The sequence below is a fragment of the Cupressus sempervirens genome, chromosome 7 (assembly GCF_028749045.1).
Source record: "Cupressus sempervirens isolate cs-2001-9-10 chromosome 7, ASM2874904v1, whole genome shotgun sequence".
Lineage (NCBI taxonomy): Eukaryota > Viridiplantae > Streptophyta > Pinopsida > Cupressales > Cupressaceae > Cupressus > Cupressus sempervirens.
The window spans coordinates 399,729,908-399,874,086 of NC_143124.1; the positions used below are offsets into that span (position 1 = coordinate 399,729,908).

General features: G+C 36.2%; 1 long non-coding RNA gene and 1 pseudogene across 2 annotated transcripts; both read right to left on the reverse strand.

Annotated features, from left to right (window-relative positions):
- Positions 1 to 23,502: 23,502 nt before the first annotated feature.
- On the reverse strand, positions 23,503 to 119,946 carry LOC149547199 (uncharacterized). Of its 2 annotated transcripts, none has more exons than XR_016353845.1 (4): positions 119,807 to 119,946; positions 24,532 to 24,803; positions 24,090 to 24,247; positions 23,503 to 23,958 (listed from the first exon to the last, which is right to left on the reverse strand). It is a non-coding gene; the product is annotated as an uncharacterized LOC149547199 (long non-coding RNA). The 2 variants fall into 2 exon arrangements; XR_016353844.1 differs by having other exon boundaries at positions 24,090 to 24,294; positions 119,807 to 119,944.
- On the reverse strand, positions 25,503 to 27,642 carry LOC149547200 (dynamin-related protein 4C pseudogene; annotated as a pseudogene).
- Positions 119,947 to 144,179: the final 24,233 nt, after the last annotated feature.

The following is a 144,179-nucleotide window of genomic DNA, read 5'->3' on the forward strand; positions in this document are numbered from 1 at the left end:
CCTACATGTCATTGTGTGCCTCTGAGGATTAGATGTCAGATTTTGTGTTTGGAACCCTTGAGTTAGTATACTTTTAGGATTCCTGGACTTATAGAGATTTATGTTATTTGTTTTGTTAGCCTGTTTGGGACTTGAGATTATCTCCTCAACACGGTGGGAGTGGACCACTTAGGTACCACACGGTCAGGTGGTAGTGTATTTTCCACTCTTATCATTTGAGATTCATTGAGACATCGTGGCTGATGTGTCCTTCATGATGGTGGATATGTATCCTTTTCATCAATGATTAGCATATGTTAGATGATGTTATCTTATGCTTATATTTTCATGTTAGATTACTTTTTACATATGATGTATATTTTAGGAGTGACATTCCTACTATGTTAGTACCGATGATCTCTTCGATGATTTGGAATGTTACGCACGGAGGGATGGCTAGGATCCACGATGGTCTAATGATGTTATTAATGGTTGGGAGGAACCATGCACTTAGTTATTATGTTTGATCTTTATGATGGATGTATATGTCTTCTATGATGATGTATCATGTGTATCATGTGATTATCTTTACTATGATGTATCATGGATTAGAATAGGATGATGTACTTTATTCTACTTATGTATATTCTTTGAGCATGTCATACCATGTGACATGTATAGTGGATGATTGAGTATTTGAAAAGTAATGAATAGACATTGGACTTATCATTATTATTTCATGTGGATGTTGTACTAAATGGATTCATATATGTTAGATGTTTGTGGATGTAATTCAACATTAAGGGATCTTAAAGAATGTAATCTGTTATGTATGTTATGTTTACTTTCAAATGGACATTGCTATTGCTTTCGTTATTGTGCATAAGTTATATGTGGTATTTACTTTCATGTTGAAAAAAAAAATGCTACCAAACTTAGTGAAATTTAGGTTAATTCTTTGGATCCCTTGGCAGGGCATTACATTTGGTATTAGAGCCCGAGTTTCTACATTGGGAGCTCTGGGTATTTTGGAACAACTGGGACTTTGAACTATTAAGTGTGTCTTTTTGAACTTGAAACTAGGTGAACTGAAACAGAACTTGAACTATTACTTAATATTTTTCATAGTTCAACACTTAGTTTTCAAAACTAGAAATTTTACTTAAACCTAAACACATAATCGAATTTAGTCTATTGCAACATGTGATTGTAATAGTACTTTGTATTGTTGTAGGATGGTATCTGGGACTAGGTCTTCTATTAGAGGTTGTGGTAGAGGCCGTGGTAAAGGCCGTGGCCATGGCAGAGCTATCAGTGTCCATGAATCTGCCCGTGAGGGATCGACTCATGTAGAGAGCAGGGAAGAGCACTCTAGTAGGCAGCAGGAAGAGAGCCGTAGAGAGGACCAATCCGAGTCTGAAGAGGTTGGTTTGAGACAGATGATGCAGACTATTCTAGAACGTCTACCTCCTGTCCAAGAACAGCCCAAAGTGCACCAGATAGAACAAGAGCATAGACCCAGATCTAGAAGTCCTCGAAAGGATCGTCAGAGGTCCATTGTGTCCACTCAGATGAAGGATCTTTTAAGATCCAAGGTCAAGCCTTTCAATGGGCAAGGTTCTAGTTATGTGGTCGAGCAGTGGCTTATTTCCCTCGACAGGATTTTTGCCATGCAGGAGTTCGACAACAATGTTAAGGCAAGATTTGCGATCACTAATTTAGAGAATTTTGGGGCCACTTGGTGGACGATTGAGGAGAAGAAGCTGGGAATCGATATGAGCAGTGTTACATGGGAACTATTCTTGGAAAGTTTCCATGAACGATTCCTACCAGAGGAATGGAAACAGCAAAGGGCTGATGAATTTCATAATCTTAGATAGTATACCTTGTCAGTGATCGAGTATGAGCGTAAGTTTTATGAGCTCATGTCTTTTTTAGGGTTCAGTGAAAATTCAGCTCAGTTGACACAACATTTTATTAGGGGTTTGAATAATCGTATAATTGGGGGTGTCAAGGTATTTGAGCCAAAAACCCTCAAGGATGTGGTACATCGAGCTATCCTTGTAGAGAAAAGTGTCAACCTTTGTCAAGGTGGTTTTGTAGGAGCGCCACAACATCAGGATCTAAAGGCAACTTCAATTCAGGTGGTAACAAGAAGTTTTCTTTCTCTAAGGGGAAACAGTATCAGCAGCAGTCTTAGCAGACACAACAACAGAAGGGATCGAATTCTCAAGCTCAAGGTGGTGGCAAAGGTTCTAACACCAAAAATAACCACAATGCTCAATGCAATAAATAGAATCATTCCAATCAGCCATCTCAAAGGAGCCAGTCTTTTGTTAGCAGGAATAGTCGTCAGCAATCAAATGTACCACCTATGGGAAGAGGTTCTGGCAGAAATACAGAATGTTTTTCATGTGGTCAGATTGGACATATGTAGCTTAGTGTCCTTCGCGAGCACCTCAGTTTTTAGGACCTAGACCTACAGTTTCAGAGCCTACAATTGGTGATGCAGGTAGAGCTCATTGAGTTTTTGCAACAGTTGATCAGCATCAGGCAGATCATCAGGGAACAGTGGTTGAGACCACAGGTGCTACTAGAGGTATATCTCTTTCAGTATTGTTTGATTCAGGAGCTACAGATTCATTTATTTCACCATCTATAGTTTCTAAGTGTAAGCTGGATGTGGATAAGCAAGGTTATGGTTGGCAAGTGGAACTAGCCTTAGGCATTAAGGTCTCCACAGATTCTATAGTTCATAAGTGTGGGCTTAGCGTAGGAAGTTTTGATATTGCAGTGGATCTTCGAGTCATACCCCTTGGTTCCTATGATGTGGTCTTAGGCATGGACTGGCTTGGATCTCATAGAGCCAGTATAGATTACAGGAAGAAGATTATTATGTGCCAAGATGACCAAGGGAATGATGTGCAGATAGTTGGGATACCGAGGCCTATATCTCTGCGGATGATTTTTGCTATGCAAATGAAGCGAAGTTTTCGTAAGGGATGTCAGATATTTTCTATTATGGTAAATGATCTTGATAAGGAAGATCCCATGAGGGAGACTTTAGATCACCCGATTTTGTAGGAGTACGCAGATGTTTTTCTGAGTGAGGTTCCAGGCATGCCTCCGAAGAGAGACATTGACTTTAGTATTGATCTAATTCCTGGAGTAGAGCCTATCTCTAAAGCTCCTTATCGCATGCCTACACAGGAATTGGGTGAGCTACATCTTCAGCTAGAGGAACTTCTGGCCAAAGGGAGCATTCGATCTAGTGTATCACCATGGGGAGCTCCAGTGCTCTTTGTGAAGAAGAAAGACAGTTCTTTGTGCCTTTGCATCGACTACAGACAGCTGAATAAGGTGACTATTAAGAACAGGTATCCTTTACCTAGGATTGATGACTTATTCGATCAGATCAAGGGAGCTATAGTATTCTCCAAGATTGACCTTAAGTCAGGATACCACCAGCTTCATATTAAGGAAGCAGATATTCACAAGACCCCTTTTCGAACTCGCTATGGGCATTATGAGTTCACAGTGGTACCTTTTGGGTTGACTAATGCTCCATCGATTTTCATGAGTTTGATGAATGGTGTGTTCCAATCTTATCTGGACAGGTTTTTACTTGTGTTTCTTGATGACATATTGATATATTCTAAGACTCAGAAAGAGCATGAGGAACACCTGCGGTTGGTATTGTAGTGTTTGAGAGACAATCAGCTTTATGCCAATGCAGCTAAGTGCAAATTCTTCAAATCATAGATTCAGTATTTAGGGCATGTTGTTTCAGGTGATGGTATTTTAGTGGATCCTGCAAAGATTCAAGTGATAATAGATTGGCTGACACCGACTAATGTGTCAAAGATTCGTAGTTTCATGGGTTTAGTTGGTTATTATCGTAGATTTTTCCAGAACTTCTCTAGGATAGCACATCCTATCACTTCTCTTTAGAGGAAAGGAAAGAAGTTCGTGTGGACAGAGAAATGTGAGGAAGCTTTCCAGAAGCTCAAGGAGCTTTTGACCAGTGCACCGATTCTAGTTGTACCTAATCCTGAAGGTGATTTCATGGTGTGTATAGATGCTTCTCTTGAAGGGATTGGGGCAGTGTTGATGCAGAATAGATGGGTGATTGCGTATGAATCATGCAAGCTCAAGGATCATGAGTTAAATTATCCTACGCATGATCTTGAGTTAGCAGCAGTAGTTCATGCTTTGACAAGGTGGAGACATTTCTTGTTGGGGCACAGATTTGAACTACACAGCGATCATCGTAGTCTACAGTACATTTTTACTTAGCCTAATTTGAATGCTCGCCAGAGGCGATGGATGGAGTTTCTATGCAAGTATGATTTTGAGGTTAAGTACATTCAGGGTAAGGAGAATGTGGTGGCAGATGCTTTGAGTCACAGGAGACATGTGGTATTATCGATGACCCTTAGTGTGGATTTGAGGAGTCAGATTCTTCAGGCACTTCCTATGGATTCCTGATATCAGGAAGTGTGCAGAGAGATAGATTCAGGAAGATTTTTGGAAGGTAAGTTTGTAGGTTACGTTCAAGAATCAGATGGTCTTTTGAGACATTTGGGGAGGATTTATGTGCCATTACTGGATGAGCTTCGCACCTTGATACTGGCAGAAGCCCATCATACACCTTACTCAGCACATCCAGGTGTCAAGAAGATGCATGCTGATTTGAGACGTTTGTTCTTTTGGTCTGGGATGAAGTGAGATATTGCTGATTTTGTGGTTAGGTGCCTTGAGTGTCAGAGAGTTAAGGCAGAACATCAGCACCCGGCTGGACTTTTGCAGCCAAATCTCATTCCTTCTTGGAAATGGGATATCATCTCCATGGATTTCATTGTGGGATTACCTACGACAGTTCGACGTCATGATGCTATCATGGTCACCGTTGATCGGTTAACTAAGTTGGTGCATTTTTCATCAATTAGGTCTTCCTACACAACAGCTTCTGTAGCCAATGTCTTCATGCGTGACATTGTGAGATTACATGGTATTCCTAGAAAGATCATTTCTGATAGGGATCCTATATTCACATCTACATTCTGGACATTGCTGCAGCATGAGCTTGGAGCGCAGTTAAACTTCAGTTCAACATATCATCTAGAGACTGATGGTCAAATAGAGAGGTTGAATCAAGTTTTGGAGTACATGTTACGGATGTATGTGATGGATAGGCAAACACACTGGGAGGACTATCTCTACCTAGTGGAGTTTTCTTACAATAATGGGTATCATAGTTCTATTGGCATGGCACCACTTCAGGCATTATATGGACGTCCTTGTCGTACACCACTGAGTTGGGATAGTCTTAAAGATCACATCCTGTTGGGTCTTGAGATGCTTCTTGATATGTAGCAACAGGTAGTGCGTATCTGTGAGCACTTGACTATGGCACAAGATAGGCAGAAGAAGTATGCCGATGCTCATAGGACTGATAAGCAGTTTGCTGTGGGAGATAAGGTTTTCTTGAGAGTGCGTCTGCGAAAGAGTCCGATCCGATATGGAAAGGGTTCTAAGCTAGCACCTCGCTTTGTGGGACCATTTGAGATTCTAGAGAGGATTGGCTCGGTTGCTTACCGCCTTGCTCTACCACCCAGCCTAGCTCGCATTCATGATGTTTTCCATGTTTTAGTGCTTCGACAATATATTCCTAATATTGTACATGTTTTGGATTGGAATGTGTTGCAGGTAGAGGATGGGCAGCTGGCTTTGCAGTCGGTTCGTGTTCTGGGGCAGCGGGAGTTGACCCTCAGGGGTCAAACCATCGAGTAGGTAAGGGTCCAATGGGACCCTACTGATGATTCTTCAGCTACTTGGGAGGATGCAGCTAGATTGAGGGAATTATATCTCTACCTGTTTGTAGGCTTCCAGGAGTAAGCCTAACCCAAGGGGGGGTGGATGTAGTGCCTACCCTCATTCACATCTTTTCTGGACATATTATTGCTATTATTATCAGACTATGATGGACTAGTTTTATGTTGATGGATTAGTGGTATTGTTTTGACACTATCAGACATTATGTTATGGATTCAATGGTTATGTGATGAGATCATTTAGACTTTACATTTCATGCATACATGATGATCATTATATTGCTTTCAGATATTATTGATGAATAGTTGGATGGTTTATTATCTCATGTGTTTTATTATGGATACTTACCCCATACTTGCATGTGTATGGTGTGCGTTTTTTCTTATTGTATGGCGTTTCTGATGTGGTTAAGGAAGGGAGTCGTAGTCACCTACTTAGTCAGGATCTACACGATGTACCACTTCCTGCCATTGTCTGTTTAGCTTAGCATTATATATTGTATGTACATGCATGGTTTTTCTGCAGGTTGCAGGTACCGGGTATCGACTTCCCTAAATTGCCAGGATGAGCGTACCCTATTATACTATCTCAATGATAAGAGAAGGGAGATAAATTCTCAAGTCCAAATCCCAAACCTTTAAGCCAATTGTCCTAGTGAGTTAGGACAAGTATCTGGATATTTTACCCATCGAATGTGTTGGATGACATGATTCGTGATTTTTAACCATTTAGACTGATTTTGTGTGATTTGCTCTATGATGGGTTTTCATATTTTATTTTGGAGGTCTATGGTGAATTTTCTATTAATTAAGTCTTAATAAATAGATTTAATTAATAAATTAATTATTTGAGAAAATTAATTCTGCATATACTATGATATTTTTAATTCTACATATATATATATATATATGTATGTATGTATGTATGTATGTATGTATGTATGTATGTATAAGCAAATTGACAATATATAAATACAAACTTCAATTTTCAGAATTTCTCCATAGACCTTTGATCTCCAAAATTTCCAAAAATTAATCTGATGGGTTTGACTATGAATCTCAACCCTAGCCTCGTGTTCTTTTCAGATCTATGCATATGAAATTCTCAAATAAATTAATCTACCCATATTGAGAATGCATATAATAAAAATATGAAATTCCTCAGAAGACATATGGAAGACACGAAGAAGACAGGAAATGCATGATGCGGAAATAGCATAAGTAAAATCACAAGAATCTACCCGGATTCTTATGCTAAATCGCTCTTCCTCAGAAAACCCACAGAGCAAGCTCCTCCCTTCTTCAAAGTTCTCGAGTCCTCCAATGCTCCAATTGCACTCCAAATGCTATATCTAAGCTTCTAGGAATGCCTGAATATAAAGAGCTCTCAGGAAACATCTAGAATGCTTCTAGAAATAGCTAGAAGGTGTTACCAACTAAGCATGGGTCTTTTCCAACCTTCAAGATGAGTCATAGGGTTGTAGACACCATGTGCTTAATTGATGCACTAACCCCCGTGTTGTTGACACAAGAGAAATAGAAAAGTGTGTTAACTCTCATGCAAGCTTATATCTCCAATTCACTTTTTTTTATATAATTTCTATTTAAATATTTATAACTTTCATTTTAATTCTTATAACTTTTATTATTATTATTTATTTATTACTTTATTATTATTTTATTGTTATTATTAATTTTAATTTTCTAATTTTCTTTTTATTTAATTCTTTTTCCTCAAATAATTCACATTTAATTAATTATAATCAAAATATCAAATAACATGATATTTTATATTAATTTTCTCAAATAATTAATTTATTAATTAAATCTATTTATTAAGACTTAATTAATAGAAAATCCAGCATAGACCTCCAAAATAAAATATGAAAACCCATCATAGAGCAAATCACACAAAATCAGACTAAAGGGTTCAAATTCATGAATCATGTCATCCGACACATTCGGTGGGTAAAATATCCAGATACTTGTCCTACCTCACTAGGACAATTGGCTTAAAGGTTTGGGATTTGGACTTGAGAATTTATCTCCCTTCTCTTATCATTGAGATAGTATAATAGGGTAAACTCATCCTGAAAATTCAAGGAAGTTGATACCCGGTACTTGCAACTTGTAGAAAAACCATGCATGTACATACAATATATAATGCTAAGCTAAACAGACAATGGCAGGAAGTGGTGCATCGTGTAGATCCCGACTAAGCAGGTGACTACAACTCCCTTCTTTAACCACATTAGAAATGTCATACAATAAGAAAACACGCACACCATAGACATGCAAGTATGGGGTAAGTATCCATAATAAAACACATGAGATAATAAACCATCCAAATATTCATCAATAATATCTGAAAGCAATATAATGATCATCATGTATGCATGAAATGTAAAGTCTAAATGATCTCATCACATAACCAGTGAATCCATAACATAATGTCTGATAGTGTCAAAACAATACCACTAATCCATCAACATAATACTAGTCCATCATAGTCTGATAATAATAGCAATAATATGTCCAGAAAAGATGTGAATGAGGGTAGGCACTACATCATTTTGATCACATCTATAATAATATAGAAAGCTCAAGCCATGGGGCCCCCAAGGATATTTTAGCCTCTATTCCAAAACTTATCTCTAAGGGAGAAAAACAAAAAGCTAATGCAAAAGTTCACTAAGCAAGAAATTGAAACAACATTAAATCTAATGAACCCAAATAAATCACCTAGGCCTGATGGCTTTCCAATGACCTTCTTTTAAAAGTGTTTGGATTTTTTAGATGAAGACATAACTAGTGCTCTCGAAGTTAGAAACTCGGGCAAAATTTGAGAGAAGTAAATAACATCTTTATTGCTCGCATCCCTTAGAAAGAGAAACTAGAGTCTTTTGATGACTTTCCACCTATAGCACTCTATAATATCCTTTACAAATTGCTCACCAAGACTTTGAAAAAATGACTTCAGATGCTCTTACCTAACTTTATTAGCAAAGATCAAGCTAGTTTTGTCCTTGGTCAATTGATTTATGACAAAATAATTATAGTACAAGAGGGAATACACTTTGTCCAAATCAACAAAGATCCAATGGTAAAAGAAAAAATTTGTGTCAACTTTTATAAAGAAAAAGGATCCCAGAACTCAAATTGTTCAACTTTAATCACAAAAATTGGTATTTGTGTTTAGAATTTGAAGATGGTGTGAACTGATGAAATGTGTGAAATTGGATGAATTTTATGACTACAATTTTTTTGGTTTTTTGAGTAAGAATTTATTCTTCTTTTTTTCAAATTTTGAAGTCATTTTTTTAATTGTGAAAATTATAGGGTGTAGTTCCCATGAAACAAGTATATGAAAATCATCTTTTTTTGCTCTAATTTGAAAATATTTTATAGATGACATGCATAGATAGGGCACAACAAAAGAAATATTGATTTTTTATGTATATTTTCATTGTTATAAGTACCCAAGGTTGACCTTATCCTAAACCAATAATTTTTCCCTCCCATCAAAGCTTCCCTATCAAATCTATACCTTTTTGGAAAAAACTACATTTTCTTGAAAATGACTCTCTCCTCTAGGGATAAATATAAATTTTAATTTTTTTGATATGATTTACTATTTTTTTCCATTTTTGAGAGAGTGTCTTCTCAAATGTTAAAATGCCTACTCATAATATTTAGAAATTATAACATATTATAACTAATCAAAACACTAAATAAAATTTATATAATGATGATATTGACCTTGAGATCTATAAAAGGGTAGCTTTAGTTTTTGAAAAAAAAAATTGAATTTTAATAGAGAAGTGAGATTTGACCAAAACAAGTTTAGAGGTCCTGAACGGTAACACAAATCTGTGTTTTTCCCTCTAAGTACATTGATCAAATTAGACATCAAAAGGCATATGATAGAGTAGATTGGATATTCATATGTAAATGTTTGGAAGCTTATGGCTTCTCCAAACAATGGATAAACTTGATCTTTGAATACATCTCAATACCAAAATGATCTATCCTAATTAAAAAGATCTTTGGATGGATTCTTTATTATTTCAAGAGATTTAAGGAAGGGGGATCTAATCTCTCCCTTTTTTTTATTGTTATGGTTGATGCTTTAAGTAGATATTTGTCTACTTGTAGATCTTCAGGTAAATTAAAGGCATTTTGATTACTAGTGATGTAGAACCAACTACAAATCAACATTGTGTGGATGATACCATAATTTATGGTCAGAGCAAGGTTAGGGAGGTTACTTCTCTAAAGAGAATCTTAACACAATACTCTCTAGCTTCAGGTCAAGAGATCAACAAAGATAAATCAAACATCTTTATCTTTAATACCTATCCAAGTATGAAGGATCTAATTTGTGATATCTTTGACGATAACAAAGGGTCCCTTCCCTATAAATACTTTGGATTACCTTTTAATTTAGGTACTCAATCAACTAAACTATGGGATCCTATTTTAGAGAAACTTCAAAACAAAGTGTTAGGATGGAAGGGCAAATGGCTCTCATCTGCAGGAAGAGTTACTTTAGTACAACCAGTCTTATCAACCCAACCTATCTATCAACTTTCTTGTCTAGACCTACCAGGTAGTAAACTAGATGAAATGAGTAGGATTCTTATAAATTTCTTCTAGTAGAGCTCGAATGATAATAAAAGGTTCCCCCTTGTATCTTGGGATCAAGTTTGAAAACCAAAAGAGCAAGGTGGGGTTGGTATCAAGAATATCAAATTACAAGGGAAGGCTTTAGGAGCCAGTTTGGCATAGAGGATACTAAAGTTCCCAAACCTTAAATGGATTAGGATTCTTTTCCATTAAAATATTTCCTATCTGGTTCCCTCTAACCTATTTAGAGAAGCCAATCCTCCTAAAGGCTCAAGAATTTGGAATTTCTTTCTTAAATGTAGATCTGAAATTCAAAATAAGTTAACTTGGGATTTAGGGAATGGAGAGGATGCACTTTTTTGGCATGACTCTTGGGGTGGTTAAAAAGCCTTAGATAAATTTCCATCTCTCTTCCATTTAATGGGTAATTTAGAATCCAAGTGGGGCTCTAGAATTAAGGACTATATGGTTTTTTAACAAGGAAGTATGAAATGGCATTGGAAGAGCTTGGATGGGGAGAACATTCCATTAAGTGATAAGACTTCTTGAAGAGTTTGTTATCCTCTACGAAAATTTTGTTCAGATAACCTTCATTTGGGATGGATGTAAGAGTGGTGTTTATAGTTCTATGATGGGTTATAAGCTTATAGAATCCTCTCTAGGGTTCTCTAAGAGTCCTCTTCCTACTAATCTTTATTGGGATAAATTATGCCTTCCCAAAGCATGAGTGTTCACTTGGATTATTCTCCACAATAGGGCCCTTATAGAAGATAGGTTTAGGAGAATGGGCTACCAGGGTCCTAGTAGATGTCCCCTTTGTGAATCAGAAGAGGAATCAACAAATCACCTATTTCTTAATTTTCCTTTCTCGAACTAATAGTGGTGTTAGTTGTGTTCTAAGTTTGGATGGGATTCGACCTTCCCTAACTCCATCATTAGTTTTCTTTCAGCTTGGCCCTTGTAGAAATCAGATAGCATTGACAAGATCCTTTGGATCCCCTCTCAGTCCATAGTTCTTTTGAAACTATGGATGGAGAGAGACAAGAATATGTGTGGTAGGTGGATATAATTGAAAATTGCTCCCCTCCTTGTGAAGGGGAACCTTCAAAGTAACAAAACTAGGCAAGAGTGTGTTTGAAAGGCCACTAAGAGGGGATGGTATAAGCTCAATTTTGATGGAGTCTTAGGGAGAATCCTGGTAAGGCTGGTATAGGTTGTAGCATTGGTAATAATGAAGGTACAAAGATTGCAAGTATAGCCAGAGCTATAGGGGTGGCTACCAACAATTGGGCAGAAATTTCTACTTGAATAGAAGGTTTGAAGCTATGTACGGAATTAGGTCATAAGAAACTAGAAATAGAAGGTGATTCATCCATAATTATCAATACCCTTAGGAAAGGATCCCTTACTAATTGGAGAGTAGATGCCCAATTATTCAAATCCCTAGAGCTTTGTAAATATTTTGACAAACTTTTAATTAATCGTATATATCATGAAGGGAACAAAAGGGTGGATGAATTAGCTAATTATGGTATTGATCTTTCAATAAGTTAAGGTAAATAATCTTTATATAATCAATGAATATATAACATCATTAAAAGGATAAATATGTTGAAGCATATTAAATTGATGCAGGAGAGATCTTGAAGGCAATTAATTTTGGTACGATGATTTCATCCTTTTTCCCAGTAGCAAAGGATGGCATCCCTCTTAAATATATATTTTCCTTTCCCAGACTATAATCTCTTAGTGTGTATAATGATTATCCGAACCATAAAGTTATGAGCTTTGGTAATACTTGTACTTCACATGATTTTTCCTTTGATGTGTTAATTATAGATTTATCATTGCTCGCACCAAATTTGAGGAGGTAGTTATTCTTGTGTCAAGCAGCCTAGCTATTATTTTGAAGGTAATCTCATTAAAAAAGCATAGGTAAAAATGAATATGGATACTATTCTGCATTTGGAGGGTGTAAAGTTGAAGATGGAAGTGACAAAGTTTGTTACCAAGGAATGAATGAGGGACATTTTATGTTTTCCTCATTCTCTGATGGTGGATGCACTTATGAAATTTTTAGGCAAGGAATGCCTAGAGAATATGGATAGAACAAGGGTAGATTCAGAGATCACTTCAATTTTCCTTACCCTTACTATGTTCCTTGATTAGATAGTATAGTGGTTAATTTTTTAGTAGTCGACTGGTTTTTTTTTTTACTGGAGATCAAGAGACGAGTGTTGGCTTTTAGGAATATGGGTTGTTGGGAGAGCTATATTAATTTAGAAATCATAGAAGTCCTTCTAAATACTCACTTTTTAGTGGTACATTATGTGTTTAGAATCTTGGGCAAAGAATTCATTACAAACACGAACTTGTATTAAGTCAGTAATGATATCTCGTCCATGTTTGTGGCTATGGCCTATATGGTGGAACTTGATATAGGCTTCATTAACACGTTATGGATATGACTATTCAAGCTGAAATCACTTGATAATTTGGAGGTGTTAGTGAATATTAGATATGATTTCTTGATATGTACACCCTATCATTATGATATTACACAACACAGTGGGCAGTTAGTCCCATTCTATTTCATTATCTTCTCATTTGATATGGAACATTTTATGAAATGGTTCTTGGTGATTCAAAGAAACATCAACTTCCTCTTATGCCTTATGCATTTCCACAAGGATCTTTTGAGGGATTGAATTGATAGATATGTAACAATAGATAAAATAAGAGCATGGAAAAATAAAACCAAAGTAAGCATGGAATGCTTGGATGCCTTAATATCATAGGATGAAGGGATCTCAGAGTAGGAAGATCCAATATTCCCTTCTTTTATGCCTATCGATTGACTTTTCATCAGGGTTGTGTACTCTGAATTCAGTTTTTAATAAACAAATGCTTCTTATGTTCATCTGTATTTTTTTTATGACTTATTTGACTATTTATTGTTACTTTTAAGACCTCTTATCTCTTTTAAGTTATATGGATTAGAATAAATGACAAATTCCTAGATTATGGGTTTATCATATTATGAACTAACATATTAACAAGTAGACTAGGAGTTGTTTGGTGGTTTGCTTGTGGTATTTCAGGACTAAAATGGATGAGGAGTATTTGAATGGGCAAAAGAATATTGCAAGAAAAATATGATCTACATATTGTATCTCTATTTTTTACTTCTTCAAATTTTAGGGAAAACTAAAGGACTTCTACCCAACTCTATCCTTTCAATGCCTCTCGAGATGGGTTGTAATTTTTTCTTATATTAAATAATGACTTTGGCCTCTTGCATATTAAAATAAAATTATCATAAGATATAATTATTCTACTATCATTATTATTAATCTTAAAATAAATAATCTATATTTGTATAATTTTATATATGAAAACAAAATTATGACATGTGGATATAGATTAGATAATAAGATATGTCTGCTAATTTTTAAAATAGCACCAAAAATTCAGAGCAAGAGAAATAGTTTAAAATAATGGTTATGGTGGACATATTTTGATCCACCTCTGTTAGCATTAATGTTGATGGTATTCCTTTGAGGGAGTATCCTAAGAATTGGGAGATTGTTAGCATGATTGACATGTTGTAGTCTTGACTATGTTTGACATTGATGTCAACATAGTATTATTTCTGTAAAGATTGGTAGAGTAACAGATAGAGAACGAGGTCATATGAATGATGTATTGATGATCAGGTCAAGCCCAGTTAAGGACATGTTCTACACCATTTCCTGATGAAGTGGTTAAGTGTGCATACAGAGTTGAAGACATGCAGAAGATATAATTGATTTACAGAGGACAGTTTACAGACAATACCTAAGAAGCAATTTCTAATGTTTGGATTATATCCCCTAACAGAGATAGAATCATGACATATGTAGTTAGAATGTAATAGTAGATAGCCTGAAGATGATGCCAACAAGTGCACAAGGTCTGAGGTTGCAAGTGTGAGAAGTTGTAAATATTGTGAGCCGACAGTGTTGTGTAATTGTAAAATAATTAATTATCTTAAAGAGGTCCTAGTATAATTAATTGGGAAAGCCTCAAGGCTGACTTGAGGAATTATTTTGAGGATATGGTATGAAGGAAGGTTATTTTCCTTAAATGATGAAGAGGGTAATGCAAGTATGATATGTGAAGTATTTGGTAAATTCAAGTAAGTGATCAGAGGGATTATTGGATACAAAGTTAGTGATCTAGTATTGAGATTAGAAGAGGATAAATCCAGTCAGAGGACAAAGAAGGAACTTTGCATTTCTATTATTCTACAAGGAGTAATATAGAGATCAGTTGAGCAGTGAGTTCAGTGATCTTACCCATGAAGTTGTTTGGACAATGGGTTCATCTACCTTCTACAACTCCTAACAGGGTTGGAGTCTCCTAACAAGGACTAATATGTACTAAATGTATTTTATTAACTCCTAACAGGGTCAATCCTCTAACAAGGAATATTTATATTAGTATATCATTTCGTTGGTACAATCCCCACTGAGGTTTTCCCTCTGATCAAATGTTTCCCTAGTTAACATATCTAGTGTTATTGTGTATGAGTATCTTGTTATGGTTTTTGATTATATTGATCACATTTTTAAGGATTAATAAGGTTGATAAATATTATAATAGTTGGATAACTAATTCACATTCCCCCACCACACCCCACCCCCCTCTCTTAGTTATACTGATGGACTTTACTTTCTAACAATTGGTATCAAAGCATCAAGTCCTTGAAGAGAAAGCTTAACAGCTTTGGGAGATCAATGGCAGGTCACTTCAAAAAAGAAAGTCCAAAATTTGATGGAGCTAATTATGATAGCTAGAAGGAAAAGATGAAGACTCATCTACTATGTATTGGCCCAAGATACTGTCTTTTGATAAAGAATGGGAATTTAAATATTGTGGAAGAAAGAAAGCTTGAGGAATGCAGTGAAATTGAAAGAATTTCGTTCATGTGAAATATGTGAGCCTTAGAAGCATAACTATTAGCTCTTCTTGAAAATGAATGTAGTCATGTAAGATCTTTAGAAACATATCATAAAATTTGGAAAGCTTTAGAAACTAATTTTGAAGGAGATACGCATGCTAAAAGAGAAAGGCTACATAATTGGATATGTTTGTTCCAAGATGCTAAAATGATGGAAGATGAATCTGTGAGAAGCTATGTTGGTAGAATATCTGAGATTGTTATAGGAATTAAGTCTTGTGAAGGATCTAAAGAAGAAGATGAAATTGTATGGAAGATTTTGAAAACCTTATCACCACCATTTAAACAAGTAGCATAGATGATTGAACTTCTAATACCCTACACTAAGAAGTTCACTAGGGAGACTTTCCTTGGAAGATTGGAAGCAATAGAATCAAGATTGAGACAATCTAGAGAATTGACGAGAGTGGAAACAAATTTTAGTGCATTAAGTGTTTGTCCTTGTTTTTCAAGAAGTGTAAGTACCAATGGAGACTATGCTAGTAGTAACAGGTGCAGATTTGAAAAAGATAGGAAAATTGAAAAAGGAAAAGCCCTTGTTGTGAGAAGAGAACCAGGTGGTATGAAAAATTGTAAATGTTGGACTTGAAAAGAATTTGGTCATTATGCTTCTAAGTGTCCTAAAAGAGAGAAAAGGTGTAAGAGGGATTTTAAGCCTAGAAGACCTAGAGATTGTTTGTATGCAAATGAAGATGATGAATTTGAGGAAAGAGTTTAGAGTGAAGTGATGATGAATTAGGATTTGTGGCTATAAAAGAAGAAAATCTTGAAAAACAAATTAGAGAAGAAAAGTTAGTTTCACAAGTTGAAAAGAAATCTGACTAGATTATGGACAGTGGATGTTCACATCATATGACTAAGATGTGAATAAGTTTGTCAAGTTTAGAAATCATGATGGAGTAATTGATACAGTTGGTAACAATGTGGCTTTTCACATCACAGGGATATGATCTATTACTCTTGATGGAAAGACTAATGTTGATGATGTTTATTTTGTTGATGTGTTAAAGCATAATTTGTTGAGTGGTGGAGAGTTGGTAGATAAAGGTTATCGGTTCCAATTCACAAAGAAGACTTGCATTATCAAAGATAAGGATGGTAAGTTGATTGGAACAAGTACAAGATCTAGATGTAATGTGTTTCAATTGAACCCTACTGAGATGACTTGTTTAATTGCAAAAGGAGATACCAGTTGTTTATGGCATAGAAGGTTTTCTCATATAAACTTTGATAATATTGTGAAGGCTAGTAGTACATTTGCAATAAGAGATTTACCTAAAATCATGAAGCCTACTAATGTTGTTTGCAAAGAATGTATTATGGCTAAGAAAAAGAAGGTTTCTTTTCCCAACAAGAAGTTCACTACCACAGAGAAATTGGAGATTGTTCATATAGACTTGAGTTGTCCTACTAGAACAAGAGGGTTCTATGGACAAAGGTACTTTATGACTTTTGATGATAATTTTACTAAAATGATGTGGGTAGCATTTCTTAAAGAAAAGTTTGAAGCATTTGAAAAGTTTAAGACGTTTAAAAATAGAATTGAGAACGAATCTAGTGTAAAGATTAAATGTTTGAGATCAGATAGAGGTGGAGATTTTACTTCCAAAGAGTTTAACATCTTTTGTGTAGAAAATGCAATCAAGAGACAATTATTAACACCCAAGACTCCTGCGAAAAATGGGATAGCAGAAAGAAGGAATAGATATGTATCAGAAGTAGTGAGAGTAATGATGTTTGAGAATAATGGATCTAAGACATTTTGAAGAGCAGTTAATACAACAGTATACACCATGAACAATGTAGATCAAAAAAGGTACAAACAAGACTCCCTATGAATTATGGTTTGGACATGCACCATCAGTGAAGTATTTCAGAATATTTGGAAGTAAGTGTTACACAAAGAGAGATGATGATATTGGTAGTTTGATCAAAGAAGTTATGAATGTATGATCCTTGGTTATTCATTGAAAAGCAAAGCTTATAGGTGTTTTAATAAGAGAAGTAGGACAATTGTTAAGTGTACACATGTGAAAGTGGACAAAAAGTTTGGAGTTAAAGAGATAAAGTTTGATTATATTTCTAATGAAGAAGAAGAAAATCCTAAAGCCATCAGAGAGAATACTGAAGTTTTCTTGAAGACTAACAATCACTTGCAAAATGATGTTCAAATTGTTGAACAAAGAGAAGAAAAGAGATCGGAACCAAGAGAAGAAGTAAGAGTTGAAATAGCAACTCTCACACCAAACAAGAATTTGACAAAGAATCACCCTGTTGATCAAATTATTGGAAGTAAAGACAAAGGAGTGATGAGAAGAAACAAAGTACATGAGAAATTATGTTTGATTTCTCACGTTAAACCAAAGAGTGCAGATGAGGCATGCAAGGATGATCATTGAATTCAAGCTATGAAGGAAGAACTAGATCATATTGTGAAGAATGAGACATGGGAATTGGTTCCTAGACCTAAAGACAAGAATGTTATAGGAACTAAATGGGTATTCAAAAATAAGATGAATGAATAAGGTGAAGTTATGAGGAATAAAGCTAGACTGGTTATGCAGCAAAAAAAAGTTTAAAGTGTAGTAGATGGATGTAAAGTCAACATTTCTAAATGGAGAACTTGAAGAAGAAGTCTACATCGAGCAGTCTGAAGGATTTCCTTTGATAGAAGATAAGGACATGGTGTGGAGATTGAAGAAATCTTTGTATGGTCTAAAGCAATCACCTAGAACCTGGTATGCAAGATTGGATAAGTATTTGGCAAAACTTGGATCTGCTAAACGTATGACTAGTAGTAATTTGTATTTCAAAGAAATTGAGAATGGATTGTTGATCATTGTGATATTTGTTGATGACATAATCTTTGGAGGTAATGAAAAATCAAGTGATAAGTTTGTTGATAAAATGAAGAATGAGTTTGAGATGAGTATGATGGGTGAGATGAATTTTTTCTTGGGATTACAGATTGTGCAAAATAGAGATGGTATTTTCATATCACAAGCTAAGTATTTGAAAAACTTATTAAAAATATTTGGTTTGAAAAGTTGTAAGCTTGTTAGTACACCTATGATAACTGGTCATAAATTATCTAGCAAAGATGAGACAGCTACAGTGGAGAAAAAGAAGTAAAGATCTATGATTGAAGGATTGCAATATCTTACTCACACCAGACTAGATATAGAAAATGCAATTGGGACAATAGCAAGATTTCAAGTTGATCCTAAGGAATCTCATTATGCAACAATAAAGAGGATATTGAGATATCTGAATGGTACGCCTGATTTTGGACTATGGTGTGATAGATCAAGTGATTTCACTTTATGTGCTTATACTGATGCAGATTGGGCAAGCAGTATGGATGATAGAAAAAGCACCAATGGTGGAGCATATTTTCTTGGAGCAAGATTGGTTTCTTGGCTAAGCAAGAAACATGATTTTATTTTGCAGAATACAACTCAAGCAGAGTATATAACAGCAGAAAACAATTGCAATCAAATCATGTGGATAAAACAAATGTTGAAGGATATTGGGATAGAGTTTTCAGAACTTGTTATCATACATTGTGATAACACAAGTATAGTGAGTATGTCTAAGAATCTTGTGTTGCATTCTAAGACTAAGCATATATCTATTACGCATCATGTTTTGAGAGAAAAAGTTGCAGAGAAAGAAATCAGATTGGAGTATGTAAGTACTAAAGAGAAGATTGCAAACATCTTTGCGAAGCCTTTGCCTAAAGATACATTTGAGTACTTGCAAGGTATGCTTGGGGTTATGCCCTTGCCTACTTATGAATAGATGACGTAGAGATTGCATCAATCTAGTGATACAAAGCACTATTGTATGACTAGACTGAATGATGATACTTCCTATATGGGGGAGTATTTGAGATGACCAAAGTCATCAAGGACTCTTGATGGGATAGTTTAGAACATTATCTTTAGACACTTGAGCTAGTTGAAGACTTGGAGCAAATGACTAACATAATGAAGCCTTTGTTATTGATGTCAATGGGGGAAAGATTGCATGAAAAACATCTCCTATGAATGTGAAGAAAGAAGTGCCATGAATGGGGGAGAAGTATACATGAAAGGCATATCCTATGTATGAATGGGGGAGAAATTGCATAGAAAATATCTCCTATGGGGGAAAAGTGTTGTTAATGGAGAGAAACATTGAATGGGAGAAGTTGTGAACCATTAATTTTATCTATAGGAGCTTGAGAAGTTGCTCCTAAGAATCAGAGTGTTTACAACAGATGTTGATCCATGTAAGAAAGAGATGCAAACAAAGTAGTGTTCTAGTGGATTTCAGATTTGATAAATGAAGAGAATTCGAAAAGAAGAGAACAACAACAACATTAGAGTTTGATTTGGTGTTCTTGGAACTTAGATGTTTTTCATCTATGTTGTCATCAATGCAAAAGGGGGAGATTGTTAGCATGAATGCTGATGGTATTTCTTTGAGGGAGTATCCTAAGCATTGAGGAGATTGTTAGCATGATTGACATATTGCATTCATGACTATGTTTGTTATTGATGTCAACATAGTATTGTTTATGCAAAGACTGACAAAGTAGCAAATAGAGAACGAGGTCGTATGGATGATGTATTGATTATCAGGTCAAGCGCAATTAAGGACGTGTTTTACATTGTGTCCTAATGAAGTGGTTAAGTGCACATATAGAGAGTCGAAGACATGCAAAAGATATGTTTGATTTATAGAGGACAATTTACAGACAATACCTGAGAAGCAGTTCCTAATGTTTGAATTGTATCTCCTAATAGAGATAGAATCATGCCACATGTAGTTAAACAATAACAGTAGACAAACTGATGATGATGTTAGCAAGTGTGCAAGGTCTGAGGTCGCACATGTGAGAAGTTGTAAAGACTATGAGCTGATAGTGTTGTGTAGTTGTAAAATAATTAATTATCTTAAAGAGGTCCTATTATAATTAATTGGGAAAGCCTCAAGGCCGACTCAAAGAATTATTTTGAGGATATGATATAAAGGAAGGATATTTTGATGAAGTGTGATATGCGAAGTATTTGGTAAATGCAACTAAGAAATCCAAGGGATTATTGGATGCAAAGTTGGTGATCTGATATTGAGATCAAAAGAGGATAAGTCTGATCAGAGGACATAGGAGCTTTACATTTCTGTTATTTTGCAAGGAATAATACAAAGATAAGTCGGAAAGTGAGTTCAGTGATCTTACCCCTGAAGTTGTTTGGATAGTGGGTTCATCTGCCTTCTACAACCCCTAACAGGGTTGGAATCTCGATTCAAAATCTCCTAACAAGGACTAATATTTACTGAATGTATTTCATCGACTCCTAACAAGGAATATTATATTAGTACATCATTTTGTGGATACCATCCCCACCAAGGTTTTCCCTCTGATCAAGGGTTTCCCTAGTTAACATATCTGGTGTTATTGTGTATGTGTATCTTGTTATGGTTGTTGATTATATTGATTGCATGCTTAAGTATTAATAAGGTTGATAAATGTTATAATAGTTGGATGCTTAACGTGTGGCTTCAACTCTAACATGTGTAGCTATTCTACCATTCTATAGCACTCATATTTTAACATTTTGATTTATATATAGAAATTCATAACAAGTATTCATAAAAACAAGTTCTACTCTAGGACTAGGGATAATTTTAATTAAAGAATCTACCTTAGAAAGGCATGGCGCTAGGGAATAGGTAGTTATTTTAAAACAAAAGAATAGAATGAAGTTGTAACTTCAAGTTATCTATTATAATATACAAGTCAACAAGGTAGAATGATGAGAAACTCTCAAGGGTTTAAGGTATATGTAAAACTTATGTAGTTTTTATTTTAATTTATATGAAAATTTTAAACATTTGTAGCTATAGTAAGTAATTTTTAGAACATTTATAAATAGGAGATGTGTCAGATGACCATTATTTGTCCTTTGCACACATAACTAATCATCCTACATTCTTTCCAACTATTTAGAAATTAAAACTAGAAATAAACGTATAATTCAATATACCATTAAAGAAATTATGATAAATTTCAACTATTCAAAAAACTAAAACAATAAACAAAAAACTTATAATCCAATATACCATTTAAAATTTTAGGATAACAAATTTAATTATAAATGTAAAGTTCATTTTAAGACTAAACATGGAAACTTAAAATTAAGAACAACTAAGTAGAGTTAAAAAAATTTATTTAAATCAAAACAAGATTCCAAATAATAATAAGAGCTGTAACAAGTAGTTGATGGAACTAACGAGTCTAACACTAATAATTCTAGACTTTTATTTAGCTTAAAAAAAATTCCTTTCTTTTTTGAAGTTGCATACGACTTAATCGATTGCAATTAAAAAAAAACATACTTTACATCTAACTTAATTGGTACCAATGAAATAAATTTGAAAGATTAAAAAGATTTAATTATCCTTCAATTTAATTGGCATTTAGGAGGTCTATGCCTCCATTTAACTATACGATGTATAAAGAAAAAAGTGTAGGACATTAAATTTGAAATATTTTTTATTTGAATTTTATGATTGTGGGATATCTTCTTCATTAAATTTAATTAATTAAATTTTCGTTCATCCAAAATTGTTTCTATGATATGTCCAAAAATAGTTTACCAAACTCAACATTTTAGCAATTGTACATTCATGCAACATCTCTCTTGGGGGTTGGTTATGGATCTCCTTGTTACAAGTTGGGTTGTCGTTGCACCAAAAGATCAACCTGTCAATGTCCAATACAACCACTAGATTTATAAAACAAATGAGGCAGTTAAGCTATGTCATGAATCCCAAAGGAGAACACTAGCAATTAGTCCAACAATCCCTCCCTCGACATTACCTGAGGAGGTTTGAACCTATAACCAATCTCTGATACCACTTATTAAAAGCTAGGGTTGTTGCTACACCAAAAGATTGACCTATCAATGCTTAATACCACTAGACTTATCGAACACAAGAGGTAGTTAAGTCATGTCACGAATCCCGACGATGAACATTGGCAGTTAGTCCAACACTACTCTACAAAAAAACTCATAATTTACAACTTCATGTCATCCCATTTCAACTCTGATTGTGCATGTTGTAGTTCTCTGGGACTAGAATTACAAAAAGTAAGTTACAACCAATACCTATTAATAATAAAAAATTGTTTGCATACAACCAATATATATTAATAAAAACTTCATAATTTTGAGATCTAGTCTAGATCCATGATGTCTTGGGTTCAACTCCAACTTCAAATACCCAATAGCAATGATGTACCCAAAGAGGCCAAACTGGTCCTTGGGAACACCCTAGGTTAACACATAAATTTATTAAATAAATATTTAATATTTACGATTCTTAATAAGTACGAGACATTTTTTGTAGAGTCAAATATGTTGTTATCAAGATTCAACAATGTAAGTGAAACATGGGTCAATGAGTTTGACTCAAAAACTACATAGTTGAATTCTGATAGCAACATCACAATTTGACTTATTGTGAAAAATACTCCCTACTTATCAATTGATGAGCTTAATTTGCTTTCTAATGAATAGTTCATAAGACACAACACTTGGTAAAGACTTTGAAAATGGCATTACAAGCATTGTGAGTTGTAGTCATGAAATAAACTTTGTAGTTAAGCACGTTCGAGTCGGAGTAATACTAGGATGGGTGATCTCCCAACAAGTCTCAGTGCTTTATCTCCAACATCACTTAGATCTAATGAGTGCCAAGTGTTCCATTCATTCTAATGAAATGGATTCAGGGGAACCACTACTCATTAAACATGGGCCAAGAAGTTTAACTCAAAAATTACAAAGTTGAATTCTAATAGAAATATCACAATTTACAATTCTTCCCAAAATAACAGTGATGACTTACAAAAATGTAAATTTCACATTATAAATGACAACATTATTAAAAATGGAATTACAAATTACATGCAAACATAAAATAAACGTTAAACAATGTCATATGAATAATAAACCTTCAATAAAACTTAAAATGTATTTCCTCGGTGTGAAAAATAAATAAGATGTCTCCAACTAATCTTAACATTTTTTAATAAATTATTGACGATGTGTAAATAAATGTATTACATGGCAATTTTATATTTTATCTTGTTTCTAAATTTCGGAAAAAAAAAAAATTAAATGCCTGACTAAAACTCAAAACAAATTCCCATACTCAATTTCAAATGAACACCATGCTAGGAGGCAGTAGCATCCTCCAGCACTTCCATATTGCCCACAGCGTCCTCGCTTTCAAATTTTAATAGCCATGACAAAATAAATTTGTAAACTATTTACTGTCCAACATGTTTAATTCCTTGATTCTTGATCGAGACCATCGTTATTGAACTATTTCAGACGACCACATTGGCTTCTATGATAAAAGTGTCATTAACCAGAAATCTCTTTTAAGGATTATAAATTTCTTCAAGTGGAATGAGCGATGTAAAACCCCAGTCGCTGTCTTCGGCATGGAACTTGTGCAATGTTTCTGAAAAGAAGCATTATAATCCACATTGGTGTGAATACGCATTATCAATTCCATTTTTTATATAAAACATCATAAAAATATAAATATAAGATGGGTTTTATTTTAATTTTAAATATCAAAAAATCAAATACCTTTTCTTTTAGAAAATTTCGAGTTAAAATGATTAATGACAGCCAGGCTAAATTTTGTTTGTCTGCTCCAACCATGAGGTAAGGAGGCAGCATCAGCGACATCGAAATACACAGATAACTGTTCTACGTCGTTTCCTTTCGGAAAAATTAGCAGCCGCCTGCCTCACCCCAACAAAATTCAGCTTTCCACAAAACCAACTCCTCCCTACCTCAAACAACCCAAATTGATTCATAAACATCAAAATTAAAATCTACAGTGAAGCACTCTGCTAGGGTTAACAGATTTTGATATTCATAATCTCTAAAGTTTTAAAGTTTAGAGTTTTGACAAAATTTAATTTTTCGATTCATGAAATTTAATAGTGAACCACATATTTCTCCCCACCCTATATAACCAAACAGAAGTTAAACAACAAAAACGCAACGAACAAAAATCACTTACCATTTATGTCCCCGATGGTAAAAATATGTCAGAGTAGTGTTTCTTCAAATTTAAACTTGAAAATTTATTAATCGTCCAGGTATATATAGATGCAGAAGGATCTTCAGAAGGTTGATCTTTCGCGTCACTGGCCGTGTCAGCAAACCTAGATGCAGAAGTATCTCCAGAAATTTGATTTTCAACGTCACTGGCAGTGTCGTTAGATTTGGACGCAGAAGGACCTTCGGAAGGTTGATTTTCCATGGCACTGGCAGCGTCGAGATGCGATGCAACTGTGTCATCATAAAAACATAATGAAGACAGTGGAGAACAAACATAGAATGAAATGTGTCGTCTACGTGAGTTTTTCCTGTGATCAGCTTTTCATCTCTGTCAGTATTGTAACCTATCTTCTGACATTAACGTTCATAACAGAATACAAGACCAGATCTGAGGGGCATTGTGAATGAAAAGTAAAGAATACAAATATGCATCCACTTACAAAATACAAACATGCATCCACTTGTGTCTACATTAAATAGGCTGAGAATACAAATTTCATTCGATTAAATTTACAATTTCAAAATAAATAATGTGCAAATAATACCTAATACCTATCAAATGTACTAGCAAATGAATAATTAATTCTGCATACATCTAGCATTGGACTGACATCTAAAATTGAAATCTAATAAACTTCCAAATTAAATGGTATATATGGCATCTGCCTTAAAATTCAAATATCATGACACCACAAGCCGACTTATGCCCATCAACTCTTTATTATTAATAGAAAAATAGTCCAGGTCCAATTCTTCAGATTCACCTTCGCAGGCTGGCAGGCAGCTGGTACATATGAAGGTTATAGTGATATGTGTTAAGACTTCACTTACACATCTACCAAATACTGATTCCTCCACTTGAAAATAAATAAATAAACCAAACAAAATAGTTCATGCATTGAAAACACTGTTTTACCATAACAGTGAACAAAATCAAACAGACCGAGAAGGCTCAAGTGTAATATTCTACGTTAGAATCTGACATATGCAGCAGTGTAAGAATTTTCAGCTTTGTTCCATATTAAAACCTCAAAAAATATGAGAAACCTGTAGAAGCAATTCTACACTTCTCCAGCTTACCAATGATTTTGGGAAGTGTAGACTTTGATTCTGTCAACATATCAACGCTCTTGAGGAGCTTCATCTGCTTAGTGACAGATTTTGGGCTCTCTTTAAGAATTTCACCCATCTTGATTGACTCACCAGTCCCTACCAATTCCTCAACAATTAAGTTCACAATATCATTTTGAACCATCTTATTAAAAATAAAGCGAAGATGGAGAGGAATCTCATCCGCAAGCCTCATCTTTACCACAGTCCAATATGCCATGACACTCATCTTCATCTCAAAAGCTGCTTCCAGTTGATTATTGCCTTTGGGCACATTTTGTAGATTTATTTCACCAATTCCTTCAAGTACAATGAACTTCTGATTCTGTTTTATCGCTTTCATAAAAGTTTTCTTCAGACCTTGCCAGTTTTGCCTAGATTCCAAATAACTAGAGTTCATGGTAAAAAAAATGGTCTTCAGGGTGTCTAGCACAAACTGAATGCATTCCTCTTTTTTCTTCTCAATAAGAGCTTGAAAAGCTCTGGCTAAATCCCTGCTTCTTTCTGAAACAGACTTGATATGGCTTTGTATAAGACAAACTAAAACAGAATGAGGCACAAAGTCAGGTAAACTAATGCCTTGGAGATTATCCAATAGTTTTACTTCTTCAACCAGAAATTTGTCTGTGATCTCTTCAATTGTACTTGATAGATCAAACGAATAGCTTTCAAACATCCTATGGAGGCAGGCAATACAGTGCATCGCGGGTTCGTCAGGAAACAGCTCGATATCCCCCTGTATAACAAGCTTATGCAACATCCATTTGATAGAATCCATAAGTCTCATTAACTCTACCATTGCTTCTGCAGAGTTGGAGACATTACGAGGCAAAGCATTCAGTTCTGATCGTGTCTTCAAAAGTGTAGCATCAATTTTTTTCCCTATTTCTGGTAAGCATTTACTGATAAACATTACTTGAGTCTGCATAAGCTTTTCAGTCAATACAGGTATCCCAACCATGGTCTTGTCAATTATTGAGAGGTCGGGATCTCTTGTAAATAGTTCACACTCCATTCACCTTGCCTGAGAATTAGTTTCAGTCCCGGTCCTGTTTCTCACACATACATAGCCAAGACCTGTATTTATGGTATTTTCTGTAACTTTCTCTAATAGATCATTAGGGGCTTTGTCTACCTTAGTGACAACAGCGATTGTTCTTTCACCTTTTCTATCTACTCATTTGGACATTTTAGTTGACTCACAGGTGGCGAAGTCCACAGCGGCAGATAACACATTCAGTATTATGCTCTCCTTCGGAGCTATATATTGCATTATAATATGTGAAATTTTCTCATACATATCTCGTGGCTGACCATCCACAGGCTCCCTTGTTATACCAGGTAAATCAACCATGGTGAGATCTGGGGCGTTGGGCTTGTATATATTGAGTGTTATAGTAGTGTCGCCAATACCCTTTACTGTTCCAGCAATCTCCTCTGTAACTGAATTGAGTGTTTGTGTTATTTCCGATTCTGCAATGTTGCTCTGTTTCTTTCCACTGTATTCAATAGTGACTTCACATTCCTTTGGTTTGCAATTTTGCATTCTCAAAACGACAGGGACTCTTGTACACAGTCCCTGGCCTTGTGGTGGGCCAATGCCTGTGAGAGATTCCAGCACACTTGTCTTCCCAGATGACTGGTCTCCAAAAACAACAATGCTCGGAAGATTAATACCTTCTTTCATTACTCCCAGACGGCGTAGAGTGTTAACTGTGTCCGGCAGTGGACAAATGTACTCATTGTAACTCTCACTAAGAGATTTGGTTTCCTGTTTCTCAATACCTGGACTGTCAAGTATCCAAGACATATTGCCTCGCTCTTCCACTGATGTGTAAGCCATGCTGCACAAATAAATATAGACAATTTATAGAAAATGTTTGATTTAAAACTTACTATAGTTAATGCAATAAGGGTGTATGGAAACATTATTTAACACAGACAATTGATATGGGGGTGACGACCCAACTGTTTAACACATACCAATAGTCGAGTGTTAGAATCTGTTGTGAGGTTTTCACACAATCGCCCCAAAATTTTTGGGGACCCCCTTTTTTCTAATCGCCTTGGCAAATTTTTGGATTGTCCAACAATTTTGAGTTTTAAAAAATTTCACGCCTCGGCACCTTCAGGACAGATATGGGGAGGCTTAGCTTATTTTCACCCGGTTTTCTTAACTTGATTTTCCAGAGCTATCAATTTTGTCCCTAGGCCGAATAATTTTTTAATTTAATTTCAACTTGGCAGGATAAAGTTGTGAATTTTGTACTTAGATGTTTTCTTTTGAAAATTTGGTTTTAACTCTGTAAATTTGGATAATTTTCAAAAGAGAAATTTTTTTAGACTTAAGTTTTTGGAAAATCTCAAAAAAAAATTTGGTGAAAATTTTTTAATTTTGTTGAAATGTGGAAAATTGCAAAAAATCGATTTTTGGTTCTAAATGCAATTTTAAATTTTTATTTTTTTATTTTTTGCTTGGCAAAATCGATTTGGTAGAAAATTGCAAAAAATTGACTTTAATTGGATTAATTTGCCTTGAAAACTTTTAAGTTTTTAATGAATTTGGTAATTTATTATTGAAAAATGACTTTTGGTTAGCCAAAATACAATTTTAATGACGTATTAATTACTAAATCCTCATTAAATGGAAATATTTAACACCCTCAAGGCACCATTTAATTTTGTTTTGCAATTGGAGCTAATTGGTAAATTTAAAAGTGCAATTTTCTTTTTGGCAAAATTAATTTTTTTTAAGCTAAGTATTTAATTGTGGGCCTTAACTTGAATTTAATTTTTGTTTTTTGTTTTCTCCTAGACCATGTAGGCCAGCTTTATGGAGAAAGAAAATTGGGTATAAAGGGAATCTCCTCCCCATTTCATTTTCACAAATCATTTCTTCCTCTCCATGTGGGCGAATTTTGTGGAGGAGCAGATTTTTTCCAGACTTGGGCGAATTTTGTGGGAGCCGAAATTTGTGGAAGATAAAATGCTGATTTTTTTTCAAGAGGCTCCGATTTTTGCCCTAGGTTGGGTAATTTTATTTGGAGGTGAATTGCATGGTAAATTCCTGATTTGCAAAGGGATTTGAACTTCTTAAAAGTCATATCCTAGGTTCCGAAAAGTCGCTGTAAGTTTATCGGTTAAGGTGAATTTTCATCATCTAGAGTTGCAAGGAGTGCTTAAGCTGAGATATCCATCTTTCGTTCTAGGCTAAGGATTGCTCCACTTGGTTCTTCTTGCCTTTTGTTCCACCACTCTACCATCCTGTAATAGGGCGACGAGCATGGAGGATGATAGTGCAAGTAAGAATCCCAAGCAGGCAAACACTAAGAAAGACAAAGAGGATATGACGCCCAATACTTCCTCCTCGAAAATGAAGTGAATAACCGACACCAATATTTTTACAGTGGACATGATACAGATGAGGGACAGACTTAAGGAAGGACAATCCCCCTTGGCTATAGGTAGAGGTAATTTCAAATCATTTAGAGTTGCGAGGAGTGCTTAAGCTGAGATATCCATCTTTCGTTCTAGGCTAAGGATTGCTCCACTTGGTTCTTCTTGCCTTTTGGTCCACCACTCTACCATCCCGTAATAGGGCAACGAGCATGGAGGATGATAGTGCAAGTAAGAATCCCAAGTGGGCGAACACTAAGAAAGACAAAGAGGATATGATGCCCAAAACTCCCTTCTTCTCGAAAATGAGGCGAATAACCAATACCAATGGTGGTACAATAAAAGGATATACAAAAGGCAGTTGCACATCACGGCCTAGGCATCGACACTTCCACTGTGACCATGATGAGCAACAACGGCGTAGCCCTTGATTTTGAAGATATCAGAGAAGAGGATGTCAATGAGACAAATTTTGGATCGAGGTTGGATGAGTTAGGAAAGGTTGCTATCAAGAAAAAGCATTCAGGCACCCTTACCTCTCTCAGCACTTTTATTGGATTTGCAAAAGAATATGAGAAGGATCATGAAAAAAATACTACAAGCAGCGAACAGCATGGCAAAGACAACGGAACTCAAGGCGAAGCACACACACCTTGTCCTCCTACGGAAGAAGTTAACGAAAGGCTAGCTAAGTTCATTTCCTTAGTTAAGAAAATGAAAGAAAAGGGAAGATTTATATTAGAAGATCATTTGATGTAAGCCCAAGTGCCAAATTTCCCCTTTCTTCTAGAATAGGACAAGTGTCTATTTCTGATTGGCCACCATTTTCGTGTCTTCTCATTGGTTGCCACTGTTTGCACTTTTTTCATTGGTGCATTGATGAGGTGGCAGCTTCTCATTAGCCGATGGGGTGGCAACCCTAATTAGGGTTTTGAGGATCTAATCTGGATCGTTGATCTTGTTTTAATCTCCACCGTCCATTGTATTTTTGGCCCCTATAAAAGGCCATTTGCTCTCATTTGTAAAGTGGTCGGAGAAATTGTTGTGAAAATAATACCAAAATTGCTCTCTTTTTCATTGTTGCGATTGGCATGTTGATCAAGAACATTGGGTGTTATTGCATGTTTTCTACTTCCACTTAGATTTTCTTTCAAGTTGTTTTAAGTTGGTTGCATTTGATGTTTTTAAGTGAAGTTAAAGTAGATGGATAGTTGTATGGTAGCATTGGTAAATGTTTGATAGGGATCAATACTAGGCCACTAGCATCCTAGCGGCTGGTTGGGAAGCTTTGTGTGGTAAAATAGTCTATTATTCCCATAGTAACACGGGGACGCGTCCCCCCCCTTTTTGCCCGACGTCTCGGAGACTTCAACGCACCGGAGACTTGGGGACTCCGTCTCCCCGTCCCCAGCGGTGCCACTAGATTCCACCACCTCCACCGAGGATGGGGGACATCCTGCTATTCACTATTTGCAAATTCGACTATTTATGTTTAATGTTCGATGTTCCAATTCAATGCAATGTTTCAAGTATTCACTCTTTTACATCTTTACATCCTATATTGCAATACATATTTTCATAACTAACATTTTTAAATACCATATGCATAGATATATACACCGCTCTTGTCCCCTGCTGCCGTCCCCCCACCGTCCCCCCGCCGTCCCCAAATTAAGGCCCCTCTGTCCCCCCGTCCCGGAAACTTGTCCCCTCGTTTCGCCGTCCCCCCGTCCCCCAGGGTGGTGTAACTATGAAATTTATTCCTTTGAATCATTGCACCTGTGGAAGTAAGGCCGCTGGTCAGCTCTCATTAGGTTCGATCCCCGTCCATTTGCTAACCTTCCATTCACAGGAGTAGTAGAATAGTAAGTAGTTGGGTAGTCGAAGCTTAGATAAGCAAGTTAGAGTAGATCAAGTGATAGAACTCATCCATTCACCTTCCACAACCATCGCTTTCCCATCAACATCATCATCAGCAAACACACCCTCCATCATCGTGACCATCAACATTATCTGCCTCCGCACATTTCACAAACCGAGTCACCATCACTTTCATTCCACCAAAGTCCAAGTCATCCTTGAATGAATAGCGTAAGGCCGCCTACGTGATTACCAGCAAATCACATTGATAAAACTGAGCGAGTATCCAACAGTGTAAGGAACATTGGAGTTATACTCATGTCTCATGAGCATTAACTTTTCAAGAGAGGAGTTGTATGTTTGATATCCTGTATCAAATATTCAAATCCTAATATGTTATGTAAGTGATACAAAACTCACATCAACAGAATCTCCACTTTATCTGAGGAAGCTCCAAATAAACAAGAGTTAAAATTCAATCAGAACTGAAAATAAACAATAAACAGTTGAAATTCTTCATGAAATAAACCAAAAACAGTTAGGATTCTTATAGAAATTCTTCATGAAATAAACCAAAAACAGTTAGGACTCTTATAAAAATACTAAATAGCATTTGCTTATTTCTATTTTTAGCATGTTTCTCTTGTCAGGAAATGCATTTTGAATTTCAAACATTTTTTTTGCATTTAGCAAGACCTCTATTTGTGAAATATTCTTTGCTCTGCTCTATTGAAACTTATGCAATATGTACTAATAGGACTCAGAGTTTCAAGCTTCAGTGGGATTGGTTACATATACATATGCAGTAGATAGTTTAGAAGCCGTTTAAGGGACTTTGTAGAATGATCCTGGTGTTTCTCGTCAATCTCAGCGTACAAGTTGCTAGTATATTTAAGTTGCAGAACTCACCTATCATTCCAAGGTCCACCAGAGAAATGCAGTGACAGTGATCAGCCCAATGCTAGTGGTAGGCCTGTTGTAGAAATTTGATTGCTGCAAAATTCTATTCATGAATTAAATCTCCAGAGACCCTATGCAAACTCACAAATCAAAGTAGTTTTCTTTATTTTCCAATAATCATTCTACAAAGTCCCTTAAAAGTGCTTCTAAACTATCTACTGCATCTGTATATGCAACCAATCCCACTGAAGCTTGATAGTCTGAGTCTGAACAGATTCTGAACTAATTCTTCTGGGATTCAAATCAACAGAAACCTTCTACAGGGTTTGTGTCCTCTAAAAAGCAAGGCTGGGTAATATCTTGCAGAGAAAACAATTTCATAAGATACATAATAATCCCCTCTTCCTTTCCATTGAACCCTAAATGCTACATGTTTCCCTTAAAATCTCTCTGCTTTGTGCAAAATTGGGTAATTTAATATTGGCCTCTTATTACAAAGTCTTCTTTCATATTGCCCTACTTTTGTGATGTAGCCATAGCAATATTAATTTCAAGTCATCCCAAAGCAAAAAAAAATTTGGCACAAATATCAGCTTATTTAATCAAACCCCTTTATAACAATCTTAAGTAGCCTATGGTATGAACGTGATAGTTTAAATTACTTATTTACTAGACAAGAGGGAACACGACATTCCTCCCTTCCTAGGATTGATGGTCCTCCAGCAGTCCCAAATTAGGATGTTGTAAAATCTCTTCACTTTCCTATAACACATCCTCAATCCATAAGTCCTTCCATTTTCTCAAGTATTCCAGTGACACCTTTCTCAATTTTTTCTCTCTCCAATCAGCAATATGTTCCAAAACTAATACCAAATTTCCTCCTTCATCAAGTGGGGTCATCTCTAGAGATGCAACTATATGCTGGCTCAATGCCTTCTTAATGCAAGAAACATACTCTTCAGCCCCTGGTGATGGATGCTACTTACATCAGGTCATGATCTCCATCCTCCTTTATGCAGACAATGTGATTCTTATGGCCTCCTCTTTGGAGAATCTTCAAAGGCTTCTTGACGGACTTGCATCCTTCTCTCACTTATGCCAGCTTGTTGTGAACCCAAACAAGACTCAGGTCATGGTCTTCAACTACTTGATGACTTCACTTCTGCATTTTTACTTTTAGGGTCAAGAGGTTGAGATTGCTTCCTTTTATACTTACCTCAGGGTTAAGTTCTCTAGACCTTGCTTCAGCTTGAGACCAACCATTCAGCCTAGGATCGATAAAGGGATGGGTTCCCTTGCCATATTGGAGAGACAGTGCTTCAGACATCATTTCCAAAACACTGGGTCTAAGTTGTCCCTTCTAGACTCTTTAGTTAGGCCAATTGTTCTTCTATGGCTCCATGGTATGGGGTCCTTCCCTCCTTGATTTAGATTGAATCTCGATCGAGCAGGCTCAGACGCTTCTCTTTCGGCGGATTATTAGATGCCATCGGTCCACTCCCCACAACATTATACTTGCTGAGTTTGGGGCGCACCCGTTCAAGCTGGGGGCTATCTTTGATTTCGTTTGGTTTCTTCACCATTTACGTGGCTTTGTGAACTTTACGGCAGGTTGGCACTGCTATTCTTATTTGGCCTATTGCTCTTTTGTTGCCATAGTTGACACTGACTCTACCATCAAGGCTCGATGTTGGTATGCTCAAGCCACTACTTTCCTAAGCTCGATTGGGATTGGGATTGATAGGCTCCCTCACCTCCAATTCTCATTAGATGCTCCTGCTCACCTCCTTCTAGAGTAGGAGTTGAATGGGCATGTCAGACTTGACATCTATAAGCAGTACATTGCCATGACTTGGAGTAATCCCCCAAGCGGGTTATGTCTGCAGATGGCCTTATACGCTGAGCAATTTCTAGATATTCAGGATGGGATTATTACATACCCAAGTTATTTGTCATAGCATTGGAGCCATGCTCTGCGTATCTCCTTGGGTTCCTTTCGAGTAGGTTCTCACAAACTTCAGATCCAGACCGATCACCACATTGATAGGGAGGACCGGATTTGTCAGCTATGTCCCTTAGCGGAAGCAAAGATAGAGACCCACTTCATTTTCCGATGTCCCGCGTACTATGAGATTAGAGGGAGATTTTACTGTTTATTCAAAGATTGTCACTCTCTCCACCTGCTTCAGTTATACGGACTAGAGATGTCTCGCACTTTACCTTCGAGAGACTATGCAACTTTGTGACCATACTCTGCAACTTCTTTTTCCCTAGAGCCAGGCTTTGGATCAGCTTATCACTGCCTTCTTTTCCCCTCTGTCTCCTGTTGGGGGTGTGAAGAGTACAATCGACAACTCTACCATCTACCATTCCAAATCCATGAGACCTTGCAACAGTCTTACACAACAGTGGGACCCCTCCAGGAGTTCTTAGAGACGCACTAGGATTCTTGGTTGTCCCAGGCCTTACCCTTCTGTTCTGGACTTCTTTACACCAAGGAAGGATCCCTAGTCCTTGCCTAGGTGGTGTTTGTGTTCATTTTCTTGTTCTCATTCTTCTTTTTCATGTTATTGATTTCCTTTTCTTTTCTCTTTTTAGACACCTTTTGGTGATCCTGTTGTTGTTAGCCTCCTTGGTTGCATGCTTTTAGTCCCTTGGACCCTTTTTGTGCTCTCTTATTGGACATTAATACATTTATCTAGTCTTATGAATCTTACTACCTTCTAGAAGCTCTAACTCTTATACGACTTCAACTATTCCTCTTAGCATCTTGGAGGGCCCATAGAAACGTGGCTTAAGTTATTTTGCACCACTCTTCTTTAGTGTGAATTGTTTGTATGGTTGTAAAAGCAAGAAGACCAAAACCCCAACATAAAACGTTCTCTCAACTCTATATCTATCTACATTCGTTCTTTGTTGAATCTGGGCATGTTGAATGTTATCTTTTTGTGTCCTAAGAACATGTTGATAACTAATAATTGTCTCCTTTGCACAAGGGTCCTTATTGTCATAAAATGCCAAGTCTAGAAATGGCAAGGCATCATACCTAAGTGAAGCCATCTAACCCAAATGTTGCTTCTCTAAAACATATTTTCTAAAGTAGCCCTCAACCCATTTGTTTACAATTTTTTTGTCTGTCCATCTATTTGAGGATGTTAGTTGGTGCTTGAGGTCAATTCAATACCTACCAATTAGAACAACTACTACAAAAACACGTTGACAAATTTGATATCCTGATCACTAAAAATTGTCTTGTGTAGACCATGCAACCTGAAGACCTCTTTGAAAAATTAATTTGCAACCTAAAGTGCTAAATTATCTGTAGCAATGGAGAAGAAATGAATATTTTGTCATCCTGCCCACAACTACAAAGATGCAATCTTTCCCCTAAACTCATGAATGTCATGTAATGAATCCATGGATATTCCTTCCCATTTTTCAACAAGTATAGGTAATGGTTGAAGAAGGCCTACCAGATAGGTATTATCTGACTTGTTTTGCTGACAAGTCAAACATTCTCTAACATGTTGCAACAACTAAAATTTGTAAACCATAAATACTCTTTTATCTTATCAAATAAAGTAAGCTAGCTACCCATTCACATTAAAAGGAACAACGAATTATAACAGATTATTTGCATTCTCATGATAAGGCCTTAACTACCAACTAAAAGATTAACTATCTTTAGAAGAAACAATCAAAATAGATTAACCATTTATATCACACATGATAAGTAAAACCAATATCTAACTATAATATTCTAACTACCACTTCATATAAACAGAAAAGTAATTGCAATAAGATATATAGCTGAAATTGACATATAATGTAATTAGAAAAGAGAACAATGGTGTACTAGCAATGTTTAGATCACACCATGTCAAGTGAAGTAGAATCCAATTTGTTTTGTGCAAGTCTTGGCATTCGGAGGAGAGGAAAAGCATTGACATAGGCCAAACCTCTCAACCATGGACCTAGTGTAATCCCCACCCATTCTCAACCGAGAATGGCCCTAACCTACATGGGATAAGGCAAGTGTATACCATCTCAACTTGTCACCTTCGCATCTTGGTGTTAGAGTTGTCAACTATATAGCCCACTAGACTACAAAACCCTTCTGACAGACTATCCATCCGACTATAAGCTATCCTGACCTGTAGTGATCATAGTAGCATCATTCGCCACTAAACCTACCCTGGCCACAAATTTCCAAAGGACACTATGTGCCCAATCACCCACCGCTCGACTTGATAGACAAAAACGATACCCAATTCTCACCATGAGTTGACTAGATTGTTAATTTCAGATTGTAAGTTCATCTTAATTCTGATATTCTATTTTTTGCAAATTGTTCATATTGTCGAATTTACATGGACAACACCACTCATCTCTGCCATTCTTGGCCATCCTTGATGATCTCTAGCATAACTTTCCAACTTACATTATGTTTGTTAAATAGTATAAAGAAATATCTTTTGCCTCTTCAAGAGTTTTCTGAATGAGGACAAGAAAGAGTTATGATTCCTAAGTAATTAAACACCCTTAGCAAGGGGTATGCTTCCATAATCTTAGAGACATATGAGATCGATGCCATCGTATTGGAAGCACACGACATATACACAATATTCTTCTCATTACAAAATGTAAGCTTTAGAGAGAAGATGTATATAAAAAGAAAAAGAGACAAATTGTAAGCTCACGACTCCTTGTATAATTGGTATGACAACCCTTCACTAGTTCAAACTTGCTTTCATATAATATTACAAGGTCCGAGTGGACCATTCTGAAAAGATTCACGCACAATAGTCTATTATCAGCTAAGCATGAAATAACATGGAAAATTCAAGGGATGCAACTTGGAGGGGTTCATTGGATAGCACTGTTTAGTGTATAAGCTAGCAGAGCAAAATAAATTGGCGTAAATATTTTTGATCGATCACTGCAGATTAGCAATAGTAAATGGATGAATTGAGAGCAAGCCGTTGAGTGACTATGATTGCCAGCTATGTAGAAAAAGGCTCGGTTATTGTTGGGTGGATTTTTTGCAACTGATAGTTAAGAAAGAAGTTAAGAGATATGTAAAGGGGTGTTATCAATATTCTTTCTTCTAATTTCAAGAAAGAATCCACTTACTTGTGGATCAAGTGATGAGCAAGGTTTTCTCTCTACAACTAAACTTCTATCTAACAATTGGAAGTAGTGATACCTATACCAAACACCAACTCAAAGGTTGATTGAGAGCGTATTGGCTTAGATCTATGTCTAGTTTTCCTAATCTATAAGAATGGCTGTGAAACAAGAGTAAATATCTACCATTGGGGCACAGAATTCCAAAAGTAGATGATTTCTACACTATAACTTAATTTTAATAATATGCATGAATATGAGATAGTAACATAAACTACAGTCAAAGCTTCTAGTTTATATTACCACAATTGCTCCCAGTCAAAGCTTCGGCTCCAACTATTTCTTGTACTCACTAAGCTCTAGTAAACATATAATAATAACATGAATTAAAGATAATAGCAAAAAATCAGTCATAGTTTCCAATTTGTTCTATTACAGTTGTTTCCAATCAAAGCTTTGAATCAAACAACTTCTTTTATTCACTTTTCTTTCAAATTTGCACTACACAATCAAAGTTATGCTTGCGACAGTTTGGCAAAGCTCTCTTGCATGTATAAAAGATGATTTTTACAATGAGGGGCACTCCTTTATGTTGGAAAAAGAGTCAGAAAAAGAAGAAAAAGGTGGAAGAAACTCAACCACCTCGACTAAGTAGAACTAAGAAAGAAGATTTATTGGATTACATGACTGAAGGTTTGTATAATCAAAGTACATGCGATCTGATTACGTGTAATCTATCTTTAGCAACTACAAAGTTGAAAATGCTCTTGAAGAAAAAGTTGAAGCTGTTGAATCAATCCTATAGATTATCAGCAAAGACTCTGTACTTGATGATGCAATCGTAGATGGTCGTTGAATCGAGAGTTCAAGTATTCTACGTCACTGCATTCTCTTTGATGAATTGCCAATTGTCATTTGAAAACTTGATGTAATCAAGCTTTTCCTCATTCCACAATTGTGAATTCTTCTTTGTCAAATTCACACATTCTAGAGTTATTAACACTTTGAAAACCTTCTCAATGATGTCTAGATGTAAACTCAAAACAAGTTTCCTTGTAGCATCTTCAACTGATTCTTTTTTTAATATTTTGGATTAAAATTCTTAACACATTCCCACAAAAACTCAGGTTCTAGGCCAGCCACTGGAAAAGTGGAGACCAAATGAATATTGCTTCTTTTGACTCGAAGCATTTCTTCTTGACAATATGTCTCTATTCTTTAAGGAATTCTGACATATCTTGAAGAGTGTTCTACAACATGAAGATGAAAACATCTTCCAATGAGATTGGATCCATGAAAACTTTGGGATTTGAGTTACAATGACAGATCCATGAGGGATGGGTGTTCAAAGTATGGATTAGATACTTATTGAACAATTTGGAAGGTTAGAAATGTTTAGAACAGCTTATATTTCGGGCAAAAAAGGCCAAAATCTGGTTCTGGAAGGTGGACTACATGTGGTGAAAAAAACACATGATTTTTACCTTGTGTAAACATGTAATTGGGGTTTGGAAGTCTCATTACATATTTGGGAATATGGAATTGGGTGAAATTGGAGATGGACGAAATATGGAAGATGAAAGCATGGAAAGGTACTTGCATTATTGAGGGAAAATCTCTGACTTCTCTTCAAAAATAAACCAAAAACAAGCAACAAAGTATATATAAAACATGAAAAACAAAAAGATGAACATACCTCTTGCTTTGACTCAAACTTCACTTTGCATGCAATTTCGATTTTGAGATGAGAGACCTTTTGCACTTGAAAGAAAATGGAGGCTTCAAACTTATTTAAAAACATAGAAAACAAATTTTGGGCTGCATTCAAACAAATGGAAGTTAAATAGTAAATAGTGCAAGAAACAAGCAATATGATAAAGAAATGCAATCAGAATCCAAGTCTTACACTTACTTGGAGAACAAAGAGCAAAACTTGGAGCAAGAAGAAGTTGAAATGAAATTCTTCTCTCCAAAATCGGGCTTTGGAAGTGTGAATGCATGTAAAGATCAAGTGCTTTGAAAAATTCAAACATTAACTCCAAATCATGGTTTGTTGATGCAAATGATGTTGCAAATGCCCTTCTAAGTGCAGCTTGCATTTCTTCAAATGATCCCAATAACAAATCGGGTTTTAAACCTTCCATTACATGTGCATGAGAGAGCAACAAAATGTTTGCAAATGGCTCTTTCTACCAACGCCTGAAGGAAATAGGGGTTTGGAGGCCCCATTGCATGCATAGTTTTGCCTTGAAATGATGTAAAAGCCCTTTACATGTAGTGTTTTTCCTTGGAAGACCAAAATTGGGTTTTGCAAGATGCAATGCATCAGAAGTTTTTTGCTTTTCAAGACAAAATCGAGCTTCTTGGATGGCTTTGCATGTATTGGAATTTGGAAACACATGCATTTGGATGCCTATGCCCTATTGCCCAAAAACATGACTCAAGATGCCTTCTTTATGGGTGTTTTTTCCTTTAGACACAAATCAGGTTTCTCAAGGTGCATTACATGTAACATTTTTTGCTTGAGAGACCAAAATTGAGCTTTGAAAAGTCAAATGCACATTTTAAATATGTAGCACATGCATGAAAGTCACTTGTAGACTGTTAGTGAACAGATTGTCCTTTTAAATAGTTTATCAAATTTACTCTATACCCAATATTATAAAAGAACAGAATCGCTCACTACAGTTGAGAAAGCATTATTTTTACTTTACACTTCCTCTCTGAATTTTCTGAAGGTACAGCTCCCTTACCAAATTTACAATAAATTGAAAATTACTTTCACACTTTTTCCCGAAAGTGCATAAGGGTCTCTCAACTACTCCTGGGTAGTGAGGTAATTATCAAAAGACTGCTTAAAGATGGACATATTCAACTGATATGAAAAAGAAAACCCACTTCAAAGAATGAATTTTCGCTAAAATCTCAACATGCATCACTAACAAAGAACAGAAACTAAAAGAACTTACAACCAAGTAACAGCAATCTGGAACTTTCAAATCGCCAAATCACATCCACAAAATAATAATGATTCAACACTCTGAACACAAAGTTTCAAAGCATAATTCGAAATTCTTCATATATGTATATTCAAATTTCAATGCACCAAGTCTTTGAAAGCCAAAACATTCATATACTATCACTAATCACTGTTATCCAGAAAAAATCTATATCGAAATGCTACTATCTAACTTCTATCTTCTATCCCCTCTTTGCTAAAAAAAACACAGTTCAATGCCCCAGCATTTATAGTTTTTCAAATCCGAAGGGCCTCCATCAAAACCCAGCCCTATCGAATTAATACAAGAAACTGTTATTAAACTAGAAAGCAGTTATCAAAAAGAAAGAGCGCCAATAGGCGACGGTTCCGTTTCCAGTATCTTCATTGGTTTTCTCCTTCTCTCCGACAATTTGGTGCACTAGCTTCCAACTCCGAAACGTGGACATGAATTCCTGCGTGGCATGGGAGTATGGGTTTTTCAAGCTCATCAACCGGGCTCTGCATGCGTCTTTCTGCCACCTATACTCCTTCACTTTTAGATTCTGACGTGGCATCAGGTTCTCATTAAGGCGCAACATGGATTCGATGCTTGCCAATGAGGTGAAATCGTCGGCCTTCGGCAATTCTTTGTCTCTGATCTGTTCTACTGCTCCGGTGAAACTCCTGGTTAATACTTCAATGTCCATATTCCCTTCATCAAGTTGTAAGATTCCTGTAGGATTGACAATCTTCATGTCCTTTACCAGCTCCTCATGCATTTCTGTGATCTTATTTTCGATGCCTTGTATTTCTTTGATGGTTTCTTTGTAGATGGACTCCTTCCAGTTCATATTATTTTTCAAAATAAAAAGCATGCAGGGGTCCACGGTCTTCATAGGATTTTCATTCAGGAATTTGAGAACCCCGAATTTTTCAACCTCTGATACTTGGAGAACCACAGCTTGGCAACGTGCTAATTCTGTTTCCCATACTGGGATCAAGGTTTGAATCTCCCCTAGCAGCGCTTCACCTTCGGAGTAGACACTAGCAACTTCAAAAATAAACTTATTTCCCTGGTCTACTATGTTATTCACCCAGTTTTTCATGGCATCAGTTAGCAGTTTTCCCTCTGCATCTGTTTCATCAACTGCTGGCTCTCAACAGAATTTGGGTCGAAAGGTTGTGAAATCTAGATTATGGGAGCAGCCCCTAGGTTGATTAGCGAATTGATGTATGCAGCCATTGTCACCACCATTGCTTTCAATTCTTTCTTTTCTCTGGAATCTTTCTCTGATTGTGTGAGCATGTGGTCAGCAGAAAACTTAAAGAAATTGTTGCTAGTATTCCTATTAATAGCACCTAGTTCAACAGAAGTAACTTTGAACCCTTCATCATCAATCTCCCCAGACTCTTTCTTTTGTTTATAAGTGGCCACCTCTGCTATGATTTTTCCTGTTACCGGGTCTTTGGTGAGACAAGCATCCATTTTCACTTTCTTTGTTTTAGAACCTCTGGCTGTGTATCTAGTGACTATGTCCTTTACCGGTGTGGATATTGGCTGTAGACTCCGCTTCTTGTTGATTGAATTCGACAACCACGAAGGAACAGTAGGAGTAGTTGACATCACCTGAGTAACTCTAGTTGGAGTTAAGAACTTGGGTTGATCTACTTTCGGGGCTTCAATGAATTGAACCTCGCCGTTTGCCCCATCAGGGGAGACAAATTTATCATCTGAATCCTGCCCCTGAGATGTCATTTTCTGCTTCTGGATACTAGGTTGCTTCGAGGCTTTAGACTTGGACTAGGATCTCGTCCTAGGAGCCGTAGCTTGCGAATGGGGAGGGGATCTCACTTTCTTATCTGGAATCAGTGCATCACCTACAATATGAGAAAATGGAATGTCATATTGAAGTGGCCCTGGGGAAGAAATCACCTTAGGAGAAGACTCATTGATATTTCCTCTTCTTTTCCTTTGTAACCAATCATCTGTATAGGTTAATATAGATCTAGCCCTCAAATTAATATCATCTTCTTCCTCTTTGCTCCAGTCTACTGCTAGGAACTTTGCCTCATTTGACTCCTCCCAACCGGGTTCAATTAGGTATGAACCGTCTTCAATAATTCCTTGTGTTTTGAACTTCAATCTGAAAGAACTAATTTGCTGTAAGGTTAATCTAGAATGGTCTTTCTTCAAGACGACTTCTTCATTTCCACAATCTCTCCATAGATCTTCTAGATGAGGAGCAGCTGAAGGGTTGATTTCAAGGCCAAGGGTTAGAGCTGTATATCCCTTACTATCAAAGTTTCTCCTGCTGTGATAGAAACCAAGATTGAATCCCAGCAAATTGTTTCTGATGATGGAAGCATTATTCATATTAGTACAGACTAAGGAGCCCAATTTGATAGGGAAAGCCATTTCCCAATTCTCCTGAGGAAGATTATCTTTGATGACAGAGAAAAGCTGTCTGCATAACTCGGCTAAAATGAAACAATCAAGGGCATATCGGGGTAACTTCACAGGTTCATCTTCAAATCCTCCAACTCTCAAATATGTGAACCTAGGAAATTGAATGAAGTGACTCCCATACTGTTGAACTAGCCTCTGCGATTCAGGAGAAAGTCGCGACATCTGAACGCTTTTCAGAGTCAGATAAACACTTCCATAGAATAAATCATGCACCTTACGGAAATCCTCTAAAACTCTATCTTTCTGCAACAAAGGACAATATTGGAAGACAATTATCTCTTCATTCCATACCCCATGTGGAAGGGTAGTGAGATCACATGTACAGGCAATACAATAAGTTAAATACGAGGCCATATAGAAATCCTCGCAAGATTCTTTGGCACGTTTGAGTTGATTCCTCAAGGAATTGGCGATGATCTCCGCCCAATCCATCCATTGCTCGCCCTTTAAGATAATCTCAATGTACCTATACATCCACTCTTCAAACAAATATACATCAGCTGAACCCTTCACTCTGTGCAACAATACAACCAGGTCATGTATATGGGGTTTCATGTGATCCTTAGTTATGACCTTGGGCAGCCTAGACCCACCTCCATAGTTAACTTCGGTCCATTTCCTAGCAAGGGTGTTTCAGAATACGCTAGGGGTTTCTTGGTATTCGGCTAAAGCCTGAGTGGGTGAGAATGCGGCAAAGGTATTTGCTGTTAATTGTAAAATAGATGAAATTGTTTCTCTTGAGATGGAAAGTATGGTGTTACCATTCTCACTTACTATGCTTCTACTCCTTACATCATAATGGTCAAGGCAAAGTTGCAGAAGCTCAAGGTTTACGAAAGCAGAAGGAAAGGCAGCGGCTTCAATTAACCCACTTGTTAACACTTCCATGCATCCCTTAATCTCCTTAGTATTCTCAAGAAAATTCGTTTGCAGCTTCTCTACATTTACCCCTTCTAAGTTTGTATCACAGATCACTGGTCTCTTACATTCAAGGCTAGAAGCATTGCCAAAAAAGTGCAAGACTGACTTCATTCTCAACAAAACAAGAAAAACCTCTGGCAGACAATCCTTTGAAAATAACAGATTTGCAGAACAAAACAAAGATTTCTAAACTCTCACCTGCTTTTCGCTGAAAACCAAATAACTTCTTCTATCTTCCTTAACAGCTCCTTCTCTTCGAAATCAGCTTTTTGTAAAGTAATTTACAAAGCTACTGAATGGGTTTTATTAAAGGAGAGGTTTACATGCGGAAGTGTTGGATAATTAATAGGCATGATGACACATCACCCCACATCAAGCTTGGCCCGTTCGAAGCATCCTTGCATGAGCTTTTCATTTAATGATTTCTCTTCTCACATGAATTAACAATTATTCATTTCGTACAATATCCGATCATTCCTCGAATCGAAGATCTATTCTTCCACTTCTAATGATGACGACTTCCTCCTCGGAAAAAGGGCAAAATCTTTTGATTCTTGATATTCTGACAAGACCATCAATTGATTGTGAAAAGGCGGCGCACCGTACTTCAAAAATAAATTACCACCGATCATTCCAATCAAGAACTACTTTGAACTGCTTTGAATTGAGATTCAAAGTGCTTCAAAGTGCTTCAAAGAAAGCCACCGCATGAAGAATATTTCCTGCCAAAGAAAAAGAGTTAGTATGAAAATCTTAGGTTGAACTACTTTGAACCAAGGTTCAAAGTGGTTCAAAGCGGTTCAAAGGAAAGGATCACAACTGCGGAAGCTTGCGACTTCGACCAGCTACTTCAAGGGATGGTGAACGCATAAATGGTGAGGAAAAGGCTTCGAACAAAGATAGGTAAGGACTTGAAGGAGGTCCTCAGAAAAAGAAAAGGCGACTCCACACACAACTAACATAGACCAAAATCGGTTTCTTGGGAGCCATTGCATGTTTTAATGACTTGCATTTACAATCCTTTGGCAAAGTGTCATTACATTCAATGCATATGCCTGTAAGGACCAAAATCGAGTTTTGGAGGATGCATTACATGTATTTCATTTAAAAAATAACATGTGATGATGGACTTGCATCACTTAAGTTTTCTATTTAGCACATGTCTAATTACTTAAGTGAATCTCACTTTAGAGGGTCCATTACATATTTACACTAACATATTTTACATATTATGTGTAAATATGTTCCAAAAGTGAAATTTCACTTAAATGTTATAAATTAAAACATTAACGTAAATCTCAACATCAAAATAGACTATAAAGTGCTTAAGTCACTTAAGTGATAAATTAAAAAGCAACTCAACATCAAAATATGACATAAAGTGCACTATAATGACTTAAATCACTTAAGTTATAAATTTATGGTCAAAAAGCAACTTGAAGACATAACATAAAGTGATTTTAAATCATATTTTTCAAAAAGTGCAGCTAAACATCAAAATATAAGGTCAATGTTTAAATATGCAATGGAAGTTGCAAACCCCACTTTTTGGGCACTTTATATCTTTTGACTAACAACTCCAATTAAGCCCCAAGATATCTCGAATCGAAGGTATGACTGAAAGCAAGAGATTGAAGGAAACAAAAAGATAAAAGCAATCCAAACAAACACTAAAAAACACAAAAAGCACTTTGACGATCTCAAAAATCAAGTATAGGCTAACAAACTAAAAAAACGAAAAAAGATAGATGAGAACCTTCTATAAAATGTTTCATTATATGAATTGGTGATGATTGTTTGATCAATCTTGGCCAATCAAATAGTGAGTTACCTCAGAGAAATGAGAAACTTAATTGGAAAAGTTTTAGAGTATTGCCTCCATTTTGTGATGAGAAAATAAGTGATAACCATTATCACAAGAACAAATGGGCACAAGGACTTATGTGCATGAAAAATGCAACATAGTTAGGCATGTGTTCACAATCTTGGCAAAAATATGAATAACGTCGAAATATTTAATGGAACATAAGAGGCTGCTAGACTATATGAGATAAATTAATTTGTTTTGGTATTTTGGTCCTCCCACACTAATATAGATAATACTCATATTATCTAAGTGTACTTATATGTGTTGTTTATACACATATACATGTGCATTACATTAAACTCTACGTATACATATATATGTATAAAGATACGTACAAATATACCTAGGTAACATGGGTATTATTTATAATATAATATATCTGATATCAAATGGTGCAGAATGCTCAGGTTTAAATTTAAAGGTAAAAAATTTATTTCTCTTATTCGTCATATGAATATATATGTATGTATGTATCTTTTGATTAGGTGACCTAGTTAGCTCATAGTGGACACTGTATTATTTAGTCTATCCTAGTCTGCTTTTCCCTAGCTAGAGTGGTTTAGACGAATACATGATAACTCAGTGGCAAGTTGGTGCTCGTGTCGTATTCCCTCTCTGTCAATGCTCCTCCCCCCCCCTTCGTTGCCCGCTTGCAAGGAGAAGAAACAGAGTGAAAGAAAACTTCCAAATCATTCAAATGTAATCATATCAATAACTGTATTTACCAACCATTTCCAATTCAAAGGAATTTATAACAAATAACCAATATTTTCAATTCACGTGAACTCTTAATGAATAAGCAATTTGACCAACCATTTTCAATTCACAAGAAATTATAATGAATAATCAAATTAACCAACCATTTCCAATTCACATGAAATGTCAACGGCTATATAGAATATTATAAATCTTAAACAAAATGTGGGATGTAACACATGTTGCAATATATTGTCCTTAACTCCCTCCTAGGAGAATCTCTTACGCACCTTACGATATAGCTTTAAGAAACCCGAGTGACTTACTAGAGGGGCATCATGCAACGCCCTCATAACCTTGTCTTTCAATTCAAATTGTGGTAAAAGATTGACTTTGTTTTATAGTAAATCACATCATTTATCACAGCATATTGTTGTGAGGTTTTATTCACATTGCCCCATTGCAAATGGGAGCCCCCTCTTTTTGCTTTGGCAATTATAGTAGCAGTGGTCTTAGATGGTTTTAGTTGGCAACATTCTCAAGTGGAGCAAGTAAATTCAAGCAATTTTGGCCTGTTGAGAAGTCAAGTATATATGAGATGTACGTGAAAGATGGGCTAAGCTTCATGGAGATGGAGTTGGAACCAATTGATTTTTGAGGAAGTGAGTAGGAACCTTTTGAAAATCCTTGTTCTAGCTTCAATTTGATCTTAGAAAGCCAAGTTAGGTTCTAGAAGGCAACATTGTTGAAGGTGTATTAAATCCTAGAATTTGGTTGAGTCTAGAATTTATTAATTTTTTAAATCTAGAATTTGCATCTTAACTCCTCTGAAGTTAAAACCTATCTTAGACATTGTAATAGTATTTATGCAAATATGACTTTAAGTATAAAAAATGATACTTAAGTGTTATATTTGTATAAAGCCTCCCACCTACTCAATTGAAAATGACTAGATGTTGAATTGCGGAGCTTGCAAGAAAATTTCCCAAATTGGGTTGGGTTTCTGTCTTCTTTGGGAAATGATTCCCATCTTCACCTGATTTTTGCCTCCTTCAATCAAGCCTTCAAGACATAGCATGACAAAGAACTTTGAAATTTGAGTGAAATAGCATGGGATGGGCAGATTTGATGGTTTTAAACACTCTGTAAAATTTTGGTTCTGACTGAAATTACCTAAGTAGGGGTGGAATCTGCCCCACCTTGGGTATTAATACCCAACATCATGAAAATTCTGCTTACCTTCTAAATCAGCCTCAAAGCAGAACTTGGTCGTAAAGTTCCATATTTCGAGTGAAATAATGTTGAAAAGGGGATGGATCTGAGAGTTTGGCACTTTGAAATCTCTAAAAGATAACTGAGAATACCCAAGTAGGGGTGGAATCCACCCCATCTTGGGTAATTTAACCCAAAACCCAGAGATTTCCACTCCCTTCATTTTGATAAATCTTTTGGTGCCATAAATTTTGTTCACGATTTGGCCCAGTTTGAAAGGGGAAATAGCTAAGTCGATAAAGAATTTGGTAAGAATGACAGTGGTCTTATCTGAGAATACCCAAGTAGGGGTGGAATCCACCCCATCTTGGGTAATTTGCCCAAAGCCTTCAGAATTCTGCCCTATAACTTTGGCATGATTTGAGGCATGCATCAAATTGGATACCCTAAATGAATGATTTTAGAACCTTGAGTCTAATCAATAATGTCAAGAAAGGGTAAATCAGAAGGTTTTTTACACTTAGAGATTTTAATGAGATAACTGAGAATACCCAAGTAGGGGTGGAATCCACCCTGTCTTAGGTAATTCTACCCAAAAGCATAAGATTTCCACCCTAGGTCTAGGCTTGGAGTTCACGACTCGGATTGAGTTACAAGAGGGAAATGAGTAAAGTTTTGGTGTCAAAATCTCATTAAATAGTGGATTAGGTAAGTTCATGTTGAAGGCATTACGCAAGTAGAAGTGGAATCCACCCCATCTTGGATATTAATACCCAAACTTGTCCACTTTCCACCCCCCGTTAACTATACTTATTTTTACTCTATAGATTATTCTTTGTGAAGGTGGGGGGCATGATGAGTTGATAGTTGCCAAGTTGAGTGTCTTGGGGGCATGTTTTCACTTGGCAACCAAGGCATTACCCAAGAGAGGGCAGAATTTGTCAACGTTTTATAGCTGTGAGATATATCATTCTTCTTTGTTATTCCTTCATGTTCATGGAAGTCATATCTGGCCTTTTCTTCTCACTAATTTTTGGGTGACTCAACACCGTTATAGTTTTCCCTGATCTCATGCAAGCTTTCGTCTTTGGCAGTTCATAATAATATCATTGGTTATTGTATGTTCAAGCTATGCCTATATTATTCTACTTCCTTTCATATTCACTTATCATCATGCAGGTTGGGCTATACAAGGTGGCATTGTGGATGACCGATTCTTGCATTTACGATTGTCATTATGTGTACAATAGTTGACTGCATGTATTCTGATTGGTATCTCTTCAGTGTTTGGGGAAATTTTCTCATCATCAATACATGGCAATAGAAATCTTTAACAAGCCGACATATATTATTATTCATGAGTGATACAGTATTGTTCAGTGTTGTTATTTTGTTCATAAGACTGAGATAGTTTAGTGTATATCTTTCTTTGTATTATGTGTTGATGGTACAGTGTTAATCTTGGCTGATTGGTTCAGCGAATCCAGCATGTAAAGCTTTGTATAGGAAGTTTTGGGTAATCAAAGTGATTTATTTTTGGGGTGTGGCTGAGTTTTTCCCTCGAGTAGGAGGGTTTTCCCAAAGTAAATAATCGTATCATTTGTTCATATGATTTTTTGGTTTTCTGTATATAGCATTTATATTATTTTGGTTTGAAAACTTATCATGGTATCAGAGTGAAATAAGAAAACGATCTAAACCAGAGTAGAAAATTGAATTCTAGAAGAATCATGATGTATTGGCGTTCAACCTTTTATTCCTCTGCTTGTAAAATAACTGTGTGATGGTGAAAGATCTATTGGTGGATCATAAGGAAATTTAGGCAATAAGGAGATAAGTATTTGGATATTGATCATGAATTCTATGTAGTTAAATTATGCTATCATATTGAGAATTGTGAATCATGTATGCTTTTATTATTGATCTGTTTATTTTCTCTTCATGAATAGTTTGATTCTCTGAACTATTGCTAATATCCCTAAAATGCTTTCAAGATGGGTCAAGAAGCAACGAACGATAAGAAATTACATGCAAAGTCATGCAAGCTATAGAAATAATCATGGGAACATTGTTTGCAGCCATGGGACTGAATTGGTGGCATATAACTTAATCAAAGAGAGAATCTAATCAGGTTCTCATTGCAATTAGTTTCTATGAAAATGAAGAAATGACATTCAAAGGGAAATTATTCAACTGCAAAAATCAGATTCAGAGGGAGCTTGAGTGGCAGTTGCAAAATGACAAGTTCTTAGTAGAGGATCAGCAAGCTTGTGTAATATTGTGACTGCATAAGCTCATTGTTGGACAAACATTGAAGCCAACTTATTGGTATTATGATAATCAAAGCTATGAGAATGTCGCCGGATGATATTTTATGTGCTTTAATGAGTTCTTCTTTGAGAGGGAAAAGTTTGAGTGGCAATCCCTTGTTAATGAGTTCTTCTCTGAGAGGGAGACATTTGAGGTGCAATTTGTTGTTAACGAGTTCTTCTCTATGAGAGAACTTTGAGGAGCAATCCCTTGTTAATGAGTTCTCTGTGAGAGAAGTTCAAGGTGAGATCACTTGTTAATGCATTCTTCTTTGTGAAAGAAGTTTGAGGCGAAATCCCTTGTTCCACCCTTTAGGAGTAGCCATGGTGGATGTCATGCGAGAGAATCCATGACTTAGTATATTCTTGTTCTTTCACCCTCTTGGAGTAGCCATGGTGAATGTCATGTTGAGATTACAATATTATGTTGAGAACTTGAGAGAATCTATGATGAGATTTTGTTATTGATTTATTGTTGCAAATTCTTATGTGTGTCATGTTAAGAGATGGCAAGACATTTGAATGATCTCTCTCATGCTAAGAGGGAGTTTTAATGTTTTATAGCTGCGAGAGATTTCATTCTTCCTGCCGTTCCTTCACGTTTGTGGAAGTCATATCTGGCATCTTACCTGTCACTAGTTTTTGGGTGATAGTTTTTCTTGGCATTGTGCAAGCTTTCTTTAATTGATAATAATATCATCGGTTATTGTATGTTCGAGCTATGCCTATATTATCCTACTTCACTTCTTATTCACTTATCATTATACAGGCTGAGCTATATGAGGTGACATCATGGGTGATCGATTCTTGCATTTATGATTTTCATATGTGTATAATGGTTGACTGCTTATGTTTTCATTGGTGTCTTTTTAATTTTCGGGGAAGTTTACTCATCACCGATACATTGTAAGAATCCGATCCCGATGAAACAATAATATGATCAATCAAATTCAATATAAAGTGAATGCTTGTAAAGAAAACAATTCTGAGAGCACATTATTCTCCAAAATGCATCATACCAAGTACTCAATTCTACTATTGGATTTGGTGGAACAACTACTTGGTGAAGTAATACACTCAAACTCAAGGTTTGAATGTTAAGTATATTGACTATGTGAACAAAATACAAAAATGGAACAATAATGGAACTTGGATGAAGCCGTGGATGAGCGGCTATCTATGCATCTCCAGACGGGCCTTCTCTTGAGTGAGTACAACTTCTGAAACAAACCACACCGATGCCACTACTGCCTCGTGTTGACTACTGGAACCGACCCTAGGAGTTGGTGTATTTGGCCGGAGACCTCATTAATATCCTGGAGTTGACATCTGGCCCTGCAATCTTCCTAGTCCCCTATGGAAGACTCATACTTGAGTTAGATGCTTGTAATGAACTCGAACTCGGCAACTATGCTAACCAGATGCCGTTCTCCCCTTTGGTTACCTCGCTGATCAAACTCTTGGAACTGCTTTGCCTTGCAACCTATCAGCGGTGACATGACTAGAGGGAATGGATGTTACTACCTCCCGACTGATATTGACTCGGCCACACCCTACACATCTACTGCATTGCGTATAGTATTGACTGCACACTACTACAATCCCCCCGCCGATATTGATCAAAGGTCTACAGGTGGGGTTCTATTAGTTATATCGGTAATACCATCTATTATTATTGATGTTGTATGCTTCCATAACCACAAATGCATAGGAGACTAACAAACAATTAATCCACCAAATATCAAAGAACTTAGGGCTCGTTTGTTTGCAGGAATTTGACTAGAATAGGAATTGAGAATTAGAATTTATTTTTAATTCTTTGTTTGGTGCGCCAAATCAAAATTAAGAATTGGAATTCGTATTCCCATTTTGACGCCAAAATGAGCATGTGTTCATTCTCAAAAATACTTGTTATTGGAATAGCTATTCCTATTCCCATTTTAACTTTTTCATAGTTGATATAGTTTTGAAGTCCATTGCACTCCATTGCCTATTCGATTTTGACATCCACTTGAATCTCAACATAGTTACACCGCCCTAGGGGACGGGGGGACGGCGGAACGGGGGGACAAGTTTCCAAGATGGGGGGATAGAGGGGCCTTAATTTGGGGACGGCGGGGGGACGGCGGCGGGGGACAAGAGGGGTGAATATATCTATGCATATGGTACTTAAAAATGCTAGTTATGAAAATATGCATTGCAATATAGGATATAAATATGTAAAAGAGTGAATACTTGAACATTGCATTAAATTGGAACATCGAACATTAAACATAAATAGTTGAATTTGCAAATAGTGAATATCAGGATGTCCCCCATCCTCAGTGGAGGTGGAAAAATCTGGTGGCGCCGTTGGGGACGGGGAGACGGAGTCCCCAAGTCTCCGGTGCGTTGAAGTCTCCGAAACGTTGGGCAAAAAAGGGGGGGACGCGTCCCCGCGTTACTGTGAATCTCAACAACCTTCACCACTATGTTATCAAGCTCAGGTAGTTTGTTTGTTGTTCCATTGCACATGTTTTCCATGATTGATAGACACTTTCTCAAAAATAATAATCAGCAATCTCTCTTCCCATTTCTGTAATTTCTAAATCTTCACAAAAAATGTTGAATGCAATTATCTCCATTTCTCCCTCACAACGCTCAAAATATTCGATAAGAAATCTTGTTGTTTTGAAATTATAAGAAGCGATGGACAATTTGAACTCTTGAAAGAGCACGTGCTCACCCCTCCAATATGTTCTTTATATATTTCTCTACATTTTCTGATGGTTGCACATTGAGGAGCTTCAATTATAGAGATCATTTCATTGATATTGTGGAAATCGCAGAGGGTGTTGATCAAGCACGAGTACGATCATGTGCGTGTGTAATGGCAAAAATCAGCTGAGCTGAGGAGAACTGAAAAATATTAATTTACATTCCAAGGAATGAATAAGGTAGAATTTGCTACGAGTTCTTCACCATTTGCCCTTTCCAAATCAAATGATCACTCCGGTATTGTAGAACCAAATAGGGTGTAGAATAACAAATCCTATTCCTATTCCTATTTCTATTCCTATTCCTATTCTCAATTCCTATTCTTATTTCCTATTCCTACTCCTATTCCTCCTTCCTATTTTCAATTTCCTATTCCCGCAACCAAACGGGCCTTTACAAGTGACTCCGCTGTTAACCAAATTATTTTTGAAAGAAGGCTTGGCTGAATCACCATGTTACTCTGCCAATTTGTACCTGGACCTGGGCAATCTTAGAAGAGATATTGGGGCTACGTGTAGTCTCCCAATCCTTCTTAAGGGGTTTTGTCCTTAAGAAAACCAATCACATTTAAGCAACCAAATTCATCTACAATTTGTTGATATATTTTCATGGTGTTAATCCCAAGGAAGCTCATTGCTCCTATAACCTTGATATGTGGGGGGGAGTACAAACAACTAGGCAATGAGGGATAAAAGCCATTTTCGTCTGTTAGTCACTTTAGCTACTTTAGTTATAAAATGACTTTAAGTCATAAAGTAACTTAATAAATCCACTTTATAATATAAAGTGACTTAACTATAGAAAAGCTCCTCAACTTAAATATTTCTCCAACGAAACCAAATAAATTCCTGTGACTGGTTGGCATGCTCAAGATTAATGTCGTTAGCCTATCCAAATGGAAAGATAGACCAACAAGGCACCAATAAGGCCTAGTGTAGAGAAGTGGACATTACAGTCCTCCCTTCCCGAGATTGCTTGCCCTCAAGCAATCTCAGTGCTAGATGCTACAACACTGATTCGCCCTCCCAAGTGGCATCTTCATATGGCAAATCTTTCCAGCGGACTAAATACTCCCTGATGGAACTGTTATGCAACTTCCTCTCTCTGATCTAAATCACCTTGGTTGGAACCAATACCAGTTTCCCCTCCACATCAAGTGGGGGCAATCCAACGGAAGGCGCTACATGCTGACCAATCGCCTTCTTGAGGCAAGACATGTGAAAAGCATTATGGATTATACTATCATCTGGCAAGTCCAATTCATAAGCAACCTCTCCAACCCTACTGGTAATGTGATAGGGACCATAAAATCTAGGCTAGACCTTTTCGGATCCACTCTTCTTCAAGGAGCTCTGCCTGTAAGGTTGGAGACGAAGGTAAACCATGTCACCTAACTCAAAACTCCACTATGGCCGGTGGCGATCAGCGTACATTTTGTGCTGATTCTGGGCCTGTAGGATGTTCTCCCAAAGAGATCTAAGAATGTCCTGTTGATCCTGTATCCAATCTCCAACTAGCAATGCTCAACTATCCTGTAAGGCCAGATCTACAAACGATAGTGGTTTGCTGCCATAGAGAGCTCGAAACAATGTCATCTGGATGGACATGTGGTTGGAGTTGTAGCAGTACTCCCCTAGATATAACCATTTAACCCAAGCTCTCTATTGCCTTGCTACATAGTTCTGGAGATAACCCTCCACCCATTTATTTACTATCTTAGTCTACCCGTCCGTTTGTGGGTGGTAACTCATGTTGGATGTCAATTCCTTACCTGCCAATCTGAATAATTCCTACCGAAAAGTGCTAAGAAATTTGTTATCCCTGTCGCTCACAATGGTCCAAGGTAGACCATGTAGACGAAAGACCTCTCGAAAAAACAACTCGACTAACCAACATGGCATCTAACCCATCCAGATTGTTTATGGTCCATCTATAACCATGTAGATTGGTTATGGCTCACAATGTCCATCTCTAATAGCATGTAAGGTTTCCCTCACTTCCCGTTCCTATTCATTAGCACTGTGAGCCATTTGAGTGACCTGTACCTGTTCAACCTGTATACTTGTCTCAAAGGTTAGCTCCTCATCAATTGTGTAAGTGTCCTCAATATCAATCTGGTCTGAAGGTCCTACCTGTTCAGGTCAGATGTGACTAAAATTATATGGCTCCCTATTCATGCCTGACATTTTGTCATGTTTTAACTAGTTTGCAATTCCAATAGTTTATCCACAAGTTGGCAAGTCTTGTGGCTCTGATACCACTGTAAGAATTTGATCTTGATGAAACAATAATATGATCAATAAAATTCAATATAAAGTGAATGCTTGTAAAGAAAACAATTCAGAGATCACATTATTCTCCAAAATGCATCATGCCAAGTACTCGATTCATGTATTATTGGATTTGCTGGAACAACTACTTGGTGAAGTCATACACTCACACTCAAGGTTTGAACATTAAGTATATTGACTATGTGAAAAAAATACAAAAATGGAACAATAATGGAACTTGTATGAAGCTGTGGATGAGTGGTTGTCTATGCGTCTCCAGTCAGGCATGCTCTTTAGTGAGTATGACTTCTGAAACAAACCACATCAATGCCACTATTGCCTTGTGTCTACTGTTGGAATTGACCCTGGGAGTTCGTGCATCAGGTTGGTGCCCTCCTTAATATCCTAGAGTTGAAGTCTGGCCCTACGATCTTCCTAGTCTCCTACTGCAGACTCATACCCTAGTGAGATGCTTGTAGTGAACTCGAACTCGGCAACTATGCTAACCGGAGGTTACCTTGGTGATCGGACTGCTAGAATTGCTTTTCCGTACAACCTATCAGTGGTAACGTGACTAGAGGGGATGGATGTTATTGTCTCTCGACTAATATTGACTTGCCCACACCCTGCACATCTACTATATTGCATACGGTAATGATTGCACACTACTACAATCCCCTTGCCAATACTGATTAGAGCTCCACGGGTGGGGTTCTGTGAGATATAATGGTGTTATGATATGTTATTACTGATGTCATATGCTTCCATAACCACAAACGCATAGGAGACTAGCCAACAATTCATCCAACAAATATCAAAGAACTTATAGGTGACTCTACGGTTAACCAAAGTATTTCTGAAAGAAGGCTTGACTGAATCACTGTGTTATTCTGCTAATTCGTACCTGGACTTGGGCAACCCCAATCTCCCAATCCTTCTTAAGGGGTTTCGTCCTTAAGAAAACCAGTCACATTAAGCAACCAAATTTATCTTCAATTTGTTGATATATTTTCATGGTGTCAATTCCAAAAAAGCTCATTTCTTTTATAACATCTATATGAGGGGAAGTAAAAACAATTAGGCAATGTGGGATAAAAGCCATTTTCGTTTTTTAGTCACTTCAATTACTTTTGTTATAAAATGACTTTAAGTCATAAAGTAACTTTATAAATCCACTTTATAAAATAAGTAACTATAGAAAAGCTCCTCAACTTAAATATTTCCCCAACGAAACCAAATAAATTCCTATGATTGGTTGGGATCCTCAAGATTAGTGTCGTTAGCCTATCTGGATGGAAAGATAGACCATCAAGGCGCCAAGAAGGCCTAGTGCAGAGAAGGGGACATTACATACATGGCAAGAGAAAGCCTTTAAAAAGTCAGCATATATTATTATTCATGAGTGATACACAAAGTGGTGGTTGATGTTGCTATTCTACTCATAAGACTGAGATAGATCAGCGTATATCATTCTTTGTATTATCATTGTGTGTTCATGGTCCGATGTTAATCTTGGCTGATTGGTTCAGCGTATCTAGCTTGTGAAGCTTTGTACAGGAAGTTTTGGAAGAGCACACAATTATACTGAGAGGGGGGGTGAATCACTATAATAACAAATTATACAATTTAAAACTTTTACCAAAACAATTGCCACAATAACTGAATTAGACAATTATGTACTTGAACACAATAACACAAGATTTACATAAAAACCCAATGCAAGAGAAAACCATGACACTTTAAATACTTTTATATAAGCTTGAACCTTTTACAAAATGCTTATAGGCTTTGACTCCCGTTAGAAGCTACAACTCCCACAATTCATAGGCTCCGACCCACTAGAAGCACCTACTCCCACTTCTGATTTGAAATCTAAAATTCCACCTTTTATATGGTTGCTAGCTCAACCTGGTGATGGATATAGTTTGTTCTTAACTCTGAAAATATATTTTCCTCTTTTTGTCAACCTTCAACTCTGTAATAAAAATTTTCTTTTATATTCTTCTTCCTCTTATTTCAGATGAACATACATTTCAGATTTAAAAATCTGAATATATATATTTATATATTTTTTACTTCTCTCTTACTTTTATTTTTATTCCATCTGCTGACTTACTTTTTCAAATAAATAACATCTTGTAGTGAACAAACTTAGTGACTTTATTGAAGTTCTGATATCTTTGCTAAATATCTTTTTATTACTTATAGTATAGATTCAATGCTGATTTCAATGTGTTTCATTATAACACATACTTATTAGTCCATCAATGACGATATTTAATCAATCTCCGCCTTTTTCATTGATGGCAACCTCTCAAATATATGATCTTGATTATGCATGGCTCCCCCTTTCTTCATCTCTCTCCCCCTTTGTCAGCAATGGCAAAGGGACTCAAAGGCTAGAGACATGCTCCCCCTCAGCTCATGCTTCTTTAAGAAACTTTCAGTGAATGGATGAGTGACACTACTCCCAATTTCTCCCTTAGGTACTCAAAAGTCTCCTTTGGAAGGGGTTTTGTAAATATATCTGCAATTTGCGCCTTTGTGTTGATCTTTTCCAACTTGACTTGCTTCTCAAGTACTTGTTCCTTTAGAAAATGGTATTTGATTGAAATATGTTTCATTTTGGAGTGCATGACTAGATTCTTTGATATGTTGATTGCACTTGTGTTGTCACAAAAGATAGGAATAGGATGCCCAAATTCAACTTTTACATCTCTTAAAGTTTGTTTCATCCAAATCACTTGTGTACAACTAGCTACTGCTGTGACATACTCAGCTTCTATGGTAGATGATGCAGGGAGACAAAAGATGACCAGTGCCAAAAGCACACCCAGTTATCCAAGTCATCTGTAAGAGTGAACACAGTGGAAAACAACACTAACAATGAACGTAGGAGATAGAGGTGCCAACTGCATCATATATTCATCAAATTGTCAATATACATGCCCAATTGTAAGGCCTTTTGGGTTACTGCCAACATACAATTCAAGATCGAATCACAAAGATCAAACTTTGCATTTTAGCTTTACTTCTGCTCTTCCTTGCTACTTTTCTTTTTCATTCTAACCTCCTCATCGATGCCCTAACACTCTACCCAAAACCTTATTAAATACACGTACGGCCATAGGTCAGCTTGTTACAGATATCAACTAAACAAATCCTTACATTAAATGCCAAGCAAGCCACAAGTCGGCTCTCAACGAATACCTATCACCAAAATAAATGCAAAGGTCACCTTCAACAAGAAACCGCACATAGACAACTCGGCGAATGAAGACTCCATCAAAATGTTGCAACTCGACGAACTCAGCAACACTCGACACTTGAAGAAACTCAGCAACCAAGGAGAGCTCGGCAACCAAAAAAAGCTCAGCGACCAAAGGATAAATCACAATCAAGGAAAGCTCGGTAACCAAAGAAAGCTTGGCAACCAAGGAGTGCTTAGCAGCAACTACGAATTCAGCAAACATAGAGAACTCAACAATGGAAGACATTGCAACTCGGCAGCAACTAAGAAGAAGGAAAGCATGCAGCATAGCAATGCAACCCAGGATGCTCCTGCATTAGTAAATAAGGTAATTGATCCTTGCTTCTTGCTTAACCATGATGCTAGACTATTACCAAAGAAGAATGCACCTCCACTTGTACTTCTATTGTCATCAAATTTACCTCCCAAATCTGCATCTGTATAGGTTGTGAGTGGAAAATATTTTCCTCTTGGATACCATAAACCAAGATCCATAGAGCCTTTTAGGTACTTAAAATTATTTTAGTTGCTAGAACATGAGTTTCTTTTGGCATTGCTTGGAATCAGGCCACAACTATAATAGGTTGCAAGATATCAGGCCTTGTAGCTGTTAGATATAGTAAACTTCCGATCATGGATCTATATTGGGATTGATTTACACTTGGTGATTCATCTTCTTTACTAAGCTTACATCCAGTAATCATAGGAGTGCAATCTTCCATTCCAAATTTCTTCAACATTTCTTTGATATATTTACCTTGAGAAACGAGGATTCCTTTACTTGTTTGTTCTATTTGCAATCCAAGAAAGAGAGATAATTCTCCAAGCATGGACATTTCAAATTCTTGTTGCATGTTCATGGAAAATTCTTTACACATTTGATCACTTACCCCTCCGAATATTATGGCATCCACATATACAACTACTGTTAAAAGTTTGTCATTTTCAGTTTTAATGTATAGATTACTATCTGTCAATCCTCTTTTGAAACCTTAATTCTGAAGATAATTATCTAATCTAGAATACCAAGCTCTTGGAGCTTGTTTTAGTCTGTAAAGTGTTTTTCTCAATTTGCATACTTGATCCTCATTTTCAAAAAGTGTAAATCCTTCAGAAAATTCAACATATACTTCCTCTTCTAAGTCTCCATTTAAAAAAGCTGATTTTACATCCATTTGGTAAACTTTGAATTCTTTATGGCTTGCAAATGCTAGGAACATCCAAATTGCTTCCAATCTTGCATCTAGAGAAAAAGTCTCTTCAATATCCACTCTTTCAACTTGACCATAACCTTTACAAATGAGTCTTACTTTGTCCTTAATGACTTCTCCATTTTCATTCATTTTATTCTAAAACACCCATTTGGTTCCTATGACATTTTTATCTTTTGGCCTTGGAATAATTTCCCAAGTGTTGTTCTTCTCAATTTGGTTCAATTCTTCCTCCATAGCTTTTACCCAATGCTGGTCTTTATTGGCTACTTTGAAGTTCTTTGGTTCTATTTTTGATAAAAGACAAAAGGTGTGCATGCTCATCATTGTTTGTTGTTCTTCTTCGTGTTTGAACTTCCTTTTCTAGATCTATTACCAAGTCTTTTGGATGATTTCTTTGGACAAATTTTGATGGTGTTTTAAAAGGAGTTTTTGCTGGTGTCTTTGAAAGAATTCTTGCTGGTGTCTTCAAAGGTGTTTGTTCAATTTCTTCTTTATCTTTTGGATCTTCTTCTTGACATGTATGTGGTATTTTTGTATTTTCTTTTATCTTTCCAAATGCTTCATCATTTTTTGCATTTGAGCTTTCAACAATCTTGTGAAGTCTTTTATTGTAACATCTATATGTTTTACTTTTAGATGAATATCCAAGAAAGATTCATTCATCTGCTCTAGCTTCAAATTTACCCAAGTCATCTTCAACATTCTTATATAGCATGTACTTCCAAAGATTCTGAAATATTTGACCGATGTTGGTCTTCCTTTCAATAATTCGTAAGGTGTCTTGTCATAATTTATTCTTATTTTTACACAATTCAAAATGTAGACTGCTGTATGTACTGCTTCTTTCCAAAATATATCGACCATATTAGATTCATTAAGCATTGCCCTTGACATTTCTTGGACTGTCCTGTTCTTTCTTTCAACCACTCCATTTTGTTGAGGAGTTCTAGGTGCTGAAAGTTGTCTTTTTATTCCATTATTTTCACAATAAATATCAAATTCATGTGATGTGAATTCTCCTCCTCTATCCGTTATAAAACATTTTAATATTGTATCCATTTCATTTTCAACTAGTTCTTTGAAGGCTTTGGACTTGTCAAGTGCTTCTCATTTCTTTAAGGAAGGCTACCCAAGTCATTCTAGAGTAGTCATCAATAAAATAATATGAAATATCTTTCTCCTTGAAGACCTTTTGTCCTGGTTGGTCCACATAAATTTGAATGCACAAGTTCAAGTGGCTTTAATGTAGACTACTACTTAGTTTTGAATATGCTTCTTGTTTGCTTTCCTAGTTGATATTGTTTGCAAATATTGTTTGAAGGTTTTGATAATTTTGGTATGTCTCTTACAGCTCCTTTATGACTGATTTTGACCAAGTTGTCAAAGTTTAAATGCCCCAATCTTTTGCCACAGCCAATTTTCATCTTGTTGAGCCAGGAAACAAGTCTCATTTTTTATCTCTTGTAGAATTTATAAGTTGCTGTTCTATTTGCATTAGCTATCAATTTCCCGTCCTTAATTTCACACCCTTTAGGATGAAATATTACATTATGACCTTGATCACAAAGCTGACTTATACTTGGTAAGTTTTCTTTTAATCCCTTTACATATAGGACATCCTTTCTTTTGGATTTTCCATGATCTAGACTAAGAGTTCCTTTTCTTTTTATTTTTCGTTTTGTGCTATCACCAAATTTTACAGACCCATCGCTAATTGGTTCAAATAAAATTAATTTTCTCTTGTCCCTAATCACATGTCTTGAACACCCCCTGTCAACACACCATCTATCTTTCTTATTCTGTGCATGCAAAGCTATTTGAACAAATAGAGACTTTTCTTTCTTTTTCTAAACCTTCTTGTTAGTATGATTTTATTTCTTTGTTGGATTTGTAGGAAAAGTTGTTCTACATTGATGGGCATCATGTCCAAAGTTATTACAATTTTAACACAGGATATCAAGATTAACCAACAGAGCAAAAGAATTGTGATTCCTGAAATTTGAAGTGCTGTTTTCTTTGCTTCTACAGTATAGTGCTTTATGACCAAACTCGTTGCAAGAGTAACAATATCCATTGAAGGTGTAGATGAAATGTTGTCTATGATATGGCCTTTTCCTATCATTCATATCATGTTGTGTTGTTCTACATTCTATTGCTTTGTGCCCAAAAAGACTGCATGAATAACAATAACCATGAAACGTACTATGAGGTTTGTGCACATCCTTGAGTTTGTATTCTTCTTTCGATGTATCATTTTCAGCAACTTTAACACCTTCTTTAATGAATCCTTTGAAAGAATTGTTACTATTTGAATTTCTTTTGAAACCAACTCCTCTTTTGTTGGAAGAGGGTTTTTGACTGTCTATGATTTCAATTAGGATTTCTGAACTTTTCTTAAACTTAATACTGTCCTTCAGTTTGATGGTGCCTTCCTCCAATTCCTTTTTCAATTTTTCAATTTCTAATTCCAATTTGACACATTCTTCTGTTTTGGATTTCAGCTTATCTATAACCTGTTTCATTTCATCATTGAGAGCTTTGAGCTTTTCTTCTGATTATGCTTTACATTTGCTATTTTCTTCTTTAGTTTTTTATTTTCCTTATATGCATAATGGAGTTCTTCAAGATCAACCTCATCATCCTCATCACATGATTCGTCTTCTTCATCCTCGTGATTATCACTGAAATCAGCTTCAGCCATAAAGACAACTTCATCCTCCTCATCACTTGACCAATCCTCACTATCTTCATCCGACAAGCTACTTTCCTTTTTGAAGTAAAAACTCTTTTTATTCTTCTTTTGAAATTGTTTCCTTTTACTAAATTTGTTGTTCTTTTTCCATTTCTTCTTTTTGAAAGCTTCATTTTCATCTTTGCTGGAGTCACTATTGTTTAAAGGACATTTAGATGCGTAGTGGTATGACTTTCCATGATTAAAGCATTTGAACTTTCATTTTTCTTTTCTGTTCTTTCCCATTTGCTTTCTCAAGTAGTAATCTTCTTCTTTGTCTGATTCACTATTTGAGCTCACTCATTTTTTTTTGCTTTTATTTTTCTTAGATGCTTTAAATGTTATTTATTTCTTTGATTCATTGCTTCCGATTCTCATTTCATAAGCGGTAAGAATTCCATGCAATTCATCTTTTGTCAATTTATTTAAATCTTTTCTTTCTTCAATTGTAGATATCTTAGAATTAAACTTCATAGATAGCGATCCTAAAATCTTTTCAACTATAATACTTTCTTCTACTTCCTCACCAAGAGCTTGCATAAAATTGACAACATCATCTACATGATCAAGAAAAGTGGCTATGTTCTCATCTTCCTTCATGTTGAGACCTTCAAATACTTTCCCATGAGTTTGAAGTTTGGATTTCTTTACATTCTCGGTTCCTTCATAAACATTTTTTACTTTGTCCCAAAAGTCCTTGGCCCATCTATATAGTGTGTAACTTTCGAGAATATTGATTTGACAAGATTGCACAAAATTGCATGTTTTTCTTTGGCATTGTTTTCACATTTTCTCTTTCTGGCTGTATCCATTGGTGGGTTTTGCAGCGGTGCATAACCATCTACAATTGATTGCCAAACATCGAAACCAATAGCCATCAGATAAGTTTCCATTATTATACTCTAGTAGGTATAATTCATCCCATCAAACATTGGCATTTTGTTTTGAAAAAATTCGCCCATTGTGCTCTTTTAGATCTACCTTCAAGCAGTTAGGCTTTATAGAATACCAATTGAAGAGTGCAGGATTATACTGAGTGGGGGGCTCAATCATTATAATAACAAATTTTACAATTTAAAACTTTAATCCAAACAATTGCCACAGTAACTGGATTAGATAATTATGTACTTAAACACAATAACACAAGATTTACGTGGAAACCCAATGAGGGAACAAACTACAGCACTTTAAATACTTTTATATAACTTTGAATCTTTTAGAAAATGTTTGTAGGCTACGAACTACAAGAGGCTCCAACCTTGTTATGCAAGCACCTACCCACTGGAAGCACCTACTCCTACTTTATATGGTTGCTTGCTCAACCTGGTGATGGATATAGTTTGCTCTTAACTTTGAAAATATATTTTCCTCATTTTATCAGCTCTCAACTCTATAATAGAAAAAATTCTTTTATATTCTTCTTCCTCTTATTTTAGATGAATATATATTTCAGATTTGAAAAATCTAAATACATACATACATACATACATATATATATTTATTTATTTATTTATTTATTTATTTATTTATTTATATTTCTTTCTTCTCTCTTACTTTTATATTTTTTCCATTTGCTAACTTACTTTTTCAAATCATTTCTTCTATTATTTATAACTCCTTACTTTATTAAAAAATCGTGTGTTTTAAAAGGATGTCTTTGAAAGGTTGATCGAAAAGTGCAAAACAGCAAGAGACATAAACACAATAGTTTATCGTGGTTCACCATGAATCGTGGCTACGTCCACATTGAGAGCAGAGGAATATTACTGATTGAAAAGATTGAGTTTACAAATGGATGCAATCCTTAGAAGGGGCTGGTTGGTACAGGCAAAGGTGAAACATGACTGGAAAAGGAACACTCTTTCCATGGAAAGAGGGGGTCGTAGGTTCATAATTGACCTACACACCCAGATGGTGGGAGAAGATGTGGCGTTGTCAGACTCTAAAGGCGAAGGAGACAACGAAGGAAAGAAGGATGGAACCCAATAAAGAAGGAATCCTGAAACTACGAGGATCCAACGATGATGACTTGGACTCAGTAAATGGCCTATTCCATTGGCAAATGGAGGGACTATGAACTCTTTTCGAGTTGTCACATGTTAGGGGTGGAGGGAGTAAGGAAAATGAAAAGAACAAATTTCTGACAAAATACAGATAAGTCAACGAAGGGGAGGCACCGATAGATGAAACACCTGCGCATACATTCAGCAATGAGAAACCTATTAAATATGAAAAACCCAAGATGAAGACTGTGAACTTAGGAGACGAAGCCAACCTTAAAAATATTTTTGTGAGAGATGATTGGAATCCTATACAAAAAGCAGTAGCCTTCAAAATATTCATGGAGTACAAGGATGTTTTCACATGGATGTACAAGGACCTAAAGAGAGTGCCACCAAAATTATGTGTCCACCGGATCTCATTGATACAAGGTGCAATGCTCATATAGAAGCAACCGTACTGCATGAATAAAAACTATGCTGCATGGGTCACGGACGAGATTAACCGAATGCTCGATGCAGGCATTATCTTTCGAGTACAAACAAGCAAGTGGGTGTCTCCAATTGTGATATCACTGAAAAACGATATTACTCAAATAAGAATGTGTGGATTTTTGCTATTTGAATGCAGTAACAAATAAGGATCCATTCCCAATACCGTTTACTGACAATATTTTGGAGGAAGTTGTCGGGTACAAAATATACTCATTCATGAATGGATTTTCTGGCTACAATCAGATATCCATCACTGAGGAAGATAAGCTGAAAAAAGCCTTTGTAGTGGAAGATGGAGTCTATGCCTATAACTGGATGTCATTTGGTCTATGCAACACTCGAGCAACGCTTCAAAGAATCATCTTGCACACCTTTGACAATATGTCTGTAGAAAACTTCGAAGCTTTCTTCGATGATTAGTCATTTTTTAGCATGGAGGACAAGCATATGACCGCACTCAAGGAGTGTATGGAAAGATGCAGACAAGCACGACTAGCACTAAACCCTAAGAAGTGCAAATTCATGGTGCGCCAAGGAAAACTGTAGGGACACATCATGTGCAAGGCAGGTTTGAAGACAAACCTAGATAAGGTCCAAGTCATTTTGGAAATGCCACAGTCGACAAATGTGACCAAAGTAAAATCATTCCTAGGACACATAGGGTACTACTAGAGGTTTATTAAAAACTTTGCCAAAATATCTTACCCTCTACACAAACTAACTTGCAAACTAGAACCCTACAAATGGGAAACAGAACAGGATGAAGCCTTCCAGAAGTTGAAAACATGACTAGCCACAACATTTATTCTAGCTTACCCCAATTGGGACAAGGAGTTCCCACATACATGTTGATGCATCAAATTTCGCCATCAAAGCAACACTGGCACAGACAGGTGATCATGGATTAGACCACCCAGTTTACTTTGCAAGTAGACTCTTGTCGAAAGCAGAAAAGAACTACAACACAACTGAGAAGAAACCTCTCGGAATGGTATATGTTGTGCAGAAGTTTAGGCACTACTTACTAGCAACCCCATTCGTGTTTTATGTAGACCATTAGGTGTAGTTGGAATAAAGTACTTGTTATGTTTAGTACTTGTTAAAGCTAGTTGGGTTCGGTAATTAGGTGGTGAGAAAATGTGTCGGTTGGTTTCCAACGAACCGATTCATCTATAAATATTTGGAACATTGGTAATGTACTCATGTTAGTTTTTGGTATTAATAAAGAAATCATTTCCTTGCCTACTGGTATTGTCGTATGAATGATATGTTCTAGGTTTTACTTCATATGTATCAATTGTATTATTCTGTGTATTTGTGAAATTGTGTGATATTTCAATCTACATTTTTGGTGTCGTTGCCTAAGTCTGAACCTGGAGGTCGGCGGGATGGAGTAATGGGAAGGGCCTTTGTACCACTCATCCAAGTAACAAATAGTGACAGGGAAGAGAAGGAAACAACCAAGGAAGATCAGTTGACACGTGATCTGGTAACAACCTAGGAAGTTGCGATCGATTAGTACATACAAAGGGAAGCCTGTGAGAGAACGGTCCCTGAGGGTATGGTACGTGACGAACTTGCAGTGCCACCAGCAGTGTATGATCTCCTGGGAGAGATCCCTTGCCTATTAGCACAAAATTTGTTATGAGTGGGAGAGGAAAGAGCAGAGATCCATAAGGAAAAAAGGAGACAAGTACTACAACAATCTGTGGAGAGGACAAGGGAGCACGAAGAGTGTGAAAATTCTAAAAAGTGAAACAAACATTAAAACAATTCATGCCCCTAATTCCTAATATATATCCTAGCAAGCAGAAGAAACTGAGGAAGAAGTCGCCTTGAAGATACTATGTCTCTAGTAGCAAGAGGAGAGACGTCGCAACTAGAAAGGAGAACAAAGGGATTCTACAAGAATCTAGGAAGGATTGATCGAGAATACAATTGAAGGTATAGCAAACCTAGTCATCTCTGAGACACCAACAAGGAAGTTGGGATACAAAAACCCAGAGACATCGGCAGGAAGAGACTTCCGACAGGAGCAAAGTCAAGAAGAAGGAGATACTTTCAGTAGTTCCTCCTCAAGAACAAACTTCCAACCGGGAGGGAGGGTCCCATCAGGAGGTGTTCCACTAGGAAGTGCTCCGTCGGGAGGCATTCCAACGCAACGTATTCCATTGGGAGGGGTTCACATAATGGCAATAGACAAACAAAAACTATCAAAGTTCATAGGGGAAGGCTTGGAGGACCCTATTCGCCATTGTAAAACATGTATAACAATATGGCTGGCGAATGGACAAAATGACACAGCAGAATGGCTAAAAGCTTTTCCAGCCACATTAAGGGGTATTGCCATTGATTGGTATACGGACTTGGAGGCAGGAAAGAAAAGCACATGGAATAACATCCGCACAGCCTCTGAGGAAGAATTCAAACTTCTAAGAGATGACAATGAAATAGTAATGGAGATCTACAACACAAGATAGGGGAAGAGTGAATCTGTCAAGGCTTATAGCAGAAGAATGAAAGAGCTGATAGGGAAACTAGATAACAAGCCAGCAAATGGACTAAAGAAACGATGGTTTATTGAAGGGTTAACACCATCTCTGAGGAGAAAGATGAAAATGGTACCACCATCTACCTTTGCAGATGCATGTACCCACACCATGGACATAGAGAGTGAGATTAAAACTTCCAAGGCAAGAAGGCATGGAAGTTCAAGTGAAAGCTCAGAGGAAAGCGAAGAAGAATCTAAAACCATTCAAGCCCTAAGGAAAGACCTGAGGCGTTTGATGAAGGAGGTGGCAAGAAGCAAGGAAAAAAAGAAAGAAGGGAGAGAACTTTGGTGTACAGAGTGTGAAAAGAAGGCCATTCTAAGGGAGCTTGCCCGAAGAAAGCATTTTGTAAGATCTGCCAAGTACTGGGGCACGAAATCAAAGATCGCCCTTATATTTTGAAAACAAGGAGCACCCAAGTATTCCTGACCCAAGGGGGGCAATCCACACCTCCCTCCACTTCGCCAAAGAACACAAATACAAAAGCCTCCCCAAGGGGGTACAAAAACAACAGGAAAGGAAGCAACAATAATAGTAACAATAATAGCAACAACAACACACCGCGGCGGCCACTCCAATATGATTCTAAGGGGAGACCAATGATTCAATGAAGGAGATGTAATAAATGGGGGCACTCTGAGTGAGATTGTCAAAGTGGAGGACAAAATGGAGGGATGCTCTACAAATGGTGTGGGCCAGGCAACCATGAGGATGCAAATTGCCCAAGGCAAAAGGAAGTAAATATGCTAGACATTGATGATGCAGAAGGCAAGATTCTTGCAGTCACCAGGATGCAGGCTAAAAAATTAACCTATCCAAATGCTACTACAGAAACTAAGAGATTTCAGGAAACAAAGAAACACATTACAGATAGCATGAGAGAAGAAGGAAAGGTAAAACTGGAGAAGCCTGTTACAAATAGGGGTGTAACGAATATTGTGCGACAAGTCCTCGAAACTGCAATCCCAGTGAAAATAGGTGATCTATTAGAAACACTACCCCAACTACAGGTAGCACTGTCACAAGAGGTAAACCCGAAAGGGGTAACCCCAAAGAAAGAAAAGGAGGGAGAAGTACACACATAAGACAATACATTATTCACGATAGGGATGGGGAGAACACCTGCCATAGTAGAGATGGAGATACTAGGGTGTAAACTCTCAAATACTATGTGGATGGAGGTTCTGGTGTAAATGTCGTATCAGAAGAAGCATGGAACGAAATAGGGAAACCTACACTCTGGCCTTCGACAATTCAACTAGTGGGAGCAAACCAACATGGAATCAAGAGTATAAGGACGCTAATGGGACAAAATGTCATAGTTGGTACGCAACAATTCCTTATTGATTTTGTGGTTATCACTCTAGAGAAGAAAGGATGCGATGCTCTATTAGGGAGGGGATGGCTTGTTGTAGCAAAAGCTACCCATAACTGGAAGCGAAACACTCTATCGATTGAGTCGGAAAGAAGAAAGTACATCATAGACCTCAAGAACCAGTCAGTAAGTCAGGACTTGGCTTCTGACTCCGAAGAAGAAGACTATGGAGGAATAGAACCAAATGAGGAAGGAATACTGAGATTAGGGGAATGCTCAAAACACGACACAAGTTCCCTTAATGGATTATGTCATTGGCAGATGGGAGACTATGAAGTTTTCCATGCGGAATGTAATATGTTGGAGGTACAAAAATCTGAATTAGAGGAACAATACCCTGAAGGATACACAGAGTATAAGGAGGGGACGGCAACCCTCAGCAAGACACCTGCACACAATTTTGCACACAATTTTGAATAGAAGGTGGAATACAAAGAGGCCAAGCTCCAGACATTGAACCTCGGAGGCAGAGATCAATCCAAGGAAATATTGATAGAAGACAATTGGGACCCAATATTGAAAGTAGTAGCCCTTAGAATCTTCTTAGAATATAAGAACATTTTTGCTTGGATGTAGAAAGACTTGAAGGGAGTACCTCTAGAATTGTGTGTCCATAGGATACCATTGGTACTTGGAGCAAGACTAGTTCGGAAAAGACCTTATAGAATGAATAAAAACTATGCAGAAAGGGTCGGGGAAGAGATCACAAAGATGTTAGAAGCAGGGATCAGATTCAAAGTACAAACGACTGAATGGGTATCTCCTATAGTCATATCACTCAAGAAGGATGGCGCTCAAATTCGCATGTGTAGATTTCAGATGTTTGAACGTGATAACAATAAAAGACCCATTTCCTATTCCGTTTACGGATAGCATATTAGAGGAGGTAGCTGGTCATGAAATATATTCTTTCATGGATAGATTATTAGGATATAATCAGATTAGCATTGCGGATGAAGATAAGCTAAAAACTACATTCATGGTTGAAGTCGGGGTATATGCCAATAATAGGATGCCCTTCGGTCGATGCAATGCACAGCCACGTTCCAGAGGATAATACTACATATCTTTGATGGAATGTTTGTGGGAAATTTTAAAGCATACCTAGACGACCGGTTGGTTTACAGTAAGTAGGAGCAACACCTAAAAATTTTGGGAGAATGCATGGAGAAATGTCGAAGAGCAAAATTAGCTCTGAACCCAAAAAAATGCAAGTCCATGGTTCCCCATGGGCGACCACTTGGCCATATTGTCTACAAAGAAGGATTGAAGAAAGATCTTGATAAGATCAAGGTGATTTTGGAAATTGAAGCGCCATCCAATGTAACAGGTATGAAGTCATTTTTGGGTCATGTAGGATATTATAGAAGATTTATAAGAGGGTTTGCCGAAGTATCAATGCCATTAAAAAGATTAACCAGGAAGGGCGAGCGGTTTGAGTGGAAGGAAGAACAGGAAGAGGCCTTCCAAGAACTAAAGAAAAGATTAGTTGAGGCCCCTATTCTAATATATCCCAATTGGGACAAAGAATTTCTGATCCATGTGGACGCCTCCAATTATGCAATAGGTGCCACTTTGGCACAAACAGGAAAGGAAGGGCTGGACTATCCTATGTATTTTGCAAGTAGGCTCCTATCAAAAGCAGAGCGTAACTACAGTACCACGGAAAGAGAAGTATTAAGTATGGTGTATGCAGTGTAGAAATTCAGACATTGCTTACCAGCTACACCCTTTACATTTTTTGTTGACCACCAAATGTTAATGTATTTAGTGAATAAACCGGTGATCCAAGGGAGAGTAAGTAGATGGCTAATTCTACTGCAAGAATTTACATTTAAAATTATAGTAAGGCCGAGAAAATCCCATGTGATCGTTGATCAATTGTGAAGGATTAAGTCAAGGGAAGCTTTGGGTAGTGGGGTATGTGATGATTTTCCAAATGCACACCTATTTATGATTGTGGTATTACCTCAATGGTACAAAAATTGGATACGACTTCTCAACAACCACCTTTCCCAAGGAAATGCCTACAATAGAAAGAAGAAAAATTGCCTTAAAAAGTAGCACATTTCAGCTAATTGAAGGATTATTATACAAAATGGGATCGGACAGAATATTGAGATGTGTAATGGAGGAAATTCCAGGGGTCCTTAGCGAGGCCCATGAAGGACTAGCAGGAGGTCATATGGGACCAGATGCTACGGCAAGAAAGGTACTTCTAGGAGGACTATGGTGGCCGACATTATTTGCAAATGCGAGGGAATGGGTACTGAGTTGTGACACTAGTCAAAGAGCAGAAAGGCCGCTCAAAAGAGACTTCATGCCATTATTTTTGTCCAAACCACAAGAATTATTTGAAGGGTGGGGACTAGATTTTGTGGGACCCTTACCCATAAGCAAAAGTCATCGATGTAAGTATATAGTGGTGGCAATAGAACACTTTACAAAATGGGCCAAAGTATAGGCTCTTCCTGACAATACTGCTCTAAGCATGGCCAGATTTTTGTATGAGCAAGTGGTTACCAGATTTGGGATTCCACTCCAACTAACAAGTGACCGAGGAGTACATTTCATCAATCATACCATCAGGAGGATGACAAGTGAGTATAAAAATTTTCATTATTTTTCCAATCCTTAATATCCAAGAGCAAATGGCCAAGCAGAGGCTATGAACAAAGTAATAGTGGCAATCCTATATAGAACTTGTGGAGTGGAAGGGAAGGATTGGGAAGAGTGAATCCCAGCAGCAGTTTGGGCATATAGAGCTACATATAAGGCTATTATTGGACATACTCCCTTCCACCTCATGTACAGACAGGAGGCTATGGTGCCAATGGAACATGTACCAAGCTTACGGGTGACAATTGAAAACAAGTTGGCGGATGAGGAGAGCCTCAAGGAGCGGCTATGTACTTTAATCAAACTGGATGAAAGGAGGACATTTGCTAAATGCAATATAGAGGTGGCCCAGCAAATGCAAAAATTTTGGCATGACAAACATCTAAAGAAAATGGATTTTAAACAAGGACAACTGGTATTAAGATACAATGGGAAAAATGAAATAAAACCAAGAAAGTTCAAAGTCCGATGGCTAGGACAATTTGAAATATCAGAGGTAAAGGAAAATGGCACAATAAAGTTCACTACTTTGGATAACAAACCTATCAAAGACCTAGTAAATGGGTCTAAGTTAAAAGCCTATAAGGACAGAAATGAGTCACCAAGCAACCAATTTACAGAAACAAAAAAAGAAAAAGAAAAAGTTCGCAAAATAAAAAGCCCAAGTATTGAAGGGAAACGACTTGCGAGAGGTCTATATAAGGAGGAAGTACTTGCCATAACAGCTGAGAAAGAAAAGGTACCAATTGTACGTGTAAAGGAGGAAGTAGAGAAAGAAGTACTCATACAGATGTTAGCTGTACAACCAGTGAAGAGAACAGCGCAAAAATAGGGGCAAAGCAAGCACACACTAGTAGCTGTACCAAGTAAGGAAGTGCTCACTTCTGTACAATAGCCCTCCGTACGGTATTCCAATTTACATAACAACAGACTTTCGTACGGTGTCGCTCCAAGGTACAGACTTTTGTACGACAGCCTTTCCGTACTTAATAACCCCGTACAACAACATTCTAGGAAGAAATATTATCATTCTGTTCCATCTTATTCCAGGTGGGAGATACCTGTACGACAACTACTCAGACAAGATTCCATACGGAAAGCTCTTGTACTATGGTATCATTCTGTATGGCAGCTTAGTGTTAAACTGAATTCCATATGGAAGCATCACTCCTAGTAGCACCTCAGCATACGACGAAATTTTGTATGGTGCCATCATTACAACCAAATAACTGTATGTCAGCCACCCGTACTGCAGATTTCTGTACGGCAGCAATAGGTGGTATGGCAACTTTGTGGCAAACAGTTACATTACAGTTGGTGGCATATATAACCAATTAAAAAGATCTGGGCACTAACACAGCAACACACAATGGTGAAACTAAGTATTGAGAATTCGAGCAAGGGAAGCATTATCGACTCTAAAAAGAAGAAATCTACAAAGGAGGTAAGGAAGATGACAAGTAAAGGGAAAGTGGCACAGAAAATCACCACCACTACTGAGAATATTACATTTGAAAGTGTGATAGAAAGCGAGTGCCAAACTTGGTGGGAAAAAGCAGAGGCAAACCATCTGGTAAAGGAAGCGTTATGTACAGCAGAGGTAGATAAAATCATTTTCATGCCGATTTTTGAATTAAAGGAATTTGAGTCTATACTACGGAATTTAATTACAGGGTATGAGAAGTCAGGTCATAAATCTGTAGTGCAGCATACCCAACAACAGGTGACAGTGTCTTATGCAGCAAAAGAGATAAGTAAGGTTTTCGGAATTCCTAACAAAGGGCAAGAAGTGGAAAAAAATTCTATGACGGTAGTAGACAAGAAAAAATGGCTCAACTTAATATGCCGGAAAGATCTTACCAATGAATCCTAAAGAACAGTCGAAGTTTGAAGAAAATTTTCATAGCAAATGATGAATGGGCGCTATGTGGTAGATTTAGTTAAAAGCAAGCTCACTACAGGCAGCTGTACTTCTGACATTGTTCTCTAGATGTTACCTACAGTAGAGGGATTGTATAAAGGATAGGTATATAACTTGGCTAAATTCCTTTCTGATAGACTGCGAAAACTCATGGAGCCGAAACATAAAGCTTTTTATATGCCTCATCATACGGTGGCCTTGTTCTTAGAAGTAGTATGCACTCAAGTGAGCAGTGAGCACCAGGAATTCTGGTAGCGACTAATAGGGTGGAGCCCTACAAGCCGGCTATGACATATTGACTGCATATGGATACCATGGGATCTCACAATGAAGGAGAACCTTAAAAAAAGAAATCGAAACGAACAGTAGTGCTCGAAAAAATGGAAGAGGATGGTGAATGTTCAGAAGAAGGCGGCGATACGGATTCATCCTCTTCGGACTCACAAGAGGCGGAGATCCACTTGAGTCATCTACAAGGGACTCTCTCGGCAGTAACATTTTTACCACCTACGAAGGGACCACTTCCAACCGAGGTAGCAGAACCTCCGAAACTTTACCAAAAACCATCTAGTGCTCCCAACAGAACTGAGGCAGCGGATACTTTCAAGCCAAATCAAGCAGGAGCAAGTGGCAGGCAACAAATCCCGACATGGGGGGCTTCTAGAGTATCAATTCCAAACATGACGCCATTTATCTTTCCCAAACAGCTCTCATGTACTCAAGTTATAGACTTGAGGTGCCAAACTAAGTGTGCTCATAAAGTGAAGTTACAAACACCTCTAGGTCCAGAGGTAGTCCATCCGGTTGCTCTAGTGGTATAGCCAGTAGGAGCAGGGAAAACTGGGAACATTCACAACTAGGGTAGCATGACACCACTAGCTGATACGGATGTGACTGATACCATCCTAGAGGAAGCGAACAAATTACTCGAAGAGGAAGGCATGGTATCTTCACCCATAGAGATAGTTGCTGAGGAGCAAGTTGAGATACAAAGTGAGCGCGGGGAACCACCAGACACAGCATCTTTTGCAGCCAAGGCTGAACTATTCCACACTGAGCTTCATGCCATAGAGCATTCTACTAGGAGGACTGTGCAGCAAGCTAGGGCTTAGAAGCTGGAGACCATCATTCCCGCAGCAAAGGCATTGGTTGTTGTCGGTAAAATTGTAAAACAGCCAACGGGCCCCTTTGGGAAGGTTCTTGTTATGTAGCTGACGAGCCCTTCAGTAATTGTTATGTAGCCGATGGACACCTTCGAGAAGTATTATACACCATCCGAGATCATTGTAATTATCATCAGAAGCATTATGTAATCTCTTTGGCATATGTGAATAGTAAAAGGAGTACTATTGTTCTTGTCTATTGTCTATGTGCATTAATCTGTTTACCCCATACGGTAAACATTTGGCGTCATTGCCCGATGGACCTGGAACGAAGGCAAAGGAATGAAAACTAATGCCGAATCAACTGAACAAAAATTAGAATAAGCTGAAGGGAAAAGATGAAATATGCACAGCACAAGGGAATTTAATTTTGGCACAACAGGCCGAATGCAGACAAAGGTTTCCGCAGATTGCTGACGGCCACCGAAGCACTAAGGAATTGTTAGAAGAGACTCAACAGTGGTTGGATTTGGTGGAAGAAGCAAGGGAGGAATTTCTTAACCTGCATACGCCGAGGGAAGAGAATCCAGATGAAAGGGAATTAACTCGCATGGCTCAGAGTGCCGAGGGAGCACGAGCTTGGAGTGAACTCTTCATTCAAGATACACTTTCGAAATGGACAACTTTGCTTGACAAAATCCCTCCACCACCAAATAGCACGACTGTCGGAAATAAAACAACTGTCTGAAACAACACAGGTGTTCAAAATAGCGTGGGTGTGCAGAATAGCGCGAGTGTTCAAAACAACGCGAGTGTGCAGAATAACACGGGTGTGCAAAATAGTGCAGGTACACAACAAATCCCCCAACCTTGAATAGTAATGGCTAGACCCAAAAAAAAATTGCCAAAGTTTGATAGTGATGGAATGGCCAATCCAATCAAACACTGTAAGACATGCGAAACAATTTGGACGGCGAATGGCATAACTGACACAGATGAATGGGTATGATCATACCAGCATTACTACCAGTACCAGAGATAGCAAAGAGCCAGAGTACACCTAGTGTGCACTTGGATGTAGTAGGGTCGAATGCAACAGTTACGGTGGATGCAACACTCTTAGCATCACCTAAGCGTGATAGGAAGAGTAGAACTCAGAGGTTGAGTATGCAGTTCCACTGTACTCCAGTCCCTTGGATGGCCTATATGCAGACACCGATACGGGACAACATTCCAGAGGAAGACACTCAGCAGGCACAAGTAGTGGAGCCAGTTCAAGCTGTGGGACCGTCGCATAGTGTTGTTGAGCGTATGGCGGAAGCAATAAACGGCTATGGGTGTGCAACAGGAACATCCAGCAGCATGGGAGATAGAGATGAGACAAGCATTTCTTGCTGATGTAGCAGCTCTAGCAATGCAGGCTCGCTAGGTGTTAGCTTCGATGGAGACTCAGGCGTTGGACGCAGTAGTGAAGGAGCTGGAGAGAGTCATATCTTTTATGAGATTAGGATGCCCAGCTGCCTTTACAGTCTGTTTTGAGGAGCGGGGATGGCCAGATGTACAGACTGCAGATATGCGACAAGATTGGGCCACGACAAGAGATTCTGGGATGGAGAGCCGAGTAGAGGCTTTGATTCATGAGGTAGTGAAGTTATACAGGGAGGCGTATTACACTCTTCAGAGGAGCCAGGCAAATCAGGTAATAGCTGAGAGGGCTCCGGAGGAGTCAGCTGTTGGGTTGGCCTTAGAGAGGGCGGCCTAGGAATCTGAGAGGATAGCCTAGGAATCCGAGAGGGCAGCCTTGTTAGACAGACAAAGTCAGCTACAGAAGTTGGCTGCTGAAAAGGAACAAGTGGCAGTAGGAAAGGAGAAAGAGTTGGGAGAAATTACAGAAATGATGCAGTCAACTCTAGAGCTTCAAATGGAGGCAGAAGCAGAACTGAAGGTTAGGAAAGAGCAAGTCTACAAACTACGAGCGGAGCTGAACAAGTTGAGAGCGTGGACGACCACTACACCAGGGACACATCCCTCTGTTTAGTATTTATGTATTGATAAACTTTGGTTATTTTGAGTTTTGTTGTATTGTTGTCCGGAGATGACTTCTTTTTGGGGGGGATGATGTCGGTAAAATTGTAAAACAGCCGATGGGTCCCTTCAGGAATGTTCTTGTTATGTAGCCGATGGACCCCTTCGGGAAGGTTCTTCAGGAAGTATATATACACCATTCGAGCTCATTGTAATTATCATTAGAAGCATTATGTAATCTCTTTGGCATATGCGAATAATAAAAGGAGTACTATTGTTCCTGTCTATTATCTGTGTGCATTAATCTATTTACCCCATATGGAAAACATTGGCTGCCTTTATGCAAATTGATTGCGACACAGATTGGGAACTACTAGCACAGGGTGGCTATTCAAAGGACATGACTACCACATGGACGGGCAGCTCTATCATTTCCATGGGACAGAAACAATCGCCTCTCCTAGAAGCACTCACAGCAATGGAGGTTGCCTTTCAGGGAACCTTTTCGAAACTTCGAAAGGAGAAGAACCGAGCTAAGGGTTGGGAGCTAGAAAGAAAGAGTCTTCAACAACAGTGGGCAATGAAGAAAGTTGCTATGCAGAAGCTTCGAACAAAGAAAGAGCTGAATTGGAGAGCAAGTTGTTGCGGCCGAGGCTAAAAAGGTGGATGCATTATCGGTATTAATGGTTTCGAATGGTGTCTTGTAACGTATGGAAGCCGTAGAGTCGGGCTCTTCATTATTTCTTGGACTCCCATAGTTGTATCACGCATGAGATCATTTTCCTTCAGCTTTTCAAACCCATCGCTGCCAGTAACCAAAGTAATAGAGCTCAGAAATTGAATTCATATTTGTCTGAACTTCCTTAACATAATTGCCGCAGGTTCACAGTTCAGAAACCAAAGATTCATTCAAGCGCAAGTCTTTCTGAATCATTTGGAGGAGTCACGTAAGGTCCTACCACATCTTATTTTACTTTCTTTTATTGCCAAGTTCGATGCACAGCAAAGCGAGTTATTTATATGCTCTAAGTTTCCACCGGTTCTCTGTTTTTCTTTCCATATTGTAACAACAATAGTAAGGAGATTTTGATACCGATTCCATGTCATAATATCTGATAATTCCAATCGAATGCAAAGGGTGATAGGTAGAAATAGATATATACATTTGTATTCTGCGCATATAATGAAGACCCTGCCATGTAGTATGTCAAATATGTATAAATCCAAATACTTCCAATCATATCTCATAATGGTGAATAGAATATCTCAAAATCAGAACACCAATGAATTCACCAGGTGATGATGCCAGAATATGGTAAAGAAGGTGAAATGTTCTGCTGCAATTATAGTATGATAACACCAAGGAATCACCGGCTTGGAGGCCTGAATAAGGTGAGAAGGTGTAAAGAATCTACAAAATGAGGTTGACATTAGTATTAATAAAAAAAATATATTAAACATTACTTTAGCTGATGCATGTTCCACTTATGTAAGATGTTGCCAAGTCGAGTTGGTGGAGATCGGGTTTGTTGACCTAAATTTTGAAATCCTTGGCCAGGGTGGAATTAAGCAGATTTTCCGAACAAGTGATCTTTGTTGATTGTCCAGACGTTTCAGTTATTTTGGCAAGTAACTGTTGGGACTTCAACCCACCTGAATACTCTGATGGCTGGACTTATGAACATCCCAAGCCCGATCTCGAGGTAGGAAGGGCCGTTCTATTAAATTAGAATAAGTGGAGATAAGTAATGGTCCGCGGTTGGGAGGTTAAGCTTATGTCAATGCTTCTCCTCTCACTAAAGTTGGGGCTTGGACAACAAATAAAAGAAGTTTCTCAAATTATACTATATGTTCTTTAAACCTCTGAATGTTTAGTTATTTCATTTCAAGATGAAAGTCATTTATTTACAAATAGCTATTACTTTAATTAGAAAAAGTTAAATGTTCACAATTATTTCAATTTTCAATTTGATAGATATTTCTTTTCAAGAACATCTTGCAGTTGAATATTTAGTAGTAGTTAAATGATTGCATTACATAATATCTCATTTTGTGTTTTAGATATTTCTGTTATTTATTTTCAGCTGAAAATGAAGTTATATGTATTGTATTCTAGGAACTCAGTAGATTATGTAATGTATATAATGAAAGGAGTTTCCTTATTTCAGTTTAAACAGTTGATGGAAATCATAGTCAAGTGAAATGAAATAGGAAACCAGTTTGATTCAAGATTAAAATTTGTTTAGGAAAATCCGTATGTTACAACTTAAATGTGCATAGTGTTGTTTAAGTTGTTGAACAACTATTATTAATTCCATTATTAAATGCTTAAATAATTATAAATAAATTTTCCATGTTGGATTCATTGGTTATAGTGCTATAGATAAGTACCTTGTTCATTTCTATAATTTATGCAAAATGGGCTATTTAAATGATTATGTAAATGAGAATAATTAGATGCTTTACTTACATGATTTCGCGTAATTGTCGCTTCGACTATTATTGTTGTACATCTACACTTGATTGTGTTCGTTTATTATGCAGGAATTATATCCCCAGCAGTGGCACATGGAGTTGGTGATTAGACCTTTCATGTTGAGCCAATATCGTCCTTGTATGGGCAATGTATCTTTTATTGTTATTTTAATCCTCTAGTAATTGGTAAATCCGGATTCATAGTTCAGTATGTGATTAGACCTATGAGCGTGTCTATGCATTTAGGATTCCACAGTGATCGTGGAAAAGATTAAATTAAATGATGTTTAATGGGTTAGAGGGATTTTAATTATTTGATTTAATCTTTATTTTATTGTCAGCTAATTTGTCGTAGTTGAATTCTGATTCAATTGGAATTGCTTGATTTAATTTGGGTTAAAGGAGTCAATTAGATTATTTAATTTAAATAATCTAATTTATATGCCACTTTGCAAAAGTGCTTTTATTAGCTAAAAGTGAGTTTATTCTCACTTCTCACTTGGCTAAAAGTGAATCTATTCTCACTTCTCACTTGGCTATTTTATGGTTTTTGGGAAAATTCCTCCAAACCCTCTTCTGAGAAATCACTGTTTCGCTCGTTGTGGGAGTTTGGCTCGGCAGATCGTTGCAAGATCGGTCTTGTTGGATTTGTATCGGGATTGCTCTACTATGCCGATGGTTTCATCTGATTCGGCATCCTCTTTATTTTACAGCACTAATTCTTGTTTTGCCCTTTTGGTTGCGAGGTAGGGCTTTCGAGTTTTATTGGTTTTTCTCCATTTTAGCTTCTAATTCTCATTGCTAAATGTAAGGAAGTGGACAACTAGTGTTCCCCTCCATTTTTATGCATTCATATCACCAGGTTGGATGGGGGTAAGCATTTCTATTTCATAGGAAATTAGAAATGCAAGTTTAGGCGTTGTTATGCTGCCAATTTTTATATGGTTACTTGGAAGTCCAATTTATTTGATATTCCTTAGTTTGGGCCTATTTGATCAGTGGGTTTTCGATTTTGTCAAATTCCAAGATGTTTTAGTTTTGGGTGTTTTGGCATTGTCTCATTTTGCATGCCATCTGTTTTTTCGCCCATTTCTTTGTTTGGCTTATTTAGAGATTGGATCTCATAACCCTCGCCTTAACAATTTGGATCGTGGAATTAGAATGGTTATAGGACACTCCAAAGTATTTTCTCTCAATCCAAACTCGTGTTTCCATAGTGGATTTTGTGGACTTGTGTCTTTTGCCGGATTTTCCGGATTGGGAATCTAAGCCAGTTTGGTGAATTTTATTGGACCCTTGATCTTGTGACTCTATTCTTGAGTTGGGTTTTCATTTTTGTTGTTATCTAAGAATTGAGTTTTGGGCTTTTTATTCTTGCCTCGTTTTGCATGCAACCTATATTTTGTTGAGATTTTGGCAATATCTTCATGGATTGTGGAAATGGATTGTACTCCATGCTTTCTTTCATGTTATGTTTCCACTTCATGGACATTGGGATTTGTCTAGAATCCATACTTACGGATTTAGGTTGGTTGAGTGAGTTCATGATGCTTGGTGACTTATTGTTTACTGGGATTCTTGAACAATTTGTACTCCCAGATATAAGCCAATTGAGTGATCTTCTTATACTTGGTATTTTTATTGTTTCTCATCCAACCCTTGTTTATGATCTTTGTGTAGTTGGTGTGCCCACACATGAGCACATGAGTGTGCACTTGTCGAGTTCTTGCAAGACCCCAACTCTCAGTTGCTATCGAATGAGTTTTGTTCATTAGGGTTGGGTTGGGAAACAAAAATTCCTACGGGCACTCATCGTGCGATGAGGATGGGTATGTAGGGTAGACAAGTGGAGGGGCTTCTCTCGTTACCCCGAGTAACATCTCCGACAAGGTAAACGTGAAGAAGTTTCTAATAAGTGATAACTAAATGAATTAATGGATAATAAAACTAAGATAAGATAAGAGAACCTGTACGGGTTGATTCAAGGGTATGTACCTGTATGGGTTTTCCGAGGGCGGGTGTCTGTACAAGTTTATCGAGGACACAGTGTGATGGCCTCCCAAGGGAGAGTTTCTGCATGATGTTTAGCTTGGGCTTTTCGATGCCACGCGATTTACACTTCACTAGAGCCCCTACATAGTAGACCCATAGAGCATCTGACTAGGACCTGTTGTATTGCGTTGTCTCATGATCTTGGTTTCAGTCTTCTGTACTATTTGGTGTGAGTGTTAGCCATGGATGATTGGGTTGTTTGTTTGTGGTCGGATCATTATCTCCATCAACATGGCGGGAGTGGGCCTACAGGTACCACGTGGTTGGGAGGCATAGCTACCTATACCACTGCTGGGGACCGATGTACAGAGATGGTCTACTTCAGTTTGAGACCGGTGTTGGATATTCACTTAGTACTTCGGTGTATCCGAAATATGTTCTCTTGTGATTTATGATTTATCTTCAATGCATTGATATCATGTTCTATATGATGTTTAGTATGTTTACTTTATGCATTCCTTTATCATGATGTTGTTTCATTTTGCTAGATGATGTTGCTTACCACTACCTTCGATTAGTGAAGCTATTGGTAGATTAGCAAGTTATACATGATCTTATGATGTTATTTGATGGTTATTGGTAAGAATGATCTCATGAGACAACTCCAACTATCTTGTTGGCAATTTGAGATTCATGCTAGGGGGTATGGTTAGGGCCCTTGAGGTCTCATGATGCCATTATGGTTGGGAGGAAATGAGCATGGTTGTCTTTAGTTCGGTGGCTTCTTTGCTTGTGTTTTCCTTCTTGAGATAGTTGATTTATGCACATGTATGTTCATTGCAATGTTGCTTTCCACATGATTACATTAGATGCTATGGATTAGATGTTAGAGTTATTCAATCTCCATTATGCTTTCGAGTGTTTACTCCTCGACTACGATGGTTCCAGTACTCCCCGGTTTGGAGGTTCTAACCCTACTTTGCCTCTTAAACGGCTAATTGGCCTTATGTTCAAAACTTGGGCGATATTTGTTCAGCATTGGGCAATACTTGAAAAGTATCGCACTATAGTAGAAAGTATTGCATGGCTATAGCAAGAAATATCGTATTGCTATAGTATATAGTATTGCATGGGTAAAAAGTATCACATGGCTATAGTAAGAAGTATCTCATAGGTCCTGTGGGAAAACCTGCTCAGGCAAACTGCGGACACTTTCTAACTTGTTAGATGTGGTCATGAAGGAGATTTGGGTACCATTTTTGGGGGGTTCTTGCTTCCTATATATAAAATATATCATTTGTGGCATTCTCTTCTTCATTTACTTTTCTTCTTCTTCTTCCTTATACTTCAGATATAGTTTATATATATGTATGTGTGTGTGTGTGTGTGACGATTCATTTGAGATAGATTCCAGACCTCTCCAAGTTAAGATAAATAATCTCAAAAATCTCAAGGCTTCAGGAATTCAGATTTAGTCAAGTTTCAGGGCTTCGCGATTCCAAACTTAGCCAATTTCAGGATTCAACCTTTGTCTTTCAGCACGGTGTCCAGTAGATGAGTGGTTGTAACCATGAGCCCTCATCTTGTGCATGACCATTTGATGGTCTCTGCCTATAATTCTTGATTATGCTATGGTTAGTTGGAAATGGACTTGTATGTTTCATCATGCTAGGAACTTGTTCTTTGGGGCTTAAAAAAAAAAAGAACATCTCTCCTTGTGTATTCTCATGATTCGTGTGATCTTTGATTTTGAGTTTTGTTTGGTGCTTGGGGATCTTTGGAAGTGTTTCTAGGACTTCCGCTAGTGGAGGTGAACATGTGAGTTTAGCCATGTTCCCTATTCTTATTATCTTGTTTAGATGTGTCATTCTTGCACTCGGTTACTTTATGTTGTTGTTAAGTAACTTATCTTAAGAAGAAGAAAAATATTCAGTGCATGTTTTATCCTTGTGTTCCAAGGATCTCGGAGCGGGGCATTACATCACTAGGGTATTTGACATACCTAACCGTGTGCAGGGAGGCAAGAAAATTGATGGCAAACCGATGAAATTGAGTTGAGAGGCGAAGGCGTGCCTAATTGAGCTTGTGTGCAGTGAACTATCTCAAGCAGAAAATGAAGCATTGATGGACACTTCTAAAGGCAGAGGATTGAAAAAGTTTAATATTTAGGAAGGACAATGACATTGCCTCATGGACCTAGTTAAGAGTAGGCTCACGGGATTGAGTCATGCATCTGATATCTCCTTGCTAGTAGCAATGATGAATGGGATCATGAACGAGAGGGTGTATAACTGGGTTGCATTACTAGCAAAATACACGTACGAGTTCATGATGCTACAATACAGGAAATTTTACATGTCGCATTACACCATTGGATTATTCCTTGATGCGACAACATGGATGATTCCCCTTGACATGTTGGAGGTCAAGCCTAGCCCACTCGCTCCAGGTGAGCCCCCGATCATGCAATGGAAGCATTTAGACACATCAAGTAGGGAGAAAGCCACGGTCGAGCAGAAGCAACCCGGGCAGGAGTTGGACGCAGGCTCGGAACATGGGAATACAAATAGCAACTGGCAAGAGAAGTCATCCGACGATAGTGAGACAAACGAAGAGGAAGAGGGTATGGAGGATGATGAAGAGGTGGAAGTCATTACCGCAACATCATTTCTATTCCCACGGCCTGCCCTCTCGACTACATCTCATTCGGCCCTTGTAGTTAAGCATATTCTAGGTTTTGGACAGTTCAGACAACCCATAGTGATCACCCCTGTCACAGTAGTGGCTCAGCCATTATCCGCAGGGATCCTAGTCATTCCAGAGGTAGTGGCTACATTACAAATAGAGCTTCCCCCATCACCACCTACAACTGTACTGGACGAGGTGATGGAGATACTAGCACATGAGGAGCTCGCTGAGAGTTTGAGAGCACCTCAGGTTTGGCTAGAGGTAGTCAGTTCAAATGCGGTGGTCACTATAGATACTGCGTTATTGGCTACCAATGAGGGCACTAGCAGGGCGAGTATAACGCAAGAGTTGAGTGCGTATCCGAGTTAGTGGTTTGGCATCAGACTAGTAATGTTGGCATCTAGTACTTTCTCGCCTATGAGAGAAGTATCCCAGGAGGTGGGTCCTATAGCTCCACAAAAGGAGAGTCACTCCACTAGTGTAGTTGAGCTTCTACCTCCACCCCCAATGGACAACACTACTCAGAGGATGTTAGAGGCAGTGGAGACAGCGATAGGCACACAGAAGCAGCCCATATCAATTCCCTCAACAACCATAAAGAAGGATGTAGAGGCATACTTGGCTAACATGGTGACTCGAGGTCGTCAAGTGGTGATTTTTGTGTAGACACGTGATTGGAGACAGTGGTGCAAGAGTTGGAGCAGGTTTTATCTTTCATGAGAGTTGGTTGCCCAGTTGCCTTTACAATATGCTTCGAGGCATATGGGTGGCCTAGCACAGAGACTCTGGAGATGAGGCAAGAGTGGACTGGTGGAGAGCCTGTGGTAGAGAGCCGAGTGGAGAACCTGATACAGGAGATAGTACAGGTGTATCATGATGCATACTATGCTCTATAGAAGAGTCAGGTAAACCAGGTAGCAGCAGAGAGGGTTCGAGAGCATATAGCTACCAAATTAGTGGCAGTAGAAGCCAGCCTCACTACGTGGCCATTGGCTTGGGAAACAAAGTGGGCAACACTCATTGCTAAGAGGGAGCTAGAGAAGGCAACATTCTTATCTTAATTGGAGGAAGCAAAGCAAGCCAACAATTGGCTACAGATGGAGTCAGATGCAAAAGAGGTGGAGCTCCAGAACATAGTAGAGATGATGAAGAGAGCTTTAGAGATTCAGATGAGGGCTAAGCTGGATCTAAACACCCGGACCCAGCAGGTGCACAAGTTACGCACATAGTTGAAGGCTACTACACCCGCACCACCAGGGATGCACCCTTCTTCTCCTTAGTCTTGTTTTGATGTCCTTAGTTGTCTCTATTTTGTAGTCCAAAGACTACTTTTCTGGGGGGGATGATGTTGTCGGCAAAGTCTAAACACAGCCGATGAGATTAGTTAGTGTCCAAAAGGTTATGTGACAGTTCAATCACCCCTTCAGAATATATATGTACATCATCCAAATTGAACTATGGATCATCATTGTACTCGTAATTGTATACTTTGCTTATATGAATAAGGTACTATCTTGTTTTGTGTCACATTCTAGCCTCTTAATGCAATAACTATCTATTTACCTTGTACGGTAAACAGTATGGAATTGAGGAACACATGTCTGATATTTAAAGCATAACATTGCCTTTCAATAAGCTGAAAAAGTCATGGAAGAAGCAACTGGAGAGTGCTCAGACTCTCTACAAAGATGTGTTTCACAGGTTACATAAAACCACATTTACCCTTTGTCATTGTTGACAAAAAGTTAAAGGCTAAAGGGGGGAGAAAAGAAGAAAAGGCTAAGAGGGAGAAGACGATAGAAGACGAAAATGTAAGGGGGACAAATGACCAGAGAAAGGGGGAGCAGAGAACAGAATGGAGAGAAAAATGCAAAGGAAATGGAGACCACCCAAAGTCAAAGGTTTTGCCATCGATGCCAAAGGGGGGGACTGTTGGACCATTCAAGACAATTGGCATGGTAACCAGAAAAGGGTGATGCTTATCATTTTGGCATCACACATTAAGTGTTGTCATTGATCAGCAACCAGTAGCAAGACATGAAGTCAGTAGATCAAAGCAAGGCCACCAGTAGAGTCTTATACCGGTCCAAACAAGATAGCAGTTATAATGGTCACACTGGCACAAAGATGCAAGTGTGCAGTCACAAGCAAAACTTAAGAGTGTTGTGTCACTAGTGATGTGACATGACAAAGACAGGTATGCAGCTCAGAGTCTTCACAGAAGAAAAGGTACAGCCATGGAGCTATGGAAGATAGGACTCTAGGTAGATTGGCAGGCCTTGATGGAATTATTGTCATTGATGTCAAAGTATGAAGAAGTTGTCATTGATTTTAATGTTGTTAGATCTTGTCATTGATCATCGATATGATATGCATAGAAAAATATTATATGACCTAATGAAGATAATCAAAATATATAGTTGGATATATATACATATATATACCATGAATTCATTATGTTGAAAGTACACCAAATTAAATATTGTGCAGTAGTAATATGGAAATAAACATCATATACATGGATAGCTGTGTGCAAGAAACAGGGCAGACAAATTAAGGTTATTGGCACACAAACAATGATACATATATTAAACCTGATTATATATTGAACCTGTTTGAATCAGAGATTAAAAAGAATAGATCACTGAAGAAATTTAAGAACCTATGTTTGATAACAAAGCACGGATAAATTGAAGAAGAGTGATAAAGAACAATGAGGAAAGAGCTGTGTGCATTATAGAGATCTCTAAATTTAACAGAGAAGAGGAGCCACAAAACATTGGACATAAAGACCAGATGGAGAGATGGCAGAATGGATTCCACTTGTCACATCATTGTTGAAAGAATGCAAGGTTAAGATCTATCAGCAAGAGTGTATGTACAGCGACTGGAAGAGTAATATGCAAACAGAGATAATAAGTCAATATATCGTACCTGACAAGTCATCAGTGTATGTATTGAAGAAGAATATCATACAAATACATATCAGACAAAATATGCAGCCACGTACATGTGTCTAGTGATTGGAATACGAACAGAACAGTGTATTGCATATAAAGAAACGTACACAGGAACAGTGCCGGAAATGATATTGGGAAGCATACATGCTGTGATCCATAAAAAGACAAGATTGGAATGGACACATATGTATCTGATTTAGAAAAATATGTATCACAGGAGTATTGAGTTTATGCAATGTTGAAATGTCTAACTTCTGAACCATATGTCATCGGGAGTATAAAGTCAACTTCAGCTTATCATGAAGAAAATATGGATTGTAGAGTTACCAAATCATGTAAGGAAGTCAATACAACTTTTATATAAAAGACCCGATGAAAATAAAGATCAATAGTGCCATCGCGGACAGCTAGTGATATGGGCATTCCATGTCACATATGGAGTGCGCAGAATAAGTTGGTAAACAACCTTGGTTTGGCAAGAAATCAAAAGCAGCAATATATCGCAGAGATATCAGGAAATGAAGAGGACATACCTACCTTAGCTTTGTCTCATATTGTTGCTTTGGAATGAGAAAATAAATAAAACAAATTCTGTTTAATATTAGCATGCTGATCGAATAAGGATGGACTTGAGTAAACGATAAATACAGAGAAATAAGAGAGTCGATGTGAATATTAGATAAAGCAATATAAATTTAAGGAAGCCACACAAGACAAAATTCCGCCAAGACATCATTTGTAAGAAGCAATGCATGAAGATAAAGTTCTATATATAAAAGACAAATATATGACCAATATACAACAAGATACAAGGTGTCAAGACAACATTAGAATATGTTTAGCAAAATACGAATTGCTTGCATTGTTTAATTTTGTTAATAAAGGATGCAACTGTTTGTCAAAGGTCACGTCTTCTTATACTATCATATAAATAAGGAGTGTTCCATTTGTCAAATGTGTGCGTGAATAAGAAGCAGATGATTGAACGAAAAATGAGAAGTGGATAAGAGAGCAGATGAGAATATAGGTGTATTGATTAAGAAAGAAAAATTATTAGATCATTGAAAATATATATATATTCTAAAATGCAATAAATAAAAGCATATCAATAAAAGAACCACAGAGAAAAGAATATATATATGGACGATGTGACAGTGAAGAAAGACAATGTGTAGAGGATGTGCAAGTGATAGAGGATAATATATATCAGTCTTGTGTCCTTAAAGGCAAAGATGATGGTGATAGAGGCATGAAGAGGCAAAGGTAAAGATGAAGATTTTTGTTGGTTTATCACCATCATCTTTGCCTTTAAGGACATAGGACTGTCTTCAAAATTAGATTCTCAAATACTCCTTTTAGTGGAGCATTAATGTCTGCAACTCCATATTGTTTTATCAGTCAGAGATCCACCTTTACCTTGCTACTTCAAAGTCACCATAAACAACTCTCCCATATGCCTCACCTAGGAGTCCTATCCTTCCTCTTTTCCCTAGTCTTTTAGCATCCATTTGGACCTTTCCATGGCCCTAACAGAACTTCCATATCTGTCTACACAACAAACAAAAAATTCTTTTTGCAACAAGATGGATGAGAACCTGCAACCAAAAACTCTATCAACAAATCAAAACCACATCTTCAAGGTTCTGATGTGGATTGCCTCCTTCTTCAGCGCTCTACCACACACTCAAGATCTTCAAGCTCTAATACCAATATGATGCAAAGCCCTCTGTATTTATCTCCAAGGAACCTTAGTTCAACTCAAAGGTTTTACAATAGGCTGGTACACCCTCAAGGTACCAACAACATCTCAAAGATTTCAACAAAGAACTTGACATTTAGGCAATTAATACAACATCTCCATTCACACAACCAAATTTCTATAGCCGAGTAAATTACTCACAACTTTCAGTCCTGACATTGTCTTTACAAACCCTTTGGAGGAGTTGTTCCAAATTAGCCCTTCTAAAACATATCCAAAACTGAGCCACATATATTCAATAATGTGTATGTTCTGATCTCTATACCGAGACCCATATTTTCTGTCATAAATCAGAAGCAAGACCAGTAACCCTGCCTAGAGCATTCCATATCTTTCTCAATACATAGCAAAATGATTCCAAACTAATATAAAATTGAACTTATATGAGTCTAGTTTCATAATTTGTAAGACATTAATTTATCTAATACATAAATCATTTTATAAGATCAAATCTTTGCCTGTACCTTCAATGGAGATCCTCAAAAACCAGTCTTCACTCAAATATCCATAACTTACACAAATTTGAATGAAAACAACTCATACCAATTGGAAATGAAAGATAGTTCACATATCTTTCCAATGAATCCATTTAGGTTCTAAAAATCATCAATATGTTTCCGTACTAAATGTTTCAATTTGACTGTAGTTGAGCATTCTCAAACCTGAAAATAACAACTTTTGCCAAAACTTGTATAACTTCTTCATTTCTTCATGAAATTCAAATAAACCAAAACCAAAACCAAAAGAAATATTATGCACTACTCTATCTAGATATACAGATTTTGCATGGTTTCTAGGCTGTACATGGCCGTGCAAGACCTAGAACCAACACTAAAACTGAAAAACCAATCAAAATAACAACTCAGAATTTTGCCAAATTTGTTTAAGAGGTATCTCTTTCCTTCTATTATTGCTTTGGTTCGACCAAACATCCATTTTTATAGTTTTTGTGATTGGTTATAACTTTCAAACCAACTTTTAAACCATCTCCTTACATTCTTTTAATCATTATGCATCTTTGACAACATTTATGCACTTATGCATTTTCACATTACAACTTTTGTATTAACCCAACATAAACCAAAATTATGACTCTAAATGAATTTAGATCTCTCACATTAAGATTCTTAACCTCCATTTTTCTTGTACTTTAGGCGCCTCTAAACCAATTTTGTCCTATATTGGGTTTCCACTTAAATCTCGTGTTATTGTGTTCCAAGTGCATATTTATTGATTTCAGCATTTAAAGTCACTAAAGCAATTGTTTGGATAAAAAGTTTTAATTTGGCAAAATCATTATTATACTAATTCACCCCGCCAACCACCCCCCCCCTCTCAGTATAATCATGTGCTCTTCAATTGGTATCAAAGCGGGTTCCTTCTGTAAAAGCCTAACAACTTGCTCCAACTGGTATCAAAGCGGGTTCCTTCTGTAAAAGCCTAACAGCTTGAAGGTAGATCTATTGAGCATACATGTGAAAAAGGAAAGGAAATACAAAGAAGAATATTAATAACAATACACCAACTACTAGAGATGAAGTGATCGATAGTGAATTGTTTGAAAATGGAGCTAACTCTAAATGTTGTGATGATTGTATTGACATCATTGAAAAAAATACATCGAACAATTCAAAGGCAAATATATATGATGAGGTGGCACTTGGAATATATATGGTGGCAAAAAATGATGATATGACAAATCAAGATGAACTTGAGAATGATGGAACAAAGATGATAAAATAAGAAGATTCAAAAGAAGTCTTGAATAATGGAAAGCTCAAAGATGGATCCGTTACATATAAAGAAGATCATGAAGAGATTTTCAACAAAGAGAAGTTGATATCATGGAAGAACCTGACTATTCTTACAAGAGAAATGTAAAGTTTAAGAAGAGGATTGCAAAACAGAAATCACAAATACAAGAATTGTATGAAGCCCCAAAAGAATCAAACAAGGTAATTCAAAATTTGAAAGAACAACTAGAAGAAGCTAAATGTGTTCAAGATGAGATGATGGGGAAGTTAAATGCTAAAGAAGCGGATTATGCAAAATTAGAGGAAGAAGTCACCATGTTGAAAGTTGATTCAGAGAAAACCAATGTCAAACTAAATACTAGTCTTAAGGTTGAAAAGAGCTCTGAGATTTTAACTAATATCATTGACAGCCAAAGGCCATCTTCTAGCAAGATAGGGGTAGGATATGAAATATGTTTGAAGAATCATGATTGCACATTCAAAGGCTTCATCAAAGAAGGAAGTAGTATTGTATTTTCATCTATGAAAGAAGAAAAACTTGAAAGACATGTTAGTGTTGATAAATCCTATTAGAGATGAAGATAGAAAGAAGGATCAAATTCAACAAAGACCAAGCACCTATTCAAAGGATAAGGACAAAATCAGAAAAGCTTTTTCCTTTCGCCAAGAGTATAAATTTGAACTTTGACATGATTTCTATGGATATTGTTAGTCATGCAAATACATTGGTCATAAAGCGAGAGAATGCAGAACACAAAATGAAAGCTTTCTATTAAAGATTATAGTCTCATTCGGATTAAAGTTACCAAATTTTTACTATAGTTATATATGTATGAAATTGAGAAATAATAATATACATACATACATACATATTATTCACTAAACAGACATATATATGTGGATTAATTTAATTCTGATGGAATCGCATCATTACTGAATGTTTAGGACTAATCGATGTTTATATGATTATACTAAGTCAAGCCCATGGAGGGCCATGACTCTCCGTGGCATATGCCACAAGAGAGTCATGTCCCTCCGTGGACATTGACTCTTCATGTATGTATATATTCCCAATGCTATTAGTGACTGAGATATCATTATTAATTACAAGGCATAGTGATTATTGCAGTCACCCGATACAAGACATCATCATTAGTTAAATATTCTGATCTAAATATTGAACATTACAGTTTAACTGTAATAAATATAGATATACAATCATTCAAGTTTGAGATAAATAAGTGCAGTGATCTTTCGCTATAAAGATCTAATTTCCTTTTCATGGTATCAGAGCCTCGTTAGAGGAAAATCATTGGAAACAAATCAATATAAGATTTTATCATATCAATCAAAGTAAATTAAGCCTAAGATGCGAACAGGATCAAAGTGGAAGATAGATTGGAAGGGGTTGGAAACTTCTCTTCATGGAAAATATGGATTATAGCCTTCCTTGAAGAACTTGAGTTAGAATCCTTCATAGAAGATCTAAAGATGCCTGAAGAAGAACCTAAAGGACAACTTGGAACAGACAAAACAGAAAAGCCAAGAAAATTATTATCGATGTCGTTAGAGATCACATTCTCCCTTCAATAGCAAGATTGAAAATAGCTTATGAAGTATTTAAAACTATAAAAGCTACATTTGAAATAAACAATGCAAGCAGAATACTTACATTAAAGCACCAACTCATGAATATAAAAATAAACAAAGGAGAGGCAATAACGACTTATTTCTTAAGAATTTCTCAAATAAAGGATCAACTTGCCACCATTGGAAACAATGTAGACAACTCAGAACTTTCACTAATTGCTCTAAGAGGACTACCTCGCCCTTCTCTTCCAAAATTTAATCAACTAAAAAACGAATGCACTCAAGAGGAGTCGAGGATAATATCAAAAGAAATCTGCACAAATAAGGAAGGAGAGATCCAAGCACTACATTCAAACTCTGGAAACAAAGGAAAGAAGAGGAAGTTCAAACCAAAGAGAGAAAATAACTCTCAAAATCACAAGGAAAGAGATCTATCCAAAGTACAGTGCCATCAATGTGATAAGTTTGGTCACATTCGAAGATATTGTCCAAAAAGGAAGGAAAATCAAGCTACCCTAGTTGAGTCTCATGAAGTGGAAAATCCTCTATTCTATTTGGCCTTGTCAAGTGAATCGAATACAAGTAATAATACTTGGATAATAGATAGCATAGCTTCAAGACATATAACTTGGTTCAAAAATCAGTTTGAAACATTTAGAGAGTATTGCACAAAAGAAGTCACAATTGGAGATAATTCTACTTATCCAGTAAAAGGAATTGGGACCTGCTCCTTACAAATAAAAACAGGAGAAACTCTTCAATTAAAAGATGTGTTATTTGTACCAGGGATAAAAAGAAACCTAATCTCCATTTCGGGTCTAGCAGATCAAGGATATTGTATCGCCTCCAATGAGGATAAAGTGTTACTATGGCCTAAAAACTCACATAAAGAACGCCATTAGTATAGGGTCAAGAGATGGAAGCATGTACAAATTAAGCATTAAGGCAAAACAACAAGCACTAAATCATGAAGTCCATCAATCAAATGAACTTTGGCATAGAAGATTAGGGCACCTTGGCTTTAGTGCCCTTCCTATCATAGGGAAAATCACTACAAGCATACCTAATCTCGAATCTTATCACATTAGTATTTTTAAAGGGTGTGCCCTAGGAAAAAATAAAAAGGGATATTTTCCTTTAAGTAAACACAAGTCTAAAATTGTACTAGAACTTGTTCACACTGATTAGTGTGGACCCATGTCAACACCTTCACTAGGGGGATTGTTGTACTATGTGACTTTCATTGATGATTACTCTAGAAAAACATGGATATACTTTCTTAAACTTAAAGAATCTAATGGAGTTTTACAAAAATTCAAAGAATTTAAACCCCTAGTGGAAAATCACACTGAAAAGAAAATAAAAACATTTAGATCAGATAATAGAGGTGAATACACATTTGACATCTTCAAAGAATTTTGTATTTCTGTTGGGATTAAGAGGGAGACTACAATACTTTATAATCCTCAACAAAATGGGGTTGCAGAAAGGAAAAATAGAACTATTTTAGAAGCAGCAAAAGCCACGATTCATAATCAAAATCTCCCTATGTTTTTTTGGGCTGAAGCAGCAAGTACAACAGTATACATTCAAAATAGAAGTCCTCATGTAACATTAGAAAATGTAACTCCTAAAGAAGCCTTCACAAGGAACAAACCAGATCTTAATCATTTGAGAATTTTCGGTTTTCGGTTGTCCAGTCTACATTCACATTCCCAAAAGAGAAAAGGTCTAAATTAAACTTGATTATATATTGAACCTGTTAGAACCAGAGATTGAAAAGAATAGATCACTGAAGAAATTTAAGAGACTATGTTCGATAACCAAGCATGGATAAATTGAAGAAGAGTGATAAAGAACAATGAGGTAAGAGCTGTGTGCATTATTGAGATCTCTAAATTTAACAGAGAAGAGGAGCCACCGAACATTGGACATAAAGACCAGATGGAGAACGGCAGAATGGATTCCACTTGTCACATCATTGTTGAAAGAATGCAAGGTTAAGATCTATCAGCAAGAGTGTACAGCGACTGGAACAGCAATATGCAAACAGAAATATTAATAAGTCAATATATTGTACCCGACAAGTCATCAGCATATGTATTGAAGAAGAATATCATACAAATACATATCAGACAAAATATGCAGCCATGTACACGTGTCCAGTGATTGAAATACGAAGAGAACAGTGTATCGCATATAAAGAAATGTACATAGAAACTGTGATGGAAATGATATCGGGAAGCATACATGCCGTGATCCATAAAAAGACAAGATTGGAATGGACGCATATGTATCTGATTTAGAAAAATGCATATCACAGGAGTATTGAGTTTATGCAATGTTGAAACATCTAACTTCTGAACCATATGCCATTGGGAGTATGAAGTTGACGACTTCAGCTTATTGTGAAGAAAATATGGATTGTGCAGTTGCCACATCATATAAGGAAGACAATACAACTTTTATATAAAAGACCCGATGAAAAGAAAGATCAACAGTGCCATCGTGGACAGCTAGTGATATGGGCATTCCATGTCACATATGGACTGCACAGAATAAAATGGCATACGGCCTTGGTTTGGCAAGAAATCAAGAGCAGCAATATATCGCAGAGATATCAGGAAATGAAGACAACAGACCTACCTTAGCTTTGTTTCATATTGTTGCTATGGAATGAGGAAATAAATACAATAAAATCTATTTAATATTAGAGTGCTGATTGAATAAGGATGGACTTGAGTCAACGATAAATACAGAGAATTAAGAGAGTCAATGTCAATATTAGATAAAGCAATAAAGATTTAAGGAAGCCACACAATACAAAAATCTGCTAAGACATCATTCATAAGAGGCAATTCATGAAGATAATGTTCTATATATTAAAGACAAATATATGATCAGGATACATGGTTAATGAGAACAGATTTCCATAATCCATAATAATTCTTAGCAATAGCTTCTGGATTTGATTGTGTTGAGTTTTTTTGATGCATGGTTAATGAGAACAGATTTCCATTCCATAATAATTCTTAGCAATAGCTTCTGGATTTGATTGTGTCGATTTTTTTTGACGCAAAAAAAACTCAACACAATTAAATCCAGAAGCTATTGCTAAGAAGATACAGTGTCAAGACAAAATTAAAACATGTTTAGTAAAATACAAGTTGCTTGCATTGTTTAATTTTGTTAATAAAGGACGTAACTGTTTGTCAAAGGTCATGTCTTCTTAGGCTGTCATGTAAATAAGGAGTGTTCCATTTGTCAAATGTGTACGTGAATAAGAAGCAGATGATTGAAGGAAAAATGAGAAGTGGATAAGAGGGCAGATGAGAAGATAGGTGTATTGATTAAGAAAGAAAAATAAAATATCATTGAAAATATATATATATATATATATATATGATAAAATGCAATAAACAAAAGCATATCAATAAAAGAAGCACAGATAAAAGAATATATATATGGAGGATGAAGAAAGATAATGTGTAAAGGATGTGCAAGTAATAGAGGATAATATATATCAGACTTATCAATTTGATAATTGTAATTGCAAAACTATAAGAATGTGTATTTGAGATAAAAGAAAATATATTGTGATTATCCTATGACAGATTTTGTGACTACAATGGCAGCTGATTAAAGAAGGGAGGATATTTAGATTTGTGGAGGAAAATAAAAAGATCCATTATCAGTTGAGTAAGCAACATTGATAAGGTGGAAAAGAAGTTTGTGTAGTAGACAAGCAGTGGGGGTCGGTGCTTCTAGTAGGTCGGTGACTGCGAAGTGTGAGAGTTGGAGCTTCTAGTGAGTCAGTGTTCATAAACATAAAGGCTCCTCTAGTAGGTTGAAGCCTACAAAACATTGTAAAAGAAAACGTTTATAAAAGAAAGCATTTGTTTGCCATGGTTTTCTCCCATATTGGGTTTCCTTGTAAATCTCGTGTAATTGTGTTCAAGAGCATAATTATTGATTTCAGCATTTAAAGACACTAAAGCAATTGTTTGGATAAAAAGTTTTAATTTGGTAAAATCATTATTATATTAATTTGCCCCCTCCCCTCTCAGTATAATCATGTGCTCTTTAGGCCTACCAGTCTAAATACTTGCGAGTAGGTAGTCATAGGTATTGCCTAGAGGATGTGAGGTGTAAAAAAAATGTACACTTAGAATCTATGGTGTTGATGTTGTCAGTAAACGAGTGTTGAAGATAAGTTGCAGAGCAAAGGAGCCGAACAGCAGACAGGTTTGTTTAAGGTAACAAGGAATGGATGAAGGAGATAGGTGATACAGAGCTGATCACAGGGCAAGTCGAAGCAGAGGAAAGAGGTCAGAGGACCTTCAAGCATTGAACAACAAATCTATAAGGCATGTTGTGTTATTTTCTAGATCAGCCATTTAATTTGTTTTCTTACCACTGTAGCTATATGTAACCCTTAATCAGGCATGCTTATATTATAAGCATTTGTAAATTCTCTAACAGAGTACCTCCTAGAAGGACTGTTGTAAATCCTTTAACAAGGTAGCTTTCACAAGCTAGTTGTAATCCTAATAGGTTACTAGCATTCTTCATAGGATGACTTATCAGAACGAACAATTGTAGCTCTTAACAAGGCAACCTTTTATCTGCAGTACAAGGCTAGTGGGTATATTACTCCCAACATGGTTTTCATCCTCTCACTGAGGGTTTCTACATACAAAAATCTCTATGTCATTGATGCATGCCTTCTTGTGTGAGCTTGCATGATTTTACTTTATTACATTTATCATTACTTTACTGTTAAAGTTACTGATATACAAGTTATTTGAAGTATTAGCTCAGCTAACTGGTTTTAAAGGTCAAACTGTTTCACCCCCTTCTCAGTACCAATTTGGGACAAAGTAGGGGCAAGTTTTGACTAATGAGGAAAGAGCCAAATGCTGGCAGAAATCCTCTGATCAAAGGATTTCCGACCTTAGAATCCTTTGGAACTAAAATTTCCGACCTTCAAATTGTTGAAGATTGTAGCTGCAATAGAGATCTTTATCTCTGATTTTATGAACTAGAGATATGTTTGTTATGACCGTTATGGTACCATTATGGTCATCTTCAGCTGAAAGAGACCTTTGTGATAATATTTAAGATGATATTATTATATAAAAAGACATGTGTCGTATGTTATGCGCAGAGGCATGCTTATGAAAATATGAAGTGTTAAATATTTGGAAATACGAAAGGTCTTATATTTGGGATTTGAAGAGACCTTTGTGTGTAAGATGAAGAGTCTAAATGCAATCTATTTGTGTGATTGTTTGATGTATTGTAATAATAATCAACTGAAAGCCTTGTACTTGAACATTTTATTATCAGTAAAAGAGATAGTTTGCTGGTGTGGCTAGGTTTTTCCCTTCAAGTGGAAGGGTGTTCCTAGGATAATTTCTTGTGTCTTTTATGCCTTCTTTCTCTACTTTTCTTATTGATGTTTATCTAATTTTCTAGGAAAAACGTAACGAAAATGGCAATCAAAATAAAACCAAAATGAAGGCAAGAGCCTATAACACAACAGTAAAAAATGAGCCTCTCATCTAGGAGGTCTTGAGTTCAAATCTACTCGAGCTTAACACGTAATAACAATTAATCTAAATAAATAATAATAAATAATCTAGGCTTTGGCTGTTTACCTATAAAAAAAAAATGAAAGGCAAAGGGCCGGGGGGAGAGGATTAGGAGGAAATCCCCAAAGTTTTGCAAATAAATAAGTCTTTATGTTGTAATGTAGAAAGCCTAAGCTGTCAAAAATCCTCTAACTCTAATTAGAGGATTTCTGACCCAAAAATCCTCCAGCACCTAAAATCCCGATCTCAAACTTTCCCCCAAAACGAGCATTCTCAGCCAAATTTTTGAAATTCCTGACCAAAGGGGCCAGGTTGGCCAGCAAGGGAGGGCCCACTAATTTTTGCCATCTAAATGGCCTAGGTCGGCCCCCTAGGAAGACATATCCTTTGTGCCCCCAGGCTGCCTATATAATTGGGCGTATGGCATTCATTTCAACACCATCTCTTGTCTAAATTAGCTCTGCAGCTACAGCAGCAAACTGCATCTTTGAAAGACTATTATTTTCCAATTTGAACAGCCAGCTAGCTCCCTATCTTGACAGCGAATTCCCCTGCCCCCCACCACCCCATAAAGAAACAGCAAATTACTCCTTAAGGCAATGAAATTCTCCCCTATTTGGCAGTGGATCGTCCCATACAGCAGCAGGGCATCAATAGGGATAAATTGGATCTTTGAGGGGCATTAGTTCTGGGTGAATTTGGGTGGATTCCTCTCAGAATTTTGAGTTCAGAGGTGGTAAGCAAGGTAAAATCTGAACATTGCATAACACAGAAATTATTTCTTGTTTCAGATTTTCGTCATATTTTCATTAAAGTTGTGATGTTATTTATGAATAACTGAGAATTGAGTCTCCTTTGTCATGATAAAATGTTCAAAGTTTTTATAAGATTCAAAAGAAAAAAAAATCAGAATTGCATTAGGTCGACTCCAATTCATAAGGAGCTAATTTAATTTGATTGAAATAAAGCGAAATCTGATTTGAATTACTTAGAACTTAGAAGGCTAATGAATCTAAATCTAATAAGAGAACTAAATTAATCAATATGCAAGACAGGCTAAGTAAATTTTACTTCAAATTCCAGCATTCTTTTTGTAATCAGATTATTATAGAAAGAGAACTACAAGGTTTGATAGTGCCTAGCTTAGTAATTAGAGATAAAGTCCAAATGCTACACTCACTAATTGAAATTCTAATCCTAAGGACTAATATAAAAAAATTTCATGGTAGGAGGAAGCATGTCGGGAACTGAGGCTGGAGGCTTGAAGAGAATGAGGCAGGTTCGAACTAAAAAGGGTATTGAGAGGATGGAACTGAAAACACTCTTCAGTCCCAAACATAAGAAGATTGAAGACACAAACTTGCAACCCCTCGATATGGTTCAAGTCAGGGAAAGGATGACAAAAAAGTCAATTCAAGGATGGTAAAGATGATAGTGACGAATGGCATAGTTAATGCAACCACTTTCTCACCAACCATGCAATGCCCTGAATTGATCATCGAATGCACAAAAATTTACAATGCTCAAAGGTTCCGCCAAGTGATTTGAAGGAGAAAGGAATCAGAGTTGAGGAGCCACAGGCAAAGAGACAAAGGCAGGCAGCTCCTCTATCCAAAGAAAGTACCACTAAGGGGCAAGGAAGAACTATGCAGTCCAAGGGAAAGGAAGTACATCAAAAGATCTCTTCTGAATCAGAAGATGGCACTACTAAGAGATCTTCAGATTATTCACCTTTGAGTGCCTCCATGATGTGGGAGCATCCTTAGGCCGTTGGCAATCTTGCATCACCCAAACCTATTTCGTTCCAGCTAGTATGTTTACTGTTCATTTGGACAATTTCCTATTGTTCTAGGTAGTGATCATCCAGTTAGCTCATTATATTATGCGATCCTTATGGTGTGGTCTAGGCATTGTGGAGATCATATGTCTAGCTTTGTAGCTTGCTCCAAGGTTTCTAGATGAAGTTATCTTATGATCAGTCTGGTCCTATATTAGGCTTTCCTATTCTAATGGCCAGGTTGGCGAGATTCAGCTTGCAATGGGATACTAGTTGGAACATTGTTCTATGTCGTTATACATATGGTTGACTATCTTGTGAATTTGCACGGCATGACATATCTTTGAGGGTGTTCTTATGGATTTAGATCCTGACCTATACGTTGTAATACATTTCCTTTGTCTTGGAGATTGGTGATCGAATAAGCCAACTTGTGGTTGGTGATCTTGCATATACGTAGGTTAGTAGTTCTTGTTTTAAGTAGGGGCAGTAGTGGTGGTAGATGAGAGATAGCTTGAAGGCTAGTATCTATTGTGTAAATAATCATGCACATATGCCTATAATGTAAGAGGGCTTGTGTCCTATATCTGTAATTTGTGTTTGCTGGCCAACTTGATGATAATAGAAATTCATGTTCCCTTATTAGCTGGTGTTATTTCTGCTTTGTGTTATTATTTCCATTATGGTGTTTCTAGCCTTTTCCAACCTTGATTGCATCGCTCCGAACTAGAAGGAAAGCTTTCCCCTACAAGTGACACTAATAATGTGATGGTTGATATCAAGGATTCTCCTTGAGATGGACAAATCCCACCTCCTGAGGAAGGCCCTAGTTAAAGTGTTGCAGCCCTCTCAGTAGAGAATTAGAAGAAGAAAGAAACCCATCCAGAATAAGGAGAGGGCACAGCACTTGATTGATTATGGGCTAGTTTGCAAAATAAGCAAAACATTTTTGAGGCAAGACTAATCAACAACATTGAAGATCTTATTCAGCTACGAGGAAGAAAACCAACAGCAAAGAGAATGGTGAAGGTGATTAGAGATTACGTTGGGACTCGCAAGGTCCAAATGCCATCCCTAGGATGAACAAAGCAAAGAATGGTATGCAAATTCAAGATTATGAGAAAGTGGCGTATGCTTTGGGGACCACTATGAAGGAAATTGAGTATGAGGAGGCCAAGGACATCCTCAGGGCCATGAAGAGAAGGGTAGATGGTGAAATTGCAGAAAAGAACAAGTACAAGGAAGAATGTCAAAGGCTGCTAGCATTTTGCAGGGATGCCTACAAACCAATCTAGCAAGTAGATCCATCCATTACACCACCACTTGTCCTTGAAGAGGAGATATTGACAGTATAGAGAGTGCAAGAATTTCACCACAAGAAACTCAAACTTGGAAAGATGGGATGGTGCAAGAGGAACTGACCTTTCTCCCTGGATTCATGGAACAGTTTCAAACACTTCGGTACTTAGGGTCAGATTTCATGCTTTCATGGACCTTTGGGATGAATTCCAATCTATCAGACAAAACTATACCCCAACTGCATGCCATGGCGAATTTTCCTAAGCAATTATTGGTAAAAGGAAAGGTAATCAAGGTTCAAGGGAAAGGGGATATAGAATCATGATACTTTTCCTTAATCCGTAGACAAGATACCTTGGAGGGGATAAAAGATGATAACACTCAGCCTCGTCTTTCCATACATACTATAATTGAAGAGGATTTGGGAGCAACAAGGATTGCCTTCAACTTTGAAGAGAAGAGTGAAGGAAACATGAATTTGGAAGTTGAGCGAGAGGTTGAGAATTTTCAGCATGGGTGAAAATGGCATTATTAAGCAGGAGTGTCTAGATGTTCTTTCATCCCTCAAGGTTATTATGACTTTAGTCAAAGACAATACAGCTGAATAGGAAAAGGCAATTGCTACTGCCAAATCCAAAATGAACTTGGCAGATTGGAAGATTCAAAACACACTTATGCTTCCAATGAATGAGCTCAATAACATGGTGTCTAGGTTCATCAAATCAGCAAAGAAAGAAAGAGATAAAGGAAATACCATTTTGGATAATAACTTGATGTAAGCCTATGTGGCAGCTATTTTCTCATTAGTAAGTTGTCTACGTGTCTGATTTTGATTGACCCACAGGTGTGGCACCTTTAATTGGTTGCTACTTCCATGGAATTTCGCTATTGGCCTATTGACGGGTGCTTGAATCTCATTGGTCAATAGAAGTGGAAACCTAATCAGGGTTTCTAGGATTCAATATGGTCCATTGATTCTAATTTAATCATGGTTGTCCATTGTATTTGAGCTCCTTATATAAGGTAGGCTCCTCTCATTCTAAAGGTTATGTTGGAGAATTGTTGCAAAGATGGTATCAAATCTGCTCTACTTATCATCGTTGTGTTTTGCATGGTGATAGTTGTGATCAAGTTTGTCTTATTGCATGGTTACCTTCATCCTCATTTAGAATAACTTTCATTTCAAGTTGTTAAGATAAAATAGAGTAGAATTTTCTTTACATAGTTTATTGAGTGATTGTATTTGTGGATATTCACTTCCATGACTCAAACAAATCTGAGCCACTAGCTTCTTACAGATTATAAGATTTTCTTACATGGGAGCCGATGAATGATAATGCTTAACTTCAATCAGTATTGGAACTTTAGTCTGCATCAACCTGATGAGAATAAGGAGAAGGTATTGATTTGAAAATCTTTAAGTATACAGGAAGATTTCACTAGGTGAGTCGAGTCATTGATTAAGCTCCATATAGTTGAATCCAAGCCATTCACATTTCATTGCTTTCAAGCTTAGAAGTAGAAATAGAAATCAAGTTTAAATAAGTTGAGAAGTCAAAAATTGCTAGTCAAAACAATTTTTCATTACACATTTTGACCTCATATCTCTAGAGGTGCCTTGTCAAATCTTGAAAAATAGTGAAGTCCCCAAGTGATTACTAACATATCACATTATTTCACTGAGCGAGTGTCCACAATGAACAGAACCTTGGAGTCATTGCATGATCTTACATTGCAAGCTTAGCATGAGTGATGACTTTGTTCAAGGGAGGATTGGGTGTTTAATTTTTCACTTTGAAACATTTAGTATTTGAATTTGCATGTTGTAGTTGAATAAACTCACATCAACAGCTACGAGCCACATTAGGATGCCATTTTGTACCATATGGGAATTTAAATATATCTAAACTCAACTGGTTTGTTTTGTTTACTCATTTATTGACTCGTTAGATGCACCTCCTAATTGAATTTTCCAAAGAAATGCACCACATTAGGATGCCATTTTGTACCATATGGGAATTTAAATATATCTAAACTCAGCTGGTTTGTTTTGTTTACTCATTTATTGACTCGTTAGATGCACCTCCTAATTGAATTTCTCAAAGAAAATGAATTTTTAATTAAACTTAAGCATTTTTTTAAGTTGCCAACTTTTTTGTCAATAAGTTGTTGATTAATCTCCAATTTTTTTCTTTTTTTCTGCCCTTGATAATTAGTTGCCAATAACAGTTAGACAAGAGCCTATAACAAAACGGTAAATTGTGAGCCTCTTATCTGGAAGGTCTTGGGTTCGAATCTGCTCGAGTTAAATACATAAATAATAATAATTAATAAAAAAAACACATAATAATTAATCTTGGCTGCGGCCTCTTACCAATCAAACAATAAAATAAAATAAGTTGTCAATAACGATATTTTCAACTATGGTTGTGAGTATGTGTTTGAATGGAGGATGCAGTAATGGAGTCGTATAACTGATCAATGATTACTACTAAGATCCAGTTGCACCATAAAATGTTGGTCCAAAAGCTTTCATAGTTATTGTGAGTCCATCTTAAGTTGTTATTAACATTGTGGCAATACTGGTGCAAGATCTTAAAATTGAGAATAAATTAGAACCTGTTCTTAGGAATGAATGGGAGCGAATGAAGCTTATCTATGTGCTATAAATAGTTGGAAGTGCATCAAGGAATGGTGATACCAGTGGAATTTTTCTTCTCTCACCTGAAGATTTTTAGGATCAATTCAAAACAAAGGCATTTGAGTTTAGAAAAGATATCCCTCCAAGCATGCATAGAACTTTCTAAGTATTGTTTCAAATCACTCATCATGGAAGCTCAACATACTAGTAACAAAATAGTTCAGGAAATTTTGGCAACCGCCATTTGATATGATGCTTGCATTGAAGGCCCTAGCATGACATGCAAGCCCTTGTTGATGTTGAGAACTCTATTGGTCCATAGGCACTTGAAGGATCGGATCCCATTATTCCAATTGTTGCAAATGCAATCATTACTCATAATCTTTTGGATGTGCCTATAGGTTCACGTCAAGGGCTATCAAATTGTGAATAAAGGATTAAGATTAGCTAATTATTTTCCCATGTAAACACCTAGATTCATTATTTTCTCTACACAAGAAGCCCTTTCCAAGCAATCTTCAAAAAAAGATCCTTTCATCAATCACTGTCATTTCCATTTCTTCCAAAGATTCCAATATGTATAGCCTTTTCAAAACTAAATGGTGTCAATATGTAGATAATAGAAGGCCTCTGTAGAGATGGACATAATAAAAATTTCATCAATGGTAGCACTCTACTGCTTTTCACAATGATCTTACAATTGTTTCTACACAGTCTTGTGGTAAAAATCCAATACCTAGTCCAAACAGCTCTCCCCATACTGCTCACATGGTTATCAGTTGCTTTATGGTTTCTATGGTCAATGTATAGAATAAAATTAAACAACAACGACCATTTCTTTCATAAACTCTATTGCTAATTTAAAAACAACCATATCCGTTACTTTCTATAATTCAAAATATTCATGTAAAGAAACAAGATACGATTCAGACAATAGTTCCATGGAGTGTCCTGAAGAAGGGACAGGTTTTGAGGATGGAAGCGTAGGGCCTAAGCTTAGGGACAGCGTGCAAAAACATGAAGTGCTTGAAAGTAGTCAAAAGAGATGTGTAGAGAAAAATAATTTCAAATGGAACTTTGGCATACTATGTAAATTTAAACTAACATATCTATAAAAAAAAAGTTTGCACATATTTGAACATTAACAATTTGGGGTGGAATTTTGGAACTTTGGAAGTGAACCAAGAATAAGTATAAGAATTGCAAATGAAACTCTAAAATTACTAGGTGTAGTTAAAAGTTAAAACTAATAAACATTAAAAAACACAACACTAATAGCATAACAATAATAAAGTAGGAAGGAAATTTGCAGTCAACGAGCAGTGCCCTTTGTGGAAATTCGGGTAGAACCCCTAATGGGATTAAACAGCAGCAGCCTTTGCAGGGATCTGAAGAACCTAGCAAGGGTGAGGAGCATCACATGACATGCACTCCAAGAGTAGCGTCCATAGCACAGTTGAGAATGGGGGTGAGCCACAAATCCCTTACCAGCAAGCACAAAAAATAACTCCAAAACCTTCATTACAAAAGTCATTTTCGCATTTTATCAACTTTTTTGTTTTCCAATTTGAATTTTTGACTGGTGTGCAACAGACTCTTAGGCTTCCCTAGGAATATAAGGGGACTGTTGGTTCCCAAAACCGCAGATTGGAAATCCAAAAGCCTGTCACTTCTCCAATAGGATTCCACAATCAATTCTGCCCAACAAACGAGAATCACCTTGATTCCCCTGCACTTTAGGCTCTTCTACAACTAGGCAAGTAGACCTTCACTTTGAACGCTGACTGCCTAGTTCAAGGCTTTTCTATGGCGAATTTAAGCTTTGTGAGTTCTTTGGTTGGCAAGGTCCTCAAACTCGATCAAAATGAAATTAAATGTTGAGTGTTTGAATCGAATCTTTTGTATAAGGTTTTTAACAATAGATTTGAGGTTTGTAAGAGGAAAGTTATAGATTTGCTAACTTCAAATATGAATCCAATACTTCAATGATAAAAAGACCAGTGCTTTAGCTTATTCGGGCAACAGAGTCAGCTACAACGAAGACTATAATGTACAATTTTATAATGTTCTATGCACAAAAACTATAAACAGTTTAATAATCAAGATGCAACGGATCAAATATATATATGCAATTCTAAATTAGTCCAAATTGTGCTTTAACTCCTAAGAACGGGGAGATAGATTGGACACAAATTCGGAAACAATTAAATATTTCATCATATCTATGATGATCGAGTTTAAGACGCCATAGATGACTTCGTCCACTTATCTAACATAAATTGTTTATGGAATCTTAATAAATTTTATAAAGCAGGAATCAACTACAATTTAAATCTCCATGCCTTTAATAAAAATAAACAAAGGACCTTTTGTATTATTATTAAAATAAAATAATTGAATTCACATTATAAAGCCATATTAAAGCTTGCTATTCCTTCTTACAAACATATCGCTTTTATAAAAAAATGCTTCTTTGAATGTCAGATATGTCGTGTCTAGAACACTTTTGTTCACTTACAAAGATGAATTATATATATGTGGTATATGTCACTTCTAAATAGACATGACTTTTCAATTTTTAACAAGTCCTTTTAATATTATTTGATTAATGGCACTTTTCTCATTTTTTATTATAAAATATATGAGCCTCTTTCAAACTAAATTCTTCAACTTGTCTTTTATTTCATTTTCATAAATTTCAATCTTCCACAATATTCCCCAATAATCCGTCATAGGCATTATTATTATTAATGACTTGGTTCTTTTTGTATGTCTTTGACCATGCAAGTAATTGTCGTTTGTGTGCTTCCTTCAATTTTTATAAAGATGTTATTGCCAAATGTAGAAAACAATCCAAATGGCCTCTGCTATATCATGGATGAAATCATTCTTGTCTCCTTGCTGGGAATGACACGTATTCTGCTAGCCTGGAACTATTCTTTGCATCTTAATGTAGAACTATGACACAAGATGAAAGTTTGTATGCATGAGGCGACATCCCTATTTGGGTGTATGCTTGTAATCAGGACCTGCCTGAATATTTTCTTTTATATATGTGCCAGTTATACCTTCCTTCATTCGACTATGACTTTAGTTACTAATGATACATGTAATTGGAAATTGTATTTGCAATTTATATACCAGGATATTTTTCTCTTTCTGTGAATAAAGTTGAAACATGTATTCAAGCATCCATGTTTTGAATATTTTCTCGACATACGGGTCATACTAATATGTTCTTTCCTTTATAATTGCTAATCCCATATTTTCGATGCCTTAGGATAACGAGACTATTATTGCCTTTTTTAATAAATTCCAGCATCAATAATTGACATCTTCACTAATCGCTCCTTGTTCTATTTGGATGTCATCATTGATATTGGTTTGAAGGTTTCCTATGCTTTCAAAAAGCTTCAAACTTTAAATTGAGAATGTCCTTTGCATTTAATAGACTCATGAGGGCACTGACTGATGACATGGAAAGTTTCACTCTTTTGTCTCCGTAATCTTCTCATGCCTAGATGACAAATATGTTACAATGCATATATTCATTGTAACTCACTGATATATATTTGTCTTCAGTCACTCATTAGTAGTTCCTCCATTATTCAATGATACATTATGCACAACATTTATCGCATGTTCAAATTCCGATGGCTCAAGCCCTTCATTGCTAATGACGCATATCAAATTTGGGAGACTTTCATTGTTGTCATACTCTTCTCCAGGATGACGTGGATAAATTGTTCATATCTCCTTTATAGTAAATGGCACATACTTTACTCTCACTTGCGTGGAACTTCGTTATTATTTTCCTTACAATCATATTATATGCACTCATTGTGAAGCATGCAAGGGCATAACAAAACATCTTCAAATCCTTGGCATTGATTTGTCGCAATTTTGCACAAAAGTGGAGGCTAAAATTTAGGCTCCATCAGTGGCTCTTATTAGGGACATATGCTCCTTGTGGGCATCATGAGATTCCAGCTATCTCTGGAGGAGCAAACCAAGCATCCATGCTTAACATGATGCAAGGTGAAATTGGGTGGCCCCAGGCCCCCCAAAAAAGTGAAACTTAATTCTTCCCTCTATCAAACACCCAATTCTGATCGTGTAACACTTTGAACCTATTGACCATGTATAAACAATACATTTTGCTTCCGCTTCATCAATGCATTGTTTGGTATCCAACTTTTGTTTAGCCTTCAAGAAATCATCAGGTGCTTTCTGGTCTTTGCTGAATGGAAGATCCCCATGTATTTGATTTGTCATACCAGCATCTAGATCAACTTTCTTTGCTTGATTGTCCCTTTGCACACAATCTAACCTCTCTTCATTACGTTGTTTCTTTTCACAAGAAGGATTTGAACATAACTCGCCTTCAGGAACTATTGTTTCTCTTTCATCAAGAGTCTTTGGAAATTTTTAGAACCATGCATATCTGATTTCATCTGATTACACAACTCCTGCTCGTAGGATGAACTGAAAATTACCTCACCTTCTTCTTGGGAACTTTCATCTAAAATAAGTCCATATTCACTAATCATATCATAATCAAGAATCACAAGCAGAGACCAACAACAATCATGCAAAAACAAAAGCGGAATTAGCTAGATGGGCACTCTCACCATTTTTGAATTAGCTGGTTCGCAGGAAGGCAGGAAACTGTTGGGGAGAATTTGGCAGGAGGTACAGATCCTGGAGGAACTGGAGGGGGCATTGAGAAGAATCTGCCAAAGAATGATGGGACAGAAAGCATCTTTATGGCCAATGTGGACTCTAGAAAGTCTATGTGTGAAATAGGCACAAGTTGTGGGGTTTGAGACACTCTCTTGGATTTACCTTCTGCTTTTCAAGCGTCGAGGCAGGTTTCCGAGAAGGATAAAATCCCTTTGGTTATTGTCGAGACCAATAAGGAAAAGTTTTCTGAAGGCCAAAGATAGGGTTTTCAGAGCAAAGGACTTGGTCTTCCCTTTCTGGCAAAAACCCTAATGGTAAATCATCCTTTCTGCCGGTGACTACTAAATCTTGCTAGGAGAAAGGTGAGTTTCAAATCTTTATCCCAGATCCTTTAGTTGATTTTTCTGTGTCTTCCATGGATTTCACCCTAGTGGGCAAATTTTTAGGGGCTAGACCAGATTTAGATTCTCTAAGGAAACTGGTCAAACGGAAATGGGTTATTCGAGGGGATGTGGATATAGCTCCCATGTCGAATGGCTTTTTCTCGTTTATTTTCAACTGTAAGGAAGATATGAATCTAGTTCTCTGTGGAGGCCCGTGGTCATTTGGAAAAAGTTCTCTCACTATTAAAAAATGGGAGCCTAATATGGATTTATGAGACTCTTTTTTCTTAACCACTCCGATTTGGGCTAGACTCCCTGGCCTCCCTTTAGAATTTTGGCATGAAGATATTTTTAAAGGCATTGCTAGTTCATTTGGAGAACTGGTGGCTTTGGATAATGCTACGGCTGCTAGAACCAAACTTCATAGTGCCAGACTTTATGTTACGGTGGCAAATCTGAATCATCTTCCAGAAAAGGTGGAATTAATTTCTAAGCTTGGAAAGAAAACACAGGAAATTATTTTTGAAGATCTTCCAAATTCTTGCTATGCCTGTAAAAAACAGAGTCATTTGGTTGAAAGTTGTCCCAATAAAAGTAAGAATCATTCAAGTACTAAAAAGGAAGTGAAGAAGGCTAAGGTCCAAAAGAAATTGTAGAAACCTAAAGTTTCTCAAAAAGCTGAAGACAAAGTGACTGATAAAGATTTCAAGAATAGTCAAAAGGAAAGGAATAGATCTGTGCTACAACATGAGAAAGAGAATTCTGAAAAAGATGACAATGGATCTGTGTTTCAATCTGTGAGGCCAGAACAAAATATAGAAGACTTGGAAGATTTAACGAAACAAATTGTTATTTATCAAAGGATGAAAGATTGATGGGGAGATCTAGATGAGAAGGAGGATCTTGAGGAAGGGGAAATCCTAGCTGACTCCAAAGTTTCGTTAGAGGAGAGAGATATTACTGAGTGTAAAGATATTGTTCCTTTTAAGAATGATCTTGTCCTAGAAGTTTCAAAGGAGGAAGGAAAAGACTCAAAGCATAAACCAAATCAAAGGAAAAAGGCTGAAAAAAATATCAATACTATTTCTAAGGGGGTAGAGACAAGAAGTAGTGAAGTGGATCAGCAAGTTAAGGTGAAACCAAATGATCGTACCCTGGAAAAATCTGGAAGTAGAGTGGATCAGCAAACTAAGGTGAAACCAGATGTTGGTATCCTAGATAAACCTGGAAGAAGATCCTCTAGGAAAACCAGAGAATTAGAGAGTATGCAAAATATTGCTAATGGAAGACAAGCAACTATTCTGGATTTTACCCCTAAAAAATAGTAATTAAAATTATAACTTGGAATTTAGGGGGTTGAATAGCATCCATAAACTTGATGTTGTCAGGAATTTTGTTAGAGAGCAGAAGCCAGATTTTCTTTTGTTGCAAGAAACAAAGATGGATAAAGAGAAAGCTAAACAGATTAAATCCTTTAAAAATTATTCAATAAATGCTAGTAGTGCAGAAGGTGCTTCAAGGGTAACTCTGATGTTATGGAAGAAAAATTGTTATTCAGGAACCATTTTGAATGCTAGTAAATATCTAATGGTAGCCAAAATTACTAGCATTGATCATAAGGAAGATTGGTCTATTGTCAACATATATGCTCCCAACAATAAGAACCTTAGGAAAAAGGTATGGGATACTCTCTCCAATATAAAAAGTAAGGATTATTTTCATTGATGGATCATTATGGGTGATTTTAATGTTCCTCTCTATGACCATGAGAAAAAGGGAGGAAATGTGAGTCAATTGGAAGGTAGACTGGATCTTATGGATTTCATTAACAAGGAGGGTTTAATGGATATGGATCTCCATGGAATCCAATTTACTTGGAGTAACAAGAGAGTTGGTAATGAATGTATTCAGGCTCGTCTTGACCGTGCTCTTATCTCTCCTGACTGGACCAAAGATTTTATTTGTAAGTTGGAAGCCTGTCAAAAAATAGGGTCAGATCATTTTCCTCTAATCTTTACTGCTGCAAAGTTAAATTTCAAGAAAAACTTTCCTTTTAGATTTGAAAAGATGTGGATGCAGCATCCACAGTTTGGAAGCAAACTGGCTAAATGGTGGAATATAGACATTGAAGGTACTACTCTCTATAGAGTAGCTTCTAAGCTTAAAAATGTTAAAAAAGAAGTTAAAATATGGAACAAAAATTGTTTTGATAATATTTTTGAGAACAAATCTACCATCAAGGAAGATATCCAAAAAATTTAGGATAAAATTCAGAAGGATACACTCCTGACCTTATTACAGAAGAAAATGAAAAGTTGGTCCAATATCATGACATCATTACTAAAAAAGAAATTTACCGGAGACAAAGATCAAGATTGATATGGTTGAGCGAAGGAGACAAAAATACCAGATTCTTTCATCGCTCTACCCTCAAGCACAGAGCTAAAACTCACATCTCACATCTAAAAAAGGGGGATCTGAAGATTACTGAGGATAAGGACATTATGGAAGAAATGGTTGCCTTTTTCTCTTCTTTAATGACTACTAATCCCAATATTAATCTGGATCACCAGGCTGATTTTCTTAGGGTGATTCCACCTTTGGTTTTGAAAGAATAGAATAAATTATTAAGCTCTATTCCCAAGGATGAAGAAATTTTCAAAGTTGTTTGTTCTCTAGGAGGAGACAAAGCACCTGGTCCAGATGGTTTTCCCATGTTTTTCTTCCAGAAATTATGGAAACTTGTTGGAAAAGATGTTTGTGATGCTGTGAAGGAATTTTATGGAGCAAAACAAATGCTAAAGGATATCAACTCCACATTCCTCTGTCTGATTCCCAAGAAGATTGGAGCTGATTCTCTAGATCAGTTTAGACCGATCAGCCTTTGTAATTCTTTCTATAAGATTATTTCCAAAGTCCTTACTTCTAGATTACTTCTAGTTATTCCTTCAATTATTGCTGATCAGCGAAATGGCTTCATCCTAGGTAGACAAATTCTTAATTCTGTTATCTCAGCCCATGAGAATATTCATTCCTTGTCCTATTCTAATAATCAGGGGTTTATTATGAAAGTGGACATTGTTAAGGCCTACAATAGAGTTGAATGGGCATTCCTATCTAAAATTTTACATGCTTTTGGTTTTGACCATAAGGTTGTTGGAGCTATTTATCAGTTGATTTCAACCTCTTCTATAGCTGTCTTGGTCAATGGTAGTTCTTCTCATTTTTTCAATCCTTCCCGAGGACTAAGACAAGGAGACCCTTTATCCCCCATTCTTTTTGTTATTATGGCTGATTGTTTGGGGAGATACATAGGGGATTTGGTTCAAAAAGGTGATATTAAAGGTTTGCAGCCTTCTTCCCAACCTCTCATCTGTTCTCATGGTCAGTTTGTTGATGATACTATCTTTATGGGTAAATTTAAAGTCAATGTAGCCAGAAACCTGAAGCAAGCTCTAAATTTGTATTCTTCAGCATTGGGTCAATTGGTTAATTAGAATAAAAGTGCTGTTTTTTTTATCAACACCCCAATTTCTAGACAGAATAAAATTGCTAATATCCTAGGGTGTTCTATTGGATCTTTCCCTTCAATCTATTTGGGTCTTCCTTTAGGTTTGAAAGTCCCTGATTCCTTCTGGGAAGATCTCATTAATAAATTCAATAAGAAGTTGGCGGGCTGGAAAGGAAATCTTCTAAGTCAGGCAGGTAAATTAACTCTTCTCAAAGCTTGTCTTCAAAGTATACCAACTTATGCTTTGAGCCTTTTTAGAATTCCCGTAAACTATGCAGATACTATTGATAAAATTCAGAGGAATTTTTAATGGACTGGTATTGAGGAAAAAAAGAGACTGCCCTTGATTGCTTGGGACCAAGTCTATAAGCCTATCAAAGAAGGTGGACTAGGAATCAGAACAATAAGAAGTATGAATAGAGCTCTTTTGGCTAAACAAGGATGGAGAACTTATCATGATGACAAAGAATGGAGTACAATATGGAAACATAAGTACCTTTTCAATGTTAATATTTTAGCTGATTTCCTTTCTTCTCCTGATGTTCTTTATCCATCTGCGATATGGGGAGCAGTTCAGGGGACAAAGAATACTCTTGGAAAGAGTTGTTCCTAGAAAATTGAAAATGGGCAAAAGGTGAGATTTTGGGAAGATGTTTGATTAATGGATCATCCTCTGCTAGAAGACTTTCAAGATACTGCTCAAGTTGACATATGTAAGCAAAGGTATGGCATTTTAGTGAGTCATTATTGGCATAACAATTCTTGGGTGAAATTGATTGATATTGATCAAGGTTTCAATAACATACAATTAAGTTTGAATGCTTTTTCTCTATATTCTACTTATGAGGATGAGATGATATGGAATGCTGATCCTAGTGGTCAATTTAAAGTTTCTACTCTCTTTACTTCTAGGGAGAAGGGTAATCATCCTTTTTGGTCTCAAGCATGGATTAAGGGTCTCATACCTAAAATAAACATTTTCTATTGGATTATGCTTCAAAATAAAATCATCACCCAGGATAATCTGCAAAAAAGAGGTATTAATGTGGTAAATAGATGTACCTTATGTAAAAATGGACTTGAAGATAGAGACCATTTGTTCTTGAACTATTCTTACAGCCAACAAGTATGGATCGAGATTCTTAATTACTGGAATATAACTTGGGTTCATCAAAACAATGTTGAACTTTATTTTAAAAGTTGGAAGTGTCCTTCTAGGGATCCTGATGTTGAACTTCTATGGAAAATTACTCTCCCCCATCTCTGGTGGGGCATCTGGAAAGAAAGAAATAATAGAATCTTTAGAAATAAAGATTTGCCAGGATGGGTGCTTGGACAAAATATTGTTACAGCAATAAAGGAAAATTTTATATCTCAGAGGAAAACTACTCAAACTTTTCAAATTGACAATCCTTTGGGATCACAAGGTCCTAATTTGAAAATTGATAACCCAAGATTGACTACAAGATGGAAAACTCCTCCTAATGGATGGATTAAAGGGAACTTTGATGGTGCCGCAAAGGGCAATCTGGGAAGAGTAGGATGTGGAGGGGTCTTAAGAGACCATGCTGGCAATATAATTGATGCCATTGCAGTTCCTATAGGTAATTCTAATAGCCACATTGCTGAAGCTACTGCTGCTCTATATACTATGAAGTTAGCAACTAATTCAGGTTACCCTAAACTATAGTTGAAAGGTGACTCTTTAAATATTATTAACATGCTCAATAACAAAAATTCAATTACTTGGTCGATTGAGGCAACGGTCATGGAGATTAAATCTCTTATTAATAAATTTGAAAAAGTCATAATATCCCACACTTATCATGAGGCTAATGGGGTAGTTAACTAGGTTGCCAACCATGCAGTCTAGATGGGTTATAAAATGACATGGATCGGTGAGCTAAACAAGCACGTTGATCTAAAAGCTCTTATTAATTATGATGCCACTCATGCGAAGGTGGGAAAGATTTGCCAAGATTAGAAATTTAATGATTTTTGGTAGTGGGCCTACGGTTGTCAGTGTTCCTTCCCCAAGGAGGTACATTTATGTGATTACAAGGAGGGCTTTGCACGTATCATCTCTAAAGAAGGTTTTATGTGATGTGATGAAATTTTGGTTTATGCTTAACTTGTTTGCTTTTTGCTTTCGACTACTTCTGGTTTTAGCCATTCTCTGTAATTCTCTGAAAATGGGAGGTGAGCCACATAAACAAGAAAGCAAAAATTGCGATGAATGGAAGGCTAGGAAGGATGTTTGGAAGATTTTCCAGAAGGGAAAGGTGACCAATTATTTGGAACGTCTTCATGAGTTCAAACCGCATGTCACCACGGCCTTTTTCAAAAACTGGACTGAGGACAGGGTCTCTTTACATGGTGTTACTGTGAAATTAACGGAGGACTTCATAGCTGAGATCACAGGTTTACCCACGGATGGCATAAAGTTCACTAAACAAACCAACATTTCAAATGCTACTTTCAAAAAATTTCCTAAGACGGATGCTGAGGAGAAAAATCTGGAAAAGAGTGGAGATTTCTATATTTGGAGCAGATAAAGGAAATTTGGCGGGATGTGTTATCCTGTACCCGTGAGTATTTCATTCTAGATGGTAGAAATAAAAGAGTACATAAATTTCATTTTGTCTTCCTCAATCATTTCAAACATAAGGATAGACTTTCTTTTCCTTTCTATTTGCGGTTCTCTTTGCTTCAAAATTTGCATGCTCATAGGAAGGAGGAGTCGCGTCCTATTTTACATGAAGGTTTAATCCTCCTTATTGAGGGTTACTGTAAAAACAAGTCCATTGTTTCCACTCCTTCATTAGATAAAAATAAGGGTTCTGTTACTGACTCTCATTCTAAAAAGATTAAGAATGAAGAGAATGTCAAGGGTAAAAAGAGGATTCTCAAACAAAAAAGCTCGCATTCTCAAAAGCACAAGGTGGAAGAGAACACTGAGTCTGAGAACTCTGAAAGGAAAGAGGAAAACACGGATGTTGGAGACTTTAGTTCTAACTTGGAAGGTTACTCGGAGAGCAAAGGAAAAACTGGGAAAGAGGATGAGGAAGAAAACAGTAAAGAAAACACAGAACAGGGTAATACTGGTGATGAGGGTAATCAAAGTGATACTGATGCTGGTGAAGAAGAGATGGAAAAGCCTAAAGAGGACCCTGTTACTATGAGGGAGGAGGAACAAACTGTTAAGATTGCTTCACCCACCAAAGAGGTTGTGGAACAGGACAAGACCGAGGACCCTGCTGCTATAAGGGAGGAGGAACAAACAGATAAGATTGCTTCACCCCCCAGAGAGGTTGTGATAGAGGATAAGAATGATTCTCCGCACAGGGAAACTATGGTTTCCTTTTAGTATTCTGCTAAGCAAAAAGCCGATTCCATACTTCAAGTTGATTCATGGATATATCACAAAATAATGGGTCTGAAAAAGAAAATGGATATTGTGCAACAAAACTAGGATATTGACCATGCCAAAATTAGCCAGTTGGAAGTGCAGGTGGGAAACATCCCAAATAAACTCAAGGATTATGAACAAAACCTCCAAATGCTTTTTAAGGAAAGTGGTAATAAAATGGAACAGGTGACTTCCAGTATCTGCACTGCTGCTGCTAGTCTTGGAAAACGCACAAATGAAGAGATTATATCACCAGGGGGTCCAAGCAAGAGAACCAGGTAGAGTTCTAGGAAGCGGGCTCAGGAGGCTACTGGTGTTTTTGGCTGCTAACTCCATTCAAGATATTGTAGAGATTGGAAAGGAGGTTGTCAAAATGATTAAAGAGCTGCAGTAGCAGCTCTCTCTAGGTTTTGATCTCTGGTTTTTGTCTCAGCTTTTGGTCATTCTTGCTGGTCGCGGTTAATGGTTTATGTTTCTGGTCCTGTAAACTGGTTTTTGTCTAGTCTTTAGACTAGGTTCCAGGTCCTTGTAAAACCTAGGTCCTTTTATTGGATATTTTGTGTGGTTTCAGGTCCCTGTAAAACCTGATTTTGATGTTGTTTTTATCAGTAGGTTTCAAGTCCTTGTAAAGCCTAGTAAACTTTAATGCTTTATCTTTTCTAATTTTGTCAAAGGGTTTCGGGGCCCCTTCAAAACCTGTTTTTACCGTAATCTAAAACTTTCATCTAAAATTTCCTCCTGTTCATTTATCACATGTTCTATTTCGTCTTCACTATTTGATTCTTTGGAATCATCATCTTCTTTATCCAACACCCCCTAAATATGTCTTGATCTTTCAAATTGATTACAATGGTTGACTGAGAAAAAATTCGAGCAAATATTCTCAACATGCTTCTCACATTCCATGTCTAACAAATTTGAAATTTATTCCACATTGAGAGAATCCTCTTTCTCATTTTCACATTCATTAATATTTGTTAGCATATGAGTATCATTATGGATGAATTCTTCTTCAACTTGGCCCAAAACTTCTTCCCCATTCAAATCAAGAACATCCTTATGTGTTTGTTTCACTTCGGTCCCACCTTCTTCCAATATCTGAAAAAGAAGCTTCAAATCAGGGTCATTTGGCAAGATTCCCAACTTAAAAAAAAATTATGAATTCCACATATGGAGGCTTGATGTCCAATGGTATCTCATGATAAATGTTTGTCATCCTCATGTACAAATGCACTGAAGACTCCCCTTCAAATCTTTCCAAATTGAAATAGGCATCAAGTGGAGACATGTCAAGTTCCTCTTCCATGCTCCAACTTTGAGCTTCATCTAGTTCATAACACATGTTATCCTCTACACTACCATCATGAAATTCACATAGGAACCACTATTCAAATTGTTTCCAAAATGAGATACATTGTGTAGGTAATTATTCATACAATTGTCTCACATTGTCCTTCAATAATCTGACAAACAGCTTCATCATCTAATCCTCTACGCAAACCTCATAGTACTCTATGAATGTATAAAACACATCCAAATGTCGAATTGCCGATTCATCCCATCCTCCATGGAACTTTGGTACAAGTTGTGAAAGCTTTGGGGATAACTTGCTAGGTTCATAATCAAAATTGTTGAAATCCAATGGCCTGATGCCATCTGGAATAAAAGGCTTTCTTTGAAATGACCGATACATTTGAAAAACTATCCACCATCTCTTTCTGAGTCTCCCTCAACAAAGCTACCAACTAAAAATTGTATTGAATAGAGTCGCCACCTCTTTCAAGGAAAATGTTGATTTGTTGATCTTTTGGGTTCCCCCTTCCAACAACATACACTTCCAAACAAACTGATACAATTGTTATCTAACTTTGGTCTACAAAATCTGAAATTCTAGGTAACTTCACAACACCTGTTGCGAGCAACTCTCCCCAGCAGAGTCACCAATCTGTTGGTTCCCAAACCGTAGATTGGAAATCCAAGAGCCTGTCACTTCTCCAATAGGAATCCACAATCAATTCTGGCCAACGAACAAGAATCACCTTGATTCCCCTGCACTTTAGGCTCTGCTACACCAAGGCATGTAAACCTTCACCTTGAACGTTGGCTGCCTAATTCAAGGCTTTTCTATACCGAATTTAAGCTTTGTGAATTCTTCAGTTGGCAAGGTCCTCAACCTTGATCAAAATGAAACTGAATGTTGAGTGTTTGAATTGAATGTTTTACATAAGGTTTTAAACAATGAATTTGAGGTTTGTAAAAGGGCAGTTATAGATTTTCTAACTTCAAATATAAATCCAATACTTCAATGATAAAAAGACCAGTGCTTTAGCTTATTCGGGCAACAAAAACAACTACAATGAAGACTATAATATACAACTTTATAATGTTTTATACACAAAAACTTTAAACGATTTAATAATCAAGCTGTGACAGATCAAATATGTACACAATTCTAAACTAGTCCAGATTGTGCTTTAACTCCTAAGGTCGGGAAGACAGACTGGACACAAATTTGGAAACAATTAAATATTTCATAATATCTGCGATGATCAAATTTAAAATGCCATAGATGACCTTGTCCACTTGTCTGACATAAATTGTTTATGGAATCTTAAAAATAATTATAAAGGATGAATTAACTGCAGTTTAAATCTCCATGTCTTTAATAAAAATAAACAAAGGACCTTTTATTTTATTATTAGAATAAAATAATTGAATTCACATCATAAAGCCATATTAAAGCTTGCTATTCCTTCTTACAAATATATCTCTTTTATAAAAAATGCTTCTCTGAATGTTTGATATGTCTTGTCCGGATCGCTTTTGTTCACTTACAAAAATGAATTATATATATGTGGTATATGTCACTTCTAAACAGATGTGACTTTTCAATTTTTAACACATCCTTGTAATATTATTTGATTAATGGCACTTTTCTCATTTTTTTATTATAAAATATATGAGCCTCTTTCGAAACTAATTTCTTCAACATGTCTTTTATTTCATTTTCATAAATTTCAATCTTCCACAATACTCCCCAATAATCCATCACAGACGTTATTATTATTAATGACTTGGTTCTTTTTGTGTGTCTTTGACAATACAAGTAATTGTCGTTTGTGTGCTTCCTTCAATTTTTATAAAGATGCTATTGCCAGATGTAGAAAACAATCCAAATACCCTCCGTTGTATCATGAATGAAATCATTCTTGTCTCCTTGCTGGGAACAACGCATGTTCTGCTAGCCTAGAATTGTCCTTTGCATCTTTTTGTGGAACTATGACTCGGGATGAAAGTTCGTATGCATGAGACGGCATCCTTATTTGGGTGTATGCTTGTAATCGGGACCTACCTGAATAGTTTCCTTTATATATGTGCCAGTTACACCTTCCTTCATCCGACTTGTGGCTTTAGTTGCTAACAATACATGTAATTGGAAATTGTATTCACGATTTATATGCCAGGATATTTTTCTCTTTCTGTGAATAAGGTTGAAACATGTATTCAAGCATCCATGTTTTGAATATTTCTCGACACATGGGTCATAATGATCTGTTCTTTCCTTTATAATTGCTAACCCCATATTTTTGATGCCTTAAGACAACAAGACTATTATTGCATTTTTTAATAAATTCCAGCATCAATACTTGACATCATCACTAATTACTCCTTGTTCTGTTTGGATGCCGCTGATGGTATTGGTCTGAAGGTTTCTTATGACTTCAAAAAGCTTAAAACTTCAAACTGAGAATGTCCTTTGCATATATTAGACTCACGATGGCACTGACTGATGACATGGAAAGTTTCACTCTTCTGTCTCTGTAATCTTCTCATGCTTAGATGATGAATATGTTACAACGCATATATTCACTGTAACTCACTGATATATATTTGTCTTCAGTCACTCATCAGTAGTTCCTCTGTTCTTCAATGATACACTATGCACAACATTTACCACATGTTCAAATTTCCGATGGCTCAAGCCCTTCATTGCTAATGACGCATATCAAATTTGGATGACTTTCATTGCTGTCATACTCTTCTCTAGGATGACCTGGATAAATTGTTCCTATCTCCTTATAGTGAATGGCACATACTTTACTCTCACTTGCGTGGAACTTCATTGTTATTTTCTTTGCAAAAATATTATATCCACTCATTGTGAAGGATGCAAGGGCATAACAAAACATCTTCAGATCCTTGGCCTCGATTTGTAGCAATTTTGCACAAAAATGGAGGCTAAAATTTAGGCTCCATCAGGGACATCCTGCCATCTCTAATGTCCTCCGCAGCACCCTCGCAGAGGTTGTGGAGGAGGTGGGGAAGTGACAACCTGACAGTACATACTCCATGTCCCACATCCATTGATGTCCTCACAATGCCAGGATGTCAAGGGTGGGCATCCCTGTGGAACAATGAATCTAAGAATCCTCCCCATACATCATTTGCAAAGAGCAGAAGGGAGTATACAGAAAATTCCATCCATTGTCTGCAAGAATTAGTTAAGTTGCACAGTTAAAATGAAAACAAATCCTGTTATTTGTATGAACCAAGGAATCTGAATGCCATGGCATTTACCTGCAGAATATTATTGGCTTCATATCCTGGGTTTAATGTGAATTATACCTTAAAATTTAAGATTATACCTTAAAATTTAAGCATTGATGTGTTGAATAAATTTCTAAAAACAGAAAACAATGCCAAAGCATACTAACAAAAAGTGATAAGATTTTTAAGATTGTCAGATCCAAGCGTCATGTATAAATGATAAGCCATTTTATCTAAAAGCTGGATATTACAGATAAATCGAAACAATTATGAAAATGATGACAAAAAAAATGTAGGGCGTATATTTAAGTCTGCTAGGAGATTATATATTAATCTCCGATGCCACTACCGAGGATTCAGAAAATAATTCAGTTTGAAAATTTAATAATACTGCATCGTGTTAAATCACCTTGTAGACCAAACTCGTGATATTGAAAGAAGATATTGACCGTTGGGGTCAATAGTAAGCGTTACCAATGATAAGGTCAATTGACATGCAGTTGATGTGCGATTTTGGCCTCCCTTATAATTACTTATTTTTCAAAATATTCATAGGAGAAACCCTTTGACATGGCCATGAAGGATTATTGTTCCTGAAATAATTTGACCTACGCCATGCCATAGAATAGGATTTTCATTCTGGCAGCATCATATTCTTACACTAGCGCGTGCGCATATAGAAACCAGAGCACATGTAATAATCCTTAGCAAGGTTTTGCTAAATGGTAACAGTAAGAAATTATGACAATTCAAAATTTGTTGCCCTTGTTCCCTAGAAATTATTCTATCAGGAGAAATAATAGGTGAAAGTTAGCCCTTTTCGTAACAGGAAACCCCATATAAAAGCAACACAACAGAAGCTTTTGCATTGAAGAACAAAACAGAAAAACAAATTGACAACAGTTTTTGATGCAGTTTTATCAAGGAAAGATGCAGTAAATGCAAACTGCAAATTGAAATTGAAGCAAACAGAGACCAATGGTTCATAGCCCCAGTAATATCAAAAAAACACCTTACCTCCTTCTCAAGTTCTGCAATCCATTGGCGCATGAAAGACCATAAATTAATGTTTATTCAAATAACACATTCCCAGTATACAAAAACTTCTTAAGGTGAGTGGAATGTTGGCAGAGAGACTGGTGTGGTGAAATGCTCGCCATTTGAGCTGTGTATGGTTATTTTTTAAATATATTTTAATGTGAATAAATTAAACTATAATTAATTTTTACTATTACTACAATAAAATTAATACACATATTTTAAATAGATTTAAAAATATTATTTATTTTCTGGGTGAGTTCGCAGTCTTCCATCATTTAGGCATATCTAAACTCATAATTGAGGGTGATTCTCAAATAGTTTTAAATGCAATTAGGAACAACTCCAAATTGGGTTCTAAATTTGAAACTAGAAGCTATTCACTTGCTTGATAGGTTTGAGGAAACCGGATTATGTCATATATATAGAGAAGGTAATAATAAGGCTGACTTTTTAGCCAATGTAGGGGCAGAGGGCACCAATTTTTTGGAATTCAGTCGAGGAATTTAAATTTATAGTCTTTCTCTTTTTCATTTTATTTTTAATAAAACTCTTATTTCTTTTAGTCATTTTGGTATTAAGTTATAGGTATGTTTAGGGTAGTTTTATTAGGTTATCCATATGTCTAGTTAGGTTATGGGATATAATTCCTTATATCTCTCTCTGTGTATTAAGCAAGCGGGGAAGTTCCTTAGTTATTAAGGGACTCATAATGGGAATGCTATAGTTTTAGAGTTGATTAAAGGTTTGTGGGGTGACATCATTAGGCTTTATGGTGGACAACACTCCTCGTTCTTATAATTTATTAAACATCTAAGTATAGGGCAGAATAATCATAAATTAAGTCCTTTACAGCTTGTCCATTAATCATGGCTTGGTGATGGATAGCCTATACGTGAGTCCAGGCTTTCTAGGGGCCTCTAGATTATTCGGCAATCAAAACAACTCTTTTAATTTCAAATCGCGGTCACTAGCAGGAGGTGTTGGCCGAATTTGAAAATGGACACTAACATCTATGTTTTCCACACTTTTGAAGCCCGAACCATGGCATTTCGTGGAAACATTAAATTGGAAAGGTGGAATAGAATCCTTAGGGCGGTTGATGGCATGACCAAAATTGCAGTTAGTAGAGCAATCGGAGAAGGCATTTTTGAGTATGAATATTCGTGGAGGACCAGCAATGATGTTATAGGCATTTTCATAGGATGCATGGTGAAAGCTGCTTTTATGAAATGGGCCATGATATGACTATGCCTAGATCTCTTTGACACAACCTGGTGGAGAGGTATTATGGAGGCAATTATGAGTCTGGATGAAGATTTGTGTGTACCTCTCCCAGAGATGTACATGGAGCACCCCTCGGGGAGTCTTATTATAGCTAACATTCCTAGACGTCCAGCCCTAATTATTAGAGATAGGATTGCTTTTAACATGGAGTGCCCCAAGATGGAATCTTTTTTCCATTTTCTCATGGGCTAGAGAAAGATCACAATTGACGTTGGTCATGGTTGGTTGATAAACTATCTTAGCTTGCATAAGGCTTACATCCATCTTGGTGTGGTTTTTGATAGCCTAAAAAGATTGGATTTTTGCACTCCTAATATTGAAAAAACTAGCAGAGAGAAATCCACTTTCAAGTTTTCGCCATTCTTCAAGGTTGAAAACCCAAATGATGTTGTTGAAGTCATAATGATTTACTGGAAAAAGGAAGAGATGGTGAGGAGATGATGGGATCAAGCATTGGTTCGCTCTTTGATGACTGGTCCGTAGAGCATTGTCCTCGTTAGATACACAGTTCTGGGGTTTTTGAGGTTTTTTTGCTTATATACCAAATACTCTTAGTCATAGTCTTTGCTAATTATAGGTTTAATTAGACTTTGTTGGGACTTTTTAGGGTTAGGGTTGCTATTAATATCAAAACTTGTTATTGATATGGATCCAGTATCTAGTTCTTCAGTATATTGGCTTATGTTTTCAGAGATATATGTATATATGGTCTAAGCTATGTTAAGTTTAGGCACTATTTTAAACTATGGTAAAGGACATATTTCTGTTAAACATTTATGCAAATCGGTTTATGAGACATAATATTTAATATGGTTAGTTTAAATAATGTATGATATGTCTGGTTTCGACTATTATGCAACAATGTTTCTATTGCTTTCCATTGTTATGGCTATCTTCATTCATTTCTTGTAGGTTTTGATTTCTTGTATTTACTGGGTAGGGTTTGATGGATTATTGTTTAGAATCTTTTTTATGTTAAAGGCCAGAGCACAGAAGGGTTGTTGGATGATCAGGATATAATGCTTATGGTTCCTTTGATTTATTATGAGCGAATTCAACAAAGATGTGTTCTTAGCAGTTTTTATCTATTCCGTTGAGTTAAGACCGTGCCTTTTTCACTTGAATGTTGTATTTTAATGCAGATATGGAGCAGATGTCTTAAATATAGTATGATAGACCTCAGAGGTTCTGATTCCCTCATCATATTTAAAAATTTGTAAGATTATTTGCTCATGCTTTAAAGCATACCTTCGGCTTTCTGGTTGGTATAGTTGGTCTTGCAGAGCTGGGTTTTAGACTCCTTGTCTGTTACTTCAACTCCTGGTTCATGTTGCTTAATTTAGAAGAGTTGTATGATGCTTAGCAATTGATTCAGTTTATGCTAATTCAATTATGTTAATTATTTTGACAACTATGTGATGATACTCTCGATGTTTGGCAGATGGTGATTGAGTTCATGTCAGTTGATTAGTAAGATAGTTATTAAGCTTCCATCAATATATCTTAAATTAAATGAGTTGTTTAGTATTGTTATTTTAAGGTTTAGTCTCTTATGCAAATTCTAGGCTCTAGGCCTTCCTTAATTATATCCTTCAATGATCTCGAACTCTTAAATAATTTGTAAAGCTTTGAAGATATTTACCATGACAAAGGTATTGCTTTTTAGTCTTGGTTGATTTAGTATCCTTAGGTTTTTTTTCCAAGATTTTCATAAATTAGCAAAGTTGTTACTAACCATGTTGTTTGCCAAGTCATGAAAGATGGATAGGCGCTCTCTTTAGTTTGGATGAACGTAATGCGTAATGGCAAGATTGACTCCTTTTTATCCAGCAACAAATGTTTTTAAACACTCATGAGGATTGTAATGATCAATTTTGAAATTTTAATTGTTGTTACAACATTAAGATATAATAAAATATGATGTATTATTATTGGGGTATTGCCCCTTTTACGATGTAATAATAAAGATCCCGGGCTAGACTAGAGGCTTTCTTCTTCCTTCTTTCCTACCAGTGCCCGTTTGAATAGAGAAACACTACTATAAATTATTAATTTATATTAATTAATATAATCAAGGCCTTGACCGTTTACCGATCAAAATTTTATTTATTTATTTATATTTAATTTATACACATATTTTAAATAGATTATAAAAAATATTGTTTATTTATATTTAATTTATCATGAAATGATACATAAAAAATATTATAAAAATTTAATAGAAAAATAAAGACGAGAAAAAGTAAACTAAACTAATTTTGAAAAGGTAAAAATTAAGCCAATTTAAAAAGTAAATTGAAATAATTTTTAATTTTTAATCAATTTAAAAAAAATTAATTAAGTTTGAAAAAATTAAATTAAATTTGAAATAGATTAACTTGATAAGTAGGAGATAATTTCCACAGCAAGTCAAATTGTGATATTGCTATCAAGATTTAACTGTGTGATTTTTGAGTCAAACTCATTGACCCATGTTTCATGAGTAGTGATTCAACATGAATCCATCTCTCATGATAATAAATGGAACACTTAGCACTCATTGGATCTAGGTGATGCTCACAGGGGTGAAGCACTGGGACTTCCCGGGAGGTCACCCATCCCAGTACTACTCTAGCCTAAGCGCGCTTAACTATGGAGTTTCCTCCATGGTTAAACCCAAAGCTTGCATATTACTCCAGCCTGAGTGCACTTAACTGTGGAGTTTCCTCCATGGTTAAACCCAAAGCTTGCAAGCTTTGGGTTTAACCATGGAGGAAACTCCACAGTTAAGCGTGCTCAAGCTAGAGTAGTACTAGGATGGGTGACCTCCAGGGAAGTCTCAGTGCTTCACTCCTGTGAGCATCACCTAGATCCAATGAGTGCTAAGTGTTCCATTTATTATCATGAGAGATGGATTCATGTTGAATCACTACTCATGAAACATGGGTTAATGAGTTTGACTCAAAAATCACACAATTAAATCTTGATAGCAATATCACAAATAGATTAACTTGTTATTTATGAAATCATATATAATTTTTTTTAAACAATGAAAAATAAGAAAAAATAATTGAACTATATAGTCTGAAAAGAAACAAAATTCCTACATAAAGCCTATGAGCTTAATAATAAAACTAAATATATATTGGATAATGCTAAAAAAAGATTTAGTTATTACATTTAGGATAGTTTGTTTTAGCAAAGTTATGACATGATAGTTAAGTTTTATTTTTTGGATTGAATTGATTATCAAATATATTGTATAAATAAGTTGAGAGTATTTATGGAAAAATGTACTCAATACCAAAATCGTATTGTTTTAGGAATTCTAACCACCTTCTCTACCTGGCATTTAGGTTGGGTTGTGTAAAAATGTATCTCAAACTCATATGATCATTTTTTAGCTTGAATGGTTTACCTAGCAAGTAATGCCTCCACATTTGCAAAGGATGAACAATCGTAACCAATTCCAAGTTGTGTGGTGCATAGTTCACCTCATGTTGTTTCAATTTATTTGACTCATAAGCCACAACTCTATCATCTTGCATTAATACATTGCTAAGTCCATCACTTGAAGTGTTTGTAATCACTGTGAAATGCCCATTAGGAATATTTATTATTTAGATAGGAGTGGATGCGAGTTTAGATGTTTTAGCAACTGAAAAACTCTTTCATACTCATCAGTCCACTCATATCTCTTCCCTTTTCACTTAAGCAACATAATAGGAGTTGCAATCTTGGATAATCCCTCCATAGATTCCTATAATATTAGGCAAATCCCATGAAGCTTTTGACTTCTCTCACATTCCAAAGGAGTTGGCTAGTCAAGAATAGTCATAATCTTAGTGGAGTCTACTATGATACCATCCGCAAAGAGAATGTGACCCAAATAATGTATCTCCTTCTGATAACATGAACACTTTGGTAGCTTACCATACAATTTATTGTCTATATGTTTCAAGACTATGTGCAAATGTTCCTCGTGCTTCTCCATATTCTTAGAATATATCGAAATGCTATCAATAAAAGTCTCTGCAAACTTATCTAGGCAATCCCTGAAGACATTGTTTATCAAATTCATAAATGTTGCAGAAGCATTTGTTAATGCTTGGACAACAAATTCATAATGCACATACTGTGTCCTAAAACAAATTTTTGATACATCCTCTTCCTTAATTTGAAGCTAGTGATACTCGAACCTTAAATCAATCTTTGAAAACATAGTTGCTTCCTTCATTCGATCAAACAATTCATCTATTCATGGAAGAGGGTAGCTATTCTTGATGGTTACCTTATTAAGCATTTTTCAGTCAATGCGTAGTTATAAGAAACCATTCTTCTTTTTCACAAAGATCACTAAAGCTCCCCAAGGTGATACAATAAGGAAGATGAACCCTTTATCTAAATGCTCTTGCAATTGTGTCTTTGACTTACACATCTTTATTATGATTATATGATAAGAACCTTAGATTGAGGTTCAATTCTAGGCATAAGATCAATAAAAAAGTCACACTCTCTTTGGAGGTAACGCATGTAGTTCATCTAGGGAAATATCCTGGAATTCCTATAAGATAGGATAATCCTCTAAACAAGGAGTGACATCAAGATCCTTAACATGCACAACATACATCAAACACCCCTTTATTTTTGTCTTTTTTTACTGCATGGTAGAAATGTGTCTAAGCTCAATTGGATGCTTTACACCCCTCATCACTACATATTGCCCTGCATCATCAAGGCATTCAATCATTTTGTCTTTACAATTAACAATGTCCTTATGCTTAGTGAACCAATCGATGCCTAAGATGACATCATACAAATCCAAGGGAGCTACATAAAGATTCACTTCTATGAGAAAGTTAGGAAGTTGCAACTCACTGCAAAATAGACATTGATCTACCTGATGCTCTACCCTATTTCCACACTCTATTATCTAGGGTTTAGCATACATCTTGCTCTAATATGCCTTCTAGCTACCACTTTAGGATCTATAAAATATTATGTAGCACTAGTATCAATCAAAATAGAGACAGTATAACCAAAGAGTTTACTAGTCATCTAGATAGGTGTAACCTGAATGTCATCCTTATTAGAGATGAAGGGAGTAATTGAGAGGGGAGGGATGAATCAGTTACCACAATAAAATTTCTATGTCCCTAGATGTCAAATCAAAATTTTCACTAATAATGCAATTCTTTATCTAGCTTGCTTAAAACTCTCTTGTTGTAACTCAGTTAACAAAGTAGTCTTATGATTTAATCTATTTTAACCTTTAGTATTTAGTTTTGGAAACATAAAGCATAAAACAAATAACATAAACACAAATGCCACCAAGATTTAACGTAGAAACCCAATTTTGGAAAGCCACCATGCAACTAGTTATATTATTTTTCACTCTTATGAGGTGAGCCTTGTTAGGAGCCAACCCTATTAAAGGTTACAATACATACTATTAAGTATGACCTTGTTAGAGGATTTAGTTCACCTTGTTAGGAGTGGTCTGGTTAGAGGTCTTCAAACACTTCAATCTTCAAATGTCACCTTGTTAGAGGATTTACAATCTGATTGTTAAGTCAACTATGTTAGGAATTCTTCACTGCTACAATGGTTAGAAGGTAACAATAATTTGACTTGATTTATGAAGAAACTTCTTTTTCAAATTTAGATCTTTGTTTGGCTTGACCTCTATATCCTTGATGATCATAATATTCTTTGTTGGTTATCTTCCACACTTTTCTGCCCTTCCTTTTTCTTTGATCACATATCCATCTTGTTCCACATTATTCACACTTTCTATTTACTCCCACTTCTTGATCTCTCTTATTTATCATAAGCTTTGAGAAGTCATCTTGAATACCTTTTCAAATAATCATTAAACATCCAACTAGTCAGGCTCAATTAGTCAATTAATTAAAAAGTATAATATGGTGATACTCGGTTAATACTATGATTAATCACTTGGTTAACATTGTGATTCCTTTGATGCCCGACCACTTAGTTAACACTGTGATTTTCTTTGATGCCTGACCACTCGGTTAACACTATGATTTTCTTTGATGCCTAACCACTCGATTAACACTATGATTTTCTTTGATGCCTGACCACTTAGTTAACATTGTGAATTGCTCAGTTAATACTAACATTTTCGTAACATCAATGACAACATAAAATTTGAAGAATTGTATCCAACAATATCCCTCTTTGACATTAATGGTAACACAACATGTCAATCATACAATGATAAAAGTATGAGCAATTAGATAATATCCTTAGTTTCATTCTAATTCTTATCCATACCAATTCCCTCTGTGATTCTGTCTGGATATGCCTCAACAACTTCTAGATGAATTCACCCTCTTACATTTGTCACCACTTTGCATTGTACTTTTGTCATTATTCTCCCTCTTTGTTGTATATTCTTATCACCTATATACTTTCTCTCTTGAGATACTAAACTCTCCCTCTTTGACATCAAATGCCAAAGGATGCATACTTTGAATTTACTATGTACCTTTTGTATCGATTCATATGCAATATGTTTTGAATTTTACACCTAAAGCATGACAATCTGCATCAACTTGATAGATCTTCAATGAAATTTTTTTGATGCATCACCATCTTGTGCATTAGTGAGCATCAAATAGGGGAATAACCCCTAGTTTACCTCTTAGATACATAAATGCATCCTTAGGCAATGCCTTAGTGAATATGTAAGTCTTCTATCTACTCCTTGGTGTTCACATATTCCAATCTTACCTCTTTGTCTTGAACTAGTTCCCTTAGGTTAAATGATACTTGATTGCAATGTGTTTTGTCATTGTGTGCATCATAGGGTTTTTGGATAGATTAATTGCACTTTTGTTATCACAATAGATAACCACCAGTTCCTTGATATCCTCCTTCATTCCTGACAATAATTGTTGGATCCATATTATGTTAGAATAGTTAATTGTTGCAACAACATACTTTGCCTCTACTATTGATTGAGATATACAATTATTCTTCTTGCTTGTCCAAGATAGTAATCTCTTTCCAAGAAAGAATGTTCCTTCCTGTCTAATCTGCATCAATAAAGTTTCTTAACTCAAGGTTTCCTCCTTCTTATACCATAAACCATATTCTTTAGTTCATTTTAGTTACATCAGAATCATTTTACTGCCATCATGTGATTTTCTTTAGGATTTGTAGAAAACCTTGCAACCATGTCGACTGCCAATGCAATATCAAGTCCGATGCATACTACATATTGAAGTTTCATAATCATTGATCTGTAGGTAGTTTGATTACCTCCTTTGAATAATCATTCTTTCAAAGTTTATGTCCAATAGACATAAGTGTTCCAACTAGTTTGGAATCTTCCATTCCAAATGCTTTCAACATTTCCTTGATGTACTTTGACTGAGTGATGTATATGTCATCCTTTATTTGATGAACTTGTAGGCCAACAAAGAATTTTATGTCTCCAAACATAGACATTTCAATTTCTTTCCTCATTTCTTTATCAAATGATTTGCATAACATCTCATGTCCTCCAATGTGAGGCCTCACCTGACCCATCATAGCCTATATGATACAATTACTTTTTGATGCTTTTGACTTGATGTTTTGATACACTTTTGAGACTACGTGGTTATGTTATTTCAATATCTTCATTTCAATTATATGCACTTATGTTGTATATTAGAACCTAACTAACATGTTTTAATGATTTTTTATGTTTTAGTGTTTCATTGTTTTGATAGTAATTGAATAGTAGAAATGCTTGAAATGTCAAATTGCAATGTTTAAGTGGGAATTAATGTTAAAGGATAGATTATGATATTTCAATGTTCAATGTTGCAATATTTCATGTACTATTGTAGTAGGAAAAGTTAATGGAAATGATGAAATATGTAAACCTAATGTCAAATGTGATAATGATTTATTGCACTTATTTATATATTTCTTATATGATTTTCTTACTGATGCTCAAGTTTAGTGTGTAGGAAATTTAACCATGGAATTAACTGGGGAATCAAGGCTCAAATCCATGTGGCCATGACATAGCCAAGGTTGAATCCAGGTGGAAAGATTCGAACCCCATTGTAATGTGTTTTATTTTGTAAATGTGAATTGGGTGTGTGTAATAGTTTTAAATTCATATATAATTAGAGACATGTCACTATAAATGTAATGTGTTGTTTTTATGTGTCACTGAACTTGTGTTGTCCATGTGGTAATGACTTGTCATTTAGGTTTTGGGAAAAAGTAAGCTAACCTAAAACCTAACCCAATACAATACCCAAGTTAATCCCTTATGGTAGAGTGTTAGGAGAAGTCTCCATCAAGGGAAATTCGAATTCTAACTTCCTATTACCTTTTAAGGATCAAAAAGTGGTCCTAGGGGGTTATTTTGGTAAAAAAAGAAGTGCTCACATGATAGTAGTATGGGTTGGGGGTCTAAATTTAACCTTTAATAGCCCTAGATGACCTTGGGAACCCTCCAAACAAGTCACTTTCTTAGAATTTCGAAATTGGGATGTTCACATGTTTTCTCCCACCATCTCCTATTGGTCAAGGTTATAATTTTAGAAAGGGGCAAGGATGCAAGAAAAGGGAAGCTTCTTGTTAGGGTCATTTTTAGCTACTGGGAAGTTAGAGGTCTTTTTAGAGGGCTCGGGGGAAATCAGTGAATTGTCTACCCACTGTCTAACTTTAGAGACTCTTAGAGTTTTGGAGATTTTGGAGGGAAGAAAAAGGGAGCTCTTATTCAATTTTCATGGTCATTTGCATAGGAGCAAGGTTGGTGCTTCTTGCCCATGTAGTTATTTTTCTTCAAACTTGCATAATGGTGTTGCATTCATGAGCATGAAGGAGTGTGAAATCTTATTGTAAGTATATTTCATTGTGTTGTATTGTGATATACATGAGGATCGGTTGCATTGTTTTTTCTTGCCTCTTGTTTCCTTGTTTTTGGGTATAAGTGTTGTTTATGGGTGTGAGGACATCACTCACCCTTTGGGAAGGGAAGAGAAGTCCAAGGTTAAGGGGCTAATTAGGCTTGACAATGTAGTTGAGAACCTTGGAGTATGGGCTCCAACTTATGCCATAATCATTCATATCTTGCTTTGGGAGTGATAAGGGAAGTATGGCAGAGAGAGAAAGTTTATGGAGTATGGGTTTCAAGAAAGTTGTAGCTGATGTTAGTGTGTTTAGGAATTTATTGTGAAGAGGAGGATGATTGTGAAAGCCTCAAAAGGGCTTGGAATTTTATGATTTGTGAAAGCATCAAAAGGGAATGGAAATTATTTATTGCAAATATTGTTTGATATAGAAAGGCTCCTATTTTAAAAGCACACCTTCACCCTATGTGCATCATTCCATTTGTGAACCATTGTGAAAATACCTTGGGTTGGAATTGTTCAAGTGTTGTAATGTGATGTATATGCATTATACTCTTTTTAGCCTTGTTCCCATAGCTTGGGGGTGGTCTCTTTGGAGGCCCATGGTTGGGAGGAGACTATCCATGGTCCTTATTGTTTTGTTTGTTTATGTATTTGCAGATTTTGTGCTCGATGGGCCAATGGGAAAAGCTTGGATTGCTCAATGCATTGGTCTGTCATCTTGTAGATATATGATGTATTTGCATGAAGAATATTGTTGTGTATTATAGTTGTGAGGAAGGAATATCCATCTTATGTACATTATTGTGTAGTGTAACTTCTTGAAAAGATGATGAACTTGGGAGATGAATGTAGGTAGTTGTATTGTAAGATCAATCACATTCATTTAGTTGTGTTGAAATGGAAGGAGAGATGTATTAGAATAGTCATAGATGAAATGTGGAAAAGATGCTTTTCAAGAGGTAGTCCATGGTTTGATACTTATGTAATGATAATTCATTATTTGTCTCATGCTCAATTGAATCATAAAGCAAATCAAGATATTGTATTTCAATTAAATTATCTGTGTAAAGAAATTTCACTAAGCATTCCATTATCAATGGATGTCATTCAAGTTCCATGCTTATAGAAAACAATAAATTACTAGTTCCATGCTTAATAATATGTCTCAATTCATTTCATATTCTAAATAATTGTTCAAGTAATGGATCCTCAGTCTAGATATTTATATGGAATGTGAACATAGGATCATGCTACTACCAACCCAATAAGTTAAACATCATAGTTCAGAATAAGTAGCTAAATGAGATGGATAAAACCACATGAGAAAATAAGCATGTACATGCATATTAGTTCTTTGGATTTTGTATGGGAAGTGGAAAAATAATTCCCCCAATTATAGACCAATAAAATATTCATAGGGAATATTCCCTAGAATCTCTGACTTCTAAACTTAAAAGAAACATATGTATACTGATAACACACTTCAAAATTTTATTTTTTAAAATTATATATATATGTGTGTGTATATCTATCTATCTGTCTATATATATATACAACATTCGTGTGAGGACCCATGATCACATGAAGTGAACAAAATAAAAATATACGTATAAATTTTAAACTCTACACATTTACCTAGCAGAGGAAATCAACCACCCTAACATAACCAAGAAACATTCAAAAAATATATGGGTAAGTGCACCAAGTTGTGGTTCCAAAAGGGGAGTATAAGTGGCCACATTTTTTTTTTAAAAATCAGCAATTTTTGAACTTTGACAAGAATTTGAAGATAGTTACACTCAAAATTTTAAGATATGACAAAAAACAAAAGTAGTAGTCCTTTGAATCTAGTTTCTAAACTAGTGATTTTTTTCACAATGGTTTAGTTTTAGGTCCTCAAAAAAGGGGGCCATAGAAAGTGGTACTATTTTTTCAAAAAAAAAACATAGTGCAAAGTATCGCCCCCAAAAAATTTTAACTTCTTTTTTTAAACTTTAATTGCTTTGATCAAAAGTTACCTAGCACAATGTAGTTTATCCCATTTTTTTTGGTAATTTTATAATGTGTATTTTTTTTTTTATGAATTCTATAATTGGAAACATCCCAAGAACATGAAATATCTATGTGCTCCCCCTAGAAATTATTGAAAACTAATCTAAAATCAAAACTTCTTGTTTTCAAAGTGTGTAGAATGGAGTTTAGTTTTTAAAAAACTAAGTTGTTGTGAAATTCAATGAATGAGCTAAAATCTACACCCCAATTAGTGCATGTTGGTTTTTGAGAGAAAATGGACATACATTCAAAAGAAATTATAGTTGTGATGCAGGAGCATCCTATGCTTGCCTGCAATCCTACATGTTTGGAGGAATTTTGGTTAAGTGTTGAGGAGCATTAAGCTTGGATTTTGGCAGAGCTATGATTTCATGATTTGGGATGTTTTGGAGACACATTGGAGAACCTTTTATCATGATTACATAGAGATTGGATGGATTGAGTTGAAGTTTGAACTATTTTTACCTTGTTGTTGGAACTGTGTTTTTTTTGGTTTCTAGGTGCCTGTTGCAGAGCATATAACTAATTATCCTTAATGAATGAGAGGCTATTCACTTAAATTATTGAAGAGGGCCTAGAGTACTTGTTTTTATCAAGAGTTAAAGTTCTAAGTCATTATAGGTTGGGAGATATAGCAATTCTCCTAGAGTATCGATTTCTGGCAGTTTTGTGTGACAATCTACTATGTGTGACTTTCAGGATGGATGCACAATTTTTCTTGGGGAATCAGCCTTTTTGAATTTATGATTTTGTAGAGGACCTAGATTTATAACTATGGTTTGAAGCACAAGTTCTAATTCAATTAGAGCTTGGAGATATTGTGATTTTACTCAGATATCAATTTCTAGACATTCAATTGCTATTATAGGCTGACTTGTGGCATTTAATTTACGTATTTGTATTTAATTTGTGTTCTAGGCTGACTTGTGGCTTAGATTGGTTTAATTAGGGGTCTTGTGGAGTCTTTTAGTTATTTATTTTTGGTAGAAGGAAGGATAGATGTGAATTTTAAGAGCTAGAGCTGTGACTTAGGAAGTAGAGGATCTCTTGATGGACCTATGGGTACAAGTGTGGATTCTTCTTGGTGTTCTTATCTAGTTGTGTATCTGGACCAATTGAGATTGGTTGTAAGTTGGATCTTGTTAGATCTTGTAGAACTAATTTTGTAACTACTGCATGTATTTGGACCTAACTTTGAAGGCCTTACAGCCGAGCATATTGCATGTAAACAGTTATATTTTATGAATAAAGGATTGTGAGTTGGTATCCGATCTTGCATTATTATTTCTTGTTGTTGTGTTTCCATAGTGTGGTTATATAGCTGGAGGCTAGGACATCTCCTTTGGGGACACTCTTGCCTTGCACTACGCAGGTGGTATAAGAGCAAAGGTTGTTCCTGAGTGTGTAAACAGATCACTGAAGTTGAGGCAGTTTGCACCAGGACTTGGGTTGGAAAAGTAGATTTGAGTTGATCTTGATCTATTGGTGGATTTGTAGCTTAGAGTTTGCTAAAATTTTGTAAGATGCCTCTAAGGAGATTGGACCCTTGGGAAATTTTTGATTTTAGTGATACTGTAGAAGATCGAATTTCAGAGAAGATGAGAGAAGAATTCAGTTATGAGATTGCATTGATGAGGAGTGACATGATTGTTGAAATTGTAAGTGCTTTAGGTGGTGCAACTAGACATGTGGGTACTAAAGATGGTTATGAGGAAGCTGCTAAAGACTTTGAATTTGCTGAATCAAGTGGTGAGGCCAAAATTGATCATATGGAGAGACCTATGAGGAATAGGGTTGCTTGACCTAGATCTTAGTTGAAGCTGAAACATAAGATGGAGGTTTCTAAAATTTTAGGTACTTTGAATCCTGAAGACCTGATTGATTGGATTGGTGAATTGGAAGACTACTTTGAGCTTGAGGATCTTGAGGATCCACTTAGAGTAAGGTTGGCACAAACTAAGTTGTAGGGACATGCTTCTCTATGGTGGAAAGAACTATAAAGAGATAGAGAAGAGGAAGGTGAAATGAAGATCACTAGATGGAAATTGATGGTGATTGAGTTGAAGGCTAAGTTCATTTCTGCTGATTATGAACTTGAGTTATTTAAAAGGTTGCAGAATCTAAAGTAGAAGGATATGATTTTGAAAGATTATACAGAGGAGTTCTACAAGTTGACTATTCGGTATGGGCATAGAAAATTGTCAAAAGAGAAGGTAGCTCGATATATTAATGGTTTGAGATCCAATATTTAGGATGAGGTTGGTATGCTGAATATTTCTTTAGTTGAGGATGCTTATCGGTATGATTTGAGAGTAGAGGAGAAGCTAAAGAGGAAGAATTAAGGTAGTTCCAGAGGGAAGGAGAAGCAGGATAGTTTGACACAAGCTAAACCAAAAGCAGAAGGTGAACCAAAACCTATTGAATAGAAAAGAAGGATAGGTGGAGGTGGGTTCATAGGTAATTGTTTCAAGTGTGGTCAAGGCGGGCATAGATCTTTTGAATGTTTGATTGGGAGGACAACTACTTTGTGAATGAGGTTATTGTCTAGGATAGTCAGAGCAAGGAGAGAGTTTTTTTGGCTCGGTGAGTATTTTGTTGGTGAGAGGACATTGGATTCTTATCAAAGAACTAGTTTGTTCAGGACTTATTGTAAGTTTGGTGGTAAAGTCTGTAAGGTGATTGCAGATGGTGGTAGTACTGATAACCTTGTTGCTAAAGAGATGGTTCAAAAACTTGGTTTGAAGAGAGTGAGACATTCTTATCCTTATAGGATTGGCTGGTTGCAAGGTGAGTATGCTTTAGAAGTGGGGGTGTAGTGCCTTGTTGATTTCCAGATTGGATAGTATAAGGATCAAGTGTTGTGTGATATTGTGGATATGAACAGTTGTCATGTGTTACTTGACAAACCTTGGCAGTATGATCGCAAGGTTGTACATGATTATGTTAGGAATGTGTTTACTATTGAGAAAGGTGGTAGGAAGTTTTCCTTGATTCTTTTGCAAAATGAAGAGCTCATTAGGAGGAACCTAAGTATTGGCAACCAAGTTGAGTTTATAGATTCTGAGAAGGTTGGAGATCAGCATGGAAAGCAGACTTATTGAACACCTGTGGTGGATGTGAAGAGGAAGAAGAAAAACAAGGGAAAGAGTGTGCAAGCTGAAGACTTGGAGGAAATGTATGTGAAGAACTAGTTTGGGATTTATGTGTTGAATCCTAGAAGATGTTCTTCCATTTACTAGAACATCTTTTTGAACCTAGGGTGTCTAATGTAGGACCATCTTAGGCTTGCCTACAATCTTGCATGTTTGGAGGAATTTTGGTTAAGTGTTGAGAAGCATCAAGCTTGGATTTTGGTGGAGCTATGATTTCATGGTTTGGGATGTGTTGGAGACACATTGGAGAACCTTTTCTCATGATTGCATAGAGATTGGATGGATTGAGTTGAAGTTTAAATTGTTTCTACCTTGCTACTAGAACTGTGTTTTTTTCTGGTTTCTGGGAGCATGTTGCAGAGTGTATAACTAATTATCCTTAATGACTGAGAGGTTGCACACTTTAGAGATTAAAGAGAGCCTAGATTAATTTCTTATATCAAGAGCACAATTCCTAATTCATTATATGTTGGGAGATATAAAAATTCTCCTAGAGTATCGATATTAGGCAGTTTCGTGCGACAGTCTGTTGTGTGTGACTTTTAGGATGGATGCACACTTTTCCTTGGGGAATTAGACTTTGTGCATTTAAGGGTTTGTAGAGAACCTAGATTTCTAGCTACAATTTGAAGCATAAGTTCTACTTCAATTGGAGCTTGGAGATATCATGATTTTACTCGGATATCAATTTTTGGACATTTAATTGTTGTTGTAGGCTGACTTGTGGCATTTAATTTATGTATTTGTATTTAATTTGTGTTCTGGGCTGACTTGTAGCTTAGATTGGTATAAGTAGGGGTCTTGTGAAGTCTTTTAGTCATTGAGTTTGGGTAGAAGGAAGGATAGATGCAAATTTGAAGAGCTAGAGCTGAGGCTTAGGAACTAGATGATCTCTTGGTGGACCTATGGGTACAAGTGTGGATTCTTATTAGTGTTCTTACCTAGTTATGTATCTAGACTAATTGAGATTGGTTGTAAGTTGGATCTTGTAGAACTAATTTTGTAATTGCTACATGTATTTGGTCCTAACTCAAAAGGCATTATAACTGAGCATATTGCATGTAATCAGTTATATTTTATGAATAAAGGATTGTGAGTTGGTATCAGATCTTGCATTATTGTTTCTTTCTGTCGTGTTTCCACTATGTGGTTATATAGCTAGGGGCTAGGACATCTCCTTTGGGGATACTCCTGCCTTGCATTACATCAAGTTGAAAGGCTTGAAATAGTATGAATTTGAAATAAATTATATGGTTATATAGCTAATACAAAGATCTACAATATCATGTAACCTAATTTTATTGATGCTCAACAATGAGGAAACTTGAAGGAGAGAACACAAGAAAAATCAATCATTTTTATATGCTTGTTGCAAAACACATCTCATACCAGTTTAGAGACTGCAAACCTTTGGTTTAGATCCCCAAGGAAAGTTCACTCTTATAGATTGTGCGCACGCACTATAGTGCGCACACACTTTGTAAGCCTTGTATTTCAATAGAGAGGGAAGAAGGGTAGAGAGTGAGAGAGAGTAGAGGATAGGGAGAGAGTAGGAGATGGGAGAGGGTGAGAGAGAGAGAGAGAGAGAGAGAGAGAGAGAGAGAGAGATGGGAGAGGGTGAGAGAGAGAGGGGGAGAGGAGAGAGGGGGGGGGGGAGAGAGATTTTTTACATAGTGTGTATGTACTATATGAAAACACCAAAAAATAGTTATAAGGAAAGTTTGGGTCCTTACCCCATATTTTCTTTTTTGTCTATTGTCTATTATGTTGTTCTAATAGAAAACATAGGTTTCATGCTATTGGAAGCTAACAAACACCAAAGTCAATCATTGGATACACTATTTGAAGGGTTTTTGAGTTTCTATAGAAAAGATTAGTGCAGTTGTTTTTAAATATTCTTTGTTACTATAGAGACAAATTTCAGTATAATTTGGCAAGTTGTTTAATATATAGTGAATTCATTAAAATTTATATGTTTGAAGGAATTGGTATTTGGAAATGGTTAGAAATTTGACAAGTTGTCTAATATATATTGTGTATTCATTGAAATAATTATACTTTGTATATGTATTTGAATGATTTGTTATTTAAAATTATAAGCAATTTAGACGTTTGAATAATTTGACATATAGAAATCATCATCATGCCAAGGAAGAAACCAAAAACTCAAAAAATGAAAGAGAGGGAGAGAGATTTGGAAATTAAAAGAGATAAAATGAAACTATTACATAAACAAAGAAAATTGTAATGCAATAATGAAGTATTATCTTTCGAAGATGAACATAAACCACCAATACAAAGAAACAAAGAGGAATAGTTGGAAAGATAGAGGAATGAATGCAACTCTTATGCTCAAGAAGACATGAATTGTGAAGCTACACCATCTTCCAATGTTCGAGTCATATCATCATCTCATGTTGAAGAGATGCTAATTTCTACATCCGACAATGTCCACACTCCATCATGTCACGTTGAAGACACAACATCAACATATCAAGTAGGTGATATTCCATCGTATTGCCAAGGCACATCATCTTTGGTTCAAAGTATGCAAAATACTCAATCATATGTTGATGTTCAAAATATTGAGGGAATGGAAGAGATTATAACACTTTCTAGAATTTTTTTTAGAAGACAAAATATTTGATTGATATTGATAGTAACACTTTGAAGTCAATGCTTGACAAGATTATCAAGTTTAATTGTCAAAGAAAAGTTAATCGTATGTGGAGATTATTCTTTGAAGAATTAAATATGACAGGTCAATGCAAATTATTTTTTGAAATGATGAGAAATTTAAAATTTAAGCCCATCATGAAGATTCTTGGGCTAAGAATGACGGATGATTCAAATGAAAAAAAGTATTGTAAAGAATCTAATGAGTGCATATGACAAAGTGGGTTCTAAATCATGCACCAAAGATAGTAATTTCACAAGATGCGTACATATGTAAGCACAAACCTGTGCCACCTTTTATAAAGAAAAGTGATATCAGAATGTGACAGTTCAACATTAATGACAAAAAAAATGGTATTTGTGTTTAAAATATGAAGATGATGTAAACTGATGAAATGTGTAGAATTGTATGAGTTTTATGCCTATAATTTTTATTATTTTTTTGACTAAGAATTTATTCATTTTATTTTATTTTGAAGTCCCTTTTTTAATTGTAAAAAATATAGGATGTAGTTCCCGTCAAACAAGTATGTGCAAATCATCTTTTTCTATTATGATTTGGAAATATTTTATAGATGACATGTATAGCTAGTGCACAAAAAAAGAAATAATTATTTTTGATGTATATTTTCTTTGTTATAAGTACTCAAGTTTGACCTTGTCAGAATCCAACAGTTTTTTCCTCCCGTCAAAACTTCCCCATCAAATCTATACCTTCTTGAAAAAAAATTACATATTCATGAAGAGGATTCTCTCCTCTAGTGATAAATATTTATTTTTTATTTTTTTGATATGATTTACTATTTTTTTTCATTTTTTGAGAGAGCATCTTTTGAAATGTTGAAATATCGACTTATAATATTTTTAGATTATAACATATTATAACTAATCAAAACACTCAAAAATTTATATAATGATGATATTGAATCTGAAATCTATAAAAGGGTATTTTTAGTTTTTTTTAAAAATTGAGTTTTGATAGAGAAATGAGATTTGACCAAAATAGGTTTTTGTATCACAAATGGTCACACACTTACATCAACAATAGTAAGTACCCAAATGAAGAAAGCTCAACTCATGAGAAATACAAGAAAATTATTGAAAATTGGTACTTACATATCAATCATCTTTTGCATCTTATTGCCAAGGCACATCATCTTTGGTTCAAAATATGCAAAATACTCAATCGTATGTTGATGTTCAAAATGTTGAGGGAATGGAAGAGATTATAACATGATGTGGAGCAACCACAATAATGACAATAAAATAATGGTAATATGAAACTGATTGTTCTTAACATGGAACCCGAACCAAACTGTTATAACATTCTTCCTATCAATGAACCAATGAATTGTAACCGAATGCTTCAGAGTACAAAAGATCGATACAGAGAAGACTAAAACATTATTAAAACTAAAAAACACACACCATTATATGCTAATGAAAAAGTACAAAGTATGGCTCTACCAGAGAGCCATGAGAATTTCTTCTCAATTCACTCTCTTCTTCAAACCTTTTCTCTTTTTCACACTTATCAATTCTCCTCCCTTCTATTTACATCATGAGATGTCTTTTAAAGACTATCTTAATGGTTACAAACCGTTTCTTGCCTAGTTCAATTACATGTTTTACACTGGTTTTATTGCTTCATTACCCATTGATTTAAACTTGTACCTAAATGATAAGATATTAACCCTTTTGGAGTCCTTCACCCATATCGTATTTCATGCTTACATTTGTGCATAATATCAACGCATAATGATGGAAAATTAATTCTTTTGTGGGTGCCACTACACCATACTACCAGACTTCAAATGTTTCCATGTCCCATGGAAATTAGGTGGAAGAAAAATATGTACCTTGTCACTTGGATCACTGCATTGATGCCTCCATTGATTCCTTTTTCACTATCAACCAACTCCCATCTATGGAGTTATGCTGGTTACCTCCATGGTGCTTCCCATTCCTCAGTCCACTCCTCCACGCTGGATCACAATCTCTGTTCCTCACTTGGGAGTCCATCATGCCTCTCTCCCCAATCTATTGGCAACACACAAGACCATCTCCTATGGCCTTTGGTAGACCTTCATGTCCACCCCTTGCAGCTGAGCGAACTGACACCAATCTACAACCACACACTTCATACCAAGAATCCAAAACAACCACAATACTACTTGGTGTAGATCACCTTCTATCTACACACTCAGAATTTTCTGAGCTCTGATACCAATTTGATGAGGAGAGGGCATCAAGTAATCTTCAAATCTATTTATCTCATTATCTTGTTATATAAAACCATTTTCATTACCATTCCTTCAGACTGTCATTACATAAAACAAATCATTTACATTTCTTGCAAATAAAAATAGAGAGAAACCGATTCATGTTCACTATTATAATCTTCCTGACAGAGATCAAAAGCAGACAGAAGGAAACATAAAAACTTAATAAAAATACATTTCATTTAATGTCGAAGTCAACAAACCATCAATTTTCCTCTCACAACCTATTCCTTATTCCACTCTGTCAATCTCTCTTTGCTATTACAATAATGTCTTTCTTTTAAAGACAACTTGAAACATTTACAACTATTTACCTTCCCGTGTCCCTTCCTATCCATATTCAGATTTTTATTACAAATTTCATATGATCCCAATTACAATAACATAATAAATAGACCATTTCACATTATGGTTCCAATGACTTAATAAATAAATCATTTTGGAGATGAATTTAAACAATATGAAATTAATAGAGGGAAAGAGGAGGACTCCTAGGTGAGGCATAGGGGAGAGTTGTTTGTGGTGAGTTTGAAGCAGCAATTATAAAGGTGGATCTCTGACTGATAAGGCACCATGGAAGTTGCAGCCATTAATGCTCCACTAACAAGAGTATTTGAGAAGATGATTTTAAGGACAGTCTTGTGTCCTTAAGGGAAAAGATGATGGTAATAAAGGCATGAAGAGGCAAAGTCAAATGAAGGTGAGGATGAAGATTTTTGTCATAATTTTTTTGCAGGTTATGACACACCATTCCACGAGACTTGGAAAATTTTCAAGGCTGGTACTATGGTACAGGAGCACCTAATCCTAGAGGTCACTATGAGATGTATAAGGTTTTTGAGTCATTTAAAGTCAATTATATGATGTATTGATTCATTTTGAATCCATTTGTAAATTTATTGATAGGAAATGTAAGCATGTGCACAATATTGCTCAAGTTGTCAAATAGGTCATGTTTAGGTCTACATGGTCAAATTGTATAAAAGGCCTATGAAATGGTAAATGCATTATAAGAGGTCTTAAATATTATATTTAGGTATGTATAGAGATTTTTGATAAAGTTTTAAAGTCATTTTGTCAAAAATGTAAAAAAAAGTTGCATAAAAAAGGTTGTAAAATGCAACATTGAGAAAGTTGCTAACATTGCAAAAAAAGATGTAAAAGGGTAGATGGTTGGTGTAGGAGTTGTTTATGAAGTTAAAAACTACCAAATAAATTATAAATACCATTTTATGGTCGAACCAAATCATAGATTTTGAAGGAGGAAATATTTTGATACATTTCTAGTGCATTCTATTATTGTTATTTTGATTGGTTTTTTAATTTTAGTGTTGGTTCCAGGTATTTTAAATCCATGTATAGCCTAGAAACCATGTAATATGGTAATTTATAGATATAAGTATGAATCCTCTTTCTTATTCTTTTGGTTTGGTTCATTTTTATAAAGAAATGAATAAGTTATGCACATATTGGTGAAAGTTAGTATTTGCAGATTTGGGGATTTCAGGGAATAGTCATGTTGCAGCATTTGATACAGACATATTTTGATGAATCAAGACTTCTAAGAATATTAATTGAAAAGATACAAGAATTAGCTTTCATTTCCTTTTGGTTTGGGTTGTTTTTATACATATTGGTGAACGTAATGGGCATTTGAGTGAAAACTAGTTTTTAACAATCTGCATTGGAGTTGTAGGCAATGATTTATGCTTGGAAAATGATTTGTGAATGGTAAAAATAAATGGATTACATATTTGGAAACTAGATTAATTAATAGATAAAGTGAAATTGGTTTGGTGTCATTTAGATTCTTTTTGAGGAAGATATGAGATGCCCTAAGAAGGGTTTGGTGTTTTAAATCTGGTTTATGATAGAAAAATGACAATCTAAAACAATTATTGGTTGAGGAACCAAATGGAATCATAATACATTTTAATTTTGGGAAATGGTATTTATTGATGTTGAGTAAAAACTTCATTCTTTCTAGAAAATTTAATATTGTGATTTTATGGGTCAAATAAATCAATCTTTAAAGACTGTCTTGAAGACAACAATGTTGTGATTTTCCTCATAAGTTGCCTTTGTTCAAAGATATTATTGAATGGATGTTGAAAGGATTATGAAGGTTCCTATTTATTGTTGGGTTTGTATGATACTCTGCATCATAACACTTTCTAGAATTTTTTTTAGAAGACAAAATATTTGATTGATATTGATAGTAACACTTTGAAGTCAATGCTAGACAAGATTAGCAAGTGCACTTGTCAAAGAAAAGTTAATCATATGTGGAGATTATTCTTTGAAGAATTAAATATGACAAGTCAATGCAAATTATTTTTTGAAATGATGAGAAATTTCAAATTTAAGCCCATCATGAAGATTCTTGGGCTAAGAATGATGGATGATTCAAATGAAAAAAGTATTGTAAAGAATCTAATGAGTGCATATGACAAAGTGGGTTCTAAATCATGCACCAAAGATAGTAATTTCACAAGATGCATACTTACATCAACAATAGTAAGTATCCAAATGAAGAAAGCTCAACTCATGAGAAATACAAGAAAATTATTGAAAATTGATAGAGTTACTCTAAGGAGAGCCATGGTAAGGTGTGAGAGAGTGGAAGATCCAACAAAAAATGAGTTATGGAAATTTAGCAATAGACTACCACAAAAAGGATAAATAAATTAGTGAAGCTTTGAAATCATTGGTTGAAGATATTTGGACAAAGAACACACATGTTTCCCCTAATCAAAGAGATGTTGTAAGAAGGAGGATTGTTAGTTGAAATCTTGATCCACATACGAAACATTTTTTGGACTCAACTCATACACATCTTTTTGCAAAATTTATTGGTATGTATTCTCAAATTTGAATAAGTCAAATATTTTTTGAGATGGGTAAACCTTTTTATGTCAAAATAAATCACATATGCACAACTTCTTGTTATAGGATACATAATAAATTTTCTAACCATTTTGATGTTTTTAGGCATATATGTGTGTTTTTGCATTCTAAGTTTGTTTTGTAGGATTGTGACATGAATGAGCCACCTAGATCTTCAAGGGAATTCATATCCAATGTTTTATGTGAAATAGGGAATGGTCAACAATTTTACAAGATGTCATGCTTGGATGGTACATGCTTATTTTGTGGTTCTTTGTAGCTTTTATCAACTTTTGAACATATGGATAGTACATATGCAATTGGAAATGAAATAGTAGATTACAGAAAGGGTGAACCCACAATAATGGGTTCCACTTTAGTGGGACAAAGAAAAATGAAAAAAATTGCAAAATGAGAAATTGAGTTTACCATATGTTCGCGCGAACATATGTGATAAATATGTTCACGCAAACATGATTTGCATGTTCGCGCAAACATATGTTCACGCGAACATGGTAAACGTGTTCGTGCGAATGCCATGTTCGCATGAACATGCAAAATCACAAAAATTTTAACCTTTTTTTCATTTATTTTTTTTGCTCTTTTGACTGCCATAATTGTAGGAGAATGATCTCCTACTGTAAAACGAAAAATGTCAAAATGTGCTGCTCAGAGCAAGCTTTCCAACGACTATAATTTTATTACATAATTTAATCATTAAGACTTTCAAATATGAGTTTAACTCATTATAGGTTCATTACAGATTGAACATCAACCAACTTTGACACTTCGGGAAAATTAGTAAATTAGGTCAAATTTTTTTTGAAAAATATGGAGGCACTGGCTTATTGAGATACCTTTCTATTCAAAAAAAAAAAAAATGGTTTATGATAAATTGACTTCAAATTATCTGTGTCAAATAGAACGTATGTCTGAATTACGGTTCATGTCACTTCAAAACTTCATAAACTATACAATATTCAACCAAAATAAATCAAACCAAATGCATCCTCTAGATATTGATGTTACAAATCTAACATCGAAAGAATTACTTCATTATCATTTCTAGAAAAAAAGTTATGTGTGTCAAATAGACTATCACTTTTTAAAATATTAAATTTTATTATGTACCACTTTTTGAAGGAGATAAAAA